The sequence below is a fragment of the Rutidosis leptorrhynchoides genome, chromosome 6 (assembly GCF_046630445.1).
Source record: "Rutidosis leptorrhynchoides isolate AG116_Rl617_1_P2 chromosome 6, CSIRO_AGI_Rlap_v1, whole genome shotgun sequence".
Classification (NCBI taxonomy): domain Eukaryota; kingdom Viridiplantae; phylum Streptophyta; class Magnoliopsida; order Asterales; family Asteraceae; genus Rutidosis; species Rutidosis leptorrhynchoides.
In genome coordinates, this window is record NC_092338.1 from 198,065,948 (window position 1) to 198,210,126 (window position 144,179).

The 144,179-nt window shown below is 34.3% G+C and overlaps 1 protein-coding gene across 1 annotated transcript; it reads right to left on the bottom strand.

The window, feature by feature from the left end:
• Positions 1 to 14,769: 14,769 nt before the first annotated feature.
• LOC139856075 (photosystem I reaction center subunit psaK, chloroplastic-like) lies at positions 14,770 to 18,100 on the bottom strand. The gene is made up of 3 exons (XM_071845312.1): positions 17,944 to 18,100; positions 15,188 to 15,274; positions 14,770 to 15,094 (listed from the first exon to the last, which is right to left on the bottom strand). The coding sequence occupies exons 1-3, from the start codon at positions 18,025 to 18,027 to the stop codon at positions 14,867 to 14,869; spliced, it is 399 nt and encodes a 132-aa protein (XP_071701413.1). The 5' UTR covers positions 18,028 to 18,100; the 3' UTR covers positions 14,770 to 14,866.
• Positions 18,101 to 144,179: the final 126,079 nt, after the last annotated feature.

The window sequence follows — 144,179 nt, forward strand, 5'->3', positions numbered from 1 at the left end:
GATATCTAAACTCGAGCTTGAACGAGAAAATATTTTGATCAAAATTACAAACCGATTTGTTTTCTGAAAACCCTATTTTCAATGCGTTCATTACCATTGAACGTAAAATCCTAGGAATTCACCTGGAATTCATTAGGTCACCTGAACCAAATCGGGTGTCAACCGTAAGAACGGTGGTTGCATAGCATGGTCAAAGACAGGACCTTGTGCCAGACCGAAAAATCATAAGGGTGAGCTTTACTATTGCTCCTACCAAGGATAGTAATTGCGTCCGACACGTTATAGACCATAATTAAAAGCATGTCAGGGGACATTGCCTTAACAGTTGCTTGTTCAACGCTTTCCTTTACAACCGGACGGTAGTTTACCGAAAGGTAATATACGGGACAAGTAAACTGGACGTGTTGCTTTCCAAATACAAGGTTAGCAAATGGGTGACACAAAACCATAAGTTTTGAGCTAAAATTTTCAAATCTGAAACCCACCAAATCCACAAAAATATTTTGCAAACACCGGTAAAGGGTTATTCCGGAAAACTTATCTAGGGTAAAAACTAGATTTAATTTTCAAAAGATCAAATGTTTTCATAAAGATCCAATTTCCTTAATGGATCTAAATTTTTATAGTCATGTGGGACTGTAAACCATATCGTTACTACCATTGTTTATACCGCCGTATAGAAAATCACTGATGTACAAAGTGTGAAGAATAAAGAAGTGATTCTAGTATTTCAAGACGATATTGCTTGAGGACAAGCAACGCTCAAGTGTGGGAATATTTGATAATGCTAAAAACGAACATATATTTCATAGCATTATTCCTCAAGAAAGACAAGCTTTTAGTTGCAATTGTTCTATTTACAAGTGATATTCGTTTAAATAATAAAAGGTGAAGACAAAAGACAGATTCGACGAATTGAAGACGCAAACGACCAAAAAGCTCAAAAGTACAAAAGACAATCAAAAAGGTTCCAATTATTGATAAGAAACGTCTCGAAATTACAAGAGTACAAGATTCAAAACGCAAAGTACAAGATATTAAATTGTACGCAAGGACGTTCGAAAATCCGGAACCGGGACCAGAGTCAACTCTTAACGCTCGACGCAACGGACTAAAAATTACAAGTTAACTATGTATATAAATATAATATAATATATAATTAATTATATTAATTATATATATATTATATTTATAAATAAAAACCGTCGGCAGAGAAAGACTCCAAAGTTGTGAGCTGTAATTTCAAACTCCGCGACTCGCGGAGTTTGAAGGCCAAAATGGCCGCGAGTCGCGGAGCCCCCAGTTTTGAAACTCCCTATAAAGAAAACCGAAATCTGATCATTTTCATCATCTTTTTTCTCCTCATTCATACGATATATTTATATTTATAATTTATATTTTAATTTTAATTTTAATTATAATTCTAATAATAAGGGTATGTTAGCGAATATTGTAAGGGTGTAAGTCGAAATTCTGTCCGTGTAACGCTACACTATTTTTAATCATTGTAAGTTATGTTCAACCTTTTTACATTAATGTCTCGTAGCTAAGTTATTATTATGCTTATTTAAAACGAAGTAATCATGATGTTGGGCTAATTACTAAAATTGGGTAATTGGGCTTTGTACCATAATTGGGGTTTGGACAAAAGAACGACACTTGTGGAAATTAGACTATGGGCTATTAATGGGCTTTATATTTGTTTAACTAAATGATAGTTTGTTAATGTTAATATAAAGATTTACAATTGGGCGTCCCTATAAATTACCATATACACTCAATCGGACACGATGGGCGGGGTATTTATATGTACGAATAATCGTTCATTTAACCGGACACGGGAATGGATTAATAGCCACTAGAATAATTAAAACAGGGGTGAAATTATGTACAAGGACACTTGGTATAATTGATAACAAAATATTAAAACCTTGGGTTACACTCAGTCGACATCCTGGTGTAATTATTAAACAAAGTATTAAAATCTTGTTACAGTTTAAGTCCCCAATTAGTTGGAATATTTAACTTCGGGTATAAGGATAATTTGACGAGGACACTCGCACTTTATATTTATGACTGATGGACTGTTATGGACAAAAACCAGACGGACATATTAAATAATCCAGGACAAAGGACAATTAACCCATGGGCATAAAACTAAAATCAACACGTCAAACATCATGATTACGGAAGTTTAAATAAGCATAATTCTTTTATTTCATATTTAATTTCCTTTATTTTATATTTAATTGCACTTCTAATTATCGCATTTTTATTGTTATTGTATTTAATCGTACTTTTAATTATCGTACTTTTTAATTATCGCAAGTTTATTTTATCGCACTTTTATTATTCGCAATTTCATTTATCGTTATTTACTTCATGCTTTAATTTAAGTCTTGTATTTATTTTTAATATTTTACATTTGGTTTTAACTGCGACTAAAGTTTTAAAATCGACAAACCGGTCATTAAACGGTAAAAACCCCCCTTTATAATAATAATATTACTTATATATATATTTGTATTTTTATAAAAGTAAACTAATATAGCGTTGAGCTTTGTTTAAAAAAGATTCCCTGTGGAACGAACCGGACTTACTAAAAACTACACTACTGTACGATTAGGTACACTGCCTATAAGTGTTGTAGCAAGGTTTAAGTATATCCATTCTATAAATAAATAAATATCTTGTGTAAAATTGTATCGTATTTAATAGTGTTTCCTGCTAAAATTAATAAGTATTTTATATACCCCTCGCGAAACATCAAGCCATGTATTTATAATATTCAGAAACGGTGGCCAAGCCGGCGGCTTCATTGGGAAGTCGGCGGCTTGCCTTGGGTCGGTGACTCCTTCTGCAAGTTTAACTTGATTCGCAAACACAAAACACGTAACTGTCAAAATTAAGTCGGCGGCTTGGTAGCAGGCCGGCGGCTTCAGTGATCTCGCAAATCTTTCTGATTTTATTTCCATTTTTACTTGAACTTGGTCGACAAGTCGAGAAGCCGTGTCCACTAGGCCGGCGGCTTCATCTTCTTTTTGCTTGGTCAACAAGTTCATTCAATTCTACAGCAATTCTAGAACATTCTTGTGTATTCAAGCTTAAGCCCGCGGCTTCCTTGACTCCACTCCATGCCGGCGGCTTCATAGCCTTTTGTGCAGTTTTCTTTGTTTTTGATCTTCTTTGATACATAACTTTGATAAAATCATTAGAATTACCTTTTTTCCCATTTTACCCATTTTAGTGTGTTTTAGGATTAAAATGACCTTAAAGTACTAAGACAACTCCTCAAAATGTTATCAAAAAACTGTATAATTTAGGAGTTATCACCGTTGTCACACGGTCACAGGCACGGTCGACCATGGTTCGACCGTGCGTACCCCAGTCCAAAATATATATCCGTTGTATAATCATTTGACTCAGATTTGAACACCACATTTTGAAATCTTTACTCCATCTAGCACCTGCAAAAGAAATCCAATATCCTATACAAGTATTATATGCATTAAGTGTGTGAGATTTGGTCTTATTGAGTTAAAATGACATAACACTCCAAATGTGGTAAACCTAACATTCTTGGAGAAGTGTCTTGATTGAAATTTTGGGTAATCTCAGTTTGGTCAAGACTTAGTTAGTTTCATTAATGCATTTGGTTCAATCCTAAAGACTAGCCAACATGTCATTAACTTCGTAGTTTCAATTAATCACAAGTCATATTCATTTTAAGAGTAAGTAGAGATTAATTGAATGATGTCTTTCTAAATCAAACATTAAGTGTGTAAAGACATCAATGTTAAGTCATACTTGGACATGTTACACAATGTGTTACTTAGACAAGACCAAATAAATTATTGACCATTATTCTTTTGTGAACCATTTTACACTTAATTCATTGAAGTAAACTAGTTACTTGAATTCTAGTATTCTAGCTAATAACACATAGTAAGCATGTTAATCAAGTTGGCAAATTAATGAGTATTAAACAAATTAGCAAGTAGCAAGTAATACTCACACATAGCAAGAGATAGTTATCCTAAAATCAATCATATGGATATTTGTACAACACTATGGTTTAAGCTTTAGCAAGCTTATTTACAATATAACATATTGTATGATTAATGTGTAAGCACACATTAATGTCCAACACATGCACAAGGGAAGAGAAATCTCTAGTTGTGACTTGGTGACCATCCTAAATGTATCTAAATGTATTTTAGGACTACAAGTCTTTACTAGTTATACTTAAAGATATTGTTCTTCATTTAGCCTTAATTTGTCACTAAGTAATCTTTAATTGTAATTAGTGTTCTAGTGGCATTAGCTTATGTGTGTTGGTACTTGGTGATCATCCTAAGAATGTCTAGACAAGTTTTAAGATCAAAAGTTATTGATTAACACTTATGTGTTATGCCTAATCATGGCTAATTTATCATTAAGATGTAATTAATCGTAATTAACCAAGATTAGTGTTTTTATGACCAAAACTCAATTGAGTATGGAGGGGGCATCTATTTTAAGAATGTTGAGAAAGGTTTCATGAATTATAGATGTCGGGAAGGGGTCAAACTAAATTTGATCAAAACTGGTGACAAAGAATTCTGCGATCGTACTACGGTTGACCGTGGTGGTGACCGTGCAACTTGTTTCCACAAAACTGTGTTTCAGATTCTGTCTGGGCTTCTACGGCTAAGTATACGATCGACCGTACTTTGACCGTGTACTTCAATGATCTTTGTTTTCATTCTTTAAGTTTTGTTTGACTTGGTCATTTGCAAGATCAAGTATGGATTAGTGAACTTGTGTATTTTATGTTAAGATGTCGATCATCACTTATGCATATGTATGTGTCATCATCAAAACATATTCTTTGGTTAAGCAAAGCATCATACTTAACTTTGTCGGTTAGTCCGTTAACCAACATTCAACTAACATTCTCCCCCTTTTTGATGATGACAAACATACAAGTGATGAGGGACATTTTGCTATAAATACGCAAGTGTTAACATCACTTGTATCCATATTTCTCTCCCTTTTGTCAAAGCAAAAAGGTTAGCTCCTGCTAGAGCTATGCTCGCCCTTAGAGCAAAGCTCCCCCTTAAATTGTGCACAATGGAAGATAATTATTAAAAACATAATAAGCACACATTTTATTCATAGCAATAATTAACCATAGATAATTCATGTAGTACATTTTTACATGAATGTCAAATAAATTCAGTCATCATGATGAAAGGAGTTACCCTTGTCCTTGTCTTCAAGCCGGGACAATCTTCAACCAATTTTTAGGATGTTTCCATGAATCACACTATTTTGTCCCTGTGTGGAGAGGGAACAAAAGTTGGGTGGGTTTTCAAGAGAAGGTTCATGGACCTATTTGGTCGATGCTTCACATATTGGGTATAAAGATACTTGAGTGGAATGGTGAAAAGGAGATGTCATCCCAACATATGCAAACAGTTTGGTTAGGTGGAGACCATACGGAAGAGACATATGAGAGTTTTGACATGCATGTTGCATTCCAGATGCCATGAAGTATGCAACATTTACTTTTGATGAGTTCAAGAGACACCATAGAAGCTTAATCTCATTGGCATCAAGTCGTTCAGGCAGTTCACCCTTTCCATAAACATTTGCAGTGATGATCTGTTACCAAAGATCATACGTTGAAGCAAGACGATGGCGAAGAAATCCATCTTTGTTGATGAACTCGGGTTGAAGTGTTCCATTGCACAATATGTCTATCTCTTTTTACCTGGGAATTCATCAAATGAATTTGGGTTTAGAAAGAATGTTCGTCCTTCATTTGAAACATCCATTATATTTCCAAACTCTTCAAGAGTCAAAGAATAATTCTTTCCATAAAGAGAAAATAAGATTTTCTCATCATTTTGTGAAAATTGAAGGCTTTCGTAGAATTCTTAGATATGAAGAGGATAAAGTGGTCCTCTTAGATTGAGAAAGGCATCTCATTTGATGTTCGAGAGATTTTCAAGAGAATAGATAGATAGATGATGTGTGAGTACCTCTCTCCCTTCAACAATGGATCTCATATTGGGATTGTGTTTGTCTTTTATAGGGATTCAATGAGTACGATAGCCCTTTATTAAACACTAGCAGGTTTGGTAAGGTAGGTAGAATAATTAATTCTAGTGAGTTCGTCAGACATTCTGCGGTCGATCCACGGTCGACCGTGATGACAGCCGTACAGGAGCTGAGTCATTCTTTTCATGCGTTTTTGACTTGTGCATGCAAGAATAATCAGTTGTGAGCACATAGTAAACATACATTATTGAGTTATTGAATTATTCTGCAAATGCATCATTGTTTTAGACTAACATTCATGCACAAACAATTCAAACATAAGCATTCAACCAATTTTTATTACACCATCCTAAACACACAAATTATATCCTCCTGCATGAGATTGTCTTCACAAAGTCCTTCAATGCCTTCTTGATCTTGGAGTGATTCTCACTAATTTCCTCTTCTCGCTTAAGAATTCTATCAACTTGGGTTTCAAAGTTTGAGTTCATGAATTCTTGATACTCCTGCAAGTTTGCTGCCTCATCTTCCATTTTGTCTTCATTCAATTCCTCATTTGGTTGATAGTTTTCAAGTTCATCTAGGTCTTCTTGAAGACTTGATCTTCTTCCATGAGAGGTTTCTGGTAGATGGACACTTCGAATGATGGTCAACTTGTCGATTGGTTCAAACGAAGGTTGTTGAACGACAGAGTGAAAAAGTTTGAGATAGGTGAACAAATTGTTCAGATGCATTCCATAAGGAAGAGACCTAGTTGATTTAGTCATTAAGTTGCTCATTCAAGATGCCATTAAAAAAGTCACATTGATTTCTTCATTGAGTTCAATAGCCCACATAACATAGATTTGAGTAACATGAATGTGAGAGTAATCTCCTAGCCTGCAGTAGATATTATGATCAATGATTTTGTTTAGGATATCAAGATCTGAACGAAGGTCCTTTCTTGTTAATCCCTTGGAAAGAATTTCAGAGTGATTGGCTTCCGGTTTGTAGAGTTGAGTTAATACATCAGTGGCTTGAATAAATTCAGGTAGGTGTTCTAGCTTGTGTCTTCTGCTATAGAACTCCCTTCCCCCGGTAGGTACACCTAGGATTTTAGCGAAGGCTTCGATAGGATATTCCCACCATTTTTTATTGAGATGGAACTTCACAACCTTTGTCTCTGAGTTGAAACTGAAGTTAGCATACAACTCTCTTATTAGTTCAGGATACACGGGTTCGTTGATTAGTACGAATGATGATAAATCTCTTTGAAATAGCTTGTCAACTATTTCATAAATGCTTCAGTGTTTACAACTCTTCCTTCTGTAATTGTTCTAGTTTTGAGCCACTTCTTGTAGTAAATTGTACGTTTTCTTGCATCAGCAGGTTATATCTTTCTACACCACCTCTTGATTGAGCATCCTTAGTTCTTGCCATTTTCTACACAATGATACTTCAAATTAATTCAAAGTGTATGTATAATTCAATTGTAGGAAACAAGTTTTGCAAACTTTAATTATCATCAATACTTAGATGTTTGATGTTAATATTCTTCACATTTTCACTCTTCATTAGTGTCAATGAGTTTGCAACTAGATTATGATTCTCACAAAGTTCATATGTGTTCCAGATTTTTAAGATCATCATTAACACATGTTTTGACATCTAACATTATCACACTCAAATTGCAACAATGTAGTTTATATCATATGAACGATGGTTCTATGAAAATCTAACCTAGATGTATAGTGAACCCTAGAATTTTCCTGAGTTAAATCAATGCATAGATAGGCATTACTACAATCGTTTCTAAGTTGTTCTCAAGAACATTTTTGATTGTTTGCACCAATTTTGGGTTTTGGGACATTCTAGTTAGGGTTTCTTCACAACATTAGTGAAGAGTTCATCATATAAACACAATTGAATGCTAGGAAAATAATGATTAATCATACCAAAAGAATGAATTGAGATGGAAGGAATGCGTGTTCTTCAATGTGCGGTCATCTCCTCAGCCGTGCAGAGAGTATTTGTTTGAATTGAGTTTGGGTGAAATGAATAGTAAGGGCTTTATTCAATTTAAAACAGTGTCAGGCCGAGCACAGTCTAAGTACGGTTGACCGTGGAAAAAAAAACTTCTAGAAGCTTGGAACAGATATCTACGGTCGTGTCTGCGGTCAGCCGTGCTTCATCCGTGGATCTCCTGATGAAGCATTTCTTCACTTCTTCTTCTTTTGAGCGCGTTTTGACGATTATTAGGTTCTATAGAATACTTGAGGACAAGTTTTCTTTTCCTAACATTGAATGATCACATCCTCCCGATGTTTCATCATCAATGACCACGTAATATACTACATTTATATATATATATATATATATATATATATATATATATATATATATATATATATATATATATATATATATATATAGTATACACAAAACGCATCAACTTGTATTTAGTATGCAATTCATAGTTTCATTCAAACACACAATCCTAATACAAGTAGACTTCCTTCAACATTCCTTTTGAAATCATTTTCAGAAACAATTTTGCATTTATATGAAAAACCTTTCATTAATTCAAAGTCTTTTGAGAAGGTTATTCGCATTAGCATTTTGATCATTGGTTTTGATTAATTTTAAAGTTACCCCAATCCTTGACTTATCCCTTTTATTAAATTGCTAGTTTGGCCAATTTTCCCCATGTTCTCAATTCTCCTAATAATAGACAATGGACTTTGATTACATGATTTGTATTTGCTAGAGTTGTGACACAAATTCATTTGAAGTTCATCTTTTGATGAATTACAAATAGTTGTCTTTTCAAGCTTTCTTTTCAAAGAGTTGTTTTCATCAATTAGAACTTTGTTAAGTTGCTTAACTTTGTGTAATTCTTTTTCTAAAAGTTTTACTTTATCACAACTACTGTCATATACAAATTTAATAGTTTTGTAATCATCTATCAATTCTTAATAATTAGAAGGATAAATTACATGTACCTCATTGAACTCCATGCTTGAGACATCATCTTCTTTGTAGGGAGATTCTACCTCTTCTTCACTTTGACTATCTTGATTTAAATGATTCCAAGAACCCATGAGGCAACACTCTTCATCTTCATCCAAAACTTTTTCTAGAGCATCTTCCCAATCTCTATCAAAATCCCCAAGTTTCTTCAATTTCTCTCTTATCCTTTTACCCTTTAAACTCCTAGAGTTTTCTTCTTCTTGACAGCAAAGTAAATCCCAACATTCCTTTGCATTTTTACATGAAATTATCTTCATTCTTTCTTCATTAGGAAGAACTTCACGGAGTAATAAAATAGCATCAAATTGTTTCAAAACTTCATTGTTTTGAAATGTTGACTTCACTAGTCTTGAACTAGCTTGTGGAACAAAGTCTCCTACTTTGATTATCATCCACAAGTAGTAATCCTTAGATTTGAGATAAACTTCAAATCTTAATTTCCACACATCAATATCTTCTTTATCAAATATTGGTGCTTCTTTCACCAATTCTTCTAAGTATCCCATAGTTTGAGTTGATCCGAGAATCGTTAACTCAAGTTTTTGCACAAAATGAATTTTAACACTTCTAAAAACATTTATAGAGCAATGATTTGAGCAACCGCTCTGATACCAATTGTAAGTAACTAGAGGGGGGTGTATAGTTACTTAATACATTTTTAACACTTTTTCGATTGATCACCAAATTTGATTAAGTATGGTCAATCAATTCAACTCAAACTTGATGTGTGTGGTGTATATGTTCAAAATGATAAGCAAAGTAATGTAAAGAACATAGACACAAGGATTTATAGTGGTTAGGGTGGATGTTAACTAATCCACTCCCCGATTACACTAATCGGGATTTCTTACTTCACTAAGCACTTTTCTACAAACCCGGTGGAGATCCGATTTACAAGTCTTCAACTTCTTTGGTAGACAACAAACCTAATCTTTGTATCGCTTTGAAAGACCAACTCCAACCTAGCTCAACTTGTCTTCAACTTGGACAAGTATTAATCTTCAAATAAGATTAATCAACTTCCTAAGTCCCTTTAAGGAAGTAGATCACTAAGCTAGCCTATGCTTCTACTAATTGAAGTTACAAGACTCATACAATTTGCAATGATGATCCTAAGACAATACTAGGACATACATCACACTAAGTAAACTCACAAGATAAACAATTTTTATTAGTAAGTTTACAACAACCAAATTCTATATCTATAAGATCATAGAATCTTTTCTTGCTTGATTACATTTGAGTAGTAATTAAAGCCCTTGTGATATCTGGAAATAAGCCTTTGAAATATGCAAGAGGGTCAGCTTCAAATGCTCTTCAATGCTTTCTATTTATAGTGAGATTCAAAAACTAGCCGGTGTCACACGGTCACAAGCACGGTCGACCGTGGTTCGACCGTGCGTACCCAGTCCAAAATATGTATCCGTTGTATAACCATTTAACTCAGATTTGAACACCACATTTTGGAATCTTTAATCCATCTAGAACCTACAAAAGAAACCCAATATCCTATACAAGTACTATATGCATTAAGTGTGTCAGATTTGGTCTTATTAAGTGAACATGACATAACACTCCAAATGTGGTAGACCAAACATTCTTGGAGAAGTGTCTTGATTGACAATTTGGGTAATCTCATTTTGGTCAAGACTTAGTTAGGTTCATTAATGCATTTGGTTCAATCCTAAAGACTAGTCAACATGTCATTAACTTCCTAGTTTCAATTAATCACAAGTCATATTCATTTTAAGACTAAGTAGAGATTAATTGGATGATGTCTTTCTAAATCAAACATTAAGTGTGTAAAGACATCAATGTTAAGTCATACTTGGACATGTTATACAATGTGTTACTTAGACAAGACCAAATAAATTATTGACCATTATTCTTTTGTGAACCATTTTACACTTAATTCATTGAAGTAAACTAGTTACTTGAATCCTAGTATTCTAGCTAATAACACATAGCAAGCATGTTAATCAAGTTTGCAAATTAATGAGTATTAAACATATTAGCAAGTAGCAAGTAATACTCACACATAGCAAGAGATAGTTATTCTAAAATCAATCATATGGATATTTGCACAACACTATGGTTTAAACTTTAGCAAGCTTATTTGCAAAATAACATATTGCATGATTAATGTGTAAGCACACATTAATGTCTAACACATGCACAAGGGAAGAGTAATCTCTAGTTGGGAGTTGGTGACCATCTTAAATGTATCTTAGTGTATTTTAGGATTACAAATCTTTACTATTTATACTTAAAGATATTGTTCTTCATTTAGCCTTAATTTGTTACTAAGTATTCTTTAATTGTAATTAGTGTTCTAGTGACATTAGCTTATGTGTGTTGGTACTTGGTGATCATCCTAAGAATGTCTAGACAAGCTTTAAGATCACAGGTTATTGATTAACACTTATGTGTTATGCCTAATCATGGTTAATTTGTCATTAAGATGTAATTAAGCGTAATTAACCAAGATTAGTGTTTTTATAACCAAAACTCAATTGAGTATGGAGGAGGCATCTATTCTAAGCGTGTTGAGAAAATTTTCATGAATTATAGATGTCGGGAAGTGGTCAAACTAAATTTGATAAAAAATGGTGACAGAGAATTTTGCAGTCGTACTACGGTTGACCGAGGTGGAGACCGTGCAATTTGTTTTCACAAAATTGCGTTGCAGATTCAGCCTGGGCTTCTACTACTAAGTATACGGTCGACCGTACTTTGACCGTGTACTTCAATGATCTTTATTTTCATTCTATAAGTTTTGTTTGACTTGGTTATTTGCAAGATCAAGTATGGATTAGTGAACTTGCGTGTTTTATCTTAAGATGTCGATCATTCCTTATGCATATGTATGTGTCATCATCAAAACATATTCTTTGGTTAAGCAAAGCATCATACTTAATTTTGTCGGTTAGTCCATTAACCAACATTCAACCAACAGCGTAGTCACTCTATGTATATGTATGTATATAGTATGTTTATATTCACTAAGCATTGCTTACCCTCTCGTTGTTTACATTTTTTATAGATTCGAGAAGCGGAGGAGGAAAGGGTGGTACGGGGACTAGAGGACTACCACATGTTGCTTAGAAGACTTTGCTTTTGAAATTCGACTTAGGATTGGGTAGTTCAATCCCAACCACCATGCTCGGTCTTTTGATTGTAACTAAACTAGGTTGGGTCAAAAATTGTCACGTTGTGGTATTAATGGGTCGTTAGAGTCCCAAGGGTCGAAATACTCGTTTTGTTACTTAAATATTATTTATTTAATGTTTGGAAAATGTTAAACTTGGCTTTAGTTGTTATCGGTGGAGCCGATATATAGTTTGAGGTGTCAAAATTGTTTTTACACCTCAGTATCTGTTTCTGCCTAATATCACGTTGCGACTTACCTTCGCCGCGTCGCGACTTGTGGTGTATTTTGAATGTCAAGCACATATTGCACTGAATGCTGGGAAGTGATGTTCAGGCAGTGGTTAAGCTCGACATTGAATCTACACTTGGGACCGCATCGCAATGGGATAAACCTCGTTGCGACCTTGCACTGTAAAAGAAAACTATCGTATTCGAAAACGGGTTCAAGTCGTTTCATTCAACGGTTGAATTTTAAGAAAATAATTCAATAATTAATAATAATAGAACATCTTTACAAATTTATCTATATATATACATACATATCACCATTTTTAACACAAATTTAACAACTTTTCTCTAGTTTTTATACAATTTCTCAAATTTTACCAACAATCTCTACTTTAGACTGTTTAACTATCGGATCTAATTGTTGTTTCAATTGACGTATATTGCGAGGGTGAATTTGCTCACTTTAAGCCATATGATTTTGGCGTGAAAAATTCGTTTGAAGATATTGATGTTCATGAGTACTATTTACCAAATCTGTTTTTCATAAAGAAACTATACTTTACGTCCATATGGACGTTTGTATTTCGATGAAGACAAGAATCACTTTGAGTATCCTAGGTATAACAAAGAATGGAATGATATGATACAAAGAACCAAGATACGGTCTCAAAGGATTAAGTTGTATCTTTTATACATCGATGAAAGTCCATAGCATGATTACGATACTGATGAGTTTTCAGAATTGAGCCAATATTCGTTTTATAAATTTTTCGAATACATTCTTCTAATTTTTAATATATGTCGTTTTAGGACTTTTTTAATTATTGTTATTTCTTATTTTGTATTTTAGGACTTTTAATACTGGCTTCATATAAATCAAAAAACACCGGTTTTCGCGAAGCTTCTTGTTCAAATCTCTCATCAAATGTCGCTATTCTATAATGTATGTCGTGCAAATTCCCCGCTAACCCGAGTGAATATTAAAATATTTGTTCTACATTCATTCGTGAAGGTACTATGTCATTTACAAGCTATTCTATAATGTATGTCGTGCAAATTCCCCGCTAACCCGAGTGAATATTAAAATATTTGTTCTACATTCATTCGTGAAGGTACTATGTCATTTACAAGCCCGACCCTCCTCTCGGTGATGTGGGTGAGAAACCCAAATCAAAAAAGCTCACTAAGCCAAAATTGTAATCATCTTTCAATTTTAATTAAGTTTGGTTTTATATATTTATTTGTGTAATAGTAATTAAATAAATTTAATTTAAAACATTAAACAAAGTTAAATAAAATTTAAATTGTACTAAAAGATGAAAAAGAAATTAAAAATACCTCACCCTAACCCCATCATGCCATCCCACTACTTTCTATTTTACCAATACATCCACCACATCACCGTCAACTACCTCACCTCCTAACATGCCAAAAAATCTCATCACCACTACAAGTGGTGTAAGGAGTATTCATAGATTAATAGTTGTTCACAACACTTTCCAACTACAGAATGTCCATTGTTAAAGTGTTTTAGTTATGTTTCTGTATATTCTTGAATGAAAGTAATTTCTTTTTCCTAAATGAAAATCTATTAAAGACAGTTAATCGTGAGAGGATATAAGGCCATGTTTATTTTTGACTTAATTGGCTTAATTATATAAAACTTGATTTAAAAAGTCATGGAGGGGTATTTGTTTTTAACTTATTAAATAAGACACACTTTAATAAAAAAAACTGAATTAAGTGTGAATTTCCATTTAAATTCTTACTTTTTAATAACTGCTTTTATAACTGTTACCATATAAGGTTTATTTAGTAATTTTGATTATTCAGACAATTTTTCAACATATAAAACAAACACTAATTATTTATTTATCACTTATTTCTTCCAGACATTATATATCCGTTCAGATTAAAGAATTAATAAGAAAAAAAAATCAAACGATCCCAAACTAAAGGTTACAAACCTTGTTTTTTGGCGGGAAAGCCTGTTAACTTAACAAATATGACTTTTGGTGAGAATAACTGTTGGGAAGCGACTTTTCGATATAACGTATAGTGCCTAAAATTTTCGAGACCCCAACCAGGGGCGCTACCCCCTTGGACCCCGGAAGGGGGCAACCCCTTGACCCCCCGCTATATTTTGCTACAGTGTCTAATCAACTTTTACGGTCATGCACTCCGCAATCTTCAAATCTGTTGTTAAATATAACTAGATAACTCTTATTTTGAAGTAAATTCCAATTACCTAAAAATTATTGTTAGATTTCAGTAAAATAAAATCAGCGACAGAGGCGCTCTAACTTCACATAAACCGTTTATATACTCCACAACCAATAACAAAAATAAACATAAACATTAATTCAAACAAGAAGTGAAAGAAGACAACAATAATAACGTTATTAACATGAAAAGTTGTTTCCATATTACAAATCTATATTGCACCAACGTTCTTAAGCCCTAATACAACACCAACACCGATAATGTGACCAACGGTCCCACAAGCTAAGGTATCGGCTAGAGTGAAACCAGCAGGGTCGCCTGTTTGAAGCCCTGAATCTCTAACCTCAAGCTTTAGCCCTGCAGTTGCCTTCCTATTTGCCGATGGTGCCAACCCAAATCGACCAGCGAACAACATCAAGGTTGTTGATGTCACCATAATCTATTCAAATTAAAATTCTTGAGTGTTTATCTTTTATTGTTACCGTACGTGTTTTAAATTGCTAATATAAAATTCTGGAACACACAAATTTACCAGATTTGTGGATGAACCGATGAAATCACAACGAACACCTAGAGCTCCCTTTCCCTTCCCCTTGGGTTTCATTTCTTGCAATGCTACCTGAATATGGTCAATTACATATACTTATTTTATACATTGAAAGAATGTGAAATTACATATCGATTAAATCCAAATGAGCATTTAATTAAAAAACTTCCAAGATATTATGTAGTTGAAACAACCATAATATCTAGACTATTACAATAATATTTTCATTTGATATGCTATTTTTGTTTCAGTAACATTTTCACCACCTAATTAATTTTTAAGACAAAAATTATACTATCGGGGCCGTCTTAACAATTAAAGGCCATAAACGAAAATAAAAATGAACCTACATTTACGTTTAAAATTTTTACTACGCATAAAAAAATAAATACTCCCATTATCTATTTATTTACTTAAATTGTATTTAACTACTAAAAATAATGTATTTTAACTTTAATTGACAATTTTTTATTTGATTTAATTAAATATATTAAAAAAAATATCAACATATTCAAAATTTAGGGCTCTTCTAAATTTTTGGACCCTGGGCAGTTGCCTATCTTTTTTATGCTTGAAGACACCTCTGAATACTATCATTGTTGAAGACAAAAAAAAAAAAAAAAAATTACTCAAATAGATATATTTCTAGGTAGATTAATACAGGGTTGACAATCGACACGCCTTGAAACTAGATACAACATCGAAATTGAAAATAAGACCATCGATAACGCAGCGTTTCTGCCTCTGGTGCCCATGATGTGTTGTGAGAAACGCCCCACAAACTCCTGGAATGGAGCGTTTGTGGGCGTTTGTCTTCAGGCGCTTATCGGCGAATCACGGAGAAAGAAGAGGGGCGGCAGGCGACGTGGGCAGTGGTGATTGGCTGGTCAACCCAACCGTTAGGGAGACGTTTGGCTGCAACATTTAATAATAAAAAATTACTTTTCTCATTTATATATATATATATATATATATATATATATATATATATATATATATATATATATATATAAACACGTTTTATCATCTTATTCATCTTTATAACACTCATATTCATCTCATCTTTATCATATTTTATCAAACTCATATTCATATTCATCTTTATCTCATATCCATCATACATATTTTATCACACTCATATTCATATTCATCTTTACCGAATTCGTTTACCAATTTACTCTATGAAGAGTTTAATAACAATAACCGTGGGTGATTTCGGGGTGATGATCAATTAACATCGAAATGACGTCATATAAGTAAAAATTGTAAGGAGTTTAATTGTGTGTTCGAGGAAACGCAACGCACTTGGGGTTGTTGACGGAATGATCGAGTCTTAATGAAAAACGTGTTGCTTAATTATAAAAGAAAAACTTTGAAAGACTTTAAGATGACCGAAGCTTGGGATGTTTTGAAAAAACATCCAAAATGGTATGCACCACCACCGGTCGGGGGAGAAGATGTTGATGAGAATGATGTCGATGATGATGACGACGACGACAAAGGTTTGATGATAGTTTTGGTGTTGATCTTTCTTCCGACGTACGTCCGATCGAAAAAGAGTTATTTGGACTCGACCCTTTGAAAAGACCAAAAGGCCGCGAGCAGATCGATTTCATCCGATGTGGGAACGACATCTCGTTCAACAAACTCTTCAAAGTCGTCCAAATATTCGGAAAAGATGGTTGAAGAAAAAAAGAGTTCTCTTGCGGCTTTTAGAAATGCGGCTTACTACAACAAGCTGCGCATGTGATCGAGATTCTTAAAACGGGCACCCAGTGGTTAAAAGAGAAAGAAAAAAAACGGTTCAAAGGCTATAAGAATGGGTTCGTAAGCAATTTAATGATATCATTCAAATTTCGTCGTCCTAAGATGAAGACGAAGATGAAAATGACGACAACAATGACGATTAAGCTTATGTTTTATTTAATTTTATGTCATTTTTTAAGTTTATGCCTTTTTTTTGTGTTTAATTTTTAAGTTTATGTACCCTTCTTTTTAATTATTAACTATATTTAATCTATTCAATTCTATTATTTTATTTAAATAACAAACAAATAAAAAAAAAGTAAAAAGAAAATCAAAATTAAATGCTATATTATTGTCATCTTTTCACAAATGCCCCTCTATTACAACTCTCTCATTTCCCAGCCATAGTCCAGTCATTGACTTGCTCCAAAAAAGTACATTTTACCCGCTCCACGTCACAATTATCATTATCCGTGGTCTAAGGTGGCTTGGTGGGGAGCTTTTGCTAGCAAACCATTCTAGTTTTAGTTTTTGGGTTGATTGTGGGTCACTCAATTATGAATGAAAATAATTGGTAATATAATCATTTCAAAATATTATAGTATTTCTTGGATTATTAAAGTGATGAATTTTGTTAACGACTTATTCTTAACTTCCATAATTATATATTATGTTGTACGTTTGAGAATGACTAATTGATTACGGTTATACAACTGTACAATGAATTATACATGTTAACGACAGCCGATGAGCTGTAAATAACAAATTTCTAAAATGATTTATAGATTTAGAGATTGGCACATGTGATTCATTTGACCCGAAATTAATATGACAATAAAAAGTTGACCCGAATAGAAAATCAGTTTGTGGTAGTAATTGTCTAGTTCTGAACCCATAACCTGTTCAGTCAACTCGATCCAATCAAAATTGCCACCACAGATTAATAATTTTCCAGACACAAAAAAAACTAACATAATAAAAAAAATTGAACTAACCATGTTTTGAACTGGGGAAAGTGATGGTGAAGTGGCCTTCAAACCGGTGAATTGAGGAAGAGAAGTCATTACAGCAGTTGTCATTTTTTATTAATGAATAATAAAAAGTCGAGTTTGAAAAATTGGAGTTATGGAAAGTTCTTAAAAGTAGAAACCACATAAAAGATTTGAATTTATGGCCATGGAAGTTAGATGTAGGATAAACTTTGATCCATGTGCTTACATGTCAGTATATGACTGGACATTTACATATCCACTAGATTTTCATAATTGATTCTGGTTTTTCATTGTAAAATAATATTTTTTTTCTTTTTTTTTTTTTTTTATATATACATATACATTATCTATATAATCAATTAGAAAACAGAAAAAGCCAAAAAAATGGTACTGTTGAATTTTCCTAAAGTTGTAATAACATTCAAGTTGCTGGGTAAAAATACTACGGAGTAAGACAAAAAGATGATTAAGACTTTTAAACCCAACCGTTTTTTCCAAATATATATTATCAGTAACAAATTAGTTACAGAAAATCAATGTTGGAGTGGTGGCAACTTGCGCATGTGATATACCAATGGGTCAGTGGTTCAAGTCTTGGCCAGTCCCCTTCCCCTCCCTTTTTTCTGCTTTTTTTATTTTACATTTTACCCATTAATCCCCCATTTTAAAATTTTCCATAATTCACCCTTAATGTTTGTTTATCGCTAATTTAATTTTCTCACTCTTATTCTCTTATTTTTAAATAATTTTTAGTTTCTTATTTTACATTTTACCCATTAACCTTTTTTAAAATTTTTCATAATTCACCCTTAATATCTGTTTACCCCTAATTTAATCCTCTCACTCCTATTCTCTTATTTTTAAATAATTTTTCGTTTATCTTCCTGCTCTTAAAATATTTATATGCCTTCTTTTACTTTTTTCTTTTATTTTGTTATGGTTATTAACGTTAAAGTATTTAATTTAAAACATAAGCTGTGTACAACGAAAAGCTCCTATTTATGTTACATGTAAAAAATAAGAGGTTCGCCGCCGCATCGCGCTGCTTACCTCAAAAATTGTTGTATGATATTCAGAGAAAACCGTAAATTACTGTTCATTTATCTTAAATCAATATTAATCCCTGTTATCAAACTTTAAACGATGTGACAGTCCAACTAGGAATGGCAATATGAAGTAACCCGTGATGTGCGGGTACCCGATTTGTGATGGACAGGTAAAATCATAATATTTATGTTTTTATGCCCTAAATATTGCGGTAAATATTTTTATGCCCTAAATGTATACATATAAGACAAAAATAAAAGTAAAAGGTAAGAGTAAAAAATGTAAAGTCGACAAAAAATACAATATAATAATTATGTTTTTTAGACTGTGGGTTTTTAACCCGTGAAAAATAAAATTGAGATCAATGAAGTATTTTTGACTAATCACAGAAGGATACAACTTAATCATTAGACTTTTCATTGAAAATTGAGGTGGGGTAATTGTAACACTTTCAACTGGGCCTAGTAGTAAATAATCTTTTTACACTTAGTTAATATTAATTTATTAATATTAGTGATTTTAATAATTATGTGTTCATAATTATTGGTGTTTGTGATAAAATGTGTTTTGTGACAAGGGTCACAGAACATGTTTAGTTATGTAAAGTGGACCTCAATAGGACTATTTAATGAAGTGTTTCATATTTCAGATAATTGATAAATACCCGTTTGAAACACGGAGGGAGTTTCCTCTCTTTGAAGAAACCTAAATATAGATATATTATAGTGTTCTGTACCATTTTCTTTCTTTTTGGATAAACACGACACGTACACATATATAAACCATATTTTGTTCTTCAAACTTAAAATCAAAGAGTTTGAATCAAAGCTTGCGATTTCGTATATCTAATTCTAGTGTTTACAAGGATCGAAATAAGGTAAACAACTATGAATTTGATGAATTAAATTGGGTTTTAAGTGGGTTTTGTAAAGAGTGAGTTTGAATTTTAAATTCTTGATCATATGTGTTTGTTTTGCTTGAAAGATGATAGGAATAGTTTCTATATATGTTATATAGTATTATTGGGCCTTTGTATCGACCAAAACAAGCAGAAATCGATTTTTGGGTGTTAAAAACCGAAAATCAACAAACTGGTAATGTTCTTCAACTCCCACGCGTTTGACGGCTCAACCGTACGATTGACCACGTGGTTGAGGTCTCAACTACGTGGTTGAGGGCTCAACCATACGGTTGAGGGCTCAACCTTGTCAGCCCGATAATGACATTTCAGCCAAACTTAATGAGATTTTCAGCACGCGCGCAAAGCGCTAATCGTGTGATTTGAGGCTCGTACATGCGTTTAATGATTCGTTCTGCATGTAAAAACAAATTGTTGGTCCCTTGATTAACAACATGAGTATTGTACAGGAAGAGTTAATACAATTCTTTTAATTAACTTAAGTGTTATCACAGTTTAGTATTCAAAATGCAATTTGTTGGCATATGTTTATGTAATAGTTTAGTGGCATATGGTTTTAATTGTGTAATGTATTGTATTTGTATTTTACCATGGTAAATGTTATTTACCTTTCATGTAACTTGGAGGTTACACTATATAAAGCAACATCCCTCTTTTGTAATGACTAGTTATCATAATACATTCACCATATTATCTTACTCTCTCTCTCTCTCTAGTATTGTTCATAACTAATACCTTAACCCACTTTAACACCTAAGAACCGATCGGGTAGGCTTGCAAAGGGACTAACAATTGGTATCAGAGCGGGACTTGCTATCTTACTTGTAGATCCAAGGATTGAAGCCTCTTGATTCGTGTTATGAAGTGTTTGGTATTCTTCGATTTAGGTATCACGATAACTCACGTGTTGGTTAATTTCTTGCTTGACTTTGTTAAAAAATGTGACGACCCAGAAATTTCCGATCAAATTTAAACTTAAATCTTATATGATTTCAACTAGATAAGCAAAGTCTGTAATATTGAGTTACAAAAATTTTGAAACCGTTTACATGAATTCATTTAACCTTTGACTATTCCCGTCGATTCACGAACAACTGTGTGTAAATAAATATGTAAATAAATATGATTCCTATACATAGTTAATGTTATATGTATATTGTAATATATATATATAAATATTAAATGTTATATATATGTTATTATATATATGTCATAATTAATAATATGTAATATTAAGTTTGATTACGGGTTAAAAATATAATTAAATATAATTGTTATAGTTACTTTCAATATTTTTATTAATATTAAAATCAGTATTATTATTATTATTATTTTTCAATATATACATAACATAGATATGAAGTTTGATATATAAATTGTTAATATATTATTATTATTACTCCCATTATTATTATTATTAATATTAATATTAATACAAAATATTATCTTATTAAATCTATCGGTAGAATGAAAACAAGAAGGCTACGAATTAATGTTGAATTATTAACTGTCACTGTTTCTCTCAACTTATCTTGAGATTTTTATAGTTTATTATTACTTTAATATGTATATCTATATACAGATGATATCCGTGATATGTATTACATATACAATGAAGTGTTGAAATCAAAACACACACTACCTGTATTACTTTTTCATTCTTTCACAATTCAATCTCTTATCTATCTTTCTTTATATATACATACTATACTTATACAAATGGAAGAACACAAACATTTATATCACATTCATCTCTTCTTCAGTTCATAACTCATACGTCACCATGAACCACATGTTAAGCCACCACCATCATAAACCCATGACCACCCATCAACCATCTCTCTATCTACCTCACACCATTTCAGTCACCATCGATTATCTTCATCAAAAACCAAGTCATCATCATCATAACCTTTGTTCTAAAATCACCAAATTAACCAACCTCATCTTTCACTTAATAACCTACGAACCTATTTTTGGGTTATCATAATACTACTTCTCCTATCTATCTACCTCTGTCCGGCTACTAATACACATCCCTATTTGTAGCGACCCGACCAAAACCGTTATTGACGGCGCCGTTAACTTAGGTCCCGTTGCGTGGTCGTAGTCCCTATATGAGACTCGTTTGACCAAAATTATGTCGCATTCATTTGAAAGGTACAAGACTTGCAAGTTTAGTTTACAAAACCGTTCGACAACAAGTCTAAGTTTACAAAAGTCATAAAGTATAAATGAAATAACTTGCGACATAATTAGTTTAAAAACACAGTTGCTATAAATAGCGTAAGTATGTAAACAAAAGTTTGAATCCAAAGGTGCTATCACTAGCGTATGTATGTATGTATCTTGACTCCAAGCAAATAATCAGAGTGTATGCATGTATGCTTGACCCCAAGCAAGTATGAGTGTACGCGGAAGCATGTATCAAATAGCCAAGTATGAACCTGAGAAACATATAGAAAACTGTCAACGAAAAACGTTGGTGAAATCATAGGTGTATTAGTAAATGTTATATTTTGAACCACAAGATTTAGTATTTCCATAAATTGATCATCCAAAAGTTGCATTCCAAAAGTTGGTTCGCGAGCACCCAATTATCAAAGCTTAACGTTCCTTCCATTGTATACCCCATCACTTAGTGCTAGAACAAACACTGATTCTCGAAAATATATTTCATCCGTAGACGGTAGCGAACCGTCAAGGATGAGGGTTTTCAACCCATATGGCCATATAACATAAGTTCTCGCTTACACCCGGCAAGTGTAACTAATGATAATCGAATTGAGGATTTTTGTTCTAAACTCGCTGTAGAATGTTTGTTTTCCTTGTACTTGTGTTCAAAGTATAAAAGTAAGTAGTACAAAATGTAACAAAGTATATGTTTCTCAGCCCACAATTTAAAGTATAAAAAGTTGTTGAAAAGGTGGGACTATGATCTCACCTCGAGTGCACGAGTATAAAAGTACTTCAACAAGTAAACGTTGTGCATGAAAGTTGCTTAGCCTTGACCTAAACAAGTAAGTTGTATCAATTAACCGGTTACGACACAAGGTCGGGTGAAATGTGTTCAATTAGTCCTATGGCTCGTTACGACTCGATTAAGTATAGCATGTGAATCACGTTGTCAAGTTTCATACAAGAAACAAGTATAAAAGCATGTTAGAATGATTGTATAAAAGTTTGGTTAAGTTTGGCTAAAAGTCAAACTTGGTCAAAGTCAAAGTCAACGATGTCGGGTCGGGTATCCGACAATTTTTCTAAGTTATATAATCATATATGAGCATGTTGGCCAAGTTTCATGTTAATCGGAGGTCCGTAGCATATCAAACATTTTACGTCAAATGACCAAGCAAAACAGCCAGTTTTAGCACAATGGGACGGCAGTGAGTATATAGTCCCACTTTTAAACTCTAAATATTTCGGGATGAGAATACATGTATTTTATGTTTTACGCTATGGACACAAGTAACTGAAAAATATATTCTACGTTGAGTTGTACCACTGGCATACTTCCCTGTAGCTTGGTAACTAATATTTACAGCGGTATTGTAAACGCGAATCCTGTTGATAGATCTATCGGGCCTGACAACCCCAACCGGACTGGACGACCAGTATTCAACGGTTGCACAGTACTTCGTTTTGTGACTACACTTGGTACGGTGTAGTAAGATTTCATATTAAAGGGAATATGCGACGTGAAAATGTTAAGTATGGTTACCAAGTGTTCAACCACTTAGAATATTTTTATTGAAATGTTTATATACGAAATCTTGTGGTCTATATATATATATTGCTGCGCACTAAACCTATATCTCACCAACTTTATGTTGACGTTTTTAAACATGTTTATTCTCAGGTGATAATTAAAGCTTCCGCTGCATTATGTTGAATCTAAGCAGGATCATGCGTACTCATATTTGTGTCAAAAATAAAACTGCATATCCGAGGACGTGTGTTGTAAAATATGCTAGAAATCGTGTTGTTATTATCATTTGTAAAGTTTGTAAGTCGAAGATTATCGTTAAACGATAATCATCTTTTTATTGTCTAAAGCTTGTAACAAAAATAATGGTTTGGTTTGTGATGTATAATATATGCAGTTTTCCTTTTTAAAAATGTCGCATATAGAGGTCAATACCTCGCAATGAAATCATACGTTATCTAACACGTTCTTATGGTTAAGGACGGGTTATGACACTATTCGATCATCAAACAAGCCTATCTGTTAAAAGATCAACTGCCACGTTGCTATGGTACAATAGTTCATCTGACCCAAACACTATTCGATCACTCACTTATCTTCTTCGCAAAGGTACGACTGTCATTAATCATCATTATCATCAACTTGCAAACACGAACAACAGACACTGTTACTATACTATTTCTGTTTCTAGTTCGACCATCACTAAACCGGCAAACAACATTTGTTCACTTCTATTTCTAGTTCGGTTTGGTCTACCGATAACTTGGTCAGGCACCACACAACCATTCACTATTTCCTACTACTGTTGTGACCACCTTTGAACGCCACACTATTCGAACCCAATTAACCACCCCTACCGGTTGTTGTTACAACTACTCAAAAGTCTCACCTACAAACTATCGATCAAGCTGCTGAATACAGCCTTTTTATTTCTATTTTGGCTGCTACAACCATTCTACCACCTTCATCACTCCATCAAAACCAAACAATAAACACCACCTCTTTAAAACTCCTTTATCTGTGAAATATTTATGTTTCTATTTCTTTATCGCTACTAGAGTTTCGTATTCATGTGTCTGATTAAAAGAGCAAGGAAAAGGTGATGATAGTATAAAGGTAAAGATAAAAGATGTTAAGAGCTGACTAGTGAGTTGTTTAGGTATAAAGTTCGAATATGTGGATGTGTTTATATCTTTAATTGATGACAACTACTTGTGTTGCTATTCCAAATCACATTGCACGTCCCCTTCTATATTGATGGCCGACAAAAAGGAAACACCATAAGATAAAGTGGTGATAGAAATATGTTAAACAATTGCATAAGAGTTGTTGGTGTTTGAAATGTTGAACTACTGCATCTATGGTAGGCCATCTAAAGGATTTTTCTTTCCTCCACTTGGTGATCTTTAAAGTAAAAGAAGGGATTTTTTTTATTTGTTGATCAAACAGCTCGTGGATTGATCTGTTTAATACTTGGGCCATTAATTCCTAGTGTTATTGGGCCGTGAACTATGTTGATTGTTGAACCACAATTCGCTTTTCAATTGGGCTACAATAGTTCTTGGGCTTCTTGACCCAATAATCAAAACAATGAGTTGCTGCTTCACGTTTCCATTCTATTTCCATTAGATACGATGATGATAAAAGGTTCATGATGATGATGACGATCATGAGTTATGATGGTGAGGTATAACGATGAAGATGAATCGAAACTGTTTTGTTGATTGGTAACTGTTACACCTTTCAGTTATCAATCTTTAAACTGACGATTAATATGGTGATAATTGTGTTGCGATGGTGATTAATGATGATAATAGTAGTGATATCGAGTGTTAGTGTTGATAAAGACGGGTAACGTTGATGAAGTGTCATTCGATAATGGTACAGTGGTCGATAGGATGATGATTGTGATGACATGGATGATGATGATTTTATGTAATGATGTAGTGAAGATGAAGATATTCAATGACGTAGTGATTGGATGATGAATTATGATTTTAGGATAGGTTGATCAGGTCGTCTGAGGTTAGAAGAAGAAGATGAAGAATAACAGCTAAACATACGCGTTATATATTTTAGGCTGGGTCATTAAAACCGAAATAATGAAATGGAAGAGTGGCTGGGTGTTGTGTCGGATTAGCGAGAGGTCTTGGGTTCGAGCCTGGGCGTAGGCAGTTTATTTATTTTTTTGAAACTCTTCTCATTAAGGTAGTTATAAATATTATTACTACTATTTTTATTTCTATTATTATTGTTATTATTATTATTAATTATTGTTGTTATATGACTAATATTATTATCATCCATAATAAGTATTAGCATTAAGTATTATAAGTATTATTATCATTAATATCATTATTATTATTAAAATAAGAATTATTAGTCTTAATATCATTATTATTATCATATTTAGTAAAAATTATTATTAATAAAGTTATTATAGTTATCATTATTACTACTATTATTATTATCATTTTATTATCACAAATATTAAAATTATCATTTTTATTATTATTATTATCATTATTTTTATGATTATTATAATAATAATAATAATAATAATAATAATAATAATAATAATTATTATTATTATTATTATTATTATTATTATTATTATTATTATTATTATTATTATTGTTATTATTATTATTATTATTATTATTATTATTATTATTATTATTATTATTATTAGTATTATCATTATCATAATATTTATTATCATTAGTATTATTATAATTAAGAACTAATATTAGTAAACCCTAATTATTAGGATTACTATTATTATTATTATTAAAATGAACGCGATATAAAAGACGATTTAAAATCTATTAACAAACTGTTTAGGAAATAATGAGTATGAGTATCATGATGAAATTTAAAGATATTGATTTAGATAAAATTATCATTTTTCATTAGTATTATTAAAAGTATTATTATTAATATTAAAAAAAATATCATCTTTACGAAAATTATTATTTTTAATAGGAATATCATTGTTAATATAAAATTTAATTATTAATAAGAATTATCATATTGTTATAATACCATTTTCGTAAATATAAATATTGTTATTATTATTAGTAGAATAATAATAATTATTAATATACAAAATAATACAACCTTTACTTATTATTATTATCAATGTTATTTTATCAAATAAAAATGTAATACAAATAATATAATCACCTTAATAAAACCTATCATAACATTTTTTTATGATATTCAATAAACTTTATAAATTTTATTATCTAAGATATATAAAAGTATATTTTTATATATAAATTTTTATTTATTAATAAATAAATTATATTATTTACCTTAACAAATCTTTTAAAAAATATTTAAAAATATAAAGCGACGATATTTAAACTATATATTAATCATGTATAGATTTTTGAAAATTATTTTGAGTCAAATTTTCTTTTGTTGACTTTTGCATATTAGTCTCGAGCATTAGGATTGTGGTACACTATAACTTGACCTAATTTGTTAGACAAATATTGATCAACACATAAATATATATAATTAATTTAGGTTTGTGAATCCGAGGCCAACCTTGCACTTGTTCAATGACGTTATATGTATTTTTACTACGAAATACAGTATGGTGAGTTTCATTTGCTCCCTTTTTAAATGCTTTTGCAATATATATTTTTGGGACTGAGAATACATGCGCTGCTTTTATAAATGTTTGACGAAATAGACACAAGTAATCGAAACTACATTCTATGGTTGAATTATCGAAATCGAATATGCCCCTTTTTATTAAGTCTGGTAATCTAAGAATTAGGGAACAGACACCCTAATTGACGCGAACTCTAAAGATAAATCTATCGGGCCCAACAAGCCCCATCCAAAGTACCGGATGCTTTAGTACTTCGAAATTTTTATCATGTCCGAAGGAGGATTCCGGAATGATGGGGATATACTTATATGCATATTGTGAATGTCGGTTAGCAGGTGTTCAATCCATATGAATGATTTTTGTCTCTATGCATGGGACGTATATTTATGAGAAATGGAAATGAAATTCTTGTGGTCTATTAAAATGATGGAAATGAATGATTATGATAAACTAATGAACTCACCAACCTTTTGGTTGACACTTTAAAGCATGTTTATTCTCAGGTGATAAAGAAATCTTCCGCTGTGCATTTGCTCATTTTAAGGATATTACTTGGAGTCATTCATAGCATATTTCGAAAGACGTTGCATTCGAGTCATTGAGTTCATCAAGATTATTAAGTCAATTATAGTTGGATGTATTATGAAATGGTATGCATGCCGTCAACTTTAGATATGAATAAAGTTTGTCTTTAAAAAATGAATGCAATGTTGATAATGTTAAAAACGAACATATATTTCATAGCATTATTCCTCAAGAAAGACAAGCTTTTAGTTGCAATTGTTCTATTTACACGTGATATTCGTTTAAATAATAAAAGGTGAAGACAAAAGACAGATTCGACGAATTGAAGACGCAAACGACCAAAAAGCTCAAAAGTACAAAAGACAATCAAAAAGGTTCCAATTATTGATAAGAAACGTCTCGAAATTACAAGAGTACAAGATTCAAAACGCAAAGTACAAGATATTAAATTGTACGCAAGGACGTTCGAAAATACGGAACCGGGACCAGAGTCAACTCTTAACGCTCGACGCAACGGACTAAAAATTACAAGTTAACTATGTATATAAATATAATATAATATATAATTAATTATATTAATTATATATATATTATATTTATAAATAAAAACCGTCGGCAGAGAAAGACTCCAAGGGACTGAGCTGTAAATTCATTCTCCGCGACTCGCGGAGTTTGAAGAGGATTTCACCGCGAGTCGCGGAGCCCCAAAATGAAATTCTGCCTATAAAGCCAACCGAATTTTGATCGCATTTTCATCATCTTTTTCTTCCTCATTCATACGTAAAATTTATATTTATATTTATAATTTATATTTTAATTTTAATTATAATTCTAATAATAAGGGTATGTTAGCAAATGTTGTAAGGGTGTAAGTCGAAATTCTGTCCGTGTAACGCTACGCTATTTTTAATCATTGTAAGTTATGTTCAACCTTTTTACATTAATGTCTCGTAGCTAAGTTATTATTATGCTTATTTAATCCGAAGTAATCATGATGTTGGGCTAATTACTAAAATTGGGTAATTGGGCTTTGTACCATAATTGGGGTTTGGACAAAAGAACGACACTTGTGGAAATTAGACTATGGGCTATTAATGGGCTTTATATTTGTTTAACTAAATGATAGTTTGTTAATGTTAATATAAAGATTTACAATTGGGCGTCCCTATAAATTACCATATACACTCAATCGGACACGATGGGCGGGGTATTTATATGTACGAATAATCGTTCATTTAACCGGACACGGGAATGGATTAATAGCCACTAGAATAATTAAAACAGGGGTGAAATTACATTCAAGGGTAATTGGTGTAATTGTTAACAAAGTAGTAAAACCTTGGTTTACACGCAGTCGATAACCTGGTGTATTCATTAAACAAAGTATTAAAACCTTGTTACAATTCGAATCCCCAATTAGTTGGAATATTTAACTTCGGGTATAAGAATAATTTGACGAGGACACTCGCACTTTATATTTATGACTGATGGACTGTTATGGACAAAAACCAGACGGACATATTAAATAATCCAGGACAAAGGACAATTAACCCATGGGCATAAAACTAAAATCAACACGTCAAACATCATGATTACGGATGTTTAAATAAGCATAATTCTTTTATTTCATATTTAATTTCCTTTATTTTATATTTAATTGCACTTCTAATTATCGCACTTTTATTTATTGTTATTTAATCGCACTTTTAATTATCGTACTTTTTAATTATCGCAATTTTATTATTCGCAATTTCATTATCGTTATTTACTTTGCGCTTTAAATTAAGTCTTTTATTTTTTTAATATTTTACATTTGGTTTTAACTGCGACTAAAGTTTTAAAATCGACAAACCAGTCATTAAACGGTAAAAACCCCCCTTTATAATAATAATATTACTTATATATATATTTGTATTTTTATAAAAGTAAACTAATATAGCGTTGAGCTTTGTTTAAAGATTTCCCTGTGGAACGAACCGGACTTACTAAAAACTACACTACTGTACGATTAGGTACACTACCTATAAGTGTTGTAGCAAGGTTTAAGTATATCCATTCTATAAATAAATAAATATCTTGTGTAAAATTGTATCGTATCTAATAGTATTTCCTAGTAAAATATAAACTATTTCGTATACCTTAGCTTTGACATCAAGTATTTTTGGCGCCGCTGCCGGGGAAACTCTTAAACGCCGGAAGCGCAACGCTAATATAAAAAAAAAAAAAAGATTTTTAGTTAACTTTTATTAAAATTCGTTTTTGTAAAAATACGTTTTAATTATTCAAAAATATAAAAAGAAAAACAAAAATATAAGTATTTTTAAGATTTTGTTAAATATTTAAGTTTTATAAGTTTCTTTATTTTTATTTTAGTTTATAAAAATATAAGTTTTATTTAAATATCTTTTATTTATATAAAAACAGAAAAATAAATAAATAAATAAATAAAGAAAAACGCGTCGAATTTAATAAGCTGTCATCTGAATTTCTGAACCCCGCGACTCGCGGGGTTTTCTGCATTAATTACCGCGACTCGCGGAGCTGCTCTGACACGCGAACAGGAAACCCTAAACTGCATTTATTACGGATTATTATTAATTATTATTATTATTAACCCTAATTATTATTATTATTATAATTAATTTTATTTTAACTTTTACTTTTTATTTAATTTATATTTTAGTTAAATTAGTTTAATTAAATTGTAAAATTAGTAGTTTTAATAAATACATAATATAAAAATAATATTTTTATAAAAATTGTACTTTTTACAACTTTTTGTATATTTTTATATTTTGTTCCTTTTTAATCGTTTTAGCATAATATTTGTATTTTTAGCTCATATTTAATTTTAAACTTAGTTTTTGCTATAGTTATTTTTACTCCTAGATTTTTAGGCTTTGCCGTAGAATTCCTTAAGTGCTTTTTCTTTAGACTAAGATTTAGGTGCTTTAGAATTTTGCGACGCCTTTTTATGTTTTAGTTTCTTTTTAAGTTATTTCCATTTGGGATTTAGTTTTTCCTGTAAGCTTTAATATTTTTAGACGACTTTTACCTATGTATCAATTATCATTCCAATTAGTAATTTCAATTTGCGATTATAATTTTAAGTTAGTTGTAGTAATAAGGTTAGGTTAGTCAAGTATTTTTAAGTTTTTATAAGTTTCTTTTATTTTTCCGTCACCTTTTATTTTTCAACCATTTTTCTTTTTCGACCTTTTTCGACGAACTCTTTTTCTCTCTTATTTCTCGCCATTCTAGTTTTTAGGACATAGATTTTTATTCTACTTCTTATCTAAATTTCTTAAAATTACGAAAATTTATTTTTAGTGGTTAAATTAATAGACATCAAAATTTTCTGGTTCGTAGTAATAGTTAGATTTGTACGTGGACCGGGTTATTGGAGCCAAACAGTACTCAATTATATTGAGACCAAACGAATCCTGCCCCTCTGCTGCATCTTTTGGCTATTCGAAACGTGGGCAAAATCAGAAAAGTCTATTAATTGGATAACTTATTATAATTTTTCTTTCCTTTTAAAAACTAATAGGATATTCAGTGAATGCACCGAGCAAGACGTTCACCACCTGTAACTAGATCAAGACATTTAGCAAATATAACCGCCGTTGATTTTTCTTTAGAATCGTCATCCAGTAGACCAAGTACTTTAGTTCAAATTTCCGATAATCCATTTTTTGAACCCGACCTCACAATTGAGAATCCGGAAAATATTCAGGAACAGTTCGTAGATCCTGAACCATTAAACTTTCCTCCGGAGCCACCAATTATTCAAACAGAGATTGTTGAGAAACGAACCATTAAATCAGAATCATCTAGTGATACCGATTCAACAAATTCAATTATGGAGAATCTGGAACCTTTAAGTATGGAAGACCGAATGAGAGCTAAACGCACTGGCTAAGGTCACGCAATTACTCATCCAGACATTAATGCGCCAGATTATGAAATCAAAGGACAAATTCTACACATGGTGACTAATCAATGCCAATTTAGTGGTGCGCCGAAGGAAGATCCAAATGAACATCTACGTACCTTTAATAGGATCTGCACACTATTTAAAATCCGAGAAGTAGAGGATGAACAGATATATCTCATGTTATTTCCCTGGACTTTAAAGGGAGAAGCCAAAGATTGGTTGGAATCGTTACCTGAAGGGGCGATCGATACATGGGAAGTTTTAGTTGACAAATTTCTTAAACAATTCTTTCCTGCATCTAAAGCCGTAAGACTTCAAGCAAAAATTGTTACGTTCACACAGAAACCAAATGAAACTCTATATGAGGCGTGGACAAGATATGGAAAGTTATTAAGAGGATGTCCGCAACATGGTCTAGACACCTGTCAAATAGTACAAATATTCTACCAAGGATGCGACATCACTACAAGGAAAGACATAGATATAGCAGCTGGTGGTTCTATTATGAAGAAAACCGAAACTGATGCTTACAAAATTATTGATAACACTGCTTCCCACTCACATGAGTGGCACCAAGAAAAAGATATCATTAGATCATCTAAAGCAGCTAGAGCCGATTCTAGCCATGACTTAGATTCCATTTCCGCAAAGATAGATGCTGTGGAGAGACGAATGGAAAAGATGACTAAAGATATTCACTCAATACGAATTAGTTGTGAGCAGTGTGGAGGACCACATTTGACAAAAGATTGTCTCAGTATTGAATTAACAATGGAACAAAGAGAGAATATTTCATACATAAACCAAAGGCCTGGAAATAATTATCAGAATAATTATCAACCGCCAAGACCGATTTACAATCAAAACCAGAATTATAACCGAAATATTCCATACAACTACCAACAAGGTCCTAGCAATCAACAAGTATCTAATAACAATTACAATCAGCAAAGACCAAATTTTCAAAACAAACCACCACAACAAACCGATGATAAAAAGCCGAATTTAGAAGATATGATGACGAAGCTAGTTGAAACTCAAACGCAGTTTTTCACATCTCAGAAACAAACCAATGAACAAAATGCTCAAGCATTTAGAAATCAACAAGCTTCTATTCAAAATCTGGAACAAGAAGTAAGTAACCTAGCAAGGTTAATAGGTGAAAGAAAACCGGGAAGTCTACCGAGCGATACAAATGCTAACCCCCGGAGTGAAACAGCTAAAGCCATTACCACAAGAAGTGGCACAACACTTAAACCACCTGAAATACCTGTAACTTCTGATAAAGCTATTCCTACTCCACAAGAACCACAACCTGATCAAGATAAGGAAAAAGAACTGGTAGTTGAAAAGGTTAATGAAGATAACACAGTTAAGGATAAACCTTATGTTAAACCATATCAACCACCACTTCCTTATCCGAGTAAAATGAAGAAAGAAAAACTTGAAGCCGAGCAATCCAAATTCTTGGATATGTTTAAACAGATAAATGTAAATCTTCCTTTCATTGATGTGATTTCAGGAATGCCTAGATATGCTAAATTCTTGAAAGATCTAATCTCAAATAGAAAGAAAATGGAAGAACTCTCGGCTGTTACTATGAATGCTAATTGTTCAGCAGTGCTGTTGAATAAGATACCAGAAAAACTATCTGATCCAGGAAGTTTCACAATTCCATGTTTTCTGGGTAGTCTTAGTTCAATAGAAGCATTGGCAGACTTAGGTGCTAGTATAAATCTAATGCCGTATTCACTATACGCTAAACTAGACCTTGGAGAATTAAAACCAACCAGAATAAGCATACAACTAGCCGATAGATCAATAAAATATCCTAGAGGGATAATGGAGAACATGTTAGTTAAAGTTGGTACTTTAGTATTTCCAGTAGATTTTGTTGTTCTGGACATGGAAGAAGATTCTCAAGTTCCTCTCATATTAGGAAGACCATTCTTAAACACGGCTAAAGCAATGATAGACGTGTTCGGTAAGAAACTGACCCTAAGTATAGAGGACGAGAGTGTTACCTTTTCAGTTGATAGAGCAATGCAACAATCACGATCTGCAGATGATACATGTTATTATATTCAAACTATAGATGCACATGCAGAATTATTAGAAGAATTTCCAGAATTACAAGGAACAGGAGAATGTTCTTTAGGAGAAGATAATGAACCAATTGATGAAGCTGAAATGTTAGCTACACTTATAGCTAATGGATATGAACCAACAACAGAAGAAATTCAAATGCTAAAGGAAGAAGACAGATATCGATATAAATCATCGATAGAAGAACCTCCGAAATTAGAGTTAAAGCCACTTCCAAACCATTTGGAATACGCTTATTTACATGGTGAATCTGAATTACCTGTAATAATATCATCTTCTCTTACTGAAAATGAGAAATCACAACTCATTTCTGTGTTGAAAGCTCATAAACCAGCCATTGCATGGAAGATTCATGATATTAAAGGAATAAGTCCTTCGTATTGCACACATAAAATCCTTATGGAAGAAGGTCATAAAACGTATGTGCAACGCCAACGAAGACTAAATCCTAATATGCAAGATGTAGTTAAGAAAGAGATTATTAAACTGCTAGATGCAGGTTTGATATATCCAATTTCTGATAGTCCATGGGTAAGCCCAGTTCAATGCGTACCTAAGAAGGGTGGCATGACTGTCATCACAAATGAGAAAAATGAGCTTATTCCTACTAGGACTGTAACAGGATGGCGTGTGTGTATTGATTATAGAAAATTAAATGACGCCACCAGAAAAGATCACTTTCCCTTACCTTTCATAGATCAAATATTGGAAAGATTAGCCGGAAATAGTTACTATTGTTTTCTAGATGGATTTTCCGGATATTTTCAAATTCCAATAGCACCCGAGGACCAAGAGAAAACCACATTCACGTGCCCTTATGGTACAATTGCTTACAAACGCATGCCATTTGGACTTTGCAACGCCCCTGCAACCTTTCAAAGGTGTATGATGGCGATTTTTAACGACATGATAGAAGAATGCATGGAAGTATTCATGGATGACTTTTCAGTCTTCGGTGATACATTTAAATCATGTCTAGTTAATCTGGAACGAATGTTAATTAGATGCGAAAAATCAAATCTAGTACTTAATTGGGAGAAATGCCATTTCATGGTTAAAGAAGGCATCGTTCTTGGACATAAAATTTCAAAAGAAGGAATTGAAGTGGATAGAGCTAAAGTAGATGTAATTGCTAAACTTCCACATCCCACCAATGTTAGAGGAGTTAGGAGTTTTCTAGGGCATGCCGGTTTTTACCGACGTTTCATAAAAGATTTTTCTAAAATTGCCACTCCTATGAATAAACTCCTAGAAAAGGATGCGCCATTCATCTTTTCAGATGAGTGTATCAAATCTTTTAATATTCTTAAAGAGAAACTCACTAATGCGCCGATCATGATAACACCAAATTGGAATCTACCATTTGAACTAATGTGCGATGCAAGTGATTTTGCAATGGGAGCCGTTTTAGGACAAAGGATTGAAAAACGATTTCAACCTATATATTATGCTAGTAAGACGTTACAAGGAGCACAAACGAACTATACAACTACTGAAAAAGAACTCCTTGCTATTGTCTTTGCTTTTGACAAATTTCGATCATATCTCGTTCTAGCAAAAACGGTGGTCTATACCGACCATTCTGCTCTTAGATACCTATTTTCAAAACAAGATGCTAAACCAAGATTAATCCGTTGGATCTTACTCTTACAAGAGTTTGATATTGAAATCCGAGATAAAAGAGGAGCAGAAAATCTCGCCGCTGATCATCTTTCTCGTCTTGAAAATCCTGAGTTAGAAGTTCTAAATGAATCGGCCATACAAGACAACTTTCCTGATGAATATCTATTGAAGATAGATTATAAAGAAATCCCATGGTTTGCAGACTATGCAAATTATTTAGTATGTGGATTCCTTGAAAAAGGATTATCGTACCAAAGACGAAAGAAATTCTTCAGTGATATAAAACACTATTTCTGGGAAGATCCACATCTGTTTAAAAGTTGTCTCGATAGAATAATACGCCGATGTGTATTTGGAGATGAAGCTAGTAAAATATTAAACCATTGTCACACAGGACCAATAGGAGGGCATTATGGGCCTCAACTAACAGCAAGAAAAGTTTATGAAGCTGGATTCTATTGGCCTACAATTTACAAAGACGCACACCTTCTTTGCAAATCCTGTGATGCATGTCAAAGGGCCGGAAAAATAAGTCAACGTGATGAAATGCCACAAAATGTCATCCAAGTATGTGAAGTATTTGACATTTGGGGTATTGACTTTATGGGTCCATTTCCAAAATCTAATAATAATCTATATATACTCGTAGCCATTGATTATGTATCTAAATGGGCGGAAGCACAAGCTCTCCCAACTAACGATGCACGAGTTGTAGTCAACTTTTTAAAACGTCTTTTTGCAAGGTTTGGAACACCGAAAGCTTTAATAAGTGATCGGGGTACTCATTTCTGTAATAATCAACTTGAGAAAGTTCTTAAAAGATATGGAGTAACTCATAAAATCTCCACCGCATATCATCCACAAACAAGTGGACAAGTTGAATATACCAACCGAGCTTTAAAACGTATTCTAGAGAAAACCGTAGGATCAAATCCGAAGGAATGGTCCATTAAATTGGAGGATGCACTCTGGGCTTTTAGAACAGCCTACAAAACTCCAATTGGAACCACACCTTTTAGACTTGTTTATGGAAAAGCATGTCATCTTCCAGTAGAAATTGAACACAAAGCATTTTGGGCTTTGAATACATGTAATCTTGATTTACATGAAGCCGGACGTCTACGATTAAGTCAACTAAACGAATTAGAAGAATTAAGACATGAAGCATACGAAAATTCGTTAATCTATAAAGAAAGAACGAAGAAATGGCATGATAAAAGAATCAGAAGTTCAAAAGAATTTAAAGAAGGAGACAGAGTTCTTCTTTTCAATTCACGATTCAAGCTATTTCCTGGAAAATTGAAATCAAGATGGTCTGGACCATTCATAGTCAAAAGAGTTTTCCCATACGGAACGATAGAATTGATAAATTCAAATGGGATTGAATATAAAGTTAATGGTCACAGAGTTAAACATTACATACATGGTCCGATGGAAGTCGACAACGAAGTTAATCACAATTTCGACACCACAGCTAACTAAGTGTGGGGAGAATCAAGTCTTTAAAGGATAATATGTATTTTTGTTAGAGTTAGATTGTCTGTTTTCGTGTAGTTCTCGAAAATGGAACCCGAATGGTCTTTCCCTAGCAGACCCTAAAGAACTAGTCTTCTCCCCCCATTCTGAATTTTTATTTTTTTTAGGTTTTTACGAAATGAAGACTGCCTGTGAACTAAACCATGATCTAATGCTACACGCTTTGATCACTAAACGTAATAATGACATACTACCGAGTGAAATAGTATCAGTAATCAGAGAAAGAATGGACGGAGTTAGAAAAGAATCCAGATGCGAAGATAATAAGTTACAATTTGGTAAAGGAAAATCAAAATCCGCAGCGAAAAGAAGAGCACGACACCTAGAAAGATGTCACAAATGCGGAAAATGGTCACATGGAGGTAAATGTTCAAATAATCAAACCTATTCAAATACCGAATTTGTTACTTTATGCAGAGACGGACCGTTCATATGTTTAGAAGAAAAGACACTGAATGCTCGAGGTTACGCCTATGTAGCCATGGAAAACCAATTAAACCGACTATTTTATGAATGGGATAGATCATATAACTAAGAAATCTATCTCACAGGTATGTCTGTACAGTTTTTATTTTTATTTTTATTTTTAACCTTTTGATAATAAACGCTAATTTGTTCGCTAAAAAGTATTAAATTGGTATTGAATAAAATTAGGTTTGGCGACTGAAATTATTGATATCATTCAAAAATTTATTACATCACTGCGAAATTTAACGTTTATTCTTAAGGTATAAATATCTTTAATCAATCAACACAAAATATTTCAAAAATTCGTCATGAGTTAAATTAGGTTTTGGAACCGAAATTACTTTACCGAAAAGAGGGGCGCATATTTTTGATAATATTTGATTGATTAAAGTGGGATAAAAAGACAAAAAGATTTTTAATTTTATTTTTACCATGTTTTTAAAATTAATATATAAATCTTAAATTAATATTGTAAACTTTGTAAAAACAATATTTTTAAAATTGTAAATATTTGAAAAATTAATATAAGTTTGAATTTTTAATTTTTAAAAAAAAAAATATAAATTTTTAATTTTATGCATTTCAAATTTTAAGTTTGGTGTGAATTTTTAATATTAATTTTGAATTTTATATTTAAGTTGTGTGAATTTAAAAAAAAAAATTTACTTTATCTCATTAATTTAAAAATATGATTTTTAAAATTCGTCGTAAGTTGAAGACTAGGTCTTTGAACCGAAATTGCTTTACCCGAGGAAGGGACGAGAACTTTTATTATCATTATTTTTAATCTTATTGAATTAAAGTATACCAAAAACATTAAAAAACCAAAAATCTTAGCTTTTAAAACAATCGCTACAAAAAGACAAATTTTAAAATTTTGTCAAGGGACGGACTAGGACATCGATCCGAAACGACCTCGTCCTAAATAACAAGGGAAACAAAATTTTAAAATTAAGTACTTAATTGTTTTATAAGTTATTGATTATATAAAAAATATATATATATATATATATATATATCAAACTCCGCGACTCGCGGAGTTTGAAGAGTTATTCACCGTGAGTCGCGGAGGGGTCGGATTACAGAAAAAAATAAGAGCTGAAACAGCTCAGTCCACACAAAAACCACAGAAGAAAAAATACTGCGAAAACCCACGAAAAAACACGAGAAAAAACACCCAAAATCACAATTTTTAACCGTTAATCACCAAATTTTTTGCTAAAATCATGTTGAGAAGGATGCTATCTAAGAATTACTCAAGAAAAACGGTAAATTTCTACACCTAAACACCATTTAATCCGAAATTTGGTGTTCTTGAGCAATTTTTTCCCCAATTTGATTTTGATGCTTTTTAGTGTAATTATGCTTAAATTGTTTATGTATTATGCTTGTATAACCTAGATTGATGCTATTTAACATGATTAGAAGCCTTAAACTTCAAATTTTGAATAATCTAGGGTTTGTGTTCTTGAGAAATTTGGGGCTTTTTGATATAAACAGGTTATGGCCGATTTTTGTCATGAATTGTTGCTAAAATAAGTAGTGTAACATGTCTAGGTAGTTAAATGATCCAAACTTTGAGCCTAAACATGATTTTGAGAATTAAAGTGGACTTTTTCAAGTCTAAAATTCATGAACTTGATTTTTGAAAGATAATGCCATTTGAGACTTGTTTAATTGCTAGTAATGATTATTTTGACATGTTATTTGAGTTGAATGCTTATAAACTTGGCGAACATTTTCGTATATGCTTATTTGAAAAAGTGTAGATTTGATGAAAATATGAAAATAAGCTTAAGTTTGATATAAATTGATAATGTCATTGTAATTATTTTGATTGATGATTTTGCTGACACTAATGCATATTTGGATGCACAAAAATTGTGTTTGATGTGTTTTGCAGAATGAAAGGGGTGAATCTTCATCCCAAGCCCGCAATGCTCCTGCTGAGAATTTGGAACAACAGGAGGTGGATAACTACTACAAGCAGGATATACCTCATCCAGTCATGACCTTTTCTGATATGCACTTGGAAGAGTTGCACCCGAACCTGAGATTTGACAGACTTTGGATAGATTATCCAAAATATCAAAGGGGTTTGCATACTCTTCATTCTAAGGTTGTTGAGGTACCGAGGGTCATAGAATGGGGACCCTTAGAAGCTGTAGAATTGGCCGGGCCAATTAGGGAATTACTTGTACAGAGGTATGGTAATTCTTCTTTTAATGACTGGGTACGTTTATTCACCATACGTAGACCTGTATATAAAGTATGGTGTGAAGAATTGTTATGTAGAATAGAGTTGAATGATCGGGTAGCTAGTTTAACCGATCGTTCTTTTATTAGATTTTTGTTAGGCGGTTCGATGCGCCACATGTCTTTACTGGACATGGCTCAGGCTTTACGTATATATACGCCTGAGGAGTTAGCGTCTGCCGATTGTAGAGGATTGATACTAAACGGTAGAAAGATAGATGAAAATTTTGATACACACGGTGCGTGGAGTCAAATGACAAGCCATCACCGTTTCAAAGGGGGAAATTACTCTTATTTGGATATAGATAGAGCCGAATTAAGAGTGATACATAGGTTTTTAGCTAATTCGATTACACAAAGGGGTAAAAACAAGGAAAAAGTAAATGAACAGGATTTGTTTTACCATATGTGTATTCGAGACCCACAAAGCGCTGTAAGTATACCATATTGTGTGGGTTATTATTTATCAGCTATGGTTCGGGGGATGCGACCGCATAGCATAATAGGAGGTGGTATTTTTATTACTTTGATTGGTGAATATCTCGGTGTGGATATAAGTCGGGGGGGATTATTAGTAGAAGAACCAGAACCCCGCGATACTATAGGTTTAAATGTATACCATGGTGCAAAAGTTTTGAAGAGGCGAAATAACGCCGCAGTACGATACCATGGTAGACATCCACAGGTGGAGAGAAACCAACAGCAAGGTAATGTAGGAGGGGGGAATGAGATGCAAGAAATGCAAAGGTTTATAGCTTCTCAGGAATACGAAAATGCTAGACAGAGAGCATTTGAAGATTGGCAAGTTCATCAGAACCAAATCATAACTCATTGCCAACATATAGGTAGAAACTATATTCCTACACCGAAACCCATCTTCCCTCCTTGGTCTATAGAGATGCAGCCACCGTATCCTACGTATGACCCTGCCGAAGCATTCTATAGCACCTATGGTTATGCCTGGAACCCCTATTGGTACCAGTATCATCCCTAGTATACTTAGTTTTATTTTTTGTAATTTGTAATTATTGATACGTTTAATACTTTTGTTAATATTGTAATCATTTTTATAATTATCTAACTTTTATTCTTAGATTTTAATAATTTTTGAATGTGGGGTAATATACCAAACTTCAAAAATATGTATATATGTTTGCAGTTTATCTTATGTACACAACAGGGTAAAACAACGCATTTTCAAAGACTGGCATTAAGTTCAGCAAAAGCAACTAATTTTGACGACAAGATGCAAAATATATGTGAAATAACAACAAGACGGAATGAACAAATGATGTGCACCATTTATCATTCAGCAAACAAACGCCAATATATTTGGAAACTTTGGTAAAAATTTAATCATTTTCACACAAATCACCCTCAATAATTTAAATTGTTACTGATTTCTTGCAAATGAGGGCATTGCAAGATCTTAAGTGTGGGAAGGGGTTAAATTCTTTCGGATTTTAAAATTTTTATCTTAAACACTTGGTTACCATTAAAAATACTAGTAAAGCAGTAGTTGTATTAGAATCTAGTGCTCTCTGATAAAAAAGAACAGCCCTAGTCTTATATACTAACTACCCAATTCTAGTAAAATTTTTCAAAATTTTCAATTAAATGAACTAAAAATCATGTTTATACATATTTATGAACGATAAAACTAGGTTTTAACACCGAAATTATTGTTACCTCAAAAAATACATAAATTGAGAAACAAACCAAAATGTTAAAAATTCATTTAAAATGGAATAGAGGACGATAAAAAGGAAAATAAAAGCCAAGTGTGGGAAAATTTACCAAGTTATCTTAAACATATGTCACATATTTCTGTAACAAATAACTGAAAATACTTTTGCTTTGGACTAAACTAAACTGTTTTACCCGATAAAAGAAAAGAAGAGATGGATCTACACGATGAATCAATTCCATCATTAAAAGGAAGTAAAGTCTTCCGAAAAAGAAACGCGCTTCTTGATCTAGGTCATGAAGTTGTCGTCCAGACCAGCTGTAGGTTGACGAAAAATCTAGAAAAGTCATCACTAAAATCAGCAGGAAATCCACGGACCTCAGCATTAAACAGGGTGGCCAAGTGGTCAGATTTATCCTAACCATGAGAAGGATTTATCTCGTACAATGGGGGGGCACCATGCAAATTAGCTGGATAAGACTAATGAATCAGATCCCCAGAAAGGATAATCTCCTTAAAGATTAAAAATCAGCTTTTAAGACTGATATTACTCAATCCTTGAGATTGGCCTTAAAGATTGAGAATTCAAACTCATGGAATTCAATGATATCTAAACTCGAGCTTGAACGAGAAAATATTTTGATCAAAATTATAAACCGATTTGTTTTCTGAAAACCCTATTTTCAATGCGTTCATTACCATTGAACGTAAAATCCTAGGAATTCACCTGGAATTCATTAGGTCACTTGAACCAAATCGGGTGTCAACCGTAAGAACGGTGGTTGCATAGCATGGTCAAAGACAGGACCTTGTGCCATACCGAAAAATTATAAGGGTGAGCTTTACTATTGCTCCTACCAAGGATAGTAATTGCGTCCGACACGTTATACACCATAATTAAAAGCATGTCAGGGGACATTGCCTTAACAGTTGCTTGTTCAACGCTTTCCTTTACAACCGGACGGTAGTTTACCGAAAGGTAATATACGGGACAAGTAAACTGGACGTGTTGCTTTCCAAATACAAGGTTAGCAAGTGGGTGACACAAAACCGCAAGTTTGAGCTAAAATTTTCAAATCTGAAACCCACCAAACCCACAAAAATATTTTGCAAACACCGGTAAAGGGTTATCCCGAAAAACTTATCTAGGGTAAAAAACTAGATTTAATTTTCAAAAGATCAAATGTTTTCATAAAGATCCAATTTCCTTAATGGATCTAAATTTTTATAGTCATGTGGGACTGTAAACCATATCGTTACTACCATTGTTTATACCGCCGTATAGAAATCACTGATGTACAAAGTGTGAAGAATAAAGAAGTGATTCTAGTATTTCAAGACTATATTGCTTGAGGACAAGCAACGCTCAAGTGTGGGAATATTTGATAATGCTAAAAACGAACATATATTTCATAGCATTATTCCTCAAGAAAGACAAGCTTTTAGTTGCAATTGTTCTATTTACAAGTGATATTCGTTTAAATAATAAAAGGTGAAGACAAAAGACAGATTCGACGAATTGAAGACGCAAACGACCAAAAAGCTCAAAAGTACAAAAGACAATAAAAAAGGTTCCAATTATTGATAAGAAACGTCTCGAAATTACAAGAGTACAAGATTCAAAACGTAAAGTACAAGATATTAAATTGTACGCAAGGACGTTCGAAAATCCGGAACCGGGACGAGAGTCAACTCTTAACGCTCGACGCAACGGACTAAAAATTACAAGTTAACTATGTATATAAATATAATATAATATATAATTAATTATATTAATTATATATATATTATATTTATAAATAAAAACCGTCGGCAAAGAAAGACTCCAAGGGACTGAGCTGTAAATTCATTCTCCGCGACTCGCGGAGTTTGAAGAGGATTTCACCGCGAGTCGCGGAGCCCCAAAATGAAATTCTGCCTATAAAGCCAACCGAATTTTGATCGCATTTTCATCATCTTTTTCTTCCTCATTCATACGTAAAATTTATATTTATATTTATAATTTATATTTTAATTTTAATTATAATTCTAATAATAAGGGTATGTTAGCAAATGTTGTAAGGGTGTAAGTCGAAATTCTGTCCGTGTAACGCTACGCTATTTTTAATCATTGTAAGTTATGTTCAACCTTTTTACATTAATGTCTCGTAGCTAAGTTATTATTATGCTTATTTAATCCGAAGTAATCATGATGTTGGGCTAATTACTAAAATTGGGTAATTGGGCTTTGTACCATAATTGGGGTTTGGACAAAAGAACGACACTTGTGGAAATTAGACTATGGGCTATTAATGGGCTTTATATTTGTTTAACTAAATGATAGTTTGTTAATGTTAATATAAAGATTTACAATTGGGCGTCCCTATAAATTACCATATACACTCAATCGGACACGATGGGCGGGGTATTTATATGTACGAATAATCGTTCATTTAACCGGACACGGGAATGGATTAATAGCCACTAGAATAATTAAAACAGGGGTGAAATTACATTCAAGGGTAATTGGTGTAATTGTTAACAAAGTAGTAAAACCTTGGTTTACACGCAGTCGATAACCTGGTGTATTCATTAAACAAAGTATTAAAACCTTGTTACAATTCGAATCCCCAATTAGTTGGAATATTTAACTTCGGGTATAAGAATAATTTGACGAGGACACTCGCACTTTATATTTATGACTGATGGACTGTTATGGACAAAAACTAGACGGACATATTAAATAATCCAGGACAAAGGACAATTAACCCATGGGCATAAAACTAAAATCAACACGTCAAACATCATGATTACGAAAGTTTAAATAAGCATAATTCTTTTATTTCATATTTAATTTCCTTTATTTTATATTTAATTGCACTTCTAATTATCGCACTTTTATTTATTGTTATTTAATCGCACTTTTAATTATCGTACTTTTTAATTATCGCAATTTTATTTTATCGCACTTTTATTATTCGCAATTTCATTATCGTTATTTACTTTACGCTTTAAATTAAGTCTTTTATTTTTTTAATATTTTACATTTGGTTTTAACTGCGACTAAAGTTTTAAAATCGACAAACCGGTCATTAAACGGTAAAAACCCCCCTTTATAATAATAATATTACTTATATATATATTTGTATTTTTATAAAAGTAAACTAATATAGCGTTGAGCTTTGTTTAAAGATTTCCTTGTGGAACGAACCGGACTTACTAAAAACTACACTACTGTACGATTAGGTACACTGCCTATAAGTGTTGTAGCAAGGTTTAAGTATATCCATTCTATAAATAAATAAATATCTTGTGTAAAATTGTATCGTATTTAATAGTATTTCCTAGTAAAATATAAACTATTTCGTATACCTTAGCTTTGACATCAAATGTTTGTAAAATGTATCATATAAAGGTCAAATACCTCGCGATGTAATCCACTATTGTGAATAATTTATAATGTATATGAACGGGTCCTTTCAGTTGGTATCAGAGCGGTGGTCTTAGCGAACCAAGTCTGCGTTAGTATGTCTAACTGATAAGTCGTTAGGATGCATTAGTGAGTCTGGACTTCGACCGTGTCTGCATGTCAAAAGTTTTGCTTATCATTCCTAGTCGGAAATCATCTGCTTATCATCCTTAGGAAATTACCTGCTTATCATTATTAGTCTAGACACGTCTTGCGACATTAATTGCATGAGTAGTGTATAGACAAAATTCATATCTTAGCGTACCTGCTAAATCATATCTTATCGTATCTGTTACTTTAAACTTTGTCTGACATATCCTGCAAATTCCTCCGTAATTTATGAAATCTTTTGATCTATATATATAGATAGATATCCTATGTAAATGGAATATCGCCCGATAGCCGGAAAATCATTTTATATCGAAAAATCCTTTATCCAATCGTACGAAATGGAATTTGTCATCGGTTCAAGTCACTCGAATTCCGAAATGGAATCTCACTCAAGCTCCGAAAGCAGTGTGACCGGAATGGATCAACCAATCAGTCATCACCTATTTTGGATGAATTGGGGATGGATTCGTAGCCTCCTCAATCATTGGAGACAAGAAGAAGGCGATCCTTTCCATCCACCACATTGCCCTCTTGGCGAAGAACCTGAAGCACTTACCGGCGAACCTGTTCGAAACACTATTTTCTCTCTCATTTCCAGAGTATCTCGTCACGATTATATACTACATCAAATTCTAGATTTTATTTATCCGCTCGTCCGAACCGACACTCACCCCGGTGTAATAGATGAAGTCAACGAGCTTCGCGCTCGGGTAGTGGCTTTGTAGAATATGGTGCAAAGGTTACAAACACCAGCAGCAGCACCAGCAGCATAACCAGTACTACCATCATCAACGCCAACAGTACAATTACCACCCCCAACCACAATCGTGTCATAAACCTCAACTTTACAATCTGTCCCACGAGCACCAATGTCATACGCCCTATAGATACCAAGGAATACCAACAACAACAAATGATGAAGTGTTAATTCATAACTTCATTGGAGAAACACTCCGCGGCGATTATGTAATCTCTAAAGTCTTAGAGATTATCTATTCTAACCCTAACCATAAATCAGATGAGTGAATCGAAATGATAGAAGGAAGAATAGAAACTCCGACAAGAATGATGCGTGATTTATAAGCTAGACTTGTTTTACCAACATCATCAACAGTACCGTAGCATCACCATCACAGTCAGTGCCGTCAGTGTCATCAGAATCAGCAGAACCTATAACATCATAAACTCCGTCAGTTCAAGAATCACCGTGGACATCATTACGAATCAATAATGCGTATATTGTATCAACGAGTTATGAAGTATTAACTCATTCCCTCTTAAGAAATTATATGTATATTATATATATATAAATTTTGAGATCTAAATAAATCTTTCGTACTAAGCTATTATGTATGAATTAAATAAGGGTAGATACTACTCGATTAAATTCGTATTACTAATATGCTAAAATGTACATTCTTCCTTAAAAACTTAACCATCGTTAACTACAATCTCTGTTTTAATTCAATAAATTCCATCTCATAATAAATCAAGTGTATTATTCAAATATATGTTTGATTTTACACTTTCATCATCGATGTTCTCGAAACTTTTCAAATAACATCATTCGTACTTTGCGAAATTCACAAGAATTCCACGAACCGAACATCATACATCAACAAATAACGAAGTATTGATTCATAATTTCAATGTCATTAAAGAAATACTCCGTAAAAGTTATGTAATTTTTAAAGCCTTTAGGGATATTCAATTCTAGTTTCAACCGTAAATCAAATGAGTTTAATTTAACATTAACTCATTAAATCTATGTTACATCTTATGAAAATATACATATATATATATATATATATATATATATATATATATATATATATATATATATATATATATATATATATATATATATATATATATATATATATATATAAATTTTTTTTTTTTTTCATAAAGACTGTAATAAAATTTTTTTGTACAAAATATTAATTGTGAATTTTTTTTAACAGGTAGGTAATACCCGAGAGATATATAAATTGACAATTAATATGTTACATTCTTCGAATCTGATTTAGCAAATCATCCATTATACTCCCTACTTTCAAAACAATATACATTCTTTTATAGAAATCAAAACAACCATACTCATTCAAAATTTAATTACATATTCTGATTTTGAAATCTCAGAATTCAACTAGAGATATGACCAAAATCATCACTCTTAGATCCTTACATCTTTCACATGCTATACTTTGACTTCAAAACTGTGTTAGAACATCATATGTATATTAACGATTAAAATCTGTGTTCAAAACCCTTCAAAATTCCTGAAGACACTTTAAATAATGAACAATGGAGATGATGATCCAACCACATATTAACCACAGTCTTGCATCTGAAAAGCTCTCGAAACCAGAGTCATAATTTAACATGTATCCGTGTCAGACCCTTTGGCATTTATTAGCAAAAATAACTTTGCGATTCCTTTTCAAATTAGTCAGTTTTGTCACAGCTCCAGCAAGTCAACTTCAACTTTTCAGTTGAAACAGTCTTATTATAACCTTGATATAGACGTTGCTCTTTCGTCATCGTTACCAGAGAACCTTTTATGTCTCACCACATTAGCAATAAACTTACCAACAACTTCGCTGATCTTTGTCTTTTCGAAAAATCATTATATTTATCGAAACCCCATCATTTACTCATCCGCATCTTGAAACAAGAATTGTCATGCCAATTACTGGGAATCAGCAATCAGTATTTTGAAATCTTGCAGCATGTCTTCGCCAACGGTTATAGGTGTATATATAACGTCTATCTCCTAGACTTATATACTTCGAATGTGAAGTTTCTGAAAAACACTCTAAACTGCGAACTAGTTCTCTGAAGTTTGAAAAATGCTGATGAAATAGCAAAAACTGTAAATGACCTTAACAGTCAAAAGTTTGATAATAAAGAATAGTGTGTTGGAAAAGCTCAGAAACGGAGAAGGTTTGGAACTGGAAAATGGATTAAGCAAACCATGAAGGAGGCTATGGACAAATCACAAAGACTAAACCTGGCTTCAAAGAATCCAAATCATTCAGTGTCTGCTGAAATTATTATCAAATACCTTACTCCTGACTCTAAACCCTTGTGAATAATATTCTTCATCATCCTCTGATCTTAAATATTCTAAGATATCATCATATCTTTCATTATAAATATCTTCAATGTTTCTGAAGATATCTTCATAACTATTGTTATTCGAAATCATTTATCTATTTGCGCTATATGTGTTACATCATAAAAGAAACTATTTTAGTTTCTAAATTCTGAAAAATTCGAATTTAAAATATGTATACTATTGAAGTAGTGTTGGGAACTGAAGCATGAGTTAGTATAATATAATGACACTTGATCAACGTGATTATATTACAGTAAGTCATGCTGAGTTTTTAAATGGAACGTGATGATTCACAGATCATAACATCATCATGTGCCATGTTACACGACTCTTGTATTCTATTTAACCTCTAAAATATTAAGAAAATATTTCTTGATGATTCGGTCTTTTCCAGGGTATTCTAGTAATTTGACAAGTCAAGATCGTGCCATTACAATTTCGTTCTTAGAACATTAATAATGTTCATTCCGAAATTTATATCTGCGAATTATGGACCATTACAAGCGATGCTTAATCGCAAGAAGAAGGAACGAAAGGACAAAGCTCTAAAATAGAAATTGGAGTATAAATCGCAACAAATAGGAGGGAGTATTAACTGTGGATGACAATGATTATAGAAGACAGAAGCAGGGACTTTGAAGTATAAGGGAAGATATAAAACCCAACAACAACCCATAAATTACAAACTATATATATCGATGCATATAGCAATATAAAGCTCGACAACAACACATAAATTACAAACCGTACATATCAATACGTATTGCCATGTAACGGCATGGGAAAATTAATAACACTATAACCCCAAGATAATAGTAGAAGTAAATAAAATCCTCCGGTGGTAAATGAAAGAGAAGAATGACAGATATGAAAGTTAGGAGTATATCAAGGATCAGAATGGGATGGAGTATATTAACGAATGTTTTAAAGTATGAGTTGAGGAGAAAGAATAAAAGGTATGAGTGGTGGAAAATACAGAAACGAAGAAGGTAGATTTATAGTGAAATATCCGACAGAGCAATCGAAACAGATTATCGCATTTAATCAAAGAAGATCTTGATTCCCTTAATCGCCGAAGAACCAAATCTTATTACTAAGATTTTCTTTAAATCCCATGAATTCCGAAAATCAATCATAACTACGTCACTAGTTAAAACAATTCTACATTTCGCTCTTTTACGATAGCTTCATTCATACGTTTCGAAAAATCGAATTATTTTATCCGTATTCCTTAATCATGATAAAACTCTATGTATCAGCTTATATTCGTCGTAATAACATTCTTACTGTTAGCCATGACGACCTCTATCAAATTTCGGGACGAAATTTCTTTTAACGGGTAGGTACTGTGATGACCCGGAAATTTCCGATCAAATTTAAACTTTAATCTTTTTATGTATCCGACACGATAAGCAAATTCTGTAAAGTTGAGTCTCAAAAAGTTTGAAAACTATATTCATGTAATCAATTACCCTTTGACCATGCCTAAAGATTCACGAACAATTATGTGTAAATAAATATATATACACATACATATGTGTGATTATTAAATTGAGATATATTAATAAAACATTGAACGGATTAGTCGATAGGAAAATAAGCTATGAGATCTATTTTATGAACTTGGAAATGCTGGCAAGGTATTAAATGAATAATATGTTACATGAACGCATTGGTTCGATGTAAGTTTATCGACAAAATTAAAAGATAATATCAAATGATTGAATTATCAGATACATTGAATTATGATTACGAGTCTCTATTATGAGGTCCACTCTGAATTAGGAAACCCTTACTTTTAAACGGTATTCGGAATAAATGATAAAGTGATTTTCAAATGAGAACAAAGTATCACATATCAAGTGTCAGACAAAAGTTAGTGGAGATTCCTGTTTGATCTCCAATACATTTTTTACAAAAATTCTCGTGTTAATTATTTAACTTTCATAATGATTAAATCGTTGGAATAAGGTTCGTCGATTAGATAAACCCACTTGATATGTTACATTAAAATGATTACATACATTTGATTGTCCTTTAGATTTAACCTTACGATACACTATTGAACTATAAGTTAGAAATTAGGAACCATTATGACTTATGCATTATATGACTTAACTTTATTAAACTAAAACGTTCTTGATAGGATCGAAATTGTTATTTAAAAGGTTTTATTTAAATAACGTAAAATTGAATATATACAATAGATCGAAATAGTAATTATAAAACTAACGTGCAACGGGTGTCTACAACGTGGTTATGTATAATAAATAAATATTATTTTAAATTAGTTAAGTAAATGATAGTAGCACTTGTCATTTGATGTGATCAATATTAAGATAGGTTATTTAGAAAATTTAAGGAAATCAAAATAGACGTTGGCGCATAAAAGAATTAAATCAAATTAAGTTAAAGCGTAAACGTTATCTTCGATTAGGTAAACGATCTTCAATCATACTTTGAAATATAGTTAAAATCTAAATATTTTATTATTAGCAAAAAATTTCAAACCTATATATTATGTATATATTTAGATATTTTAATTTAGTCATAAAATGTTTTGATTTAAACTAATATTATTTAATATGCTTTGATAAATAACGAGACTTTGATTAATAGAAGTAAATGATCAAAACATTCAAAAGTACAAGTTATAGTTTGAGCGATATAGTTATCAATGTTTTAAGTCTAATTTTTTGGTAAAGGTACACGTCGCGAAACGTAAAAGGCTAGTTTTCTAAACGTACGAAAGTGCGCTCGAAAAATCGAAAGTGGTACATGAGTCGTGAGACCACGACCGTGTCATTTTTGTAAAAATTATATTTTTACCGTGAGCGTAAATATAATATAATATTTAATTAATTCTAAAGATTAAATATATTATATATTAAATATATATATATATATATATATATATATATATATATATATATATATATATATATGCATATAAGAGTGTCGGCATAAGAATTTTCAATGATCATGAGCTGGATTCCAATGTCTCATTCTCCTATATAAGGCTCGCTAGATTCATTTCTAATTCTCATATATATGGCTCCGTATATTATTTAGGTTAATTAATATTATTAATATTATTAAGAATAATATTATTATTAATCTTATTATTATCATTATTATTATTAGTATTATACATAAAATACTACGACGAGGTCATGAGCGGGTCATTTCAAGACAAGTTTTATGAGTAGGATAGGGCTAAGGAAATTATGGGTTATAACTATGGAGGTGACGGGTATGGTTCATGGGTATGCCCGTAAGGTCAATTTGGTAGTTATCATCTCCGTTGCAGCTACGTATTTCTCCTACAATATTGAACCTCAATATTGATACGTGAGTACTCGTAAATTAATTTTTACATATTAATAGTGTATCCCTGACTAGTGCTCGAGGAAATAGGATTATGCATGCTTGTACTTTTGATATTGCCCTTAGATAGGTTATGTTGAATCTTGAATTAGTTACACCTGCGATTGAGATAATGTATAAGATATGCATGTCATTGGAAAGCTAGCGAAAAATTAAGAACTTTTCATTTAGATATCGAATGGATTCGATGAACGGATTAGAAGTTATTGTCAATTGAAATTTTTGTATTATTATTAAAAATGATTATTATTATCGTCGTTATTATCGTCGTTCTAGTTTTTACCTAATTATTATTATTTTTATTATTATTGTTATTATTATTATTATTATTATTATTATTATTATTATTATTATTATTATTATTATTATTATTATTATTATTAGTATTATCATTATCATAATATTTATTATCATTAGTATTATTATAATTAAGAACTAATATTAGTAAACCATAATTATTAGGATTACTATTATTATTATTAAAATGAACGCGATATAAAAGACGATTTAAAATCTATTAACAAACTGTTTAGGAAATAATGAGTATGAGTATCATGATGAAATTTAAAGATATTGATTTAGATAAAATTATCATTTTTCATTAGTATTATTAAAAGTATTATTATTAATATTAAAAAAATATCATCTTTACGAAAATTATTATTTTTAATAGAAATATCATTGTTAATATAAAATTTCATTATTAATAAGAATTATCATATTGTTATAATACCATTTTCGTAAATATAAATATTGTTATTATTATTAGTAGAATAATAATAATTATTAATAAAAAATAATACAACCTTTACTTATTATTATTATCAATGTTATTTTATCAAATAAAAATGTAATACAAATAATATAATTACCTTAATAAAACCTATCATAACATTTTTTTATGATATTCAATAAAATTTATAAATTTTATTATCTAAGATATATAAAAGTATATTTTTATATATAAATTTTTATTTATTAATAAATAAATTATATTATTTACCTTAACAAATCTTTTAAAAAATATTTAAAAATATAAAGCGACGATATTTAAACTATATATTAATCATGTATAGATTTTTGAAAATTATTTTGAGTCAAATTTTCTTTTGTTGACTTTTGCATATTAGTCTCGAGCATTAGGATTGTGGTACACTATGACTTGACCGAATTTGTTAGACAAATATTGATCAACACATAAATATATATAATTAATTTAGGTTTGTGAATCCGAGGCCAACCTTGCACTTGTTCAATGACGTTATATGTATTTTTGCTACGAAATACAGTATGGTGAGTTTCATTTGCTCCCCTTTTAAATGCTTTTGCAATATATATTTTTGGGACTGAGAATACATGCGCTGCTTTTATAAATGTTTGACGAAATAGACACAAGTAATCGAAACTACATTCTATGGTTGAATTATTGAAATCAAATATGCCCCTTTTTATTAAGTCTGGTAATCTAAGAATTAGGGAACAGACACCCTAATTGACGCGAACTCTAAAGATAGATCTATCGGGCGCAACAAGCCCCATCCAAAGTACCGGATGCTTTAGTACTTCGAAATTTATATCATGTCCGAAGGAGGATCCCGGAATGATGGGGATATTCTTATATGCATATTGTGAATGTCGGTTACCAGGTGTTCAATCCATATGAATGATTTTTGTCTCTATGCATGGGACGTATATTTATGAGAAATGGAAATGAAATTCTTGTGGTCTATTAAAATGATGGAAATGAATGATTATGATAAACTAATGAACTCACCAACCTTTTGGTTGACACTTTAAAGCATGTTTATTCTCAGGTGATAAAGAAATCTTCCGCTGTGCATTTGCTCATTTTAAGGATATTACTTGGAGTCATTCATGGCATATTTCGAAAGACGTTGCATTCAAGTCATTGAGTTCATCAAGATTATTAAGTCAATTATAGTTGGATGTATTATGAAATGGTATGAATGCCGTCAACTTTAGATATGAATAAAGTTTGTCTTTAAAAAATGAATGCAATGTTTGTAAAATATATCATATAGAGGTCAAATACCTCGTGATGTAATCCACTATTGTGAATCGTTTATAATGTATATGAACGGGTCCTTTCAGTATTTATATATAACCACATACGCTTGATTGGGTACGGTGGGTGGGATATCTATAAATACCAATAATTGTTCATTTTACCGGACACGAAACTGGATTAATAGTTAATAGACTTGTTGAAACAGGGGTGGATTACATTCAAGGGTAATTGGTGTAATTGTTAACAAAGTAGTAAAACCTTGGTCTACACGCAGTCGATAACCTGGTGTATTCATTAAACAAAGTATTAAGACCTTGTTACAATTCGAATCCCCAATTAATTGGAATATTTTTCTTCGGGAATAAGAATAATTTGACGAAGACTTTCGCACTTTATGATTATGACTGATGGACTATTATGGAAAAATCCGTATGGACATATCGAATAATCCAGGACAAAGGACAATTAACCCATGGTAATAAAACTAAAATCAACACGTCAAACATCATGATTACTGAAGTTTAAATAAGCATAATTTATATATTTCATATTTAATTGCACTTTTAATCATCGCACTTTTATTTATTGTCATTTTATTTAATTGCATTTTTAATTATCGTACTCTTTAATTATCGCAATTTTATTTTATCGCACTTTTATTTATCGCAATTTCATTATCGTTATTTACTTTACGCTTTAAATTAAGTTATATTTATTTTTAATATTTTACATTAGGTTTTATCTGCGACTAAAGTTTTAAAATCAACAAACCGGTCATTAAACGGTAAAAACCCCCTTTATAATAATAATACTACTTATATATATTTTTCTATTTTTACAATTATAAGTTAAAACTAATATAGCGTTAAGCTTGGTTAAAGATCCCTGTGGAACGAACCGGACTTACTAAAAACTACACTACTGTACGATTAGGTACACTGCCTATAAGTGTTGTAGCAAGGTTTAGGTATATCCACTCTTTAAATAAATAAATCACTTGTGTAAAATTGTATCGTATTTAATAGTATTTCCTTGTAAAAATTAATAGTATTTTATACCCCTTCGCTTTAACATCAAGTATTTTTGGCGCCGCTGCCGGGGACTTCTTGCTTAAACACCGGAAGCGCAACGCTATATAAAAAAAAAACATTCGGGCCACTACACTGTTGCAGCCCAGAACCTGGCCAGAAACTCTTATCTATGCGACCGCATGGATTTTTAACGTGAGGACCATGCGATCGCATGGCCCTGTCTGACACGCCACATTTGACCTAAATCAGCATTAATTACGCAATTATTATTATTATTATTATTATTATTATATAATTAAAAACCTAATTAAGGTTATATTTAATATTTATTTGTTTTAGTTTATTTATAATTTGTATTTTAAGTTTAATTAGTTTTATTAATATATAAAATTAATAGTTTTATAAAATAAATAATATAAAAATAATATTTTTATAAAAATTGTACTTTTTACAAATTTAAGTATATTTTTATATTTTGTATCTTTTTATTCGTTTTAGCGTAATATTTGTATTTTTTCGCTCGTACTTAGTTTTAAACTTAGTATTTTGCCATAGTTATTTTTATTTCTAGATTTTTAGGCTTTGCCGTAAAATCCCTTAAGTGCTTTTTCTTTAGACTAAGATTTAGGTGCTTTAGAATTTTGCGACGCCGTTTTTATATTTTAGTACCTTTTTAAGTTATTGCCGTTTTGGATATAGAATTCCTTTTAAGCTTTAATATATTTAGACGCAACTTTTAATTCATAGTTTTTAGACTTTTAAGTTTAGACGCGCTACGTTCTTCCTATTATTTTTTTCGACTATTTATTTTTCGACGCGCTCTTTTTCTTTCTTATTTTTCGCCGCTCTAGTTTTTAGGACTTAGTTTTGTTTTTTTTTCTATTTCTTCTCTAAAATTTCTTTAAATTTCAACGAAAAATTATTTTAAGTGGTTAAATTGATAGACATCCAAATTTTCTGCTTCGTAGTAATAGTTGAATTTGTTAGTCGCTGAGTTGTGAGCTTCCGATTTAAAGGGTTCTGGCTCCCTGCTACATCTTTTGGCTATTCGAAACGTGGGCAAAAGCAGAAAAGTCTGTTAATTTGATAACTTTAATAATTTTTATCTTTTATAACTAATAGGATATTCAGTGAATGCACCGAGCAAAACGTTCACCACCTTTTGTACGTTCACCACCTGTAACTAGATCAAGACATCTAGCCAATATTGTCGCCGTTGATTTTTCTTTAGAATCGTCATCCAGTCGACCAAGTACTCCAATTCAAATTTTCGATAATCCATTTTTTGAACCCGACCTCACAATTGAGAATCCGGAAGATATTCAGGGACAATTCAGAGATCCTGAACCACTAATCTTTCCTCCGGAACCACCAATCATTCAAATGGAGATTGTCGAGGAACAACCCATTAAATCAGAATCCTCTAGTGATTCAGATTCAACAAACTCAATCATGGAAAATCCGGAACCTCTAAGTATGGAAGACCGAATGAGAGCTAAACGCACTGGCCAAGGTCACACAATTACTCAACCAGACATTAATGCGCCAGACTATGAAATCAAAGGACAAATCCTACACATGGTAACTAATCAATGCCAATTTAGTGGTGCACCGAAGGAAGATCCAAATGAACATCTTCGTACCTTTAATAGGATTTGTACACTATTTAAAATAAGAGAAGTAGAGGATGAACAGATATATCTCATGTTATTTCCCTGGACTTTAAAGGGAGAAGCCAAAGATTGGTTAGAATCGTTACCTGAAGGGGCGATTGATACATGGGACGTTTTAGTTGAAAAATTTCTTAAACAATTCTTTCCGGCATCTAAAGCCGTAAGACTTCAAGGAGAAATTGTTACGTTCACACAAAAGCCAAACAAAACTCTTTGAAGCGTGGACAAGATTTGGAAAGTTATTGAGAGGATGTCCGCAACGTGGTTTAGACACTTGTCAAATAGTACAAATATTCTACCAAGGATGCGACATCACTACAAGGAAAGACATAGATATAGCAGCTGGTGGTTCCATTATGCAGAAAACTGCAACTGATGCTTACAAAATTATTGATAACACTGCTTCCCACTCACATGAGTGGCACCAAGAAAAAGATATCGTTAGATCATCTAAAGCAGCTAGAGCCAATTCTAGCCATGGCTTAGATTCCATTTCCGCAAAGATAGATGCTGTCGAGAGACGAATGGAAAAGATGACTAAGGATATACACTCAATACGAATTAGTTGTGAGCAGTGTGGAGGACCACATTTAACAAAAGATTGTCTCAGTATTGAACTAACAATGGAACAAAGAGAGAATGTTTCATACATAAACCAAAGGCCTGGAAATAATTATCAGAATAATTATCAACCGCCAAGACCAATCTACAATCAAAATCAGAATTATAACCGAAATGTTCCATACAACAACCAACAAGGTCCAAGAAATCAACAAGTATCCAACAATACTTACAATCAGCAAAGACCTATTTTTCAAAACAAACCACCACAAACCGATGATAAAAAGCCAAATTTAGAAGACATGATGTCAAAGCTAGTTGAATCTCAAACTCAGTTTTTCACATCTCAGAAACAAACCAATGAACAAAATGCTCAAGTATTTAGAAATCAACAAGCTTCTATTCAAAATCTGGAACAAGAAGTAAGCAACCTAGCAAGGTTAATAGGTGAAAGAAAACCGGGAAGTCTACCTAGTGATACAAATGCTAACCCCCGGAATAAAACAGCTAAAGCCATTACCACAAGAAGTGGTATCACACTTAAACCACCTGAAATACCTGTAATTTTTGATGAAGCTATTCCTACTCCACAAGAACCACAACCTGAACAAGATAAGGAAAAAGAAGCGGTAGTTGAAAAGGTTAATAAAGATAACACAGTTAAGGCTAAACCTTATGTTAAACCATACCAACCACCACTTCCTTACCCAAGTAAAATGAGAAAAGAGAGACTTGAAGCCGAGCAATCCAAATTTTTGGATATGTTTAAACAAATAAATGTCAATCTTCCTTTCATTGATGTGATTTCAGGAATGCCTAGATATGCTAAATTTCTGAAAGATCTAATCACAAATAGAAAGAAAATGGAAGAACTCTTGGCTGTTACTATGAATGCTAATTGCTCTTCAGTACTATTGAATAAGATACCAGAAAAATTATTTGATCCAGGAAGTTTCACGATTCCATGTTTTCTGGGTAGTCTTAGTTCAATAGAAGCATTGACAGATTTAGGTGCTAGTATAAATTTAATGCCGTATTCACTATACACTAAACTAGACCTTGGAGAATTGAAACCAACACGAATAAGCATACAATTAGCCGATCGATCAGTAAAATATCCTAGAGGGATAATGGAGAACATGCTAGTTAAAGTTGGTACTTTAGTATTTCCAGTAGATTTTGTTATTTTAGACATGGAAGAAGATTCTCGAGTTCCTCTCATATTAGGAAGGCCATTCTTAAACACGGCTAAAGCAATAATAGACGTGTTTGGTAAGAAACTGACCCTAAGTATAGAGGACGAGAGTGTTACCTTTTCAGTTGATAGAGCAATACAACAACCGCAATCTGCAGATGATACATGTTATTATATTCAAACTATAGAATCACATGCAGAATTGTTAGAAGAATTTCCAGAATTATAAGGAACAGGAGAATGTTCTTTAGGAGAAGGAACTGAACCAATTGATGAAACTGAAATGTTAGCTACACTTATGACTAATGGATATGAACCAACAATAGAAGAAATTCAAATGCTAAAAGAAGAAGACAGATATCGATATAAATCATCGATAGAAGAACCACCGACATTAGAGTTAAAGCCACTTTCAAACCATTTGGAATATGCTTATTTACATGGTGAATCTGAATTACCTGTAATAATATCATCTTCTCTGACTGAAAATGAAAAATCTCAACTCATTTCTGTGCTAAAAGCTCATAAACCAGCTATTGCATGGAAGATTCATGATATTAAAGGAATAAGTCCTTCGTATTGCACACATAAAATCCTTATGGAAGAAGGTCATAAAATGTATGTGCAACGCCAATGAAGACTAAATCCTAATATGCAAGATGTTGTTAAGAAAGAAATTATTAAACTGCTTGATGCAGGTTTAATTTATCCAATCTCTGATAGTCTATGGGTAAGCCCAGTTCAATGCGTACCTAAGAAGGGTGGCATGACTGTCATCACAAATGAGAAAAACGAACTTATTCCTACTAGGACGGTAACAGGATGGCGTGTTTGTATTGATTATAGAAAATTAAATGACGCCACCAGAAAAGATCACTTTTCCTTACCTTTCATTGATCAAATGTTGGAAAGATTAGCCGGAATAGTTACTATTTTTTTCTTGATAGTTTTTCCGAATATTTTCAAATTCCAATAGCACCCTAGGACCAAGAGAAAACCACATTCACATGCCCTTATGGTACTTTTGCTTATAAACGCATGTCATTTGGACTTTACAATGCCCCTGCAACCTTTCAAAGGTGCATGATGGCGATTTTTCACGACATGATAGAAGAATGCATGGAAGTTTTCATGGATGACTTTTCAGTCTTCGGTGATACATTTGAATCATGTCTAGTTAATCTTGAACGAATGCTTATTAGATGCGAACAATCAAATCTAGTTCTTAATTGGGAGAAATGCCATTTCATGGTTAAAGAAGGCATCGTTCTTGGTCATAAAATTTCAAAGGAAGGAATTGAAGTAGATAGAGCTAAAGTAGATGTAATTGCTAAACTTCCACATCCCACCAATGTTAGATGAGTTAGGAGTTTTCTAGGGCATACCGGTTTTTACCGACGTTTCATAAAAGATTTTTCTAAAATTGCCACTCCTATGAATAAACTCCTAGAAAAAGATGCTCCATTTATCTTTTCAGATGAATGCATCAAATCTTTTAATATTCTTAAAGAAAAACTCACTAATGCGCCGATCATGATAACTCTAAATTGGAATCTACCGTTTGAACTAATGTGCGATGCAAGTGATTTTGCAATGGGAGCCTTTTTAGGACAAAAGATTGAAAAACGATTTCAACCTATTTATTATGCTAGTAAGACTTTATAAGGAGCACAAACGAATTATACAACTACTGAAAAAGAACTCCTTGCTATTGTCTTTGCTTTTGACAAATTTTGTTCATATCTCGTTCTAGCTAAAACGGTGGTCTATACTGACCATTCTGCTCTTAGATACCTATTTTCAAAACAAGATGCTAAACCAAGATTAATCCATTGGATCTTACTCTTACAAGAGTTTGATATTGAAATCAGAGACAAAAAGGGAGCAGAAAATCTCGCAGCTGATCATCTTTCTCGTCTTGAAAATCCTGAATTAGAAGTTCTGAATGAATCGGCCATACAAGACAACTTCCCTGACGAATATCTATTGAAGATAGATTATAATAAAATTCCATGGTTTGCAGACTATGCAAACTATTTAGTATGTGGATACCTTGAAAAAGGATTTTCGTACCAAAAACGAAAGAAATTCTTTAGTAATATAAAACACTATTTCTGGGAAGATCCACATTTGTTTAAAAGTTGTCCCAATGGAATAATACGCCGATGTGTATTCGGAGATGAAGCTAGTCAAATCTTAAACCATTGTCACACAGGACCAACAGGAGGGCATTATGGGCCTCAACTTACAGCAAGAAAAGTTTACGATGCTGGATTCTATTGGCCTACAATTTTCAAAGACGCACACCTTCTTTGCAAATCCTGTGATGCTTGTCAAAGGGCCGGAAAAATAAGTCAACGTGATGAAATGTCACAAAATGTCATTCAAGTATGTGAAGTATTTGATGTTTGGGGTATTGACTTTATGGGTCCATTCCCAATATCTCATAATAATCTCTACATTCTCGTTGCCATTGATTATGTATCTAAATGGGTGGAAGCACAAGCTCTCCCAACTAACGATGCACGAGTTGTAGTCAACTTCTTAAAATGTCTTTTTGCAAGGTTCGGAACACCGAAAGCTTTAATAAGTGATCGGGGTACTCATTTCTGTAATAATCAACTTGAGAAAGTTCTTAAAAGATATGGAGTAACTCATAAAATCTCAACCGCTTATCATTCACAAACAAGTGGACAAGTTGAAAATACCAACCGAGCTTTAAAACGTATTCTAGAAAAAACACTAGGATCAAATCCGAAGGAATGGTTCATGAAATTGGAGGATGCACTCTGAGCTTTTAGAACAGCCTACAAAACTCCAATTGGAACCACACCTTTTAAACTCGTTTACGGAAAAGCATGTCATTTTCCAGTAGAAATTGAACACAAAGCATTTTGGGCTTTGAAGACATATAATCTTTATTTACATGAAGCCGGACGTCTACGATTAAGTCAACTAAATGAATTAGAAGAATTAATACATGAAGCATACGAAAATTCGTTAATCTATAAAGAAAGAACGAAGAAATGGCATGATAAAAGAATCAGAAGTTCAAAAGAATTTAAGGAAGGAGACCGAGTTCTTCTTTTCAATTCACGATTCAAGCTATTTCCTGGAAAATTGAAATCAAGATGGTCTGGACCATTCATAGTCAAAAGAGTTTTCCCATATGGAACAATAGAGTTAATAAATTCAAATGGGATTGAATTTAAAGTTAATGGTCACAGAGTTAAACATTACGTACACGATCTGATGGAAGTTGACAACGAAGTTAATCACAATTTCAACACCACAGCTAACTAAGTGTGGGGAGGTTCGAATCTTTTTAGGGTAATAGTTAATTCTGTTAGAGTTAGATATTCTGTTTTCATGTAGTTCTCGAGAATGGAATCCGAATGGACTTTCCCTAGCAGACCCTAAAGAACTAGTCTTCTCCCCCCATTCTGAATTTTTAATTTTTTTTTAGGTTTTACGAGATGAAGAATTCCTGTGAACTAAACCATGGTCTAATGCTACACGCTTTAATCATTAAACGTAATAATGACACACTCCCGAGTGACCTGGTATCAGTAATAAGAGCCAAATTGGACGGAGTAAGAAAAGAACTCAGAAACGATCATAATAAGTTACATTTTGGTAAAGGAAAATCAAAATCCGCAACGAAAAGAAGAGCACGATACCTTGAAAGATGTCACAAATGCGGAAAATGGTCACACGAAGGAAAATGCTCGACGAATCAGACATATTCCAATACCGAGTTCGTTACTTTATGCAGAGAAGGACCGTTCATATGTTTCGAAGAAAAATCGTTGAATGCTCAAGGTTATGCTTATGTAGCTATGGAAAACCAATTAGTCCGACTATCTTATGAGTGGGCTAAAGCAGGTCACTGAGAATTCTATCTCACAGGTAAGTATGTACAGTTTTATTTTTATTTTATTGCTTTTAACCTTTTGATAATAAACGCTAAATTGTTCGCTATAAAGTATTAAATTGGTATTCAATAAAATTAGGTATGCGTAACCGAAATTATTGATATCATACAAAAATTTATTACATCACTGCGAAATTTACCGTTTATTCTTAAGGTATAAATATCTTTAATCAATCAACCCAAAATATTTCAAAAATTCGTCAGGAGTAAAACTAGGTAATATAGCCGAAATTACTTTACCGAAAAGAGGGGCGTATATTTTTGATAATATTTGATTGATTAAAGTGGGATAAAAGACCAAAAAGATTTTTAATTTTATTTTTACTTTGTTTATTAATATATAAATATTAAATTATTATTGTAAACTTTTTAAATCAATATATTTAAGTTTGTAAATATTTGAAAAATTTATGTTTTTAATATAAGTTTGTATGTATAAAAACAAAAATATAATATAAATTTGGTGTGAATTTTTAAAATTTTAATAATATGAATTTTTAATTTTATGAAATTTAAATTTAAGTTTGGTGTGAATTTAAAAACAAAAATTTACTTTATTTCGTTAAGTTAAAAATATGATTTTTAAAATTCGTCATGAGTTGAAAACTAGGTCGTTGAACCGAAATTGCTCTACCCAAGGGAGGGACGAGAACTTTTATTATCATTATTTTTAATCTTATTGAATTAAAGTATGCCAAAAACATTAAAAAACCCAAAAATCTTTGCTTTTAAAACCACGCTTAAAAATGACAAAATTTTAAAATTTTGTTGAGGGACGGACTAGGACATCGTTCCGAAACGCCCTCATCCTAAAAAGAAACAAAATTTTAATTTTTTTTAATTATATGTTTTACTAAGTATAAGGTTTTTATAAAAAAAAAAAAAAAAACCCTGAGACCCATGCGATCGCATGGGATTTATACTACACCTCCATGCGATCGCATGGAGGCAAAAATCAGATAAGGAACAAAAGCTCCAGCGGTTCTGCTTCTGTCTCCCACAAAACACACACATACATACGAGCACATCTCCAAAATCCACTCTAAAATCATCAATTTTTCATCAAAATCAACTAAATTTCTTGCTACAATCCGCTCTAATCATGAATTTGATAAGAAGTTTATCAAGAAGGGTAACAATTTCACTCCTAAACCTCTTTAAATTTGATTTTTAGTGTTCTTGAGCTATATTTTTCCTAATTTGATTTTGTTAATTTCTAGTGTAATTAGAGTTAAATTGTTAGTATATTATGCATGTATAACCTAGATTGATGCTATTTAACATGATTTGAAGCCAAAAACTTCAAAATTTTTAGAAATCTAGGGTTTGTGTTCTTGAGCAATTTGGGACTTTTTGATATAAAAAAGTTATGGCCGATTTTTGTCATGAATTATTGCTAAATTAAGTATTGTAACATGTTTAGGTAGCTAAATGATCCAAACTTTGATCCTAAACATGATTTTTGAAGATTAAAGTGGACTTTTTAAGTCTAAAATTCATGAACTTGATTAATTTGATATAATTGCCATTTGAGACTTGTTTAATTGTTAGTAATGGATGTTTTAACATGTTATTTGAGTTGAATGCTTATGAACTTTGTAAATATTTTCATATATGCTTATTTGAAAAAGTGTAGAATTGTAAAAATTATGAAAATGTGTATAAGTTTAATTTTGATTGAACATGTTAATTTAATTGTTTCAAGTTGTCATTTTGCTAACACTAATGCATATTTAGATGCACAAATTTTGTGTTTAATGTGTTTTGCAGAGATTTATAGATACTGATGGTGCTTCATCATCATCTAGACGACCTGCTCCAGAACCTGAACCAGAAATGCAATATGAACCTGAACCGGAGCAACAACAGGAACCACAACAACAGCCTAATCAACACGTACCTTATTATGATCCGCTACAATTTGTTGATGCCTTTAAAGTATTTCCGATACATCCACCAGTAGAATACCCAACGATTCCTGAACACACGTTGCATCCTAATCTGAGATTCGATAGAAGCTGGAGGGATTACCCGGCATATCAAAGTAACAAATTCAAACAGCTACCGAAAAATGTAGAAGTGCCAAGGGTAATCGATTGGGATCCTCTGGAAAGGGTCCAACTAGCTAACTCAGTTAGGGAGCATCTGATCTAAAGGTATGGCAGTTCTTCTTTTACCAATTGGGAACGTCTATTGACCATTCGTAGGCCTGTATATAAGGAATCGTGTGTTGAGCTCATGAGTACTATAGCGTTAAATGTAGATGTAGATAGATTAGATGATAGAAGTTTTCTTAGATTTATACTTGGCCGTAGGATGTACCGGATGTCCATGCTGGACATGGCCAGGGCTTTACAGATATATACTCTTGGTGAATTACTACTACCCGATTGTATGAATTTGATTTATCGTGGTGAAAGGGTAGATAGGAATTTTGACGCGAACGCCGTCTGGAGGCGTTTGTCAAACTATAATGTTTTTACGCTGGGAGGAAAACACTCCTACTTACATATTAACAAAGCCGAACTTCGTATAATTCATAGATTTCTGGCTAACTCGATTACACAGAGAGGTCACAACAAGGAGAAAATGACCTTTCATGATTTATTTTACCTAAAGTGTATTCGAGACCCAAGAAGCTTTGTTAATATCCCCTACTTTGATGGTTATTATTTGTCTAAGATGGTGGAAGGAATACAGGAAGGGGGATTATAGGAGGAGGTATTTTTGTTACTCTCATTGGAGAGTATTTGGGTGTAGATAGGGACCAAGGGGGTCCACTTTTAGAATGTAGGGAACAGGTTGAGCCTTTAGGATTGAAGGTCTATCAGGGTGCTAAGGTATTAAAGAGCAGACGCAACCAGGCAGTACCCTATGAAGGTAGTCATCCTCAGGTAGAGAGAGTTTCAGATGAGGAAATGGAGGAAGCGGATGACATTAGGGATGTCATTAGGGAAGCTATGACTGACGTCTACCAACGTGTAGATGAGGTAGATATGACAAACGCAGAGAGATTGCGTCGGATGGAGCAGTGGCAAGCCCGGAATGATTACGAGCATTCTAGGAAACGACAGCATGATAGATGGGACTATCATCAGCGTCAGATTATGAGCTGGCTGTCACCTCAGGATCACTACGTTCCGACCCGACCGGTTACTATCTTCCACACCAGCCCGAGATGAGACCACCATATACTCTCTACATCCCTAACCAGGCCTACCAATACACCTATCACCAACCATGGAACCCGGATGACGACATGAACTGGAATCCCTATCCAGATTGATATAGTTCCGTTGGTGATTTTTATGATTTTTATCTTTTTATGATATTTATTTATGTTTAAACATATGATATTGTGATATATTAATGTATTGTTTGATAATTTTATTATTTTGTACTAATATTTCATATTTGATTTGAAAGTGGGATTTTAAGTCCCATTTCAAATTACCATGCATGTTTATATTTTTATGTATGTATATTGTCAATTGTACACAACAGGGTAAAACAGTGCATTTTCAAAGACTGGCATTAAGTTCAGCAAAAGCTACTGATTTTGACGACAAAACGAAAAACAAATGTGATGTAACAACAAGACGGAATGAACAAATGATATGCACCATTTATCATTCAGCAAACAAACGCCAATATGTTTGGAAACTTTGGTAAAATTTAATCATTTTTCTAAGCGAATCACCCTCAATAATTTAAAATTGTTACTGATTTCTTGCAAATGAGGGCATTGCAAGATCTTAAGTGTGGGAAGGGGTTAAATTCTTTCGGATTTTTAAAATTTTTGACTTATACACTTGGTTACCATTAAAAAAAAAATACTAGTAACGCAGTAGTTGTATTAGAATCTAGTGCTCTCTGATAATAAAGAACAGCCCTAGTCTTATATACTGACTACCCAATTCTAGTAAAATTTTTCAAAATTTTCAATTAAATGAATTCAAAATCATGTTTATACATATTTATGAACGATAAAACTAGGTGTTAACATCGAAATTATTGTTACCTCTGAAAGGACATAAATAGAGAAACAACCCAAAATGTTAGAATTCATTTAAAATGGAATAGAGGACAATAAAAAGGCAAAGAAAGGAAAATAAAAGCCAAGTGTGGAAAAAATTTACCAAGTTATTCTAATCATATATCACATATTTTTGTACAAATAACTGAGGATACTTTTGTTTTGGACAAAATTAACCATTTTACCCAATTTTTTATAATATATTTGAAAGAATGATGGATCTACACGATGAATCAATTCCATAATTAAAAGGAAGTAAAGTCTTCCGAAAAAGACACGCGCTTCTTGATTTAGGTCAGGAAGTTGTCGTTCAGACCAGCTGTAGGTTGACGAAAAATCTAGAAAAGTCATCTCTAAAATCAGCAGGAAATCCACGGACCTCAGCATCAAACAGGGTCGCCAAGTGGTCAGACTTATCCTAACCATGAGAGGATCTGTCTCGTAAAATGGGGAGGACGCCGTGCAAATTAGCTTGATAAGACTAATGAATCAGACCCCCAGTAAGTATAATCTCCTTAAAGATTAAAAATCAGCTTTTAAGCCTGATATTACTCAATCCTAGAGATTGACTTTAAAGATTGAGAATTATAAACTCATGGAATTCGATGATATCTAAACTCGAGCTTGAACGAGAAAATATTTTGATCAAAATTACAAACCGATTTGTTTTCTGAAAAACCCATTTTTAATGCGTTCATTACCATTGAACATAAAAACATAGGAATTCACCTGGAATTCATTAGGTCACCTGAACCAAATTGGGTGTCAACCGTAAGAACAGTGGTTGCATAGCATGGTCAAAGACAGGACCTTGTGCCAGATCGAAAAACTATAGGGTGAGCTTTACTATTGCTCCTACCAAGGATAGTAATTGCATCCGACACGTTATAGACGATAATTAAAAGCATGTCAGGGGACATTGCCTTAACAGTTGCTTGTTCAACGCTTTCCTTTACAACCGGACGGTAGTTTACCGAAAGATAATATACGGAGTAAGTATACTGGACGTGTTGCTTTCCCAATACAAGGTTAGCAAGTGGGTGACACAAAACCGCAAGTTTTGAGCTAAAATTTTCAAATATGAAACCCACCAAACCCACAAAACCATTTTGCAAACACCGGTGAAGGGTTATTCAGGAAAACTTATCTAGGGTAAAAGCTAGATTGTATTTTCAAAAGATCAAATGTTTTCATAAAGATCCAATTTCCTTAAGGATCTAAATTTTTATAGTCATGTGGGACTGTAAACCACATCGTTACTACCATTGTTCATACCGCCGTATAGAAATCACTGATGTACAAAGTGTGAAGAATAAAGAAGTGATTCTAGTATTTTTATTTCAAGACTATATTTCTTGAGGACAAGCAACGCTCAAGTGTGAGAATATTTGATAATGCTAAAAACGAACATATATTTCATAGCATTATCTCTCAAGAAAGACAAGCTTTTAGTTGCAATTGTTCTATTTACAATATTTGTTTAAATAATAAAAGGTGAAGACAAAAGACAGATTCGACGAATTGAAGACGCAAACGACCAAAAAGCTCAAAAGTACAAAGTACAATCAAAGTGGTTCAAATTATTGGTGAGAAACGTCTCAAAATTACAAGAGTACAAGTCGCAAAACGCAAAATACAAGATATTAAATTGTACGAAAGGATGTTTAAAAATCCGGAACCGGGACTAGAGTCAACTCTCAACGCTCGACGCAACGGACTGAAAATTACAAGTCAACTATGCACATAAATATAATATAATATTTAAATAATTCTTAAAATTATTTATATATTATATATTATATTTAAAATCGTCGGCAAAGCTAGGAAACAAATCATATGAGCTGGAAAAAGTGGCCATGCGATCGCATGGCCTGAAGGCTATAATTCCATGCGATCGTATGGCAGTAGGTAGCTGGTCACATGCCTATAAATTCGCGGTTTTGGTTGATCATATATCCATCCTTTCCATCTATCTCTCAAACGTATAATATATATATATATATATATATATATATATATATATATATATATATATATATATATATATATATATATATATATATATATATTATAATTATAATTTTAATTTTAAATTCTAATAATAAGGGTATGTTAGCGAATGTTGTAAGGGTGTAAGTCGAAATTCTGTCCGTGTAACGCTACGCTATTTTTAATCATTTTAAGTTATGTTCAACCTTTTTAAATTAATGTCTCGTAGCTAAGTTATTATTATGCTTATTTAATGCCGAAGTAATCGTGATGTTGGGCCAAATATTAAAATTGGGTAATTGAGATTTATACCATAATTGGGGTTTGGATAAAAGAACGACACTTGTAGAAATTAGACTATGGGCTATTAATGGGTTTTATATTAACTAAACGATACCTCGTTAATTTAATATATAGACTTATAATTTGATGTATTTATATATAACCACATATGCTTGACTGGGTACGGTGGGTGGGATATCTATAAATACCAATAATTGTTCATTTTACCGGACACGGAACTGGATTAATAGTTAATAGACTTGTTGAAACAGGGGTGGATTACATTCAAGGGTAATTGGTGTAATTGTTAACAAAGTAGTAAAACCTTGGTCTACACGCAGTCGATAACCTGGTGTATTCATTAAAAAAAGTATTAAGACCTTGTTACAATTCGAATCCCCAATTAGTTGGAATATTTGACTTCGGGAATAAGAATAATTTGACAAAGACTTACGCACTATATGATTATGACTGATGGACTATTATGGACAAATCCGTATGGACATATCGAATAATCCAGGACAAAGGACAATTAACCCATGGTAATAAAATTAAAATCAACACGTCAAACATCATGATTACGGAAGTTTAAATAAGCATAATTTATATATTTCATATTTAATTGCACTTTTCATTATCGCACTTTTATTTATTGTCATTTTATTTAATTATATTTTTAATTATCGTACTCTTTAACTATCGCAATTTTATTTTATCGCACTTTTATTTATCGCAATTTCATTATCGTTATTTACTTTACGCTTTAAATTAAGTTATATTTATTTTTAATATTTTACATTAGGTTTTATCTGCGACTAAAGTTTTAAAATCGACAAACCGGTCATTAAACGGTAAAAACCCCCTTTATAATAATAATACTACTTATATATATTTTTGTATTTTTACAATTATAAGTTAAAACTAATATAGCGTTAAGCTTGGCTAAAGATTCCTGTGAAACAAACCGGACTTACTAAAAACTACACTACTCTACGATTAGGTACACTGCCTATAAGTGTTGTAGCAAGGTTTAGGTATATCCACTCTTTAAATAAATAAATCACTTGTGTAAAATTGTATCGTATTTAATAGTATTTCCTTGTCAAAATTAATAGTATTTTATACCCCTTCGCTTTAACATCAGTATGCATTCCTGATAACTTTCGATGTAATGAAAGTTTGTCTTTTAAAAACGAATGCAATGTTTGTAAAATGTATCATTTAGAGGTCAAATACCTCGCAATGTAATAATATGTTATTGTATTCGTCCTTATGGATTAGGATGGGTCATCACATGTGGTATCAGAGCGGTGGTCTTAGCGAACCAGGTCTGCATTAGTGTGTCTAACTGATAGTCGTTATGATGCATTAGTGAGTCTAGACTTCGACCTTAGCTACATGTCAAAAGTTTTGCTTATCATTTTCTGTCAGAAATTACCTGCTTATCGTTCTTAGTCTAGACACATCTTACTGCATTAATTGCATGAAAAGTGTATAGACAAAATTCATATTTTAGCGTATCTGCTAATTCATATCTTAGCGTATCTGTTACTGTAAACTTTTCCTGACATATTCCGTAAATCCCTCCGTAATCTACGATATCTTTTGTTCTATATATATATATATATATATATATATAGATATTCTATGTAATTAGAATACCATCAGATAGCCGGAGATCATTTCATATTGAAAAATCCTTTGTTCAATCATACGAAATGGAATTCGCCACTAGTTCAAGTCCATCGGATTCCGATATGGAGTTTCACTCAAGCTCCGAAAGCAGTTTGACCGGAATGGATCAACCAATTAGCCATCATCTATTCTGGATGAATTGGAGATGGGTTCGTAGCCTACTTAATCATTGGAGACAAGAAGAAGGCGATCCCTTTCATCCACCACATTGCCCTCTTGGAGAAGAATCTGAAGCACTTACCGGCGAACCTGTCTGAGACACCATTTTCTCTCTCATTTCCAGGGTGTCTCGTCACGATTATATATTATCTCAAATTCTAGACCTTATTCACCCGCTCGTTCGAACCACCGATCATCCTGGTATAATAGAAGAAGTCAACGAGCTTCGCGCTCGAGTATTGGCTTTAGAGAATATGGTGAAAAGTTTACAAGCACCATCAGCAACACCGACATCAACAGCACCACCATCATCAACACCAACGGTACCATTACCACCACCAACAACAACATCCGCACCCACACCTCAACATCACAATATGTACCTCGAACATCAATGTCATACGCACCGTAGATACCAAGGAGTACCAGCAACATTAACCGATGAAGTATTGATTCATAACTTCATTGGAGAAGCATTCTGCGGTGATTATGTAATCTCTAAAGTCTTAGAGATTATTTATTCCTGCCTTAACCATAAATCAGATGAGTGGATAGAAGTGATAGAGGGGAGAATAGGAACCCTAACAGAAATGGTGTGTGCGTTACAAAATAGATTTGTTATAAATGCAGCATCAGCAGTACCGACAGCATCACCAGCACTAGCAGTGTTGACAACATCACCAGGACCATCAGTACCGACAGTAACACCAGCACCGGCAACATCTACAACATCACAAGCATTGCCAGTTTCATAATGACCGCGAACATCATCACAAACCAACAACGAGTATATCGTATCAACGAGTTATGAAGTATTAACTCATTCCCTCTGAAGAATTTATATGTATATTTTATATACATATGAATTTTTTTTAAAAACACAATATATCTTTTCGTACTAAGCTATTATGTATGAATTGAAAAAGGGTAGATACTACTCGGATTAATTCATATTCATATTACTAATATGCTATAATGTACATCCTTCGTTAACAACTTAACCATCGTTAACTACAATCTCTGTTTTAACACAATATATTCCATAACAAACCAAGTGTATTATCCAATTATATGTTTGATTTTACACTTTCTTTTCGATATGCTCGAAACTCACTAGAAAATTTCACACCCCCAATTAGGGCCTGGGTGAATGTGACATTAATATCAAACAAACCAACATATTATAATATACGAGAACAATACTACATGATAAAATCAAACTTTATTGAGAGTACGCAGCGGAAATTGAAATGTCGTTACAATAATTGAAATTACAATAAAGTAATTATTTTAAATGCAAGAATAATAAATGTAATATCTCTTGATCCTAAGTCCAAGTAGCATCACATAAGCAGTAAGTAATTCAAGCTTGATCAATAGGCCTCTGAGACAAACATGCTAAAGTGTCAACCAAAAAGGTTGAGTGAAGTTCATAGGTTTAACAAAAATGTTTGAATGTTGTTTTAGACCACAAGATTTAGTTTATAAAGTTGATCTTGCAAGGATCAAAAAAGTTACGCTAGTTCGTGATATTTAGACTAAACGTTCAAATTTGCCCCAATGACAAGTTGTGTCTGTCCTTGTCGGTTTAATTTAATTATTAAGTAATACAATGACTTGGTCAAATATATCAGGGACGTTTCTCCCGATAGGCCTACCCCCAATAATTAAGAATGCGTTCAACGAGCAATTAAAAATATCACTGTAGGGACTAAGTCGGACATAGCCGGGTATAGCATAGTTTAACAGTTGGTACTTGTGTCTAAATTGTAAATAGTAAAAGCAGCATGTGTCTTACCCCAAAAAGTTAAATAAGTTGCGTAATAGTAAGAGGGGCTATGAGTTCACCTTAGTAAGTAGAGAGAGAGTTATTCCTCAGAATAGAAGATTTGAATGAACGAGCAGAAAGTCAACCTATTGACATTTAAGAGTAGTTACGTGTTTTGCCCAAGTTTAAGTTTAGGTATGAAAGTGTTTTAAGTATAGTTCGTTTTACTAAGTTTCCATTTCTAGTAAGTTTCCACTTTTAGAAAGTTTCCATTTTTAGTAAGTTAGTGTTGAACACTAGTGAGTTGTCCTTAATAAGTCTACCACCTATTAAGTGTGAAAAATAACTAATTGTATGATTACTATAGTCGGGTTGATATTGTGGATCGTACCCGAACATCTATGCTACCGTCGAGTCCGCAAGATGATCTATTGTTACCGGTTGGCCCAGGATTTCTTGACCAAAATCTGAGTTTGACATTCGTAATCCACAAGCGTCCCATAGTGGTACCAAGGATCACCCTAGGCCTTAAGTAGCGTTGACGTTCAAGTGACTTCACGTTATCGTGGATGACTATTGTAACTTAAGTATTATAATATAAGTAGTATATTATAAGTGTTAGTAATAGTAATAGTGTATAAATATTATATAGTAGTAATAGTAGTATAAGGGTTTCATTAATTAATTAGGTTTAATTAATTAAAGTATTTAATGATTAGGGTTTTGTAATAAATGTTTAGGTTTAGGGTTTAGTGTAGTAATGATTAGGGTTTTAATTAATTAAAGTAGTATTAGGGTTTTAGGGTTTTAATTAATGCATTAGGGTTTAGTAAATTAGGGTTTAATAATTAGGGTTAGGTTTAGGGTTTTAGTTAATGTAATATAGTTTAGTTGTATTTAGGGTTTAATATATATATATATATATATATATATATATATATATATATATATATATATATATATATATATATATATATATATTTCGTGTATATGTATATATATATATAGTATTTTTTATTTTTTTATATGTACCGAATGTACATAAAAATATTTTTTTTACATGTATATATATATGTATCGATTTATGTATATGTATATATATTTATATTTTGTTTCCTTAATTAAACACAAACAAATCTTTTATCTAATCACCTAGGTTTTAAAGATCAAACACCCCTAAATTTTTTTTCGATCGACTATACATATACATACATATATTTTTTTTTTCATGTATTTATAGATCTATGTGTGTTCATGTATATATTGTATATGTTTATGAATTAACAAGTTTGTAACATGAATATGAATTAAACAAAGATCAAAGATTATGTAAATAAGTTTTAGGGTTTATGTTATACCTTTGAAGATTCGAAGATGATAACAAAAGCAAAGAAGAACACTTGAAGATTGAAGATAAAAGCACTCCAATAACCAAGAACACCTTGAAGATCTTTGAAGAACGCGAAGAGCACGATGAAGAATGCTTGAAAACCCTTGAAGATCTTGTTGAATATTTTGATGGTGGGGGGTGGTGTTTTCGGTTTTTGAGCCGAAAATAGGGAGAGAGGGGAGAGATTTGTGAATTGATTTGGTACAAAGAAAAGGTTTAGCTTAGGCCTCTATTTATAGGAGAGTTAGGAGGATTCTAGAATTAGGGTTTAATTAGGAATTACTTTGGAAACAAGTTAGGTTAATGAGGAGGTGATTAGGGTTGGTTTTACTTAGGGAACAAGTCAAAGTTGATGAGAAAGTAATGGGGGATGGATTTGGCCAATTTCTGGGAGGGGTATAATAGGCATTTCACTTATTATTTTTTTTCGGCTAGGTTAATAAGGAGGGAGTTTTGGGATTTTTCACTTTAAACCTTATACCTTAGATTAGCTTAATAAATCCCTAAATTTGTTTAAGACTTAATTAAATTATATACATTAAACTTTAATTTATTATATTTAGCTTATCATTTCCGTATTTTATTAGCTTGTTGTTTATTACACAAAGTTAATTATTTTATTTTATAATTCTTAATACTTAACAATCGTTAATTATGGTTTAATTGTTAAGTTTAATTATATTGTTTGGCATTTAATATGGAAAAATATAGATTGGAAAAATGAGGGTCGTTATAGTACCTCCCCGTTATTAGAAACTTTATCCCGAAGTTTTAGGTAGATTCCTCGTTTGCATCAACAGTTGAGAAGAGATGGGGATATTTCCGTATCATGTGTTCTTTGCATTCCCAGTTATATTCAGGGCCTCTACGCGAATTCCAACGGACTTTAACGATAGGTATGTTGCTTTTACGCATTTGTTTGACCTCTCCTTCCATGATTTCTATAGGTTCTTCAACGAAGTGCATTTGCTCATCAATGCGAATATCATCCAAAGGAATAACAAGTGTGTCATCAGTAAGACACCTTTTAAGATTCGAGACATGAAACACATCATGTACTTGGCTAATTTCGGTTGGTAGTTCTAATCGGTACGCCACGGGACCGACTCTTTGAGTGACTGTGAAAGGTCCAACATATCGTGGACTGAGTTTGCTCCATTTACCGAAAAGGACAACGCCTTTCCAAGGGGATACTTTCAACATGACTTTATCTCCAACTTGGAATTTTATATCCTTTCGCTTCTTATCAGCATAGCTCTTTTGTCGGCTACGGGCAGTTTCTAATCGTTGCTTAATCTGAACAATCTTTTCGGTAGTTTCATGAATAATTTCAGGACCAGTTAAATGTCTATCCTCGAGTTCATCCCAACACAAAGGGGATCTACATTTCCGGCCATATAAAGCTTCAAAAGGTGCATCTTTAATGCTAGAGTGATAACTATTGTTGTAAGAAAATTCAACCAAAGGTAGATGTCAATCCCAACCTTTGCCGAAATCGATTACACAAGCACGTAGCATATCTTCCAAGGTTTGAATAGTTCATTCACTTTGACCATCAGTTTGCGGATAATAGGCTGTACTCATGTCGAGTTGAGTTCCAAGAGCAAATTGTAAAGTTTTCCAGAATCTAGAAACGAATCGACCGTAGCGATCAGAAATAATCGAGATAGGAACTCCATGACGCGAGACAATTTCTTTAATGTAAAGCTGTGATAATTCTCCATCTTGTCAGTTTCCTTGATCGGTATGAAATGTGCAGATTTAGTAAGACGATCAACTATGACCCAGATAGTATCGTTACCATTTGAAGTCTTAGGCAACTTAGTAACGAAGTCCATAGTGATACATTCCCACTTTCACTGCAGAATATCGGGTTGTGTCAACAGACCAGAAGGCTTTTGATGTTCAGCCTTGACTTTCAGACAAGTGAGAGACTTACTAACATAAGTAGCAATGTCAGCTTTCATGTTAGGCCACCAGTAGAATTCCTTCACATCTTGATACATCTTACTGGAACCGGGATGAATAGAGTATCTAGTCTTATGAGCTTCATCCAAGACTAGTTCACGGAGATTACCGAAACGAGGGACCCAAATTCTGTTGCCAAAGTACCGTGTACCATTGGCTTTCACTTGGAGTTGGTTCTCAAAACCTATAGGTCCTTCACCTTCGATAAGTGTTGGTTTAATAGCTTCAAGTTGAGCTTCACAAATTCGTGATATAAGATTCGACTTGATTTTCAGGTTTAAAGCATGAACACGTTTAACGTCGTCTTTACGACTAAGAGCATCGGCAACTGCATTTGCCTTGCTGGGATGATATTTCAGCTCACAATGATAATCGTTCAATAACTCGAGCCATCGGCTTTGCCTCATATTCAGCTGTTTCTGATCAAAGATGTGTCAAATATTTTTATGGTCAGTGTACACCATAAACTTAGTACCATATTGATAATGTCTCCATATCTTTAATGCAAATACCACGGCACCTAACTCAAGGTCATGTGTGGTATAGTTCTCTTCCTGCTTCTTCAACTGTCTAGATTCATAGGCAATAACCTTTTCAAGTTGCATTAAAACACAACCAAAGCCTTGATTTGAGGCATCACAGTAAACAACAAAATCATCAGTACCTTCAGGTAAAGAGAGGATCGGAGCTGTGGTCAATTTATCCTTCAGAATCTTGAAAGCAGATTCCTGTTCTTCGGACCACTCAAATTTCTTCCCTTTTTGAGTTAACTTTGTAAGATGTTTAGCAAGGAGGGAAAAATATTTTATGAACCTTCAATAATAATCGGCAAGTCCCAAAAATTGACGAATATGCTTCGAAGTCTTTGGTATCTCCTAGTTTTGAATAGCAGTAATCTTAGCTGGATCGACATGTATTCCTTTACTATCACAAACATGTCCAAGAAATTTTACGGTTTTGAGCCAAAACTCGCACTTTGAAAATTTAGCGTAGAGTTGTTCCTTCCGTAAGAGTTCAAGAATCATGCAAAAATGCTGCTCATGTTCTTTCTCACTCTTGGAGTAGATCAAGATGTCGTCAGTGAACACAATGACAAATTTGTCAAGATACAGCTTGCAACCACGATTCATAAGGTCCATGAATACGGCATGAGCGTTAGTTAAGCCAAATGGCATAACACAAAATTCATAGTGCCCATAACGTGTACGAAAAGCAGTCTTAGGAATATCGGATTCCTTGACTTTGAGTTGGTGATAACCGGACCTCAAATCAATCTTTGAATAAACACTTGACCCTTGAAGTTGGTCGAATAGATCATCAATACGTGGCAACGGATAACGGTTCTTGATAGTAAGCTTGTTGAGCTCGCGGTAATAAATGCACATCCTCAACGTACCATCCTTCTTCTTAACGAATAGAATAGGAGCTCCCCATGGGGACGAGCTTGGACGAATGAAACCTTTATCTAATACTTCTTGGAGTTGGTTAGAAAGTTCCTTCATTTTGGAAGGTGCTAAATGGTATGGTGCTTTAGCAATAGGAGCAGCACCGGGAGCTAAATCAATTTGAAATTCGACTTGTCGAGGAGGTGGAAGACCAGGAAGATCTTCAGGAAACACACCGGGAAAGTCTTTAACTACTGGTACATCTTCAATACACTTCTATTTCGATTCGATCATCTTAACGTGGGCTAGAATAGATGGATAACCTTTCATAAGGTATTTGAGGGTTTTAATACAGGAGATAATATTGAGATTAGAACCACTCTTGTCACCTTGAATGACTAGAGTCTCTCCATTTCCCAACAGGATGTTAACGTTTTTATCAAAACACAAGATTGCAGCATGTAATGGACGAACAAATCCATTCCAATTACGACATCAAAACTTCCGAGCTAGACCGGCAAAAGGTCTATCTTAAATTATTTATTAGCTTGGCTTAGGTTGCAGTTTTTATAGATTTTATCGACTTTCATGATCTTTCCATTGGCTACTTCTACTAATCGTTTAGTTTCTAAGGGTTGAGGGTTTTTAGTAAATAGGGTACAAAATTTACTAGACACGTAACTTTTGTCGGCACCCGTATCAAATAAAATAGTTGCGCAACAATTATTGACAAGATACATACCCGTAGCCTCATCTTCATCTCGGGCTTTAGCAGAAGTAAGAACAAATGCATGACCCTTTGCAGTAGTAGTATTGGCTCCAGTAGGGGGATTATCTTTCTTCTTAGGACAATTTGGACTAATGTGTCCCTTTTCTCCACAAGTGTAGCAAGTAGGAGGAGCTTTGGCAGGAACTACAACCTTGTCCTTTGGAAAAGTCTTACACGTCTTAGCAACATGTCCCACTTTCTTACACAACGTACAAGTAGCAGTACACCGTCCTAGGTGATGCCTTTCACAACGAATACAAAAAGGATGAGTACCCTTATAATTCATCCTTATACTATCCGCAGGCTTCTTACTAACATTCTGAGTCGCATCTCGAAATGGCTCAAACTTCCTTTAACCTTCATTACTCTTAGTGTCAACTTGCTTATTAGCCGACGCCCTTCTTCTCTTGGCCAACATCAGGTTTTGTGCCATGAGAATCACAGCATCAAGAGTAACCTTCTCGGCAGCGATAACATTCCCCTGAACATCTTCGGGGAGACCTTCAATATACCTTTCAATTCTTCTTGCTTCGGTAGGAAACACCTCGGAACATAAAGTAGAAAGCTCGAGAAAACGATTGGTATATCTATCAATATCAGTACCCTTCACCTCGAGTTCCCAGAACTCGGCTTCAAGTTTTTGAACTTGACTTCTCGGACAGAATTTACTAACCATCATGCTTTTGAGTTCATCCCATAGGATTGCATTAGCATTGTCAATTCCCACGGACTTAGCATAAGCAGTCCACCAAGTCAAAGCATTGCCAGCTAATGAGCTAGTGGCATATTTGACCCGATCATTATCCCCGCAGTTGCAAATGCAAAAGATAAACTCTAGCTTCTAGAACCATCGAACTAGTTCGATAGCCTCTTCATTTCCCTTAAAAGCGGGAGGATGGCAGTTTGTAAAGTCCTTGTAAGAACAAGGTTTCGATTGAGGATTAACATTATTAGCTTGAGCGTTGCCTTGGGCGGCATCAAGCAACTGTTGGAATTGTTTAGTAGTCAATAGGATGTTGTTAACAGTAGGTGCAGCTGGACGAATCATGATGTCACTACATAGAAGTGAACATAAGTTTGGTAAGGTGACAAGTTATAAGGTTGGGCAACTATAAGTATGAATAAAATAAAGCATTGATATCACATGATATTAATAGAACACCTTATATTATTAGAACAAGGCATTAAATAAGCCTTTTTAATACACGATTCGGAAATAGAAATAGTTTAAGGCATAGGCTTTACATAGATAGGAAATTGGAAAAATAATCTAGGGAATATTAAGATTGAAGTAATCTTCATATTTCTTCTTCTCATCCTCCACCTTCTTCATAAACTCATCAACTTTCTCGTTCCTCGCCTTTTGCTTCTCATAGAGATACTCAAGGTTATCGTAGAGGTTAGTAACGTGGCTGCTGACTGCGTTATTATCGTACCCCTTTAGAGCAAGCTGCTTATTGACTCGATTTCTTTCCATATCCAACCAGAAATCAACATTCTCCTTGAGATGATCAAGTGATTGCTTTCCCCAACGGGTGTTACGTTCTTCCTCATACCTCACCAACTTTATCTCTTTCTTTAACTCCGCATTTTCCTCCAAAAGTTTCTTAATTTCACGATCCTTCTCATCCATACGAAGCTCCACTCTCGCCACGTGGCGAAGCAAACCTTCCAAGTTTCTCTTGGTATATTTTTGCAGGCTCATGATCTCATACTTAGCAGCATCATCATAAGAAGGAGATCGGGCTTTTTTCTTAGACGGGTCATCTTCATTAAAATCAGCAGGGCGTTTCCCCTTATCTTCAATTCTTGGGGTTGGGTAGTATTCGGGAGACTTAGGTAAAGTATTCGAACTATAGTTTAGTGAGGGAGGACCACCAAGACCATAAGGTGGGCTTTGTACTCGCCTCGAAGTTGAAGAGTGTCCAATACCTACTTCGTTAGTAGGTTGAAAGCGAGCCATTTCTTCAGAAGATTTGAAGAGATACATTTTATTTGGTTGATTAACGCTTGAGCTTGATATCCTAACATTAGGAAAGAGACTTTGATTAGAATCTTTAAGTCAAGTTTATTAAAGCATAAGTGTTAAGATTATAAGGCAACCCTAAGTGCTTTAAAGTCTAAGACAGAAAAGGTTATAGTTTCCTAGATTGCTAAGGCATCCTAGCTAGCAAATAAGGCACACATAAAGATGCAATCCTGGTTCTCTATAACAGCCTGGTTATGCTCTGATACCAATGTATCACACCCCCAATTAGGGCCTAGGTAAATGTGATATTAATATCAAACAAACCAACATATTATAATATACGAGAACAATACTACATGATAAAATCAAACTTTATTGAGAGTACGCAGCGGAAATTGAAATGTCGTTACAATAATTGAATTTACAATAAAGTAATTGTTTTAAATGCAAGAATAATAAATGCAATATCTCTTGATCCTAAGTCCAAGTAGCATCACATAAGCAGTAAGTAATTCAAGCATGATCAATCGGCACCTGAGACAAACATGCTAAAGTGTCAACCAAAAAGGTTGAGTGAAGTTCATAGGTTTAACAAAAATGTTTGACTGTTGTTTTAGACTACAAGATTTAGTTTATAAAGTTGATCTCACAGGGATCAAAAAAGTTATTCCAGTTCGTGATATTTAGACTAAACGTTCAAAGTTTTCCCCAATGACAAGTTGTGTCTGTCCTTGTCAGTTTAATTTCATTATTAAGTAATACAATGACTTGGTCAAATGTATTGAGGACGTTTCTCCCGATAGGCCTACCCCCAATAATTAAGAATGCATTCAACGAGTAATTAAACATATCACTGTAGAGACTTAGTCGGACATAGCCGGGTATAGCATAGTTTAACAGTTGGTACTTGTGTCTAAATTGTAAATAGTAAAAGCAGCATGTATCTCACCCCAAAAAGTTAAATAAGTTGCGCAATAGTAAGAGGGGATATGAGTTCACCTTAGTAAGTAGAGAGAGAGTTATTCCTCGGAATAGAAGATTTAAATGAACGAGCAGAAAGTCAACCTATTGACATTTAAGAGTAGTTAAGTGTTTTGCCCAAGTTTAAGTTTAGGTATGAAAATGTTTTAAGTATAGTTCGTTTTACTAAGTTTCCATTCCTAGTAAGTTTCCACTTTTAGAAAGTTTCCATTTTTAGTAAGTTAGTGTTGAACACTAGTGAGTTGTCCTTAATAAGTCTACCACCTATTAAGTGTGAAAAATAAGTAAGTGTATGATTACTATAGTCAGGTTGATATTGTGGATCGTACCCAAACATCTATGCTACCGCCGAGTCACTAAGATGATCTATTGTTACCGGTTGGCCCAGGATTTCTTGACCAAAATCTAAGTTTGGCATTCGTAATCCACAAGCGTCCCATAGTGGTACCAAGGATCACCCTAGGCCTTAAGTAGCGTTGACATTCAAGTGACTTCACGTTATCGTGGATGACTATTGTAACATAAGTATTATAATATAAGTAGTATATTATAAGTGTTAGTAATAGTAATAGTAATAGTGTATAAATATTATATAGTAGTAATAGTAGTATTAGGGTTTCATTAATTAATTAGGTTTAATTAATTAAAGTATTTAATGATTAGGGTTTTGTAATAAATGTTTAGGTTTAGGGTTTAGTGAAGTAATGATTAGGTAACAATTAGGGTTTTAATTAATTAAAGTAGTATTAGGGTTTTAGGGTTTTAATTAATGTATTAGGGTTTAGTAAATTAGGGTTTAATAATTAAGGTAGGTTTAGGGTTTTAGTTAATGTAGTATAGTTTAGGTGTATTATATATATATATATATATATGTATATATTTCATGTATATGTATATATATAGTATTTTTTATTTTTTTATATGTACCGAATGTATATAAAAATATTTTTTTTACATGTATATATATATGTATCGATTTATGTATATGTATATGTATATATATTTATATTTTGTTTCCTTAATTAAACACAAACAAATCTTTTATCTAATCAACTAGGTTTTAAAGATCAAACACCCCTAATTTTTTTCTGGTCGACTATACATATACATATACATATACACACACACACATATATATATATTTCATGTATTTATAGATCTATGTGTGTTCATGTATATATTGTATATGTTTATGAATTAACAAGTTTGTAACATGAATATGAATTAAAAAAAGATCAAAGATTATGTAAATAAGTTTTAGGGTTTATGTTATACCTTTGAAGATTCGAAGATGACAACAAAAGAAAAGAAGAACACTTGAAGATTGAAGATAAAAGCACTCCCATAACGAAGAACACCTTGAAGATCTTTGAAGAACGCGAAGACGCGATGAAGATTGCTTGAAAACCCTTGAAGATCTTATTGAAGATTTCGATGGCGGGGGGCGGTGTTTTCAGTTTTTGAGCCGAAAATAGGGAGAGAGGGGAGAGATTTGTGAATTGATTTGGTACAAAGAAAAGGTTTAGCTTAGGCCTCTATTTATAGGAGAGTTAGGAGGATTTTAGAATTAGGGTCTAATTAGGATTTACTTTGGAAACAAGTTAGGTTAATGAGGAGGTGATTAGGGTTAGGTTTTACTTAGGGAACAAGCCAAACTTGATGAGAAAGTAATGGGAGATGGATTTGGCCGGTTTTTAGGAGGGGTATAATAGGCATTTCACTTATTATTTTTTTATTATTTTCGGCTAGGTTAATAAGGATGGAGTTTTGAGATTTTTCACTTTAAACCTTATACTTTAGATTAGGTTAATAAATCCCTAAATTTGTTTAAGACATAATTAAGTTATATACATTAAACTTTAATTTATTACCTTTTGTTCATGAAAATTATTTAGCTTATCATTTCCGTATTTTATTAACTTGTTGTTTATTACACAAAGTTATTTATTATATTTTATAATTCTTAATACTTAACAATCGTTAATTAAGGTTTAATTGTTAAGTTTAATTATATTGTTGGGCATTTAATATGGAAAAATATAGAATGGAAAAATGAGGGTCGTTATAGAAAACATCATCGTATCTTGCGAAGTTCACAAGAACTCCACGAACATCAACATCCTTCACCGAGGAATATCAATTAGTATCGATAATGAAGTACTAATTACATTAGTGAAACACTCCGCAAAAATTATGTAATCTTTAATGTTTTAGAGATTATTCATTTTCAATTCCAGCTAAAAATCAAATGAGTTTAATATTATATTAACTCAGTAAATCTGTATTACATCTGGAGAAAATACACATACATATATATTTTCATAGAAACTGTAATGAAATTCATTTGTACAAAAATGTTAATTGTGAATTTTTTTTAACGGGTAGGTAATACCCGAGAGATATATAAATTCACAATTAATATGTTACATTCTTCGATTCTGATTCAGAAATCATTAACTATACTCACTACTTTCACAATGATATACATTCTTTCATAGAAATCAAAACAACCATACTCATTCAAATTCGATTACATATTTTGATTTTGACAGAACAGAATCCAAGTCAAGATATAACAAATATCATCACTCTAAAATCCCTACATCCTTTAAATCTATACTTTGACTTCAAAACTGTGCTAGAACATCACTTTTTTTTCATAAAACCCTGATAGATATTGGTATCATTCAAGATTTCCAACGATTTCATCATACATATATTAACGAAGACAACCTGCATTTAAACCCTTCAAAATTCTTGAAGACATATTGTAACGACCCTGGATTTTCCAACGTATATTTATTAATATCTATTATTAATTCTTGTGTTTTAATAAACGTGTTCTTATACGTGGTACTTGTTACTGTATTTAACTTTTCATGGCCCGACTTGTCTTTGTGACACACGTACTCTACACGAATAATATTTTGAATATTATTTACATTCATGATTAATTATTATTAATCATTTTTAATTAACTAGTGTAAGTAGTTAATTACTTGGGCTTTATTAAATTAATTGTTACTTACTTGGACTTGGGCTTCTAATAACGTACATGGACTTGGAAGCCCACCCTACACACTTATTGGACTAGTTGTGAGCCCATTTTATTACAAGTAACTTATTAATCTTAAACTTAGATTAATTAAGTTAATGATGAAGAGACTTGTGCAAGCATGCTAGAAACTCTTTCCCATACACTTAACTTTATCTATTCTAAGCTTTCACCTTCACCCCATGCTAGAAAGTGAGTCTTGACACTTCCCCTTTGGCCTAAAACCGTCGACTTCCAAGCAAGGGAGGGAGTTCAAAATCTTTTTTTATTTATTACTTATTTACTTGTATCATTCCATTCATTTTACACACACAACTTACTACACTTTTCTCTCAACTTTCTCCCTAGAATTTGTAAGCATTATATCTTTTCTTTCTTCCTTTTTCCTTTGATGAAAACTGAAACATAAACATAAACATCATCTTCATCATTTGCTTGTCTTGTTACTTGTTCTTTTGTTGTTGTTGTTTACTTACTAGTTATAAGAATCAAACTCTCTAGATTTTTCTTCATATTATCTTGTTTATACAAGAACATACAAGAACCAAAGAGGATCAAGTTTATAGTTTGATTCCTCCATAAAACTTGTTAAAAGAAAAGTTCATGAGTTTATAATCTTACTTGTGTTCATGTTGTAAACTTAAGATTTACTTTCTTAAAGATCAAAGCCTTGGCTTGAATCTTTCTAAGTATGAACAACCATGAACTTATTACTTGTAAATTTAATTTATTACTTCCTTTTATACATGTTTAAAGTCGTGATTCTTGTTTTGTTGGTCAAGTGTTACTAGTTAATCTTGATCTCATTTTTCTTGAACTAAAAGTTAACTTTGTAAGTTCAAGAACATGGAAGTATAACTTTCTAGTTATAACTTCAAACACTTATGTTGGATCTAAGTTCTTATAGCTTATGGTCTTCTAATTTTTTGTAAACAAGAGCTTATAAGCTTATATACATTTTACTAGTTGAAAATCTAAGTTTCATAACTTATGGTTTCATTAAAGTGAATATCCAAGTTCTATAACTTAGGATCTAACTTAAGAATACTAGATCTAGACTTTCTATTCTAGGATCTTTAAGATCTAGCTAAGATCTAAGTTCTACAACTTAAGATCTTGAGTATTTAGTTTATTTTCAAGTTTGTAGCTTAATATTACTTTTATAACTCATGTATGTGTCGGATCTAAGACCTTGATGTAACTTTGGTTCATCAAACTACTTACAACACTTAAATGAGTTGTGCTACTTATCTTAGACTTACACTAGTGTTATTATGGTCAAACCTTGGTTAAGATGATGCAAACCCATCAACGAGTTGTACACTTGAAGCTATACGTATCAAGGATGAGAACCGTGATGAGCATCAAGCACCAAGAACCAACCGGAACACCTTTACTTACTGTTTCTGGAACTGATCAGACCACCTAGGCTACTGGAAAGTTGATTTTCAGTTATTTCGGTTCGATTAGATTATTTTCCGTTTAGACCTTGTCTTCATCCGAGTTACGGTTTAGGATCTATGGCCTCCCGAAAGTCACTACACCCTATTAACGTTGTGCTGAAATTTATGACCTACTAGCACTTAAACCATCACCACGGTCAAATGAAGACGCGTTTGGTTCTGGAAATTGGTCAGCCTCTAGGGGACTCATATACGGAGCCATGGCCACTGGTATCACCCCATTTCAGTTTGTATAGAGGTCGTGGTGACTGAACGAAATCAGCCTTTGTTTCAAACCCTAGTCTTGTCTTAAAACTTACTTTATACTTTTTGTTTAATGATGAATGATGATGGTACTTAAGATCTAATTTACATACTTTTAAACCTTCGGGAATGATTTACTGACTTAGTAACTTTTGACTTAGGTTGAGGACCTTCCGGACCAACCACTTGCTTACTATTGCCGCGTATCGACTTTTACTACTTTTCACTGTGAGTTATAGCATCCCTTCTTACTTTAACTATTTTAGGAACTGAGAATACATGTGCATTTTACGATTTACATACTAGGCACGAGTACTTAAACTTTATATATGTGTGGGTTATACAACGGCATAAACTTTCCCCTTAGCTCGGTAACGTTTAGTCATTGGTCTTTGAACTGGTGAACGTGAATCTTAGATATGGATCCATAGGGTTTGACATCCCCACTCGGGCTAGTAGCGCTAGCATTTAACGGATGTTTAATACTTCGTAAACTTTTGCACTCGCCAAGTGTACTTTTAGGGGGTGTTATTTACGTTAAGTTAGTTACCAAGTGCCCACGGTTATACATATACTTTTCATACTGTTTTGAAACGCTGTTTGAAGCACTGAAATCTCGTGGCCTACCTTACATTACTGTTATACTTAAACTATAGCTCACCAACCTTTTTGTTGATGTTTTAAAGCATGTTTTTCTCAGATGCTTAAGGTTTGATTGCTTCCGCTATAGTTGCCATGCATTGTAGACTCCCGCTGCGCTTATTAGAGATGTCACCGCATGAAACGTTTAATTTGCATTCAAACAATGTTATTTTTGAAACAATGTATTTGTAACGACCTATGGGCCACGTACTATTTTTTTTGCTTGCTATTCGTAGAAGCATACCTTCGGATGTTAAACATTTGACGTTGGTTAAAACGTCACCTTTTATCATGAATGCAAACTCTTTTTGAAACAGCATATAGTATTTGACCTTGTAATGATCCTGTTGTTGATGATTCGTACATGATGGTTTTGTACGGGGCATCAAACATATCAATTAATGAACATTCGAGAGGATGAACCAACCTCATGATATCAACGGAAAGAAGGATTTACCCATATAGTGATACATTTGGAAAACTCTCGAAACCAAAGTAAAAGTTTAACACATACCCGTGTCAGATCCTTTGACATTTATTAGCAAAAATAACTTCGCAATCCCTTTTTAAAGTAGTAAATTCTATCACAGCTCCAGCAAGTTAACTTCGACTTTTCAGTACTGCATGCTATTATCTGTTTTCGATTGCATGCTGCTGCTTACTTTTACTGCTATATGCCGTATACTACTACATGATTTCACTACTGCATGCTATTATCTGTTTTCGATTGCATGATACTTGTCGTTATTGCCATGCTACTTACTGCTATAGATGATCTAGACTATCATAGTTACTTTGCCTAATACGTGCTTGCTTTATGACTTACTGACATGGAAAAAGTTATTTTTCCTTGTTCAGATGTCGGATGTCCCGCCTATTATCATTTTGGAGAGCGACTCAGACTCATCCGCCACCTCGCCTGCCATTGTTGTCGATTCTCAGATCCCGTCGTTGACACCCTCCAGTGACTCTGGCGCTTCATCCTCTTGAGCCAGTAGCCATGCACCCGACCCAGTGATCACCTCAGAAAGAGCCGAGAACCTACAGGAGATTCCAGCTCCACATGTCCCAGGACCCTCGGAGCCACAGCACCATCTCGGTGGTGCTGTGATTCCTGGGGGATATGGGGACGTTTCGTTCTGTAATGAGCATAACCATTGGTGCCGACGCCTTCCTGATGGACGTGTCGTGCCGATTTCACCCAACAGATACCGACTGATGACTACTGGCTGAGCGCATCCACCTTCAGATGATTCTGACGACTCACTACTCGACGACTCATCATCCGACGACTCTAGCGACGATGATTTCGACGAGGAGCCTGAAGAGGCACCCGTGCATCCACCCTCCACCACGCCGAAGAAGCGGTATCGTTTCGACGGTACTGTTATTCCAGGGGTTAACGGAGGTAGGTCATTCGTTAACGCACGTCAACTGAAGGTTAGAGTTACCGCCCGTAAGTGGCTTGTGCCATATCCTGATGATCCATTCATACGTAAGTCTCCCCGATACGCATCATCTACTTCTTGTGCCGGACCGTCTGCACCACCCGCTCTACTAGCATCATCTGCACCACCGACACCACCTGCACCATCAGCACCGCCTACTCCATCAGCCTCTCCCTCTGTCAAATAGCTAACGAGGGAGGTGGATATCCTTCGTGCTCGGGTAACTGAGCTCGAGAACCAGGTGTCCCACATAATGGACATCCTTTACCCACCGTCACCATACGGCTTTTGTATTAGGTTTCTTTATGTAATCCCGTTTGTAGTTTCATGTTTCACTCATGTATTGTGCGAATCTTATGCGAATGTATGCCACTTTTAATTAATGAATGGAACTTAGTGTCGTTTAATCTTTGTACGGTGTTCGATTTACGTTACTGTATGATGACTTTGTGGTATCTGTATCTAGTTGCATTACTTAATTAGCATGTGTTGTGTTGATTCCATGTTGGTTACCATATACTGTATTATTATTATTTGAATGCTGGATTTTGACTTGAGTCAAAATTTTTGTTTAGAAGATCAATGGCCAACGGAAGATCAACGCCCACAGCAGCACAGATCGAAGAAATGATCACCGAACGAGTAGCCGTAGCCTTAGCAGAAATGAACCCCCAAGCCCCACCAGTTAACCAGCCCATTCGTAATGGGTGTACTTATAAGGAATTCCAAAGCTGCAAGCCCCACAACTTTAGTGGTACTGAGGGTCCAGTTGGTCTCACTAGGTGGTTTGAGAAATTTGAATCTGTGTTCCGTGTAAGTAACTGCTCAGAGTTGAACAAAACCAAGTATGCCTCATTCACGCTTTTGGACGGCGCACTAACCTGGTGGAACACACTTGCTTAAGCTAAGGGTATTGATGAGGCGTATGCTACCCCGTAGGAGGAATTTAAGGGGGCTATGATCGAAGAGTACTGCCCCAGAACGGAGATACAGAAGATGGAGACTGAGTTTTGGGGACTGAAAGTGGTAGGAAACGATCGTGATGGTTACAACCGTAGGTATCTAGAATTAGCTCTAACGTGTCCCACGATGGTTACCCCGGAGTTTGAGTGCATGGAAAGGTACTTGTGGGGACTTCCTAAGACCATTAAGGGAAATGTCACCTCTTCTAAGCCAGCTGATGTCCCGGAAGCAATGCGCATGGCGCACACCTTAATGAACCAAATTATCAGCGATGAACCGAAAAGGGCAAAATCCGAATCTGGGGTTAGCAGTGAGAAGCGTAAGTGGGACAACAACAAGTGGAGAGCCTATGATTAAACCCCTGCTAAGAGGCACAACGATAGGAGGAACCCCAACCTAAACACTAGCTCAAACTCTAACTACAAGGGTAGTTAGCCGCAGTGCAAGAGATGCTACAAGAATCACACCGGGTACTGCAACATGGTCTGCGAAAAATGTAAAAGGACTAGGCATATTGACAAAGACTGCAAGATCACCACCCTGAATGTGAAGACAAACCCTATTGGACCGAGGAAGTGCTATGAATGCGGACAGACAGGCCACTTCAGAAATGAATGTCCCAATAAGCGAAAGGATGGCAGACCACCGCGTGGCAGAGCTTTCAATGTAAACGCAAGGGATGCCCGTGAGAACCCGGACTTGGTTACAGGTATATTCACTATCAACAATCTATTAGCTTCTGTCCTATTTGATACTGGTGCCGATAGAAGTTATGTATGTAGACACTTTTTCTCTAAGATAAATTGGTCGTTAGTTCCTTTAAAGGAGAGTATGCTTGTAGAGGTAGCCAATGGAAAACTAGAGAAAGTTGACCAAATTAAGCGAGGAGCTATTATCAACATAGCTGGTGTGGATTTCGAGATTGACTTGATACCTATTAAATTGGGAAGCTTTGATGTTATTGTCGGTATGGACTGGTTGACCAAGATAAAGGCTGACATTATCTGTGGAGATAAGGCTCTTCGTATACCACACGGAGATGGTGAGCCACTGATTATTTACGGGGAGAGATATAGCTCGAGACTGAATCTCATTAGTTGCATGAAAGCACAAAAGATCATGAAGAAAGGATGTTTTGCTGTTTTAGCACATGTGAAAACGTTAGAAACGGAGGCAAAGAGCGTGAATGAGGTACGAATTGTGAACGAATTTTCTGATGTCTTTCCAGAAAAATTGCCAGGATTACCGCCACCGAGAGCAGTAGAGTTTCAGATCGATTTAGTGTCAGGAGCTACACCTGTAGATAGTGCACCTTATCGACTCGCACCTTCCGAAATGCAAGAGTTGCAGAGCCAATTACAAGAACTGCTAGACCGTGGATTTATCCAACCAAGTTTCTTGCCTTGGGGCGCACCTGTTTTATTTGTGAAGAAGAAGGACGGATCTTTTTGCATGTGTATCGACTACCGCGAACTCAACAAATTGACGATCAAGAATCAGTATCCTCTTCCCTGAATTGACGATCTTTTTGATCAACTACAAGGCTCGAGCGTTTACTCGAAGATCGATTTGCGATCCAGCTATCACCATTTGAGGGTGAAAGAGAGCGATGTGATGAAGACTGCATTCAAGACTCGTTATGGTCATTATGAGTTTCTCGTGATGCCATTCGGTTTAACCAACGCACCTACTGTATTTATGGACCTGATGAATCGTGTCTGCAAGCCATACCTGGATAAGTTCGTTATCGTCTTCATAGATGATATCCTCATCTACTCCAAAAGCGAAGAACATGAGCAACATCTTCGTCTAGTGTTGGAACTCTTGAGACAAGAGAAACTTTATGCAAAATTCTCCAAGTGTGGATTTTGGTTGAAGGAAGTCCAATTTCTGGGTCACGTTGTGAGTGATCAAGGTATCAAAGTTGATCCCGCAAAGATCGAAGCTATCAGGAAGTGGGAAACCCCCACTACTCCGACTCACATCCACCAATTTTTAGGCCTCACCGGTTACTACCGAAGATTTATTGAAGGTTTCTCTCTGATTGCGCGTCCTTTGACCGCGCTGACTCACAAAGGGAAGAAGTTCATTTGGGAACCCGAACATGAATCAACATTTCAAACCTTGAAAAAGAAGTTAACCACCGCACCTATCTTATCACTTCCTGAAGGCAGTGACGATTTCGTCGTTTATTGCGATGCTTCGAAAAGTGGTTTTGGTTGTGTACTGATGCAACGCACAAAGGTTATCGCTTACGCCTCCCGATAATTGAAGATTCACGAATGAAATTACACAACACACGATCTCGAGCTTGGAGCCGTTGTCTTTGCACTAAAGCTGTGGAGAAACTATCTTTATGGAACTAAGAGCACTATTTTCACCGATCATAAAAGCCTCCAACACATCTTTGATCAGAAGCAACTGAATATGAGACAGCGTCGATGGATCGAGACACTTAACTACTATGATTGTGAACTTCGTTATCACCCTGGCAAGGCCAATGTTGTAGCTGACGCTTTGAGCCGAAAGGAGAGGATGGCACCTCTTCGTGTTCGGGCACTGAACATCACCATTCATTCGAACCTCAATAGCCAGATCCGAGCATCCTAAGATGAGGCTCTCAAGGAGGAGAATATATCTCATGAATACTTGAACATTCTCGTCTCTCGATTCGAAGTTAAGGAGATTGGACTCCGATGCTATGCCGGAAGAATTTGGGTACCCCGTTATGGAGATTTGCGGAGCCTTATATTAGATGAAGCCCACAAGTCGAGATATTCGATTCATCCAGGAGCCGGTAAAATGTACCACGATCTTAAGGAACAGTACTGGTGGCCTAATCTTAAGAAGGACGTTGCAACTTATGTTGGTAAGTGTTTGACTTGTTCGAAAGTTATGGCCGAACATCAGAGGCCTTCTGGGTTACTTCAACAACCGGAAATCCCGCAATGGAAGTGGGAAAGGATAATAATGGATTTCATTATGAAGTTACCAAAGACGGTGGGCAGATACGATACCATCTGGGTTATTGTTGACCGTCTTACTAAATCTGCACACTTTTTAGCCATGAAGGAAACGGATACGATGGAGAGACTCGCTCAACTATACATCACAGATGTTGTATCTCGTGATGGTATAACCTTATCGATCATTTCAGATCGCGATCCCCATTTTGCTTCCAGATTTTGGCATTCTTTGTAAGAAGCCTTGGGAACTCGTCTCGACATGAGCACTACGTATCACCCGCAGACCGACGGACAAAGCGAATGCACGATTCAGACTTTGGAGGACATGTTGCATGCTTGTGTTATTGATTTCGTAAAGGCTTGGGAAAGGCATTTGCTGCTAGCCGAATTCTCTTACAACAACAGTTATCATTCGAGTATTAATGCCGCACCTTTTGAAGCGTTGTATGGACGCAAATGCCGATCTCCTATTTGTTGGGCCGAAGTAGGCGAAACGCAAATCACCGGACCCGAGATAGTCCATGAAACAACTGAGAAGATTGTCCAAATTCAAGTGATATTAAAGACGTCCCGTGATCGCCAAAAGAGTTATGCCGGCCTTAAACGTAAGGACTTTGAATTCAACATGGGTGACCGTGTAATGTTGAAGGTCGCACCTTGGAAAGGTGTAATCTGTTTTGGGAAACGTGGGAAGCTCAACTCGCGATACATTGGTCCTTTTGAAATCTTGGAGTGTGTTGGACCCGTTGCTTACCATTTGGATCTTCCAACTCAATTGAGCTCAGTTCATCCTACCTTTCATATATCGAATTTGAAGAAGTGTCTTGCTGAACCGGAACATGTCATACCATTGGAGGAACTTACAATTGATGACAAACTCCACTTCGTGGAAGAACCTGTCAAAATTATGGACCGTGAGGTCAAAACTTTGAAACATAACAAGATTCCGATCGTCCGAGTATGATGGAATGCCAAACGAGGACCTGAATTTACCTGGGAACGAGAGGATCAAATGATGCAGAAGTATCCTCACATTTTTTCTACTCCTCCATCTACCTCAACTTAAAATTTTGGGACAAAATTTTCTTTAATAGGTGGGTAATGTAACGACCCTGGATTTTCCAACGTATATTTATTAATATTTATTATTAATACTTGTGTTTTAATAAATGTGTTCTTATACGTGTTACTTGTTACCGTATTTAACTTTTCATGGCCCGAATTGTCTTTGTGACACACGTACTCTACATGAATAATATTTTGAATATTATTTACATTCATGATTAATTATTATTAATCATTTTTAATTAACTAGTGTAAGTAGTTAATTTCTTGGGCTTTATTTAATTAATTGTTACTTACTTGGACTTGGGCTTCTAATAATGTACATGGACTTGGAAGCCCACCCTACACACTTAATGGACTAGTTGTGAGCCCATTTTATTACTAGTAACTTATTAATGTTAAACTTAGATTAATTAAGTTAATGATGAAGAGACTTGTGCAAGCATGCTAGAAACTCTTCCCCACACACTTAACTTTATCTATTATAAGCTTTCACCTTCACCCCATGCTAGAAAGTGAGTCTTGACCCTTCCCCTTTGGCCTAAAACCGTCGACTTCCAAGCAAGGGAGGGAGTTTAAAATCTTTTTTATTTATTACTTATTTACATGTATCATTCCATTCATTTTACACACACAACTTACTACATTTTTCTCTCAACTTTCTCCCTAGAATTTGTAAGCATTATATCTTTTATTTCTTCCTTTTTCCTTTGATTAAAACCGAAACATAAACATAAACATCATCATCATTTGCTTGTCTTGTTACTTGTTCTTTTGTTGTTGTTGTTTACTTACTAGTTATAAGAATCAAACTCTCTAGTTTATTCTTCATATTATCTTGTTTATACAAGAACCAAAGAGGATCAAGTTTATAGTTTGATTCCTCCATAAAACTTGTTAAAAGAAAAGTTCATGAGTTTATAATCTTACTTGTGTTCATGTTGTAAACTTAAGGTTTACTTTCTTAAAGATCAAAGCCTTGGCTTGAATCTTTCTAGGTATGAACAACCATGAACTTATTACTTGTAAATTTAACTTATTACTTCCTTTTATACATGTTTAAAGTCGTGATTCTTGTTTTGTTAGTCAAGTGTTACTAGTTAATCTTGATCTCATTTTTCTTGAACTAAAAGTTAACTTTGTAAGTTCAAGAACATGGAAGTATAACTTTCTAGTTATAACTTCAAACACTTATGTTGGATCTAAGTTCTTATAGCTTATGGTCTTCTAATTTGTTGTAAACAAGAGCTTATAAGCTTATATACATTTTACTAGTTGAAAATCTAAGTTTTATAACTTATGGTTTCATTAAAGTGAAGATCCAAGTTCTATAACTTAGGATCTGATAACGCCAAAATCATACATGTTTATTGCTGTTATTTCGATCTAAAGTTGTTCCATTTGTATGTAATTGTTGTACGTATGTATTGTAATTCGTGTATATTTGTAAAAGTCCATTGTGAATGAATAAATGAAGACCAACAGTGAAAACAGAGTTAAAACGAAGATTGAACGCGTAAAACAGCCCGAAACCACTGAAACAGGTCCAAATGTGGCGCATCTCTCCTAGATGCGGCGCATCTCTGCACCAAATAACTTCTGGACCAAAACAGCCTCAGATGCGGCGCATCTGATATGGATGCGGTGCATCTAAGCCAGATGCGGCGCATCTGTCCCAGATGCGGCGCATCTGCTCCCCTGCCGACAGCTCTGAGTGTAGAATCGAGCTGGAATCTACTGAACGTAAAGAGATGTGGCGCATCCCAAAGAGATGCGGTGCATCTGGTCACTTTCTGGCCAAAATACCTAACTTTTAAGCCTATTTAATGAAGCCTTTGGTTACATACTTCATACACCTTCACTACTACATTTTCCCTCAGTTCTAATACGATTTTCAAGGTTCAAGGAAGGCTGCAAGTCAATCTCCACTCTTTCAACATCAAGATTAAGCTAGGATCATTCATCACCATTGGTATTATTGTTCTATATCTTTTAAACATGAATTCAACTTGTATTTACTGTTCCATTAGTTCTACTATGATTATGTTAGGCTAAAAGCCTTGTGTGTTTGCTTCAATGTAAGATTTATGGCTTGGGATTGTTCTATACTTTGATGTTATGCTAGTTATACATATGTTTGATTGATTAAATTATCTAGTTCAACCGTAAGAACCATTGTTATGCTTGTTTAGTTCATTACTTCAATTATATAGATTTAAAACCTATTAATGTAAGTTAACTAGGAAAACAATCTATACTTCAATACACCTAGTAATCTAGACGATTAGATGCATAAACTTAAGTGATTTTGTTATGTGTTTAATTCGGTAATTGAATAAGTTCCAAAGCAACATAGTTATGAAATTACCTCAAGTGATTGTTGTAATTTAGGTTTCATGTGAGTTTAACCGGGTTGAATCTAGTTAGTTAATCAATCTAAATCACCATGTTCTTTCAAAAGATCCATAGTTGTAATCATCCTTGTATCCTAGTTCAATTATGTAAGTTATGACTTGGTTTATGTAAATTTATCAAAGACCATAGCTTATACTTCAACACCTAGTGATCTAGCCACCTATATGTGAGTATAGGATGTTAATTAAACGATATTTAGGATATACAATCATGTAGTTTACTTAGAGTGATATTAGTAAACTAGGTTTTATGTGAATTCAACCACGAAATAATCTTGTTGATTAAACATAGCTCTTAAGATTATAGAAATTGTGAAATTGATATAAACTGCTCTATTGTAACTATAACATAACGGTTTTAATTATAAAAGAACAATCCCTGTCATTTATCAAGCATAGAAGTAAACACCGCATTCTCATTCTTGTTACTCATTATACTTATTTACTGTTTCGTTAAAAGAAAATACAACTTCAAACACAAACCCCCTTTTAGAATAATTAATCGTTGTAAAATCTTAAAAACAAATTTCTCCCTGTGGATCGAACTGGTCAATTTACTTACTAGTTACTGCATGATCGGGTTGTAATTGCCTGTATTATGTGTTAATTGTTAAGCATATTGTCTACATTTTAAAGGTTACGTCTTAACGCACCAACTTTTTGGCGCCGCTGCCGGGGAGCGGTTTTGTTAAAAAGATTTTAATAAACTTTGAATTATTCGATCCTTTTGTAGGAATTCAATTCCTAGAAAAGTTACTTTTTATTGTAAGCTTGTGTTTTTGCAATTGGTTTGTTTGTGGTGTTGTGATTGCAGGATAGGTATTAGTGCATGAATCTACGTTCTTCCAACTCTAATTTAATTCCTTCATATCCTGAACCTGAAAGAGAACTTCACGAACGCTTAAGAGCTCAAGAAGTAGAATCTCTTGCTCAGGGTTTAGAATCACTTTCATTAGATTCTAGCTCTGAACCAATTGTTCAACCAATCATCGATCCAGTTATTAAAGAAGAGGAAGAGATGACTGCTACAAATCAAACGATGGATGCATTAATGAAGGCAACAAGAACAGGTCAGGGCCACACAATTATTCAACCTACGATGACTGATGGTTTTGAAATAAAGGGCCAATTTTTCCACATGGTGACTAATACATGCCAATTCGGTGGAGCCCCAAATGAGGATGCTAACGAGCATCTTCGTAAGTTTGTAAGCATTTGCAAGCTTTTCAAAATCAAAGATGTCTCTGATGAAGTTGCATGTTTAAAAATCTTTCCATGGTCCCTGAAGGATGATGTAAGAGATTGGCTAGACTCATTACAGGAAGGTTATATTGAAGATTGGAATGACATGATGGACAAGTTTTTGTCAGAATTCTTCCCTGCTTCAAAAGCAGCAAAATTACAAAGTGATATAAATCACTTCAAGCAAAAGTCTAACGAGACTCTTTATGAAGCTTGGAACCGATTCAATAAAATGCTTAGGGTATGTCCTCAACACGGGTTGAATACATTCCAAAAGGTCCAAATATTCTACAACGGAGTTAATGTGGCTACCCGAAAGGATATAGATGTTGCAGCAGGAGGATCAATCATGAAAAACACACCCGAAGACGCTCACACAATAATTGCCGATATGGCAGCCCATTCTCACAATTGGCATCAAGAGATGGAGTTCTCTAGATCATCAACGGTTGCTAATGTCGAAAGCAACGATGAAATCGCTGCATTAAAAGTTCAATTGGCAAATTAAGCAAGGCAAATTGAGAAGGTAACCAAAGAAATGCACGCTATCAGGGTAGGGTGTGAATTGTGCCAAGGTCCCCATCTCACTCGAGATTAAGACCAAATGACAATGGAAGAGCAAGCAAATTTCTTAGGTTACTTGCGTAAAGGTGAAATGAATTTTGACGGCTTTCCGACGGTGGAAGCAATGAACCGGAAATATCCTCCTGTCAACAGTTATCAAATAGGAGGACCTTCAAGTTCAAATAACAATTATCACGGAGGAAATTCAGGTTACCAAAATAACTGGAATTTCCCAAATCAAAATCAAAGAAATGCACCACCGGGTTACAATCACATAAACAATAGTAATCAACCTCCACGAAATTACCAAAATAATTTCCAACACAATCAACCACAACCACAACCACAACCACAAGCACATGTACAACCACAACCCAAGAAGAAATCCGGCTTAGAAGATCTTTTGAGAGATTTTATGGTTAAGCACGAGCAAAATGCGGAACTTTAAACTCAGCAAATTCGAAATCAACAAGCTACGATTCAGAATTTAGAAAGGGATGTTGGAAGGATCTCACAGTTACTAGCAGAGAGACCACCTGGTGCTCTCCCCTCAAATACTCAAGTGAATCCCAGTAACAATCAAACAAGGAATGAGCATGTAAATGCTATAACTACTAGAAGTGGTTTAACTACTAACCCGGAGACTCTTAAGTCCCTAAAAGTTCCTTTATCTCCTTCTGTTTTGTAGGTACCTGTTGATGTAGATGAGCATGTTGAAAAAGAACAAGAAAAAGATGATCCACCAGTGATCATATCAAAGGAAAGTGAAGAACCACAAGTGAAGGTGTACAAGGCACCTATTCCATACCCAAAAGCATTAAAGAAAGACAGACTCGCGAGTCAATATCAAAAATTTGCGGATATGATCAAGCAAATCAGCATTAACATGCCACTCGCAGAGGTTCTTAAGGGTATGGCCCATTACGGGAAGTTTTTGAAAGATCTCATATCCTCGAAGGGTAGATACCACGAAGTTTCTACCACATTCCTCCATGAGGAGTGTTCGGCCATCTTGAAAAAGCAAAATGTACCTCTAAAATTGGGAGATCCTGGTAGTTTTATCATCCCATGTATGATGGGTGATTCGGTAGTGTACGATGCACTAGCCGACCTAGGTGCAAGTGTTAACCTAATGCCTTACTCGTTATATTTGAAACTTGACTTAGGAGACTTGATTAGCAAACCAATCATTTGATACTCCCATAGGTATAGCCGGGGATATTCTTGTAAAAGTTGGCTCACTTGTCTTTCCCGTCAACTTTGTTATTCTAGAAATGCAAGAGGACACAAAAGTTCCTATCATTTTAGGACGTCCTTTCCTTAATACCGCAGATGCTATCATTAATGTCCAAAAAGAACAATTAAGTCTAGGTTTGGGAAACGAGAGAATAATTTGTCATATTGACAAAGCCATGAAAAGACCCACTTCCACCGATGACTCTTGTTTTCAAATTGATGTTATAAATCTTTGTGTTGAGGATGAATTGTAGGAGCTACTTGAAATCGATACCTCAGGGTTTGCCCCGGTAAGTGAAAGTGAACACTTCAATATTGATGAGGATTTTGATGAGTTGATGAAAGTGATCACGGATGATGAGACCATAGAAGAAGAAATTCCCAAGGAAGAGGAATCATTTGAAGATATCAGAAATAAAGATAGATTTCGAATAAAGAATTCCTTAGAAGAACCACCCGTACTAGAGCTTAAGGAGCTACCCAAACACTTGGAGTATGCTTATCTCGAAGGTACATCTCAATTACCGGTAATTATTGCTTCACATCTTTTCGGTAACGAGAAGGAAAGGTTAATCTCTGTTTTGAAAACCCATAAAAAGGCTATAGCCTGGAAAACGACCGACATTCCCGGGATAAACCCGTCTTATGGTACACATAAAATTCTCCTTGAGAATGACTTCAAACCAGTAGTACAATGACAACGTAGGCTAAATCCCAACATGAAAGAGGTTGTTAAAAAGGAGGTAGTCAAGCTTCTTGACGCCGGGTTAATCTACCCCATCTCCGATAGTCCTTGGGTTAGTCCAGTACAAGTAGTACCCAAAAAGGGGGGTACAACCGTTATTGTAAATGAAAAGGACGAACTCATTCCAACTAGAACGGTTACCGGCTGGAGAGTCTGTAAACTTGGTCCTAAATTGGGAAAAATGCATATCCGATGTGAAAAAGCAAACTTGGTCCTAAATTGGGAAAAATGCCACTTTATGGTAAAGGAGGGCATTGTACTTGGTCACAAGATATCTCGTGCGGGAATAGAGGTAGATAAAGCTAAAATTGAAGTTATCTCTAAGCTACCTATACCGACGAATGTCAAGGCCATTAGAAGCTTTCTTGGTCACGCGGGATTCTACAGACGATTTATCAAAGATTTTTTTAAAATCGCCCGCCCAATGACCAAACTTCTTGAAAAGGAGGCTCCATTTGACTTCGTTTCCAATTGCGAGAATGCATTCTCCATTCTAAAGTCAAAACTCACACAAGCTCCCATTATCGTATCTCCGGATTGGAGTATGCCTTTTGAGTTAATGTGTGACGCGAGCGACTATGCCTTAGGTGCTGTCTTAGGACAACGACCCGATAATCATTTTCGTCCAATTTATTATGCGAGCAAAACTCTAACGGAAGCTCAAATTAATTATACCACCACGGAAAAGGAGCTCCTAGCGGTTGTTTATGCGTTTGATAAATTTCGGTCATATTTGGTGTTGTCCGAAACCATTGTTTACACGGACCATTCGGCCCTTAGGTACTTATTCTCGAAACTAGATGCAAAACATCGTCTCATACGTTGGGTTCGTTTACTTCAAGAATTTGACATTGAGATACGTGATAAGAAAGGAGCCGAGAATCTAGCCGCCGACCATTTATCCTGACTTGAAAACCCCGATTAGAAAAACTCGATTATACAATCATCAAGGACACATTTCCTGATGAATCTCTAATGAGGGTTGACAAGGAATCTGAAATCCCATGGTTTGCCCATTTTGCAAACTATCTTGCGTCAGGCATTCTTCAAAAAGGACTTTCTTATCAACAAAAGAAGAAATTATTTGCGGATTTGAAGTCCTATTTCTGGGAACATCCCGACCTATTTCGTGTTGGTGCGGATCAAATGATTCGCCGTTGTATGTACGGAAAAGAGGCTCAACAAATTCTTGAGTATTGCCATCAAGGGCCCACCGACGGTCATTTCAGACCAAACCACACCGCAAGAAAAATCCTTGACTCGGGCTTTTATTGGCCCACGATCTTTAAAGATGCCTATAATTTCGTTCGGACATGTAATGCATGCCAACGAACAGGTAACATCACGAAAAAGGATGAGATGCCTCAAACCGGCATCCAAGTTTGTGAAATCTTTGATATTTGGGGAATCAATTTCATGGGACCATTTCCAAGTTCCCATAAGTAAAAGTACATCCTAGTAGCCGTTGACTATGTATCTAAGTGGGCTGAAGCGAAAGATTTACCTATGAATGATGCTAGGGTGGTGGTGAACTTCTTAAAAAATCTCTTCTCGCATTTTGGAATCCCAAAAGCGCTCATATCCGATCGAGGAACACATTTTGCCAGCAACCTTCTTGAAAAGGTATTGAAGAAGTATGGCGTAACTCATCGTTTCTCTACTCCATACCACCCACAAATGAGTGGTCAAGTGGAGAACACAAATCGTGCCTTGAAACGCATACTTGAGAAGACGGTTGATAACAACCCTAAGTTTTCGCAACACAAGTTAGATGATGCGTTGTGGGCCTTTAGGACTGCTTTTAAAACACTAATCAGTACCACACCATTTAGACTTGTATATGGTAAAGCGTGCCATCTTCCTGTTGAAGTGGAACATAGAGCATACTGGGCATTGAAGCTTTGTAATTTAGACATGGAAAAGGCTGGTGAAAACCGATTCATGCAAATGCATGAATTGGAAGAGTTGAGGTTAGAAGCGTACGAGATTTTGAGCTCGTATAAGGAGAAAATGAAAAGGTGGCATGATGCCCGATTGAAAGAAGTGAAAGAGCTTAAAACCGGTGATAAGGTATTGGTTTTTAACACGCGGTTTAAATTTTCTCCCGGAAAGTTGAAGTCCCGATGGACGGGACCTTATTTGGTGAAACAAGCATTTCCATCGGGATATGTTGAGTTGTTTGGAAACAGAAATACTTTTAAAGTGAATGGTCATCGATTAAAACTCTATTTTGATGGAGTTGATACCACGGTTCAAGATGACATCACCTTCTCCCCCAACGCTAATTAGCTTGGGAAGGAGTCGTGTGAACGACTCGTTAATAAACTTCACAAATTGTACATAGTTCCTTTCGTGTGTTCGTTTCTTAGGATTAATTGTTTTGAGTGTTTTGAGTGATTTTTCGAGTTTTAGTACGAACCAAGTTGTTTAGGGACCTTCCGCAATGTTTAATACGCGAAAAAACATCAAAAACTGGTGCAACAGGGCCAGATGCGCCGCATCTGAACACAAGAAAAAAGCCGACAGTTTTAAATGCGCTGAGAATAGGTCTTGCGCCGCTTTTAGGCCACCAGATGCACCGCATCTGCTTCAGATGCGCCACATCTGAGCCTGATGCGCCGCATCTGCTTCAGATGCGCCGCATCTGTGTCTGAATGTTGGATTCTGCCTATTTTTTTTGCACAAATACGGGAGTTTATCATTTTTATTCATTTTTTCACCTACAACTCCGACTTTCATCTCATTTTCTCTCAAGGATTACATCTCTAAACATTAAATCAACCGATTAAACCCATCTTTGAGCATCTAATCCGTCTATCAACATGAGAAAGTTAAGATTAATCTTCATTTCTTCATGGTTCTTGTGTTCTTCATTCTCAAATTCGGATTTAGCTTGTTCTAAGTGTGGAGATGTTTAAATCTTCTTGTTTTGGTCATTATATACATGTATTGTTGTTACTAATCCTTATTCATGCTCGAATTTCATGCTTAATTGCTCAAAAATTTACTTTAGAAATTAGGGTTCTTCATGAATTTGGGGATTTTGAAAGAATGACCATTACTTGTTTAAATTGGGATGTTTTAGAGTTCAATTACTAGTATACATTGGCAAAGCCACATGAACCTTAGTTGAATTACACGATTACACAAATTATTGAATTGTAGGGTTCTTAAATTGGGGATTTTAACTTTTGTTGACTAAGTGAGTGTTCTAAGTGGAATTAAAGCAATTCATTGATTATGCTAAACTCATATACGCCTTAACTTAGTGTTTGTTCGAATTCAAAAGTTTTGTTTGTGAAAGTTAAGGATTGTATGCTTAGGCTTTTTGATGATATTGTATACTTGAGTCGACTTTAGTGTCTAAATGTATGATAACCATTGATTGCATATTGTTTGACATGCTTATTGATGAATGCTAATGGTTTCATATACTTGTTTTGGTGAAACTAATTATGCTAGATATGATTGAACTTATGAAGTGATAAAGATTATGAGTCATATTAGTACATGTTTGTTTGACATGAGAGTTTGTGTAATGTGTACGATATAACGTGTTCTACGTGGTTTTGGCTTGTGCAAAATGAAAGATGTTTTGAATAACTTTAACGCTAATCAACTTGGTTTGTTGTTTTGTTTGTTTGGTTTTATTGTGTTTTTGTAGACTAGAGCATCATCATCAAACCCAAAATCAAAGAAGCAAAAAGCCCCAACAATTATAGATGAGGAAACAAGTGAAGAAGAAAATGCTGTTGAAGAGGAAGAAATGGATATTGACAACCGGCAGTTAAATGTCCGTGGATTAACCACTCCGGATCCATGGATCAATGCAGTTTTGAGGCATCCGGAATATCATGAACGGATGAAGGCACTTCTACACAAAGACGTATATCCAGGGAAATATATCGATTGGACAACATTAGAAGAAGCCGGCGAATATCAAAATTTTCGCAACCTTTTCCGAGTAACGTATCAAGGCCATCGAATATATGCATGGGAAAACCTGTTCAGAATGCAAGAAAGAGTGTACCCACTTTTAGTCAAAGAATTCGTTGGTTCACTTAGGGTTGATTACACGTCACCAACATCCGGTACCTTTATGAGATTTTGTCTTGGAGGACAAGACCGAACATTAACACTGCTATAATTTGTAAAGGCGTTGGATATCTATGAAGGGTTGCCACACCAATTAATGCAAAATTACTTTAATCAATGTATATACTATGTTTCTTCTTTTAATCATTCAGAAGCATGGGTGGACATGAGCAATAGCGCATATAATGCAAGCAAGCAGACTTGTAGCAAGCTACGTACTTACCAGCATCGATGCGTCCAAAGATTCATTTCAAGTACCATAAACTGTCAAAAAGACAGTAGCGAAAAAGTTACCAACTTGGATATCTGGTACATTCACGTGATAATGGATCACACCCATGTTCATATTCCACGAATAATTTTCACTTTCCTTCTCGAAGAAAGGAAAAAGATTATACCAATCATGGGCGGCCATTTTGTAACCAGGATTGCCCAACATTTTCGTATCATTACAAGTGGGTTAGAGGAGAAACATATGATTGCCTTTGATAGAGTAAGTTATACAAGGGCAAACATTTTGATGAGGGGGTCGAACGGCCTTCTAACTAGGTATGTGGATCCCGAGAACAGGCAACCAGAACAACTACAATAGCAGCCAGATCCCCAGCCGAATGTTGGAAGTAGTTCGGGTCTGGGAAATGATTGGGAGGCTTACATGGCGCGACAATTTTCAGATTTGCGACTCCATAATGATCGAAACACCCAAAAGGTAATTGATTACTACGATACAGGTAACAGGGAGATGCAACATTACATTGATGTCGGGAATGATCGAACGTGGTACACTCAAGCGGGGCAGCAAAATCAGCTTAACTGGATACATGAACAGACTGTGTCATACGCTGCAGATCCCGCTAACTATACCCCCTCTCCTTGGCCTGCATACGAACCATGGGTTCGAATGGGTGATCAATATCCTGGCCTTATCCTTCTCCTCCTAACCCGCCTAATGAAGACACTGCTGTCGTCCCTACTCAAGCAACTTATCAGGGGTACAACCCCTCAATATTTTAGAACGACGATGCGGGAAACCAAAATGAAGGCGGAGCTGGCCCAAGTAACTCTTTTTGGGGATTCTTCTGAAGTTGACATGATTATTGGTGAAGTGTGTGAACGGTTTGATTGATGTTGGTTTGTTTCAAAAACAATTTATCTTTATGTTTGGTGTGTAATAACTTGATAGTATTTTGGATGATTGTAATTTGAATAATTTAGATAATTAAAAGTGGGGTTTTTAGTACATGGAGTACACCCTCATTTATTTGTGTGAATCGTATGTTTGCTTTGTTTGAATTGATACAGGTGAGCATTGTGCTATATGCTGCATTTTTTACAAAGACTGGCAGTAAGTTCAGCACATACTTGATTGGTGATTGTTTTGTGGTTGCAAGAAGTGGATGATGTTCTTATGCTGGCATTCAGTTCAGCACCATCATCCCGTGAACTTCGGTTTTAGACCTTGAAAGTAATAAACTCTCTTACACTCTTTAACCCTCTTGAATTTAAATTTTTCTTATTTCATGTAACGAGGGCGATACATGAATTCAAGTGTGGGGAGGAAGTTATAAATTCTTTCAGGTTTTTGATTTTGGTTAAAAAGGCTTAAAATGGTGAAAATTTTTAAACTTTTATCTTCATAAATTCAAATTTTGTTTAAAATTTGTAGATTTTAAAACTAGGTGTATACACTGAAATTATTATCACAAAACAAATTAAGAAACAACCAAATGATTGAGTTTATTTTGTTAAAAATTATAAAACTAGTAGTCATATAAAAGATATAATCATCATGCTATACCACATTCTGAATGAAATCATCAAGTAATTTGTTGTTCTAACAATCTAATCCAGTGCTCATCTATGTAATAATTGTGAAGGAAGTCAAGTCTTCCAATATGACACACTTGCTAACTTATGTTAGAAGATGTAGTCCAGAACAGCTGTAGGTTGACGAAAAATCTTGAAAAGTCATCTCTATCATCGGCTAGAAATCCACCTCACCTCAGCATCAAACAGGGTTTTTGGTGGTCAGACTTATCCTAACCATGAGATGGATCTGTCTCGTACAATGGGGGGGCACATTGCAAATTAGCTTTTAAGACTAATGAATCTAATCCCCAGATGGATGATCTCCGGAAAGATCAACCGCATCTATGTTGACGGCGGCCAACATACATATGCCATAACAAATTTAGGTGTGCAAACTCATGGTTCACCGATGATATTTGGACATGATATATGAACTATATTGTGTAAAACCATTTTTAGGACATCCGGTTTCAAGTTCCATGATACTACAATCATGGGGGTGAGTAGCTTGCTAAACGCCGACTGAGGCTTCGGTTTTCAGTTACCCTAAACCGGACTTTGAGGTTAAAACCGGAAAACTTGTTAGTGTAAAAACTAACATGTCTAATTTTTAAAATATAAAAGGTTTTTCGCAAAGGTCCCAATTTCCCTAAGGATCTAAATTTTTAAGAAATGTGGACTTTAAAACCTACCTTTCGACTTTGGTGTGATTTCATTTCGTGTGTGTACTAAAAGTGTGTGTATTACATTGTGAAATAAATAAAAGCGTGTGTACTCCTAAGGGTTGTGTATACTCAAAACGCGTGAGTTTGATTCGTGTGTGAAATAAAAGTGTGAGTGTGTATCTTGTGTACTATATCGAGTGAGTGTGATTCCCATTTTTGTGTTCTCGATTAAATAAGTGTGTTTACTGCAGTAAATTTCGATTTCTTGTAAGTCTTGCTTGAGGACAAGCAAGGTTTAAGTGTGGGGATTTTGATAACGCCAAAATCATACATGTTTATTGCCGTTATTTCGATCTAAAGTTGTTCCATTTGTATGTAATTGTTGTACGTATGTATTGTAATTCGTGTATATTTGTAAAAGTCCACTGTGAATGAATAAATGAAGACCAACAGCGAAAACAGAGTTAAAACGAAGATTGAACGCGTAAAACAGCCCGAAACCACTGAAACAGGTCCAAATGCCGCGCATCTCTCCTATATGCGGCGCATCTCTGCACCAAATAACTCTTGACAGTTTCAGATGCGGAGCATAAAGACTTCTGGACCAAAACAGCCTCAGATGCGGCGCATCTGAGATGGATGCGGCGCATCCAAGCCAGATGCGGCGCATCTATCCCAGATGTTGCGTATCTGCTCCCCTGCCGACAGTTCTGAGTGCAGAATCGAGCTGGAATCTACTGAACATAAAGAGATGCGGCGCATCTGGTCACTTTCTGGCCAAAATACCTAACTTTTAAGCCTATTTAATGAAGCCTTTGTTTACATACTTCATACACCTTCACTACTATGTTTTCCCTCAGTTCTAATACGATTTTCAAGATTCAAGGAAGGCTGCAAGTCAATCTCCACTCTTTCAACATCAAGATTAAGCTAGGAACATTCATCACCATTGGTATTATTGTTCTATATCTTTTAAACATGAATTCAACTTGTATTTACTGTTCCATTAGTTCTACTATGATTATGTTAGGCTAAAAGCCTTGTGTGTTTGCTTCAATGTAAGATTTATGGCTTGGGATTGTTCTATACTTTGATGTTATGCTAGTTATACATATGTTTAAATTATCTAGTTCAACCGTAAGAACCATTGTTATGCTTGTTTAGTTCATTACTTCAATTATATAGATTGCAAACCTATTAATGTGAGTTAACTTGGAAAACAATCTATACTTCAATACACCTAGTAATCTAGATGATTAGATGCATAAACTTAAGTGATTTTGTTATGTGTTTAATTCGGTAACTGAATAAGTTCCAAAGCAACATAGTTATGAAATTACCTCAAGTGATTGTTGTAATTTAGGTTTCACGTGAGTTTAACTGGGTTGAATCTAGTTAGTTAATCAATCTAAATAACCATGTTCTTTCAAAAGATCCATAGTTGTAATCATCCTTGTATCTTAGTTCAATTATGTAAGTTATGACTTGGTTTATGTAAATTTATCAAAGACCATAGCTTATACTTTAACACCTAGTGATCTAGCCACCTATATGTGAGTATAGGATGTTAATTGAACAATATTTAGGATATACAATCATGTAGTTTACTTAGAGTGATCTTAGTAAACTAGGTTTTATGTGAATTCAACCACGAAAGAAACTTGTTGATTAAACATAGCTCTTAAGTTTATAGAAATTGTGAAATTGATATAAACTGCTCTATTGTAAATATAACATAACAGTTTTAATTATAAAAGAACAATCCCTGTCATTTATCAAGCATAGAAGTAAACACCGCATTCTCATTCTTGCTACTCATTATACTTATTTACTGTTTCGTTAAACGAAAATACAACTTCAAACACAAACCCCCTTTTAGAATAATTAATCGTTGTAAAATCTTAAAAAACAAACTTCTCCCTGTGGATCGAACTGGTCAATTTACTTGCTAGTTACTGCATGATCAGGTTTTAGTTGCCTGTATTATGTGTTAATTGTTAAGTGTAACACCCCGTTTTCCACGTATATGATTTATAGGTGTATTGTGTATGTACGATAGGCGTATGAAGGGTTCGGGACATGTTCGGGTGTTGAGGTCTTGTATGCTAGAAAATGACCCAGATCACGCTGTGTGTCGCGGCGTGACAAATGAGGCCGCGACGCGGCAATTAACTGGAAATCAGATCAGAAGTCCAACAAAAAATGATCCCAGACCTAGGCAAATGTCGCGGCGCGACATTTAAGGCCGCGGCGCGACATTTAGGGTTCTCTTGGTTGACTAATTTTGACTAGAGTCAAAATTAGGGTTTTGGTGATGATTATGACCCGATTGTGAATTAATGAGGTTTATGAACTTAAAATGGATTAAGTTGAAGTATAAAACCGAGTTAAACATGTTTTGGTGTCAAAACTTGTAAATGGTGAGATTTTGACCTTATGGGTCAAAATTAGGGTTTATGGGCGATTTTGAGAACGATAAGTGTTTAACACTCGTGTTCGGGTTTAATTGGCATATTAGGACCATTCTCACTTGTGTTAGTGATTATTGGTTAGTTTGGGCGCGGTTTGTATTTGGAGGTGCATTTGGGTCGAATTTGCACTAAGTGTCAAATTGGGTTGGTTTGTAAATCCAATCTAAGTGTGTTGTTGAATTTGTGATAATGGAATAGGTACTTTCCATTGACGAGTTGCGGATTACTTGGAAGCATTCTTCAACGCGACAAGGTGAGTGTTAATATTCTATGTACATGTGTATGTGTAGGATGGGTGCGGGTCGGGTGAAGTTATTCTCGGCTATAGAGCTCACTTCACATATAGGTGGATTGATGGACTTGTGTATAGGTCCAATTGGCACGTTTGTGCGTTTTGGTTGACCACCTTTGGCGAGGTACACGTTTTGTGTGTACTTTATCACACGTGGTTGTGATGTGGATGTTATAACCCCAATGGCGAAGGGTTGATATTATCGTGATGTGGATAACCCCGATGTGGTGGATTTTATAATCCCCTAACCGTGGGTTTGAATTGGAGAAGTGGATCTCGTGTAGTTCGGATTCTCGATGACGCGTGTAGTTCAGTCATCTTATTGGAAATGAATCTCGTATAGTTCGGATTCATGGTTACTCGTGTAGTTCGGTCATCTTATTGAGGTAGTAATCTCGTGGTTTTTCAGATTGCTAAGGCTCGTGTAGTTCGGCCAACCTCGATGTTGTGAAGATAGTAATCTCGTGTGGTTTCAGATTACTAAGGCTCGTGTAGCTCGGCCAATCTACATTGCGGCGTTTGGTATTCGGTAATGGGTTAAGGGGTTAATCTTATTATTTTTATATTGTTATATATATTAATGTAATGTTGTGTTGTAGCTAACCCTCCGGGTGTAGCTTATTGGCGTTGTTCACATCGTCGTTGGTGAACTTACGCTTTGTTGATATCTTTAGCTTGTTGCTTAGAGATAGTACGGTATGCTTAGTGTAGTTGCCTTATTCATGGATGCTTCGGTATGCGGTATTTGATATTTGTGTGGCGTGTCCATTTTATACATATATATGTATGTAGTATATTATCATTCACTAAGCGTTAGCTTACCCTCTCGTTGTTGCTATTTTATAGGATCGCATGCTTGGCGGCTAGGGTAAGCTTGGGGATTAGAGATCTTGGCTAGGTTGCTAAGAAGATCTTGCTTTTGTATTCGATTAGGATTTGGGTAGCGTAGTCCCAAATCACCATGCTCGGTTTTGGTTGGAAACTAAACTAGTCGGGTCGTGTATGTCCGTTTGGACAATTAATCAATGTATTAAATGTTTTAAGGTTTATTAAACCTTCTATTGTATTAAATATGTTTATGGAAATACAATTGGGACCTAAAGTGTTATTTAAAGCGTATTAAAAGGAAAAAAACTTATGGGCCGGTTTTAATACGGGTTGGGTTGTTACAAGTGGTATCAGAGCATGGTCTAAGGGATTTAGGTAACGTGAGATAGGTGCCTAGACTTAGACTTTTGTGTGTGCTTAATTTATTGCGGGACTTGTAGGATTACGGGTCGGAATAGGTTATAGTTAGTGCCTTGTTGTAGGTGGACTAACGTTGATATTGGTAATGCGGATATTATTAATATATTAATTGTGTTGTGATGTAATTCTTGCGTGTGCTTATATCGCGTAGAATTTGCGTTGTGTTGGTTTATATCATCGAGCGAGGTGGTCGTTGTACTAACGAGTCGATACGGCGTGTGTGCGTAATAAGGACTTGCAAACCTTATTACGGGTGCAATTAATGTCTAACAAGTCATGTACGATGAGTGTTTAGCAAGATGGGGTGGTGTTGTGCATGTGCTTTATACGTTCGTGATCTAATCGTTTTTCATTCCTTAAAATGGCGACGGGAAACGGGATCGAGACGAACGATTTGGAGTTTAACGCTAGAGTTGCGGCCGTCGTTGTGGAGCAAATGAGTGCATTTCGAGAAGAAATGGATAGGAAGTATTCTGAATTTCGGGGTACTAGTGAAATGGAGCGTTGTCTTAAGAGCTTCATGAGGACTAAACCCCCGATGTATAACGGGAAACCGGATCCTTTGGTAAGCACAACTTGGATCTCCGATGTCGAAGGGTGTTTTCGTACTATTGAATGCCCTCCTGAGAAGAAGACGAGACTCGCTACTAGTTTGTTGCGGGGTAGGGCGAAGGATTGGTTGGATGGCAAGATTGATCTTGTCGGTGGCGAAACGTTTATGGCGTTATCATGGGACGGGTTTAAGAAGAAAATTCTTCGAGGAGTTCCGGACTTCAGCCGATTTGTCGGAAATGCGTAATGAGTTGCGAAATTTGCAACAGGGTTCTATGGATTTGAATACTCTCAAGACGACCTTTATGTCGAAGGCTCGTTTTTGCCCGGAGTATTTAGGGAATGATCGGTTGTTGATGGAGGATTTCTATCGAACTTTGAATGATGACTTGAAGAATAAGATGAGCCGGGGTTACGCGAAATCGTTTGCGGAATTATTCGCCGTGGCTAGAGGTTTCGAGTCGTATACGCGATCAAAGATTGGTGAACCTTCAAGTGAGAGAAGAGTTGTTTCGTATGGTGCTCCGAGTAAGAGGACTAAGGGTCCGAGTGTGAGCACGGGTGGTACGCGGACGGGTATACTGGATTCTAGTGCATCTAGATGTTACAATTGTGGCATGAGAGGTCACAAGTCTTGGGAATGTTCGGTACCAAAGGGTGATGGTATGGTGTGTTTCAATTGCCAAGAAGAAGGACATCGTAAGTCAAAATGTCCCAAGTTAGCAGGGACGGGGGCGGCAAGGAGACGTTAAGGTACGTTTCGTTTTAATAAATATGCCCTTTGGTTATTTATAAAGTGCCGTTTGAATTTGATTTTATTAAATGCATTGTGTTGTGCATATTGTTATTATGGGTGACGTTCCTAATGGAAGTACCCTATGGTGATGTTGTGATTAATGGGTGAAGGGCGTAAGACTTGGTGCAACCAAGCATTCCTTAGTATTTGGGAGATGTTTCTACCAAGCCATGGAAATGGGTTTTGGTGTTCGATTGTTAAGCGCGTGTTCGCTATAGTGTGGAAGTTGATGAACCATGAGGTTCGTCGGGTGGTTGGAAAACCTTGAGATCGAGTGTTTTGAATCTCGATGTATGTTGGTAATGGAGTATATAAGACGCAACATTAGGTGCCTCTTTTATACCTACTAGCGTGGAGTTCAACTCCGATTGTGTTGTGGTTACATTGTACTTAGGGTACCATAGTGAAACCCTTAGGTACATGAGTGACTAGGCGGAAATTGACAAACTAGAGCAATTGGATGATTGCGAGGGTGTGGTTTGTGTAATCATGGTACACCTTTTGTTCGAAGTATTTAAGGATTGAATGAAATCCTTTGTGTGCTCAAGGCTGGAGCAAGATATGGTGATGGGTCGTGTGAGCCCAATCGTTTGTAAATTCTATCCTTGGTAGCATTGTACGGTTGTACGAGTTATGGATATGGGACGTAGTTCTAAGTGGGGGAGTTACACTCCCGCACGAGGAAGTTTTAGTGTGAGATTTCGAATGATGCTTTTGGTAGATCCGAAAAATGTTGTCGAGACCTGGTTTTGGTCGATTTGTGGTAGATTACAATTTCAAATAAATTGTACTTATGGTTTGGATTTAAATTATCACCGAGGTGGTAATGTGGTAAATCTCGTTGAGAGATAATGGACGTGTTTGGTGAGCAAGGTGAAATCCTTCGGTTATGGGAGGTGTGTGTTGGATTCTCTTTTAGAGAATTATTGTTTTGTGCCTATGTTTGATATAGGTAGTTCTTGCTTGAGTGTGTGAATGGTTAGTGGTATACATTAGGATTCACTATGGCGTAGCAGAGCGCGATGTTACGCTACTCGTCGTTCGAGGCCAAAAGGGCGTTGATTGATGAAGCATGACTTTCGGAGTCCGCTGACTTCATCATGGTATTGGTGATGAAGCATGACCTTTAGGGTCCGCTGATTTCATCATGGGAGTATGCGATTGGTGGAGTATGACCTTCGGGGTCCGCTGACTTCATCATGAGCGAGATGATATATCGGTGAAGCATGACCGTTGATGGGGTCCGCTGACTTCATCCGGTGTTGAGATTGGTGAAGCATGATCTTCGGGTCCACTGACTTCATCATGGTAGTGGATCGCGTGTGGTTTCGGATTCACGATGACGCGTGTGGTTTCGGTCATCTTCTTGTGGAAGTGAGTCGCGTGTAGTCCGGATTCACAAATGACTCGTGTGGTTTCGGTCATTGTATTGAGGAGTGAGTCTCGTGTAGTTCAGATTCATAAATGACTCATGTAGTTCGGTCATTCCTCTGGGATAGTGACTCTCGTGTAGTTCGGATTCACTAAGGCGCTTGTAGTTCGGCCAATCCCGATTGTTGTTGTGGGGAAGGTAGTGAGTCGCGTGTAGTTCGGATTCACTAAGGCGCGTGTGTTTTCGGCCAGCCTTCGTGTTGTGGGAACTATCGTTGGTTTTATACGCTGATGGTGGGGTCGTGAGGACCATGTTGTATGATTAGTGATGCGATAGCCGTGTTTCGCTCACATGTTGCTACGGGTGTGACGATAGTCGATTTTGTACACCTTCAGATTATCGTTACCATAGTCATTTTGGGCGTTATCGGTCTTAACCGTTTGTTATGATGTTACGGTAGTTGCGTATTGGTCGTGTTGCGCACTACAAGGGATGTATAGTGATTGGTGTTATCCGTAAGGATTCGTTTGGTTCGGTCTTCATCGCTTCGGGTTGTTGACCTTAGGTTGAGACTTTGTGGTTTTTAGCGTCGTACTCAGTAAGGGTATGCTAAGGAATTGATATCTCGATACGAGATTGGTTGAGTTTTCCCGATGTGAGGGATTGAGTTAGTGCTAGTGCTCGGAATTATGGAATTTGATAAATCGCGGGTGACGATTTAGCTGTTAAGGGTAACTCTTTGAGAAGAATTGTCTAAGGGATCGTTGTAGACTTCGGTTGTTGCGTGTATTGTACGTCTCGGGATGCGATCAAGTGTGTAATTTGTCATTGGATTAACCATCGGGTTAGCGAATTTGTGGTAGAAGTCGGTTTGAAATGCATGATTCGACGAACATTGAGTGTGGGTCCGTTTGGGTTCGTGACTAGGATCACGAGGACGTGATCGAATCTAAGTGGGGGAGAGTTGTAACACCCCGTTTTCCCCGTATATGATTTATAGGTGTATTGTGTATGTACGATAGGCGTATGAAGGGTTCGGGACATGTTCGGGTGTTGAGGTGTTGTATGCAAGAAAATGACTCAGATCACGCTGTGTGTCGCGGCGTAACAAATGAGGCCGCGGCGCGGCAATTAACTGGAAATCAGATCAGAAGTCCAAAAAAAATTATCCCAGACCTAGGCAAATGTCGCGGCACGACATTTAAGGCCGCGGCGCGGCAATGTGGGCGAACTGGTTCCTGTTTTCGCAATATTTAGGTAAAGTGAGGGGCATTTTGGTCTTTTCACGTTTGAGGCAGATTTGAGGCTTTAACCTCATCCACTCATTCATTTTCTCATTTTATTTTCCCTTTTCATTTCATTTTCCTCTCAAAAACTCAAACACCCAATTTGATTCAAACGGATTTTTGGAAAGGAAGAAGCGGGATTTGATCTTTGGCGTAGTTGACAAGTTTGTTCTCCTCGTTCTTAGCTACACAGTGATACTAGTGCTAAGCTTTAACTCCGAAATTCATTTTTGTGTTCTTCATTCAAGTTTAGGGCTTTTGATTGTATGATTCATAGATAGAACCCATTTAGTTGTTAATTGAAGATTAACACCAAGATTCGGGTTGATTGTTGTTAATGTCGGGTTTTGGGTTTTGTGTGCAAGTTCATGCTTGTGAGACTTGCAATTGGGTGTAATCACTAGTATTTAGTGAATATTGAGGTGTTGGAAGAGATTAGGGTTCTCTTGGTTGACTAATTTTGACTAGAGTCAAAATTAGGGTTTTGGTGATGATTATGACCCGATTGTGAATTAATGAGGTTTATGAACTTAAAATGGATTAAGTTGAAGTATAAAACCGAGTTAAACATGTTTTGGTGTCAAAACTTGTAAATGGTGAGATTTTGACCTTATGGGTTAAAATTAGGGTTTATGGGCGATTTTGAGAACGATAAGTGTTTAACACTTGTGTTCGGGTTTAATTGGCATATTAGGACCATTCTCACTTGTGTTAGTGATTATTGGTTAGTTTGGGTGCGGTTTGTACTTGGAGGTGCATTTGGGTCGAATTTGCACTAAGTGTCAAATTGGGTTGGTTTGTAAATCCAATCTAAGTGTGTTGTTGAATTTGTGATAATGGAATAGGTACTTTCCATTGACGAGTTTCGGATTACTTGGAAGCATTCTTCAAGGCGACAAGGTGAGTGTTAATATCCTATGTACATGTGTATGTGTAGGATGGGTGCGGGTCGGGTGAAGTGATTCTCGGCTATAGAGCTCACTTCACATATAGGAGGATTGATGGACTTGTGTATAGGTCCAATTGGCACGTTTGTGCGTTTTGGTTGACCACCTTTGGCGAGGTACACGTTTTGTGTGTACGTTATCACACGTGGTTGTGATGTGGATGTTATAACCCCAATGGCGAAGGGTTGATATTGTCGTGATGTGGATAACCCCGATGTGGTGGATTTTATAATCTCGTGACCGTGGGTTTGAATTGGAGAAGTGGATCTCATGTAGTTCGGATTCACGATGATGCGTGTAGTTCGGTCATCTTATTGGAAATGAATCTCGTGTAGTTCGGATTCATGGTGACTCGTGTAGTTCGGTCATCTTATTGAGGTAGTAATCTCGTGTGGTTTCGGATTACTAAGGCTCGTGTAGTTCAGCCAACCTCGATGTTGTGAAGATAGTAATCTCGTGTGGTTTCGAATTACTAAGGCTCGTGTAGCTCGGCCAATCTACATTGTGGCGTTTGGTATTCGGTAATGGGTTAAGGGGTTAACCTTATTCGTTTTATATTGTTATATATATTAATGGAATGTTGTGTTGTAGCTAACCCTCCGGATGTAGCTTATTGGCGTTATTCACATCGTTGTTGGTGAACTTACGCTTTGTTGATATCTTTAGCTTGTTGCTTAGAGATAGTACGGTATGCTTAGTGTAGTTGCCTTATTCATGGATGCTTCGGTATGCGGTATTTGATATTTGTGTGGCGTGTCCATTTTATACATATATATGTATGTAGTATATTATCATTCACTAAGCGTTAGCTTACCCTCTCGTTGTTGCTATTTTATAGGATCGCATGCTTGGTGGCTCGGGTAAGCTTGGGGATTAGAGATCTTGGCTAGGTTGCTAAGAAGATCTTGCTTTTGTATTCGATTAGGATTTGGGTAGCGTAGTCCCAAATCACCATGCTCGGTTTTGGTTGGAAACTAAACTAGTCGGGTCGTGTATATCCGTTTGGAGAATTAATCAATGTATTAAATATTTTAAGGTTTATTAAACCTTCTATTGTATTAAATATGTTTATGGAAACACAATTGGGACCTAAAGTGTTATTTAAAGCGTATTAAAAGGAAAAAAAAATTTATGGGCCGGTTTTAATACGGGTTGGGTCGTTATATTAAGCATATTGTCTACATTTTAAAGGTTACGTCTTAACACACCAGGATCTAACTTAAGAACACTAAATCTAGACTTTCTAGTCTAGGATCTTCAAGATCTAGCTAAGATCTAAGTTCTACAACTTAAGATCTTGAGTATTTAGTTTATTTTCAAGTTTGTAGCTTAATATTACTTTTATAACTCATGTATGTGTCAGATCTAAGACCTTGATGTAACTTTGGTTCATCAAACTACTTACAACACTTAAATGAGTTGTGCTACTTATCTTAGACTTACACTAGTTTTATGATGGTGAAACCTTGGTTAAGATGATGCAAACCCATCAACGAGTTGTACACTTGAAGCTATACGCATCAAGGATGAGAACCGTGATGAGCATCAAGCACTAAGAACCCACCGGAACACCTTTACTTACTATTTCAGGAACTGATTAGACTACCTAGGCTACTGGAAAGTTTATTTTCAGTTAGTTCAGTTCGATTAGATGATTTTCCATTTAGACCTTGTCTTAATCCGAGTTACGGTTTAGGATCTATGGCCTCCCGAAAGTCACTACACCCTATTAACGTTGTGCTGAAATTTCTGACCTACTCTCACTTAAACCATCACCACTGTCAAACGAAGTTGATTTTGGTTCTGGAAATTGGTCAGCCTCTAGGGGACTCATATACGGAGCTATACCCACTGGTCTCACCCTATTTCTGTTTGTATAGAGGTTGTGGCGATTGAACGAAGTCAGCCTTTGTTTCAAACCCTAGTCTTGACTTAAAACTTACTTTACACTTTTTGACTTAGGTTGAGGACCTTCCGGACCAACCACTTGCTTACTATTCCCGCGTATCGACTCTTACTACTTTCCACTGTGAGTTATAGCATCCCCTTTTACTTTAACATATTTGGGAACTGAGAATACATGTGCATTTTACGTTTTACATACTAGGCACGAGTACTTAAACTTTATATATGTGTGGGTTATACAACGGCATAAACTTTCCCCTTAGCTCGGTAACGTTTAGTCATTGGTCTTTGAACCGGTGAACGCGAATCTTAGATATGGATCCATAGGGTTTGACATCCCCACTCAGGCTAGTAGCGCTAGTATTTAACGGGTGTTTAATACTTCGTAAACTTACGCACTCGCCAAGTGTACTTTTAGGGGGTGTTATTTACGTTAAGTTAGTTACCAAGTGCCCACGGTTATACATATACTTTTCATACTTTTTTGAAACACTGTTTGAAACACCGAAATCTTATGGCCTACCTTACATTACTGTTATACTTAAACTATAGCTCACCAACCTTTGTGTTGACGTTTTTAAGCATGTTTTTCTCAAGTGCTTAAGGTTTGATTGCTTCCACTGTAGTTGCCATGCTTTGTAGACTCCCGCTGCATTTATTAGAGATGTCACCGCATGAAACATTTAATTTGCATTCAAACAATGTTATTTTTTAAACAATGTATTTGTAACAACCTATGGGTCACGTACTATTATTTTTGATTGCTATTCGTAGAAGCATACCTTCGGATGTTAAACATTTGACGTTAGTTAAAACGTCACCTTTTATCATGAATGCAAACTCTTTTTGAAACAGCATATAGTAATTGACCTTGTAATGATCCTGTTGTTGATGATTCGTACACGATGGTTTTGTACGGGGCATCACACATATCAATTAATGAACAATTGAGAGGATGAACCAACCTCATGTTATCAACGGAAAAAAGGATTTACGCGTATAGTGATACATCTGGAAAACTCTCGAAACCAAAGTAAAAGTTTAACACATACCCATGTCAGATCCTTTGGCATTTATTAGCAAAAATAACTTGGCAATCCCTTTTCAAAGTAGTAAATTCTATCACAGCTCCAACAAGTTAACTTCGACTTTTCAGTCGGACTAACCTTATTATAACCTCGATATATATGTTGCCCTTTCGTCATTGCTACCGGGAAACCTTTTATATTCCACGACATTATCAGCAGATGTACCAGCAACTTCGGCTTTAGTCTCTCTAAAAAATATCTATATTATTCATGAAACACCATCATATACTCACCTACATCATGTAACAATAATTGCCATACCAACTACCGGGAATCATCAATCATCAATCTCGAATTTCGCAGTGTTTTCACTTTAACAATTATATGTATACATATAACGTCTATCTCCTAGACTTATATACTGCGAATGTGAAGTTTCTGAAAAACACCCTAAACTGCGAACTAGTTCTTCGAATTTTTGGAAAAATGCTGATGAAGCAGAAAAAACTGTAAACGACCTTAACAGCCAAAAGTTTGATGATAAAGAATAGTGTGTTGGCAAAGCTCAGAAAAAGAGAAGGTTTGGAACTGGAAAACGGATTGAGCAAACTATGAAGGAGGCTGTGGACAAATAACAAAGACTAAACCTGCCTCCAAAGAACCTAAATGATTCAGTATCTGCTGAAATTATTAACGAATATCTTGCTGTTAACTCTAAACTTTTACGGACAAATCTTCTTCATCATCCTTCGATATTAGAAATTCTAAGATATCATCGTATCTTTCATCATAAATATCCTCGATATTTCTGAAGATATTTTCATAACTATCCTATTTGAAATCATCTATCTCTTCGCGTTATCTGTATTATATCATAGAGGAAACTGTTTAGTTTCTATATTTTATAAAACTTTCGAGTTTAAATTATGAATGTTTTTGAAGAAGTGTTGAGAACTGAAGCATGAGTTAGTATAATATAATGACACTTGATCAACGTGATTATATTATAGTAAGTCATGCTGAGTTTCTAAATAGAACGTGATGATTCATAGACCATACTGTCATCATGTGCTATGTTACACGACTCTTACATTCTACTAAATCTCCAAACATATCTTCTTGTTAGTTCTATTTTTTCAGATATTCTGGTAATTTGACAAATCAAATCGTGCTACTACCTTTCCTTTCTACTTTGTATATTATGATAATTCGAAACTTCATACCTACGAATTCTTGACCATTACTTGCGAAAAGAAAACAAAAGCATGAAACTTCGAAATAGAAAGGGGGTATAAATCGCAGCAAACAGGAAAAGATCATTAACTGTAGATGTCAATAATTATAGAAAGACAGCAGTAGGGACTTCAAAAAATAAGGAAAGATATAAAGCCCGACAACAACACAAAAATTACACAACGTGTATATCAATACATATTGCAACGTAAAGACACGGGAGAATTAAAAACACTATAACCCCAAGGTAATAGTAAAAGTAAATAAAATCCTCCGGCGGTAGATGAAAGATAAGAATGACAGATATGAAAGTTAGGAGTATATCAAGGATCAGAACGGGATGGAGCATATTGATGAATGTTTTAAAGTATGAATTGAGGGAGGAAGAATAGAAGGTTTGAGCTGTGGGAATAAGGAAATGAAGAGGGTGGATATATAGTAAAATATTCGACAGGGCAATCAAAACAGATTATCGCATTTAATCAAAGCGGATCCTAATTTCCTTAATTATCGAAGAACCAAATCTTATTACGAAGATTTTCTCTAAATCCCTTGAATTCCGAAAATCAACCATGACTACGTCACCGGTTAAGTCAAACCTGCATTTATTCATTTCACTCTTTTGTGATAGCTTCACTCGTACTCTTCACATAAACGAATTGTTTTATCCATATTACTCAATGATGATAAAATTCTATTTATCAACTCATATTCGTCATGAAAACATTCTTATTGTTATCCATGACGACTTCGATCAAATTTCGGGGACGAAATTTCTTTAACTGGTAGGTACTGTGACAACCCGGAAATTTCTGACCAAATTTAAACTTTATCTTTATGTTATTCCGACACGATAAGTAAAGTTTGTTAAGTTGAATCTCAAGAATTTTAAACTGTGTTTATACATTCATTTAATCTCGACCAAATTCTGACGATTCACGAACCATTATATAAATGGATAAGAATATATATGTATATGTATATGTATATGTATATATATTATAAATTGAAAACGTTAGCAAAGTATTAGATGTATAATACTTTACATGAATGTATTTGTCGATGGGATTAAAAGAAGATATCAAATGATTGAGTTATCAGATACATTGTGATATGATTAGGGGTCTCGGTTGTGAGGTCCACGTTGATTTGAGAAATCATTCCTTTGTAACGGTATTCAGAATAAATAGTAAAGTGATTTTCAAGTAAGAACAAATGTGTCAATTAATGAAAGATAGACAAAAGTTAGTGGAAAATTGAATTTCATAATATTCGATTGATCTATTTTCAAACGTGCGGAAACGCTTTTCGATTCAGTAGAATTTGATTATTAAAACGTTTTGTTTAAATAACATAATTTGAATATAGACATTAGGATATTAATTATTAAAATTAAATATATAAATAAATTGCAACGTGTACTTGAAACGTGTTTATGAATATTGAGAATATATATGATTTCAAATTAGTTAAGTAAACGACAGTAACATTGGTTATTTGATTCGATTGATATTTAGATATGTTTTTAAAATAAACTTTGACTCATAAAGAAATTATATCAAATTAAGTTTCTAAGCGTAAACGATACGTGATATAATATTTTCTATTATTTAAACAATTTTTAAATAAACTTTGAAACATAATTGATTTTTTTTTAAAATTAAATATTATTAAATGAATATTTCAATTGTATATAATGCGTACAAATTTATGAAAATATATTTATATTTTACAAAGTGATAAAATATACTATTAACTTAGCCATAAAATGTTTGATTTAAAATAATATATTTTGATAACCAACGAGACATTGATTTATTGAAGCAAATGACCATAATACTCAAAGGTATAGATTACTATTCTTATAATATAGATTATTGGAATATAAGTCTAATAATTGTTAAGGGTATGTACCGCGAAACGTAAAGTACTAGTTTTCTCAGCGTGCGAGTTAACGTTCGAGAAACCGGAACCGGAATATTAGTCGAGTGACAACGTACAAATCATTGAAACAAAAATTACAAGTCACCTTTTCACGTGAATATAATATAATATATAATTAATTATATATATTAAATATTAATTTATATATAATAATAATTAATCGAGTGTCGGCAAGAGCAAAACAATGGATGCTTGCTAGAAAATGATCTCATGCGATCGCATGAGTATTGCATACTCAAGCCATGCGATCGCATGGCACCATGGGACAGCAAAACTCTATAAAACTCGCCGGGTTCTGCATTCAAACACACACACATTCAGTTATCTATATTACTCTGTATACATTTATTTATATGGTTATTTATATTATTATTATTATTATTATTATTATTATTATTATTATTAAAGATTAATATTATTATTAATCTTATGGTTAGGAATATTATTATTAGTAGTATTATACATAAAAATATTACGACGGAGTGCTGTCCAAGTGATTTCAAAATCATTTTTCGAACGGGATAGAGCTAAGGAAATTATGGGTTATAGCTATGGAGGTTATGGGTAATGTTCGTAGGGTATGCTCATGAGGTCAATCTAGCATTTATCATTTCCGTTGCGTCTAAGTACTTTCCTGCAATATTGAATCTCAATATTGATATGTGAGCACTCATATCTTATATTTTATATATTAATAGTGTATCCCTGACTAGTGCTCGAGTATATATGATTATGCATGCTTTTATGTTTAATTTCGTCGTTATATAGTTATGATAGATCATGAATTTAATACATATGCTACTGAGATAAGGTATATATGATATGCATGTCGTTGGAAAGCTGAGGAAAAATTAATAACTTTTCATTTAGAAAGCGTATGGTTTCGATGAATGGATTAAAAGATATCGTCAATTGAATTATCATTAATGTTAGTATTATTATTAAAATGATTATTATTACTACTATCGTCGTTATTATCGTCGTTATTATTATTATCTAATAATAATAATAATTATTATTATTATTATCATTACTAATAAAAGTATTATCATTAAAAATTGCTATTGTTATTATTATTACTATCGTTATTATCGTTAAGGTTATTATAATATTATCATTATTATTATTATTATTATTATTATTATTATTATTATTATTATTATTATTATTATTATTATTATTATTATTATTATTATTATTATTATTATTATTATTATTATTATTATGTGTATGATCAATAATATTATCATAATATTTATTATTATTAGTATCACTATCAGTAAAACTAATATTAGTATCACCTAATTATTATAATTACTATTATTATCATTATTTTGAATGCGATATAAAAGACGACTAAAAGCTATTAAACAACTGATTAGGAAATAATGAGTATAAATATCATGATGAAATTTAAGTATTGTAAGATATTGATTCAGATAAAAATATCGTTTTCATTATTTTTATTATTATCATTATTATTATTATTATTAAAAGTATCATTAATATTAAAACTATCATTTTTATTAAAATTATCATTTTTAATAAGAATATTATTGTTAGTATAAAATATCGTTATTATTATCATTTTAGTATTATTATTATTATTAAAAATAATTATTTTGAATAGAATTATTATTTTTATAAAATATTATTATTGTTACAAAATAATACAACTTTTACTTATTATTATTATTATCAATATTATTTTATCAAATAAATATGTTATACAAAGATGTTTTTACCACACATAATATAATTACATTAATAATACATACTACAATATTTTTATAATATTGAGTGAATTTATTAAATTATATTACTTAAGATATATAAAAGTAAATTCTTATCATATATAAATTTTTAATATAATTTTTAATATAAATTTTTATTTATTAATAAAAGATCTACTCTAATAAAATCTGATAAATATATTTAAATATATATAAAATGACTATTTAAGTTTCATATTAAACATGTATGGATCTTGTAAATCATTTTGGGTCAAATTGACTTTTGCATATCGATCTCGAGTATTAAGATTGTGATACACTATGACTTGACCTAAATTGTTAGACAGATATTGACCAACATATAAATATATATACTTAATTTAGGTTCGTGAATCCGAGGCCAACCCTGCACTTGTTCAGTACCGTCGTTTGCATTAATGCTACGAAATACAGTATTGTGAGTTTCATTTGATTCCCTTTTACTCTTTATATTTTTGGGACTGAGAATACATGCGCTGTTTTTACAACTGTTTTATTAAATGCCTTTAAAATCTATATTTTTTTACTAAGAATACATGAGATGCTTTTATAAATATTTGACAAAATAGACAAAAGTACTCAAAACTACATTCTATGATAGAATTATTTTGATTCAGTGGTTCGATTTCTATAAAGATTGCATTAGCTACCATCGGTGATATTGTTTTGCATTTTCGCATTAGCTACCGTTGGTGAGATTGTTTTGCATCTTGATAAATGGTTCGATTTCTATAAAGATTGCATTAGCTACCATCGGTGAGATTGTTTTGCATTTCACGTTGCATTAGCTACCGTTGGTGAGATTGTTTTGCATCTTGGTTGCATTAGCTACCGTCGGTGAGATTGTTTTGCATTTTCGCAGTAGCTACCGTCGGTGAGATTGTTTTGCACTTTCCGTATTCCCATCCGGTGTTCTTCATATAAATGTTTTTTAGCCGTGAACAGACCGGCATATTATTTTTTAAAAGAAAAAATGAAATCTTGTGGTCTATTAAAATTATGAAATGATTATTTATGATAAACCAATGAACTCACCAACTTTTTGGTTGACAGTTTTAAGCATGTTTATTCTCAGGTATTAAAGAAGTCTTTCGCTGTGCATTTGCTCATTTTAAAGATATTACTTGGAGTCATTCATGACATATTTCAAAAGACGTTGCATTCGAGTCGTTGAGTTCAACAAGATTATTATTATGTCTTTGATAGTTTGATATATTATGAAATGGTATGCATGCCTGATAACTTTCGATGTAATGAAAGTTTGTCTTTTAAAAACGAATGAAATGTTTGTAAAATGTATCATTTAGAGGTCAAATACCTCGCAATGTAATCATATGTTATTGTATTCGTCCTTATGGATTAGGACGGGTCATCACATTGTGTGCACAGAATCTTGTACTTACTTGTAAGTATTCACGTGCAAATGTGTTTTCGGTCAAAGAAGTCAACCATTTAAAAGGTTTGAATTTAAATTTGATTCAGTTGTTCCCAGACAACTTGCTCGAAAATAGTGTGAAAATTTGTAACCTCTGCTCGAAAACAGTCCAAAATCTTGAACAGTTGTTCTAAAACAGTGTCAAAATTTCAAAAGTGTCAAAGTAATTGTCTTTTACTTGCACGAAAACTGTGCTCGAAAATCTCTGTCTGCACGAAATCCCTAGACTGCTCGAAAACTTGCTAGGAAACTTTGATCGTTTGTCCTTTATTGCTCGAAAACTTGACTGATTAGAAAACTTGGTTTTGCTCGAAAACCATCTTTTTTTGAAGGCTTGGTTTTGTTTGAAACTCTAGTTGTCTGCTATAAAATTAAGTTTTTGCTCGAATACTTAGGTGCTCTAAAAATAAGTCTCTCTGCTCTAGAACTAGGTTAGTGCTCAAATACATTACCTGCTCTAAAACCTAGGTAGTGCTCGAATATTTTGTATGCTCGAAAACTAGACTAGTGCCAGAATATTCTCTTTGCTCGAAATCTTGGAATCTGCTCAAAAATCCCTCCTGCTCAAAAACTTCCCATCTCATAACTTAACTGTTTTGTTGTCCTGAAACCTAATCTTGCTCGAATACCTTGTCTACCTTGAAATTTGGCTTTGCTCAAAAACCACTGTGTCTCATAAAGGTGGTTTTACACCAAAACCTTAATTTCATCTCTTGAAACTCTTGTCTCTAAACCTCTGCTCTCTTGTAGCACTCTGTTTCCACTCTTAGTTAAGATGGCAACTGCAAACCATGATGCTTTGGTTGTGGGCTCGGATACCCGTCCACCCATGCTGTTCGAGGGACTGTTCGACGAATGGAAATAAAGATTTGACAACTTCATTGATGGAAAAGGAGACCAAACCAAAAATATTCGGGACTCATTCCACAATGCCCAAAGGTCTTCCTTCATCCTGAAATTGGCGTGGCTTTGAAACCCTATGATCTCCAGGGCGAAGATGCCAAGAGGGCTCAAGCCAACGTTGACTCCAAGTCTATCATCATGTAAGCCCTTCCCCATGACATGTACAAATTCTCCAGCTCCCTGAAATCTGGAAAAGTGCTTCTAGAACTCGTCAACAGGAGGGATATAGCCAAGCCGACAAAATAAAACTTGACATTTCTCTCACTATGTATGAGGACTATCATCAGAAACTCGATGAAATGCTGAAGGACTGCTACAAACGCTTCTGTGAAGTCATCAATGAGATGAAAAAGGTCAGAGTGAACAAAGAAAATCAGGAGCTGAACATGAAATTCCTGACAAAATTCAATGCAACCTAGACCCCATATGGAAACAACTTCTGTGCTACTAAGAACACAAAGAAGTACAACATTCATGAAGTTGTAGGTAAACTAATGAATCACCAAGCTGATGTTCAAGCTGTTCAAGACTCCAAAACAAACCCTACTGGAACCAGTGATCCAATGGCCCTATACGTAAACAAAAGCTCTAACAAAGCTGTTCCCAGCCGCTCCACCTCATTCAAAGTAAAACAAACCATGTCATATGATGAAGACACATACTCTGATGTTGATGAAGAACATCAGGATCTCCTCAAAGCTGCCGCAATGTTAGCAAGCAGCTAAGTCTCAGGAGATCATCTTGCGGTTTCAGTAAAAACAACAACAATCGAACCTCATCCAGCTCCTCATACTACAAAAAGCATGAAACCGCAACTACTCAGTACCGAGTCCCTGACAATAAGGACTCCGATAATGTGTATTACAATTATGGTAAAACAGGTCACTTTGCTGAGTACTACAAGAAAAATATATTACTCGCACAAGATGCTGAAAAGGGGAAGGTTCTCAAAGCCTCAGATGATGTTTAGCTAAACTGGTCGGACAGTGAACAGGAGCCGGAACGTGCCAATGTGGTCTGATATCGGCTAAAAAGTCACATTTTCACCCCGGTATTAAGGCCCAAAACCAAGAAAGATTCGAACTTTGTCGGCAAAATACCCACTTCGTTGGTTAGAATTGAAGAACAAGTAATTACAAAGACGGTGCAAAAAGAATCAAGAGAATCGGAGCTAAAACAAAGATTCTAGAGCGAAAACGGTGAAAGATAAGAAATCAAGTTATGATCCAGGAAATCCAGCAGACCAGGCAAGACAAATGGCCTACCAAACGGCCTGCTAAATAGCTTGCCTGGCTCACAAACGGACTGCTAAATGGCCATGGAAAATGGCCCTTGCAAACGGCTTAGCTTGGCAAACGGCCCCTGCAAACGGCCTATCAGTCGTTTGTAGGGAAAAATTTGGCTTATTTAAAGGGTCTTTGTCATTCATTTCAACACACACTTCAATTCACTTATTTCTCTCTCTTGTACAATATTAGTCATACATTCAAGGTCTTCGACTCTGTGCGGGAAACCTAGTACCCGGAGAAGAACACATACTCTGATATTGTCACTTTTGTTTTCGGAACTCGTTTAATCTACTGCTACTTCTATCCTTTATCTTTATATAATGTATTCTATCATTATGTTCTGTGATATTGTTGCCATGATTAGCGAGTAGTTATCTTTAGTGTATGCTATGATGTAGGCAGTTATAATGCTGAAATAATGTTATGGTTTGTGTATGCTGTTGAAATGCTTTCCGATTATGCTTTAAACTCAATCGCTTTTCCAACTAATAGAACGTAGTTATTGGCTCTGTTATTGGGAAGTCGCGAACCCTGATTTAGAGTACACTATCTGTGTCACCCCTTGGTAAGAGAAGTCTGTCGGATACAACGTAAGATCGACTGAGGCACACCGGTTGTAGTAAGTCTATCGAGCTTTAGATTCCGACTGAGGACTCTTTCGTAGTGAAACATCTGACTAGACCCTTAGTACATTGTCGGTCCCAGACCATGCTAGTGTAGTTACCAAGCATATAAACTTCGTACGTGCATGCTAAAGCACAGAGGTTATTGTAAGATGTACCTCTGCTAAGTAAGGCCATGGAACCCGGTCAGTGTTGATTTGTACACGGTACCATAACGCTGTCTCAAGCATTGCAACACACTTGAGGGATTCTTAGTTAATTAAGGAACTGTTTGTTTAGACACATAAAGGATTGGACCGTTAGGATAACCGAACGTGTTCATTGAAGTCAGTTTGACTTGGCCATGGTGTTCTTTACGGTTGAACTCTTTTTAAGGGCCTAACTATCTTTTAAAACCAATCATTAACGAAAGCATTGAAACGCATCACGTCTCTCGGATATGGTAAACCATGTATTCTATTATGCTTAGGAGAGTTTAGACCTTTGTGGAATGTTAATACGTCACCCAATCGAGTCGCTCAATTGGATGAGCCGTCTGAACATGTATGCCTGTAGTCAGACTGCATGGGCGTCGGGGATAAGGGACGTTGCTGTCTATTCAGAATCTTCAAGCCTATCGCAGTACCTCGTGACATGTCTTATAACAGGGGCGTTTAAGACCAGTGTAATGAATACAAGGCCTTTGCCTATTCATGAGCCAGCATTCCATAATCTCGGCAGAATAACTGATGAAATCATAGTATGCACTTACATTAACCTTATCTGAATTACGAATTTTATCGCATTTACTTTATCTGTCTTATAAATTAGAAAATCCCAAAAATTAAGTAACCACGACTCCTTCATAACTATCTTAGGTTTAAATATAGGTTCGATTCTACTGATATCTCAAAAATACGACTCTAGGTCATACTTCCCTTACTCATACTAAAGAGTAGTACGATTTAGGCCCCGCTAAATATAAATTTAAAAAAGTACCCCCTCTTGGTGGTTGATTCTGACGTGTTGCGACTTAACGACACCGCACAAATAAAACTGTCCGTTTCAGCCATATCAAGAGGGAAACTAGTTTTTGGCGTCGCTGCTGGAGAACTGGTATCAGACAATACTACTCTCTATCATACTTATTCATAAGCATTTAGTGGTGTCTAAGAAAGACAATTATTCACGGACTTGGTTGTTGGATTTTCTGAACAGTCTCCAATTATATTGGGACCAAAAGGATCCTGCCTCTCCGTAGTCGGCTTGGCCACTTGGTTTGTTGAATAGTTCGTGCGGAGCTCTTTTATCGAAATACAAGGGAATCAGTAGCCAGAACCAAAAACATATTCAACCTTAGGATAGTTAGTTAAATTAGATTACTTTACTTTAGAATAGACTACCTTAGATTTAGACTACCTTAGATTACTTTAGAAATCTAGTTTATCTGCTTAAAATTAAAAACAAAAAGGCATACCCAGTGTATGACCCAAACCCGATCTAGACCAGGGCCGTTATTATTCGTACCTGATCCAGACGCAATAATCTCTAAAGCACGCAAGGAAGCACGAATCAGAAATCCAATGGCGTTAGGCGTTACTTTAGTAGAAAATACCAAACCCTCAATTGAAGGTCGAGGAGGACCGATCAGATTTCCAGAGATTCAAGGACACTCGTTTGAGTTAAAACATCACATCATCTAGCTCATTCAGAATAACTGTCAGTTTCATAGATTACCGAATGACGATCCTAATTCTCACCTTGATAAATTCATATCTCTTTCGAACTCCTACAAACAGCCAGGGATAGCACAAGATATATTCCGACTATACTTGTTTCCCTATTCTTTAACTCATCATGCTCAAACCTGGTTCGAAGGACTGGAAAAAGATTCCATCACATCATGGACGGAGATGGCTACTAAATTCCTAACCAAATATTTCCCTCCTTCTAAACAAACCAAACAAAAGAATGACATCATTAACCTCAAACAAAGTTATGATAAATCTCTTTACACTGCATGTGAGTGATTCAAAACCCTGCTGAAGCAATGCCCTAATCACCAGCTAGAATGGTCAGCCCAAATCTGTAACTTCTACAATGGTCTTACGGTAAATCATAGGACGACGATCGATGCAGCAGCTCAAGGGAATCTGATGAACCAAACCGCAGACGAAGCATGAGAATTGCTCGTGAACATGACAATGCATCATCATGACTGGAACAGTGGTGAAGCAACTTCATCATCTGCCCCACTTTCTGCACTTAACAATCAAACAGAGGCCATCAAATCACTCACGGATAAAATGGAATCTCTCGCTAAACAACTAGGACAATTGAAGACGCAGCCGCAGCAGGTCAACCAAGCTCAGGCTTGTGTTAATTGTACCAACCTGCAACCCACTAAAGAATATCAAGTTGAGTACAAAAACCCTGACAGTTCAGTCTGTTACGTTCAATACCCAACTCGTCCACCAAATCCCGGATTCAATCAACAACCTAGGGTTAATCAATTCCAACGAAGCAATCAGCCTTTTCGCTATTGCTATCCACCTTATCTAGCCCAACAATCTCATTTGACCTATGATCAACCACTTCCACTCACTGGTCAACCAGTAGAGGAAAATTCCCCTACCACCCAGATTACAAAAGCAACTAACCCAACTATCGGAACTGATGATCAGTTGACTCAGTTCATTCAAGGACAACAATAGCTAAATCAGAGAACTACAGCTAGACAAGATTAGACGGAGATACTAATGAGAAATGAATTGGCTCTGCTCAAAAGTCTGGAAACGCAGCTCGGACAGTTATCACAAAGCCTAGAAACCTGACCGTAGGGATGGTTACCAAGTAATACCATCCAAAATCCCCACATAGAAGAAGCAAAGCAAATGGATTCCATAATCCCAGAAGAAGAACCACGGAGAAGGTCAGCAAGGCTCAATAACAAATCAACATATACTCAGAAGCTGACCCCTGAAACTCCAGTTCGTGTACCCTATCTTGGAATGCTACAGGAGGATCCATCCAAGCTTGATTCCTTCAAACTTGATGGAAGATTCCTAGATACTATGTCAAAGTCCCCAACCAGAAGAGATACATCCGAAGGCTTCTCTCTACAAAGGAAAGAATACCAGATTCTAACAAAATTCCGCTAAGTGAAGAATGCTCTGCATTACTAAGAAACTCTCTATCGCCAAAGCTAGGAGATATGGGCAGATTCTTTTTCCCATGTTCAATCTACCAATCTAGAACCATTCATGCGCTTGCAGATTTAGGAGCAAGTATTAAACTAATCCCTTACTCTCTCTACAAAAGATTAGAGTAAGGAGACTTGTCACCAACTAAAATGTCAATCCAACTTGTCGATCACACAATTCGATATCCTAAGGGCATAGTTGAGAACGTCTTGGTGAAAGTCGACAAATTCTTGTATCCTACGGATTTCATATTAATGGATATTAAGGAAGACCTACACACACCAGTAGTGTTAGGAAGACCTTTCATGAATACGGCTAGGACTGTCATTTATGTCTACAATTAAATCTTGATCTTGCGATCAAATGGGGAGAGCGTTACCTTTAAAGATGACCGACCAACCGATCCTTCTGGACAGGCAGAGATGTTGCTATTTCCACCCGGCGGATCAGTTATGATGACGAGTCTTCACCACCAGCCGATGATATCGAGATGGGTGTCGAATCACAGTCTGTAGATGACCCAAAAATGGAAGAAGAGGATCTCAGCGAAGAAATAGAGGAAGAGGAGGAATCTGAAGAGGAAGAGGAAATGGAAGATGTAAAAGAAACTGCGATAATACTTGCTCTAAGCATTGAGCATCACGAAGAATTAATGAGGCTTGAGACGGAAGATCACAATTTAATCATTCGTTTCTAGAAGAAGATTGACAAGGCTGAGGTTAAGGATATCGAAATTGATCCTGCAAGTATGAAAGTAGAGAATTAGAATACTGAAGAAACCCGTTCATCAGACTCATCCTCAGAAGAACACCATATCGATGATGAAGAGGAAGAGCAACATGAAGACATTCTGAATTACTCACACTCTCCAACCGAACCAGATCAAGGGGAGCCGGACTCTTCTTTAGATCAGATTCCGGTCATATCTACACATGCAGACATGATAACCTTCATCAATGATACCGATGAATTTGAAGATATTCTCGAAGCCATCCGTAATCAATAATTGATTTTACGCTACGCTTAACAGAACGAATTATGGCTATCCGAGAAGAATACAACCTTTATCTCCAAAGAGAAGACAATGATGTTGAAATCCTAGAAGAATGCATTCAAGACTTTATCAATACTCTTCACAATCATATCTACCGCGAAGAAAGGAAACGAGAGCACAATTCAGTGGTTCATACTATTCGTGAGACAAGATTCTGCCGAGATCAGAAGATCATTTACTCTAAGGTCTATAATGCCATAGCCGGATCTGCACTTCCGTTCTTAGCAAACCAACGAGCACTACTGACTCTCATCCAGAAGCACATAGATCTTTCTTCCAGACACCCGACTTATCACTCTGATTTGCAAATGATCGAGGATATTCACAGCTTGTTCGCTCTCCTGGAAAGAGATAATTTTGAAAGCATGCCAGACAGACTAGTGATTTATGTAACAATTGATTACCATGTTGATCTAATTATCAAAGAGTTACGAGATGCTGTTACAGAGGAAGTGAGGCGCAACAATCCGTTCTCTCATCTTGAACCAGATTGAGTCAACATTGCCACCTATGTTACGAAGCAGATATCACATATCTTCCATGAATCCACAGATCCAATTTTCACATTCAAAGCCGGATGTCGGGAGATATACTCAAAGACGGTGACATTGATGCTCGGGTCAGGATTGCTTTTCACTTCTTTTCAGCTTCGTCTTTTAACAAATCTGTGCAAAGCTGCAGACTCGTACTTTGGAGATCACCATTCCGAAGACTTCGAGATTCTAAAGATACAGTTTCTAACATTATTTGAAGACCTCCTAAATGAGCATCCCATCAGAGAAACAATAACCACCAGCACTGCTTCTATGATTGACATTCATGGGTCAACCAGCAGAGCCATGGATCATATTCTCATCGGACTTCAAGACTTATCACGAGCCAAAACTACGCACTACTTATCTTTCAGAAGATCTTCAAGAGAAGTACCGGATCTTCTACCACTATTGGTGATGTTATACGAGGTGTATACGAAATAGTTATTCGAACTGTAACAATTTTACACAAGTTATTTATTTATTTATTGAATGGAATATACCTAAACCTTGCTACAACACTTATAGGTAGTGTACCTAATCGTAGAGTAGTGTAGTTTTTAGTAAGTCCAGTTCGTTCCACAGGGAGACGGCTTATTGCGTACACTATATTTTTAAACAATTATATTTGTATATATATATATATATATATATATATATATATATATATATATATATATATATTAGTAATATAGTAGTATTATTATTATTATAAAAAGGGGGTTTTACAGTTTAATGACCGGTTTGTCGATTTTAAATAAATCGTAAAGATAAATGACGGTAATATAAATGACAGAATTTAAATTGCGATAAAGTAAATTGCAGTAATTAAAATGACAGTAAATAAAGGTACGATGAAATATGAAATAAAAGTATTATGCTAATTTAATCTTCCGTAATCAAGATGTTTGACGTTTTAATTTTAATTTCTTTATCTAGGTTAATTGTCCTTTGTCCTGGATTTATTTGATACCTATCTGGTTTTTGTCCATAATAGTCCATCGGTCATAATTATAAAATGCTCGTCAAATTAACCTTATTCCTGAAGTCAAATATTCCAACTAATTAGGGATTCGAACTGTAACAAGGTTTTAATACTTTGTTTAATGATTACACCATGTTATCGACTGCGTGTAATCCAAGGTTTTAATACTTTGTTAACAATTACACCAATTATCTTTGTATGTAATCCACCCCTGTTTTAATGAGATATGAATATTAATTTACCCACTTGATCAGAATGAATAATCAATTACCCAACCCGAATAATTAATTAAATGATCGTAAAAGATGTCTTATAAACGTCACTAAATAGAACATACATAATCATTTTAATAATTATTAGATTAACTAATTTGAAGATAGGTTCGACATATTCTAATGAGTTGTCATTCGATTAGACAATACCCCCTATCTATTAATAGTCAATAGTCCAATGTCCACAAGTGTCGGTCTTTTGTTCAACCCTTAATTATGGTACAAAATCTAATAACCCAATCTTAATTTTTAGTCCAACATCAAGATTACTTCGGCTTAAATAAGCATAATAATAACTTAGTTACAAGACATTAATTTAAAAAGGAAGAACATGGCTTACAGTGATTATTTATCGCGTAGCGTTACACGGGCAGAGTTCTGACTTAAAACCCGTAAAACATTCTTACAATAACCTTATTGTTATTAACTTAAATTAAAATTAAAATTATAATTATAATTATATATATTACATGTAAAGAGAAAGAAAGAAGAAAAGGTGTAAATAACTCGGCTGAATTCGATGCAATTTATAGGACTTGGTCTGCTACAGGGTGCCATGCGATCGCATGGCTAGCTGGATCAGGATATTTTCTTTTACAAAATGTGGGCTGCTCGATTAAATTAATATATAGTATAATATATATAATTATATATATTATATTATATTCTTGTGCATAGTTGACTTGTAATTTTAGCTCCGTTGAGTCGCGCGTTGATAGTTGGTTCATGTCCCAGTTCTGGATTTTCGAACGTCCTTGCGTACTATTTAATATCTTGTACTTTTTGTTTCACGGCTTGTACTCTGGTCATTTTTAGACGTTTCTCATCAGTAATTTGAACCACTTGGATTGTACTTTGTATTTTTAGCTTTTTGGTCGTTTGCGTCTTCAAATCGTCAAATCTGTCTTTTGTCTTCGCACTTATTTATTTAAACGAATATTACATAAAAATAGAATAATTGCAACTAAAAACTTTACATATTGGAAGGATATTGCGCCTAAATATATGTTCATTTGGAGCACTATCAATTGGTCCGACACTTTCTCAGGATTTACCCGCCAAGACTCACATTCCCTCGAGAAGACCAAGATTACAACCATCAGCGAGGAATGTTTGCTTTTGAAAAGCATCACTACGGTCGAGCCAACGACCTTAAATAAAAGCCGTGATGACCCGTCCAAATCCATTTGGACGAATACATCATTCATCAATTTCATAGTGAGGTACTGACCTCTATATGATACGTTTTGTAAACATTGCATTCTTTTGAAAAGGCACACCATAAATGAATATATAAATCCAAGGTTTTCGACGTCTGATGATTTCTACGTATAGAGAATCACCGTATATAATAGTTTTTAACAATACATCCGTTGACAATACAGTCAAATAAGATACATGTTGATGATTTTGTGAATGCAAAGTTTTCTCGAATAAAGCATGTATGACTCCATGCACATAGCTTGTATAACGTATAAGCAAACAGCGAAAGACTTCTAGGAACCTGAGAATAAACATGCTTAAAAGTGTCAACACAAAGGTTGGTGAGTTCATAGTTTTAATGTTGTTCATAATCTGTATATAAAGGTGGATCACAAGATTTCAGTTGTTTCATCCAGAAACGTTTATCAAAATATTCTACGAAATTGAGCACCCTGGTAACTAAACTTTAACGTTATAATAAGTACCCCTGTTTTAACATACATGCAACCAACATGTACAATACACGCAATCCAACGTGTACTAAACTCAAATAGCATACGTCTGTTTTATAGTTCAGGCTAGGATTTCTATACCTAGAACAGACCGGGATGTCAAGCCCTATGGATCCATATACAACTATTCGCATCCACCAGTTCTTATAACCGGCAGTTACTAGTTACCAAAGCTAAGGGATTTTCAGTTCAAACTCAGTGTAGAATTTAGTATGTACTTGTATCCATTGCGTTTAAAATAAAGTGAATGTATTCTCAGCCCAAAAATATAGATTGCAAAAGCATTTAAAAAGGGATCTATAAACTCACGTATCAATATTGCGGTTCAATATTGTAGGAAAAGTGTGCAGACGCAACGGAAATGATAAATGCAAGGTTGGCCTTTGATTCACGATCATAACCCGCAAGCAATACCCACAACCTCCTTAGCTATAACCCATAATTTCCTTAGCTCTATCCCGCTCGAAAAACTCGGTTTGAAATCATTCGCTCATGACCTCGTCGTAATATTTTATGTAAATAATACTAATACTAATACTACTAGTAATAAGATTAATAATAATAATAATATTAATAATAATAATAATAATAATATAAATATAGATATAGTTGTCGAGAGAGATAGAATGGATAAGTGTGTGTGTTATCGATCGATCGACGTTCATATATATAGTTAGAAAATAATATTATAATAATAAAAAGAATCAAACGTTTTTAATTATAATAATATAATAATATAATAAAGTATTAAAATAATAAAATAATAATAAAATTGAATCGAATAAGATATTAAAAGTCGTATTTTTAAAATACTTCAGAGGTATTTTATGTAACTTATAATTAATAATTTCAATCATGTCGTTTTCATGTGAATAGTAAATGAATTAATTTCGTTTCATTTACTATCCAATGAATAGTAAATGAATTAATTTAAATTCAACTATTTAAGCTACACGTTGTTGTACGTTGTGCTTTACAAATTGTACATTTTTAATTTAACTTCGTTTCTTAAAAAAATACAAAAATTATATCATAAAAATAAAACTATTATATACGTAAAATTTTTAATTTGAAATTGCATCATTCAATAATAAATTTTTATCATTTCGTATATAAATGTTATAAGATTTAGTTTTATAGAACTAATATATTCAAAATCATTTTATTAAGAGGTTATAATAATAGAAAATCATTATATCATAAAACATCTTCATTTAAGAAAGTAAAATCATATATAAATCATGACGGGTTCGAGTTTTAAATTATAGGTTGTTCGTGAATCGTAGGGTAAAGTCCAATGGTTAATTAAATGTATGAAAAACATTTTAATGCAACACATCAATTTGCTTATCTTGCCGGAGTTATCAGAGTTTAATTTGACTGAAATTTCTGGGTCGTGACAGTACCTACCCGTTAAAAGAAATTTCGTCCCGAAATTTGAGTGGGGTTGTCATGGTTAACAATAAGAAAGTTTTCATTACGAATACGACCTGAAGATTTGAGTTTTATCATCAGTGAGTAGTATGGATAAAACAATTCGTTTATGTGAAGAGTACGAGTGAAGCTATCATAAAAGAGTGAAATGAGTAAATGTAGATTCGTCATAACCGGTGACGTAATCACGGTTGATTTCTGAAATTCAAGGAAATTAAAGAAAATCATCGAAATCTAAATAAGATTTGATTCTTCGGTGATTAAGGAAATTATGATTTTCTTTGATTAAATGCGTAATCTGCCTCGATTGCTATGTCCATTATTTCGCTATAAATCAACCTCTTCAGTTCCATTATTTTCACCACTCCTACAACTTCTTCCTCATTTCATATTTTCAAAAGATTGTGAAAATGCTTCATCCATTTCTAATCCTTGATCTCATTCTGACTATCACCACAATCATCCTTCTATTCCAACTCCCACCGGAGGAATCTGTTTACTTCTACTTCGCTCTTGGGGTAGTGGTTTTCATAATCCTTCCTTGCATTTGTTTTTCCATAATTATTGACATCTAAAGGTAATGATCTCTTCTATTTGATGTGATTTATACTCCTCTTTATATTTCGAAGCTTTGTGTTATTGTTTTCACTTCTCTACTTTGTGTGAAGCAAGTAATGGTCCAGAATTCGTAGGTATGAAGTTTCGGATGAACATAACTATTGTTCTAAGAAAGAAATGGTAATAGCACGATCTGACTTGTTAAATTACTAGAAAATCACGGAAAAGATCGAATCATCAAGAAAAATATTTTCTTGATATGTTTAGAGATTAAATAGAATGAAAGAGTTATGTAACATGGCACATGATAAGGGTATGATCTGTGAACCTTTATCACGTTCCATTAGAAACTCAGCATGATTTACTGTAATATAACCACGTTGGTCGGGCGTCATTATATTATATTAACTCATGCTTCAATTCCCAACACTTCTCCAGAAACATTCATAATCTAAACTCGAAGGTTTCAGAAGTTTAGAAACTAAAACAGTTTCCTTTATGATGTAACACAGATAGCGCAAAGAGATAAATAATCTAGGGCAATGATAGCTATGAAGATATCTTAAGAATATCTCGAGGATATTTATACTGAAAGATATTATGGTATTTTATAATTTTAAAATATCTAGAATCAAAAGATGATGCAGAAAATTTGTCTGTGAAGGTTTAGAATAAGGAGCAAGGTGTTCGCTAAAGACTTCAGCAGACACTGAATCATTTGGATTCTTTGAAGGCAGGTTTAGTCTTTGTGATTTGTCCACAGCCTCCTTCATGGTTTGCTCAACCGTTATTCAGTACCAAATTTTCTCATTTTTCCGAGCTTTTTCAACACGCTATTCTTTATTATCAAACTTTCGACTGTTAAGGTCGTTTACAGTTTTTGCTGCTTCATCAGCTTTTTCAAAATTCCGAGGAATGATTCATAAATTGAAATGCTTTTCAGAAATTCACAATTGAAGTACGTAAGCCTAGGAGATAGAAGTTATATGTATATATATAACTGTTGATGCTGCGAAATTCAAATATGATGATTGATGCTTCTCGGTGTTTGGTATGGAATTTATCATTAGAAGATGTAGACGAGTACATGATAGGGTTTCAATGAATAAATATATTGATTTTTCGGAGAGACTTAGGTCACAGATTAAAGAAGTTGCTGGTACGATTACTGTTAATATGGTGGAATATAAAAGGTTCTCCAGTAACAAGAACGTATATATCAAGGTTATAATAAGGCTGATCTGAAAAGCCGAAGTTGACTTGTTGGAAGGGTGATAAAACTGGGTACCTTAAAAACGAATTGCAAGGTTATTTTTGGTAATAACAATGCTAAAGGATCTAACACAGATACATGTTAAACTTTTACTTAGGTTTCGAGAGTTTTCAGGTGCATAACTATATGCACAAATATTTCTTTTCATAGATAACGTATGGTTGGATCATCCTCTTGATTGTTTCTTATTTGAGGTGATTTCAAGAATCATGAAGGGTTTGAATGCAGATTGTAATCGTCAATATACATATGATGTCTTATAATCTTGAATGATACGAATATTTTTCCGAGTTTTATGAATATAAGTGATGTTCTAGTATAGTTTGAAGTCAAAGTATAGCTTTGAAAGATGTAGGGATCTAAGAGTGATGTCACCCGTTAAATCTTGACCTGAATTCTGTTTTATCAAAATCAGAATATGTAATTGAATTTGTATGAAATGATTGTGTATCAATGTGAAGGTAGTGAGTATAGTTAATGATTTTTGAATCAAAATTGAAGAATGTACAGTGTAACATATTAATTGTGAAGTTATATATTTCCCGGGTAATACCCACCCTTTAAAAATTTCACAAGTAATATTTTGTACAGATGAATTTTACTATAGTCTTTATGAAAATATATATATGTATATTTTCTTCGGATGTAATACGGATTTAATGAGTTAATATACTATTAAACTCATTTGATTTTTTTGGCTGGAACTAGAAATGAATAATCTCTAAAAGATTAGAGATTACATAATTTTCGCGAAGTATTTTACTATTGTAGTCAATACTTCATTATTTATTTTTACTGATATTCCTTGGTGAAGGATGTTGATGTTCGTGAAATTCTTGTCAACTTCCCAAGGTACGAATGATGTTTATAATTATCTTTATGTAAAGACATATAAAACTTATATATTACAACTTGTCGAAATATAATCGAACAATTTATTTATTTATTTATTTTTTTTAAATTTGTAACTACCATTAGTATATAATATGATGAGGGTTTTAAAATTTATTATTATTGAATATCTTAATAATATATTAAAAAAATCATAATTACTCTTAGCTTCATATTTTATTCCCATGCTCATTTTAAAAGTGATTGTTTAAGGACTACACATTCATTAAAATTTAATTTAATTGATCGATCAAGAATGAATTAAATGACGTTGGTGTGAAACTTGGATAAAGAAACTAAACTAAATATATAATGCATGTTTTACAAGAAATAGAGATTAAAAAAAAAAGAGTATATATTAATGAAGTTTGAAAAGTAGTAAAGGCAGTCCCACATCGCCATTTACTTATTTGTCCTACTAGTTCATGTTTATATAAACTTGGAAGTATTCACCCTAACAAGTCATATCGATATTGGTCCATTTATAAAAGTGGGATAAAGTGCTTTTGTCATATTGCTATACTACTGTTACTATTATTATCCTAAAATAAAAAGATGAAACTAATTTCGTCTTTATTTGCAAAACGTTCTGACATAAACCTAAATTTTATATATTCACCGATATGAATCAACTTAAATTACACAAACTAACTTTTGTTTATTTTGATACTTAGTTTTCTTTTCTTTTTCTTTGCCTTATATTATTTTATTTATATATATAATATAACTATATAAGTGACAAATTAGAATGAACTACTTTTTATGTAGTAACAGTTAGGTAACTAGAGTAAACCGATCATTCCATTAAAGAAAGTATGTGATCATAAGCTTTCTATTTTAATACGTCTTCAATTTAAACTGATGCGTACAATCAGTATGAAAAAGATTTAAAGGGGTAAAAGAGGAATAGTAAAAATAAAATAAATTGTGGTATAAAATAGAGAAAATCTAGGTACATTAACCTTGCTAGGTGGGAATTTAAAGTAAATGAACTCAAAAGATGATGACTAATTGGTTGGTCCATTCCGGTTACACTGCTTTCGGAGCTCAGGTAGAAATCCATATCGGAATAGCTGTCGGAATCTGAAGAATTTGAACTAGTTGCGAGTTCTATCTTGTACGCTCAGATAAACGATTTTTTGATATGAAATAGATTATAGGACTTAGATTGGTATTCTTCAATACACAATTTACATATGTATATGTAATACCAAAATCCCATAAATTACGGAGGAATCTTCGGAAGATGTCAGGCAAAGTTTACAGTAACAGATATGCTAAGATATGAATTCGTCTGTATACTATCTATGCAATAAAAGCAGGAAAATATGTCTAGACTTAAGAATGATAAGCAAGTAATTCCCGACAAGAAATGATAAGCAAAAATCGGTAAAAACAAATATGGTCATAGTCCAGACTCACTAATGCATCCTAACAATTACCAGTTAAACACACTAATGAAAATTCTGGTTCCCTATGACCTCAAGCTCTGATACCAACTGTGATGACCCGTCCAAATCCATTTGGACGAATACATCATTCATCGATTTCATAGTGAGGTACTGACCTCTATATGATACGTTTTGTAAACATTGCATTCTTTTGAAAAGGCACACCATAAATGAATATATAAATCCAAGGTTTTCGACGTCTGATGATTTCTACGTATAGACAATCACCGTATATAATAGTTTTTAACAATATATCCGTTTACAATACAGTCAAATAAGATACATGGTGATGATTTTGTGAATGCAAAGTTTTCTCGAATAAACATGTATGACTCCATGCACATAGCTTGTATAACGTATAAGCAAACAGCGGAAGACTTCTAGGAACATGAGAATAAACATGCTTAAAAGTGTCAACACAAAGGTTGGTGAGTTAATAGTTTTAATGTTGTGCATAATCTGTATATAAAGGTGGATCACAAGATTTCAGTTGTTTCATCCAGAAACATTTATCAAAATATTCTACGAAATTGAGCACCCTGGTAACTAAACTTTAACGTTATAATAAGTACCCCTGTTTTAACATACATGCAACCAACATGTACAATACACGCAATCCAACGTGTACTAAACTTAAATAGCATACGTCTGTTTTATAGTTCATGCTAGGGTTTCTATACCTGGAACAGACGGGGATGTCAAGCCCTATGGATCCATATACAACTATTCGCGCCCACCAGTTCTTATAACCGACAGCTACTAGTTACCAAAGCTAAGGGATTTTCGGTTCAAACTCAGTGTAGAATTTAGTATGTACTTGTATCCATTGCGTTTAAAATAAAGTGCATGTATTCTCAGCCCAAAAATATAGATTGCAAAAGCATTTAAAAAGGGATCTATAAACTCACATATCAATATTGTGGTTCCATATTGTAGGAAAAGTATGCAGACGCAACGGAAATGATAAATGCAAGGTTGGCCTTTGATTCACGATCATAACCCGCAAGCAATACCCATAACCTCCTTAGCTATATCCCATAATTTCCTTAGCTCTATCCCGCTCGAAAAACTCGTTTTGAAATAATTCGCTCATGACCTCGTCGTAATATTTTATGTAAATAATACTGATACTAATATTACTAGTAATAAGATTAATAATAATACTCTTAATAATAATAATAATATAAATATAGATATAGTTGTCGAGAGAGATATAATGGATAAGTGTGTGTGTTATCGATCGATCGACGTTCATATATATAGTTAGAAAATAATATTATAATAATAAAAAGAATCAAACGTGTTTAATTATAATAATATAATAATATAATAAAGTATTAAAATAATAATATAATAATAAAATTGAATCGAATAAGATTTTAAAAGTCGTATTTTTAAAATACTTCAGGGGTATTTTATGTAACATGTCGTTTTCATGTGATTAGTAAATGAATTAATTTTGTTTCATTTATTATTCAATGAATAGTAAATGAATTAATTTAAATTCAACTATTTAAGCTACACGTTGTTGTACGTTGTGCTTTACAAATTGTACATTTTTAATTTAACTTCGTTTCTAAAAAAAATACAAAAATTATATCATAAAAATAAAACGATTATATACGTAAAATTTTTAATTTGAAATTGCATCATTCAATAATAAATTTTTTTCATTTCGTATATAAATATTATAAGATTTAGTTTTCTAGAACTAATATATTCAAAATCATTTTATTAAGAGGTTATAATAATAGAAAATCATTATATCATAAAACGTCTTCATTTAAGAAAGTAAAATCATATATAAATCATGACGGGTTCGAGTTTTAAATTATAGGTTGTTCGTGAATCGTAGGGTAAAGTCCAATGGTTAATTAAATGTATGAAAACATTTTAATGCAACACATCAATTTTCTTATCTTGCCGGAGTTATCAGAGTTTAATTTGACCGCAATTTCCGGGTCGTGACAAAAGCGCTTCCCGGGAGGCAACCCGTGCAATAAAGTAGAGTAGAAGAATAAAGGATGACAAATGAGCCGATCAATAAAAGACGCAAGGATTGAAATCCAGTCACATCGGATAGGGGTATTTCTTTCTTCCCGCTACTAGCTTAAAATTTAAACTATGCCACATACTAGCTTATAACTAAGTGTGGGATTACAACCCAATTAAAACACTAGACAAATACTCACAAATCTTCAACTAAAACTCCTAAGTGTAGGATACACTAGGAACATTGAGGACAATGTTCGTCAAAGTGTGGGATGTTGGTATAATCTTCTTATGCTGTATTAAAATAACCCATTACGAAGATTCCAAGTTCTTAAGCCAAATTTCAAAATTTTTAACAAAAGAAAGCCTTTTCGAAAAAGTATTTTTGAAAACCTGAAATATTTGTAAATAAAAGTAAGGCTTAAGTAGAGTGGAAATCTTGTTAGGATGAACCAAATCTCTAATAGAGCATTGCATGACTAAGCCATTATCGACCTAAATTGATTATGGTGAGGCACCCCAAATAAGATCAGCATTCATCTTTAATGCTTCACTGTTTTTCGTTGAGAGTGCCGATATCTGTGCTCAGAATCAGAACTTGATTTAGATCTACATTTCCAAAGCAGCGAAATGTGATTCGGTTATAATCAGAAGAGCTAGCCATTTGTCAAAATTAAGCCTTCCGCACTTCCACCACTTCTACTTCACCACCACATCCACATCATCCTTACTATTCCTCAAAAAATCCCGAAAATGAGATTCATTCCGAAAACTCGATGTTATAAACCTCTCAAGTATCATGGCAAAAGTCTTGAAAAAGTTTACCAGCAAAAAGTTTCTCGAGATGAAATTTCAAAAAAAAAAATAAAAATTTCCTAAGTTCTGAGAAAAGGAGCAGAGCATATTAAGAGAAACACCGAAGAAGAACTTGACCGAAAATGATTATCAAATGAAGAAAAGTTCAAAAGTGCTTCTCAAACACTTCAGCACTCCTATCTATCCGAATAAAAGTCTGCATAAAGACTACATTACCCTTTTTCTCACCCCTTAAAAACAACTTCACTACCACTCTAAAATTCCTTTTCCAATCATTGACAAATGACCTAGAAGCTAAGATTACTACCGTTCTCACATTAGCAGTAAGGATTTGAGTCTTTATCAAGCCTATGACGATGAGTGCAGCATGACCGGCTATGAGTGAATTCATTTCTTAGATCTATAAGGAACCCTAAACACTTGTGTGATTTGAGTGACCCGTGAAAGCTAGCCTATGTCATGTAACCTCCTCACATGCTTGCAGAGATAGTTTTAATCATAACATAGATGAGTCACCTTATTTTTCCGCTCTTATAATAAAAAGCAAACCACTTAGGCTATTAGAAAAGAAACTCCGAAAAGATTTCTTAAGGAAAAATGAGAGTTTGCTTGAGGACAAGCAAAGTCTAAGTGTGGGATATTTGATATCAGCTAAAAAGTCACATTTTCACCCTGGTATTAAGGCCCAAAAACAAGAAAGATTCGAACTTTGTTGGAAAAATACCCACTTCGTCAGTTAGAATTGAAGAACAAGTAATTACGAAGACGGTGCAAAAAGAATCAAGAGAATCGGAGCTAAAACGAAGATTCTAGAGCGAAAACGGTGAAAGACAAGAAATCAAGTTACGATCCAGGAAATCCAGCTGACCAGGCAAGCCAAACGGCCTTCCAAACGGCCTGCCAAACGGCTTTCCTGGCTCACAAACGGCCTGCCAAATAGCCAGGGCAAACGGCTCTTGCAAACGGCTTGGTTTGGCAAACGGCCCCTGCAAACGTCCTGCCAAACGGCCCGTAAGCCATTTTCAGGGAAAAATTAGGCTTATTTAAAGGATCTTTGTCATTCATTCCAACACATACTTCAATTCAATTCTTTCTCTCTCTTGTACAATATTAGTCATACTTTCAAGGTCTTCGACTCGGTGCTGGAAACCTAGTACCTGGAGAAGAATGCCAAAGATTGCATTAGGAGCGGTCTGGAGTCTTGAAGTTGTCACTTTTGTATTCAGAACTCATTTAATCTATTGGTACTTCTATCCTTTATCTTTATATAATGTCTTCTATCATTATGTTCTGTGATATTGTTTCTATGATTAGCGAGTAGTTATCTTTAGTGTATGCTATGATGTAAGTAGTTATAATGCCGAAATAATGTTATGGTTTGTGTATGCTGTTGAAATGCTTTTCGATTATGCTTTAAACTCAATCAATTTTCCAACTAATATAACGTAGTTATTGGCTCTGTTATTGGGAAGTCGCGAACCCCGATTCAGAGTACACTATCTGTGTCACCCCTTGGTAAGAGAAGTCTATCGGATACAACGTAAGATCAACTGAGGCACACCAGTTGTAGTAAGTCTATCGAGCTTTAGATTCTGACTGAGGACTCTTTCGTATTGAAACATCTGACTAGACCCTTAGTACATTGTCAGTCCCAGACCATGCTAGTGTAGTCACCAAGCATATAAACTTCGTATGTGCATGTTGAAGCACAGCGGTTGTTGTAAGCTGTACCTCTACTAAGTAAGGCCATGAAACCCTGTCAGTATTGATTAGTACACTGCACCATAACACGGTCTCAAGAATTGCACTCCACTTGAGGGATTCTTAGTTAATTAAGGAACTTTTTGTTTAGACACATAAAGGATTGGACCGTTAGGATAATCGAACGTGTTCATGGAAGTCAGCTTGACTTGGCCATGGTGTTCTTTATGGTTGAACTCTTTTTAAGGGCCTAACTATCTTTTAAAACCAATCATTAATGAAAGCATTGAAACACATCACATCTCTCGGATATGGTAAACCATGTATTATATTATGCTTAAGAAAATTTAGACCT

Coding starts and splice junctions, on each gene's coding strand:
- LOC139856075 (XM_071845312.1), bottom strand. CDS start 18,027: ATGACAACTGCTGTAATGACTTCTCTTCCTCAATTCACCGGTTTGAAG. Junction 15,275..17,943: donor TTTCCCCAGTTCAAAACATG/GTTAGTTCAATT, acceptor GACCATATTCAG/GTAGCATTGCAAGAAATGAA. Junction 15,095..15,187: donor TCGGTTCATCCACAAATCTG/GTAAATTTGTGT, acceptor TAATTTGAATAG/ATTATGGTGACATCAACAAC.